The 137,334-nt window shown below is 53.1% G+C and overlaps 8 protein-coding genes, 4 pseudogenes and 7 gene segments (V, D, J or C); 9 read left to right on the forward strand and 10 right to left on the reverse strand.

Moving 5' to 3' along the window:
• The first annotated feature begins 897 nt into the window (after nucleotides 1-897).
• On the forward strand, nucleotides 898-2,013 carry LOC118258858 (feather keratin Cos2-3-like). The gene is made up of 2 exons (XM_035567961.2): nucleotides 898-996; nucleotides 1,372-2,013. Exons 1-2 carry the CDS (start codon nucleotides 898-900, stop codon nucleotides 1,696-1,698), a joined length of 426 nt encoding a protein of 141 aa, XP_035423854.1. The 3' UTR covers nucleotides 1,699-2,013.
• A 3,947-nt stretch (nucleotides 2,014-5,960) lies between these two features.
• On the reverse strand, nucleotides 5,961-7,394 carry LOC118258902 (T cell receptor alpha variable 13-1-like). The segment is given in 2 exon segments: nucleotides 5,961-6,463; nucleotides 7,346-7,394. Coding segments are annotated over 2 exon segments (552 nt in total).
• Nucleotides 7,395-10,344: 2,950 nt separating this feature from the next.
• On the reverse strand, nucleotides 10,345-11,230 carry LOC118258885 (T cell receptor alpha variable 36/delta variable 7-like). The segment is given in 2 exon segments: nucleotides 10,345-10,688; nucleotides 11,185-11,230. Coding segments are annotated over 2 exon segments (390 nt in total).
• Nucleotides 11,231-20,224: 8,994 nt separating this feature from the next.
• LOC118258223 (feather keratin Cos1-1/Cos1-3/Cos2-1) lies at nucleotides 20,225-60,271 on the forward strand. 5 transcript variants are annotated; one of them, XM_050715497.1, is made up of 2 exons: nucleotides 20,225-20,231; nucleotides 59,569-60,271. In XM_050715497.1, the coding sequence occupies exon 2, from the start codon at nucleotides 59,590-59,592 to the stop codon at nucleotides 59,902-59,904; it is 315 nt and encodes a 104-aa protein (XP_050571454.1). In that variant the 5' UTR covers nucleotides 20,225-20,231; nucleotides 59,569-59,589; the 3' UTR covers nucleotides 59,905-60,271. The 5 variants fall into 5 exon arrangements, with proteins under 5 accessions (XP_050571454.1, XP_050571455.1, XP_035422775.1 ...); XM_050715498.1 differs by lacking the exon at nucleotides 20,225-20,231 and adding an exon at nucleotides 32,071-32,103; XM_035566882.2 differs by lacking the exon at nucleotides 20,225-20,231 and adding an exon at nucleotides 54,496-54,528.
• On the reverse strand, nucleotides 23,623-26,503 carry LOC118258208 (uncharacterized; annotated as a pseudogene).
• Nucleotides 30,834-31,796, reverse strand: LOC118258269 (T cell receptor alpha variable 4-like). The segment is given in 2 exon segments: nucleotides 30,834-31,300; nucleotides 31,745-31,796. Coding segments are annotated over 2 exon segments (519 nt in total).
• On the forward strand, nucleotides 36,735-37,897 carry LOC118258220 (feather keratin Cos2-3-like; annotated as a pseudogene).
• Nucleotides 39,631-43,760, reverse strand: LOC118258270 (uncharacterized). 2 transcript variants are annotated; one of them, XM_050715495.1, is made up of 3 exons: nucleotides 42,407-42,436; nucleotides 42,260-42,324; nucleotides 39,631-41,485 (listed from the first exon to the last, which is right to left on the reverse strand). In XM_050715495.1, exons 1-3 carry the CDS (start codon nucleotides 42,415-42,417, stop codon nucleotides 40,947-40,949), a joined length of 615 nt encoding a protein of 204 aa, XP_050571452.1. In that variant the 5' UTR covers nucleotides 42,418-42,436; the 3' UTR covers nucleotides 39,631-40,946. The 2 variants fall into 2 exon arrangements, with proteins under 2 accessions (XP_050571452.1, XP_050571451.1); XM_050715494.1 differs by lacking the exon at nucleotides 42,260-42,324 and adding an exon at nucleotides 43,457-43,760 and having other exon boundaries at nucleotides 39,665-41,485; nucleotides 42,369-42,440.
• Nucleotides 45,807-46,753, reverse strand: LOC118258271 (T cell receptor alpha variable 36/delta variable 7-like). The segment is given in 2 exon segments: nucleotides 45,807-46,150; nucleotides 46,648-46,753. Coding segments are annotated over 2 exon segments (390 nt in total).
• LOC118258221 (feather keratin Cos2-3-like) lies at nucleotides 49,755-50,707 on the forward strand (annotated as a pseudogene).
• LOC118258229 (T cell receptor alpha variable 21-like) lies at nucleotides 52,870-79,279 on the reverse strand. The segment is given in 2 exon segments: nucleotides 52,870-53,727; nucleotides 79,200-79,279. Coding segments are annotated over 2 exon segments (612 nt in total).
• On the reverse strand, nucleotides 63,803-66,127 carry LOC118258224 (T cell receptor alpha variable 13-1-like). The segment is given in 2 exon segments: nucleotides 63,803-65,175; nucleotides 66,078-66,127. Coding segments are annotated over 2 exon segments (550 nt in total).
• Nucleotides 73,181-74,077, forward strand: LOC118258260 (feather keratin Cos1-2-like). The gene is made up of 3 exons (XM_035566926.2): nucleotides 73,181-73,279; nucleotides 73,322-73,324; nucleotides 73,659-74,077. Exons 1-3 carry the CDS (start codon nucleotides 73,181-73,183, stop codon nucleotides 73,983-73,985), a joined length of 429 nt encoding a protein of 142 aa, XP_035422819.1. The 3' UTR covers nucleotides 73,986-74,077.
• Nucleotides 79,280-85,830: 6,551 nt separating the features above from the next.
• LOC118258232 (feather keratin Cos2-3-like) lies at nucleotides 85,831-86,610 on the forward strand (annotated as a pseudogene).
• Nucleotides 86,611-87,979: 1,369 nt separating this feature from the next.
• LOC118258219 (uncharacterized) lies at nucleotides 87,980-90,576 on the reverse strand. Its single transcript, XM_035566878.2, has 2 exons — nucleotides 90,462-90,576; nucleotides 87,980-90,016 (listed from the first exon to the last, which is right to left on the reverse strand). Exons 1-2 carry the CDS (start codon nucleotides 90,511-90,513, stop codon nucleotides 89,409-89,411), a joined length of 660 nt encoding a protein of 219 aa, XP_035422771.1. The 5' UTR covers nucleotides 90,514-90,576; the 3' UTR covers nucleotides 87,980-89,408.
• A 4,656-nt stretch (nucleotides 90,577-95,232) lies between these two features.
• LOC118258254 (feather keratin Cos1-2-like) lies at nucleotides 95,233-96,494 on the forward strand. Its single transcript, XM_035566919.2, has 2 exons — nucleotides 95,233-95,333; nucleotides 95,714-96,494. The coding sequence occupies exons 1-2, from the start codon at nucleotides 95,235-95,237 to the stop codon at nucleotides 96,047-96,049; spliced, it is 435 nt and encodes a 144-aa protein (XP_035422812.1). The 5' UTR covers nucleotides 95,233-95,234; the 3' UTR covers nucleotides 96,050-96,494.
• A 13,059-nt stretch (nucleotides 96,495-109,553) lies between these two features.
• Nucleotides 109,554-110,358, forward strand: LOC118258261 (feather keratin Cos1-2-like). Its single transcript, XM_035566927.1, has 3 exons — nucleotides 109,554-109,652; nucleotides 109,695-109,697; nucleotides 110,032-110,358. Exons 1-3 carry the CDS (start codon nucleotides 109,554-109,556, stop codon nucleotides 110,356-110,358), a joined length of 429 nt encoding a protein of 142 aa, XP_035422820.1.
• A 10,641-nt stretch (nucleotides 110,359-120,999) lies between these two features.
• Nucleotides 121,000-122,970, reverse strand: LOC118258227 (immunoglobulin lambda variable 1-47-like). The segment is given in 2 exon segments: nucleotides 121,000-122,419; nucleotides 122,866-122,970. Coding segments are annotated over 2 exon segments (570 nt in total).
• A 5,699-nt stretch (nucleotides 122,971-128,669) lies between these two features.
• LOC118258267 (feather keratin Cos1-2-like) lies at nucleotides 128,670-129,427 on the forward strand. The gene is made up of 2 exons (XM_035566932.1): nucleotides 128,670-128,771; nucleotides 129,092-129,427. The coding sequence occupies exons 1-2, from the start codon at nucleotides 128,670-128,672 to the stop codon at nucleotides 129,425-129,427; spliced, it is 438 nt and encodes a 145-aa protein (XP_035422825.1).
• Nucleotides 129,428-137,334: the final 7,907 nt, after the last annotated feature.

A 137,334-nucleotide genomic window follows, 5' to 3' on the forward strand; every position in this document is an offset into this window, starting at 1 on the left:
TGGTTTGACGTGGTGGAGGGGGGAGGTGGACTGGGAGCCTTGCAGAAGGCACTGGAGCTAGGGCTCTTGACAAGACAACGTCAGCTTTCTTGGGCCTTGCACTTGAGGCCTGAGAATCCCATTTGTTAGCCTGAGTAGCAGTGGTAAGGGAAAGTGCTGGAGTGCCTCTACTTATCACCGGTGGGTGTCATGACAGAAAGAAGCTTGCATCATGTAAGGGGGAGGTGTACAGTTTTATTTTTTTATTTTTTTAAATAACTGAGAGGCATGAAGTTATGGGAGTGAAGAAGGAATTCTCTATGGACAGGATCTGCACTGTGTGTCTTGGGAAAACCCACCCGGCTCTGTCCGATGCTTGTAAAAGGCAGGGTCACCTGCCCATGAAAGGTTTACTTTCTGTCTACATTCATCTTCTTATTCCTTCTAACTAAAACAGACAACGTCCTGTTTGGCCTTTCTTTTGTGATCCAGAAAGGGCCCTGCACAACCTCTCCCCCCAATTCAGACATCCCTGGGTCAGAGCAGGAGGAGGCAAAACAGGCCAGCAGGTTTTCCCTGAGGGCGGTGTCAGGAGGGGTAGGGTCACAGCCAGGAGCTGGGTCACCTGTAGCCAAAACGGCCCCAGAGAGCCCCTAGGGAGTCATGCAAGCTGACCTCATTTGCCTTTCCTGGACTCTTCCAGCATGTGAGCTGAGTCTTCTGCCCACACTGACTGGTGTTGCCTGGAAATACTTGGGCCTCCCTACCTGCCACTCAGAAGTTGCCTTCTCTGGGGAAAGGGCATAAAGCAGGAAATGAAAAACAGCATCACAGGAAGGCAACACACATCCCATATCATTAGGTGGGATGTTTTGCATGCACGAGTAGCTTGTCAGAAAGTAGTCCCTGCTTCAAGGGATGCCTCTGGACATGGGGCAGCTAAGGCGCACTATAAAAGCCAGCCCATCTCCGTGCTCTGTCATCCACTTCTCTGGCCTTCTTCTCCTTGGGAACAAGGTGAGTGTGAAGCCCCTCCTTGTCCCCCTCATTCTCCAAAAGCAGGACTCAGTTCCATGGACCTTTCAGCTGCTATCAGCTGTGTTCCATGCCAAATCTTGGAGCTGCTGGTTGTGGGAGAGTCAAGGGGTAGAAGGTTTGTCATGGAGGAAGACTGGGCCTTTAGTATGATGGCTCCTGGGCAGGAGCCTAGAGTATAGCCAGGCTCTGGTGCTTCTTTTTGGGCTCTGGCAGGATGAGGCCAAGAAGCCCTGGCACATCCCTGCACAGCCTCCAGCTCACAGCACTGCCTGTGCCTTGGTTCCCTCAGGGTATGGTGACAGGCTGTTCCTCATGCATGCCCATGTTCTGCTTCCTCCCTGCCCTCTCTCCCAGGTGCACCTCCTGCCCCCAGACATGTCCTGCTACGACCAGTGCCGGCCATGCCAGCCCTGCGGCCCGACCCCGCTGGCCAGCAGCTGCAATGAGCCCTGTGTCAGGCAGTGCCAGAACTCCACCATCGTCATCCAGCCCTCTCCTGTGGTGGTGACCCTGCCTGGCCCCATCCTCAGCTCCTTCCCGCAGAATACTGCTGTGGGATCCTCTACCTCCGCCGCCGTTGGCAGCATCCTCAGCTGTGACGGAGTCCCCATCAACTCCGGGTGCTGTGACCTCTCCTGTATTACCAGCCGCTACTGTGGCAGCAGGTGCCGCCCCTGCTAAAGATGCCAGCCAGTGCCCCAGACCAGGACCTCAGGAACTCAGAACATGCTGCTGGACAAAAATGAATGGAAGAACAGACCTCGTGCTGTTGTTCTAAGAGGACCTGACCATCTCTGGCTTGTCCTGTAAAGACAGACAGGAAGGGGCCAGCCTGGATTCTATGACTACATGACCGATGTACACCTATCCTGTTTTCCACACACTCTTTTTCTTTCTTTTCTTTCTTGCCCTCTGCTTTCCGTGAGGCCCCCAGAAACCAGCCTGGAGTGACCTGCTAGCCCCTCTCCCCTTGTGGGCCAGGTCGATTGATGCCGTGTTTCAAGTCTGCCATTGGAAAAGCTGAACAGATTTTTGTCTGCTCCTGCTGTGCTACGATCTCGGGGCCTCCTCTTGGGGTCAACTCATTTCCCTCCTGAGAGTTGATAAACATTTGCAGCAACCCTGAGTGTGTCCCTGTGTGGTCTTTTCCTCTGCATACAGATGGCCACGGGAGAAAACCATTCCTTAGTGGGAACAGGCTGGGGGCACTGCCTCATTCCCCTAGGCACTGGAGGGTGGGACGTACTGTAGCAATTCATCTTTCAGGCACTGTCTGTTGAAGCTGAGGAAGACATGCCTAGTTCTTCCACAGCCAATGGATACCAGTCCTTGACTTGTGACGTCTCCGCCTAGACAAGTGCTGTTGACATTGGAGGCCCCAGCTCTTGGGGAAGAGTGTTCCTCTTGCTTTGGGTGGAGCTGTGCTGGGGATGGAGGCTCAGCCAAAGATGGTCCCAAAGGATTGCAGAAACTGGGAATGGTTAATTGTCTTGGGGATGGCCCTCTGTCTCTACTCCACCTTCACCTTTCCTCCACCACCTGATCATGGGCATCATGTCTGCGCATGGAAAGCAGGTAGAGCTTCCCTGTGCATCCCTATCACCCTTCAGCACAGCATCTGGCATGGCCCAGCTGTTGCCAAGATGCGTAGGGCTGAGGGGATCCACAAGTTCGTACTGCTACCAGTCACATCAGGCCACACACTGGAGCCCCCAGTCCCTGTGAACCCAACTCCTTTTTTATGAAGGCAGGCCCAGGACAGGGACTGATGCCCAAACATGCCCTCATGGCTGCTCGGCCTAGCTTTCTTTTCCCCAAGCATGGATCAGCTTTCATCAGGCCCTGGAACTCAGCGGCCCCATAGGTGGCCCCACCATGCTGCAGAAAAGACATTCTGTGGGTGCAGATATCCCACAGTCTCCGCTGAGACATAGCCGTGAGAATGGGACCTGATTGTGCACTCAGCAGGATCTGTGTTTGGGCCCTGAATGGCACAGGGTATGCACTGGCCCAACCACAGGCACACACTGGGGGATCTTCTCTCAGGCACCACGCTTCTCTGTCATTCCCAGAGCCGTGAGGATGAAGTGGCCCTTGTGCTCCATGCAGCACCGCTGCTCCCCACACCCAGGCCAGGGCCTTCCCACATCTGCACACACCTCGGGGCCCTTTGGTATGGGAGTACTTTGCTTTCACACAGACTGTACATGCTGCCAGTGCCACGGGACCAGGATGGAGGATGGGGCTATTGCTCCATGGTGTGAGGATGGGGGGACCTCCCCACAGGCCAGGTTCTCTGGGAGGCAGTGCTGGCTCAGGTGGCAGCGCAAGGGCAACAAGCATCAGAACCAAGCCCACGATAACCACGGCTCCCAGCTCTGGCCTGACCCCTCACCCAGGGTCTCTGCACAAGCTCAGGCCTAGCATAGCCCTGCCCCAGCTCTGCTGCATGTGTGCCTGTGCCTGGCCTCACCTAATCTTTTCAGCCTGGCCTGGCCAGCCTCCTAGATGGTGCAGATCCATCACTGGATGGAGCCTTTAGCCAGGCCTCTCTGGGGTCTGGCCTTAGCCTGCGCCCCAGCCTTAGCTCTCACCCTGGGACCGAGCCCTTCTACACATAACACATCTATTGCCTGGGTTAGAGCAATAATCAATAGGTGCTCCTGAGCCAGAATTATCTCCTGGCTAACACTGAAATCTGAGATGGAGGAGCACACTCACAATTTGGAGATTCACCTTTGTCTTGGAAACGACAAAATCCTTCTAGAGAACAGGTCAAATTGTTGATTCCATCTTTCCTATTCCCAGCCTGCAGCATAAGTTAACTGAGGAGAACAAGACCAACATTTTAAAAAGACATTGTCCACATAGCATCTCATTGTCTCTGAAAACCACAGAATAACAGAACTCTAGGATATCCTAAGTTAGAACAGACAAACAAGGATCATCAAGTCCATCTCCTCTAGCTTCACGCAGGATTACCTGCAAATGAAACCACAGGTCTGAGAGTGTTGTCCGAATTCACTTGCCATGCACTGCTTAGTAAAGAATATATATATCGACAGAAACGTCCTCAGAGAATGGGAACTGTGATGGGGTGGGAGGAATAAGCAGGAAATGCCTTACGGTGAGTGAAAGACAAGGGAACAGGGAAAGTGTTTGGATACAGTCAAGGATCTTGCTCAACATTATAGCCCCGCAGGTCAGGCTCAGAAGAGGCCCAGCATCAGAGCAGAAATGGACAATGGTGTTCCTGGTACTCCCTCCGCACCCATGCTCCGAAGGAGAGCAGGAAGCAGAGTTTCTTTCTCATGACTGAGGCGTAATGCAATGCCTCGTGCGTGGCAATCAGAGAGCAACATTGTGAAGATGAGAAACTCGGTGATACCCTGGAGAAGGGGAAAAAATGTCTATGCCAGGCAGCTGGAAACACAAATGGTTCACCTGATGACATGGAAAGTCTCCAGTGTTTGGGGAGCAATGGTGGTGGAGTACAAGTTCTCCAAGAAGGTGAGCGGGCTGAGGAAAAAGTGCATTGGGCTACTCAGGGGCTGGTCACTCCCCACAGTGACAAAGGGGGGCCATTCCCCATAGCCTTCAGAGAGATGAGGAGAAGGTAATGACAAAGAGGATGATGTGCCAGCCGGGATGGTCTGTTAAGCTCAGAAGAATGAATTCAGTCCCAAAGGTCCTGTTCTCCTTTGCCATGGCTCTAAGGTTTCAGAAGGGGATGATGTCAGACTGAGGTTTCAGGTTGTAATAAGAGCAGCAGAAAACATCAACAAAAAGCCTCTTCCTTGCCTCTCATGGCCTCTCTTGATCTCTCATTTTCCCTCCATCTGCCCTCTCTCCCTCACACTCTACTTCCATAGAGACAGCCATACAAACATCCTTCTCCAGGCATCCATCCACCCACTCTTCACTTCATGACCCTCCTGGAAGTGAGCTACAAATTACAGTCTTTCATTAGAAATATTAGCGTTTTATTTTTATTTCTTATTTCATCTTTGAAAAGAAATATTGTTTTTTTTCATTGCTAGTGAAAGATTTCTTCGTGTCCCACGGGGCTGTATCATGTACAGTAATTTTCTGTGTAAAAGAAGCTCCCAACTCATAAAAATTCCAGCCAGACAACAGAAATACTGCTCTACACTATCATCAGTATCAACCCAGTGATTTTTTTTTCAATCAAAGTGAAGAGAAATTAAGCTTCAGAATGTTGCAAAAGAAACAAAAAATAAATGAAATTTTAGAAGTATTTTTATTCTCTACATTTCCCAGTTCAGCTTTTTCTGAACAGGTTTGCGGAATGCTCAGAAGGAGATGATGAGAAAGAAGTTTTAAATGTTTTCCTTAATGGAATATTTTTTTTTCCAATATTAATTGCATCATTTCGTTTCTCAACCTGGAATTTAACAGCTGTTAGATCAGCTCCAGCCATGTTCCCAGGCAAGAACAGGAGGGAAGGCATTGTTCCTGCAGAGGTGTTCAATGTGTCCAGAGAATCCTTGGGGCAATGATCCCGGGGGTAGATCAGACCCCTGCTGAGACAAGGCTGAGCCTGGTGCTGCCCATGGAGAGCTCTTGGGCCTTTGGCACTAAGGGCTGCTCTGTTTGTTCTGTCCCTTAGGCACAGGCTTTGGACAGGAACTGGCTGAAGGTCTGGAGATAACCTGGTGGCTGGGATGCAAATCCAGTTTATTGACTGACTCACTGAAGAGAGAGAAGAACCCTGCAAATCTCTGTCAGAACTACTTCTAGGGGTCTCTGGGCTAGGCTGGCCAGGGCTCGAAGCAAGCTACTTTATCATGGGCTGGCAGGAATTTACTCACCCTGGGGCTGAGGGGCTGAGAGCAATCCCCCAGGGGAGTCTTATTTCCCAGCAGGCTCTGCCCTATTCTGTCAGACCGCGAAGGGAGGAAAGTAGAGCCCTGCGGTCCAGGTCAGCCAGCCAGGGTCAGCCCTCTCTGCACAGCCACAGACACCAGCCCCTTTGGGAAAGAGGATCTGGCTGTCAGATCTGGGAGTGCACAGGGGAAGCAGCGCAGCCAGGGGAGAGCTGAGGGCCTCATCCCAGAGCTCTGCCTTGCACAGACACATCCCCTCCCCATCCGGGGTTGTTGCTCAGCCAGGGCAGCTCCCTGCACCAAGGTGTCACTCACAGCACAGAGGTACAAGGCGCTGTCAGAGAGCTCAACTTCCTTCAGCCGCAGAACACTGTGTTTCCCATCAGTGTTCAGCTCCGTGGTGAAACGGTCCTTCTGCTTGGTGCCCTTTCCTGCTTGAGAAGAAATCAGCTGAGGGGCTTGTCCCTTCTTCTGCTGGTACCAGAACAACGCACTAAAGAAGTTGGAGCTCTGGTATGTGCAATTGGTCTGGAAGGTGTTTCCCTGCTCCACGGTGACTTGTCCTTCTTGCTGGGTGACGGACACCTGCCCCATGGTTTCTGGAAGAAAGAGAAGGTCAGCAGCTCTGTGGGGAAATCTCCAGGCAGCCAAACAGGAGTGAATTCAGACCTGTGGGAGATAAGTCTCCCTGTCCTTTACTGGGCTGAAAGGTCCCAAGGCTGGGGCACAGCAAGGTGTTTTGGGGACAGAGCTCAGAGCTCTCTGGCCAGAGTGGACCCTGTGAGAGCTGTGCTGTGTGCCTGCTCCTCCTGCCTGCTCTCCTTCCACCCAGAGGACCAGGGCACAGCCTGTCATGCCTGGCTTTGTGTGCTGGGTCCAGCATCCTCCAGCAGGTTGAGGCACCCATGCAGCTACTGGGAAGAGGTTCAACCTGCTTCCTCATCCCTGTCATCTCAGGGGGGTTCCAAGGCTCAACAGTACACACAAAGCTGAGGTGAGTGGTGGCAGGAGGGAGCCCTGGCTGTGCAGACAAGCAGGAGGACATTGGAGACCATGGCAGGAACACATCAGGCAGAAGACAGACTGGACACCCTGGTAATGTCCATGGGAGGAGAGCTTTAATGTCCCTGTATCCACCTGGACACACTCCGGCTGTTTCTATAGGAAAGGGAGAAATGAGGGACTGCAGAGACTGATGAAATCTCCTCTGGTGACAGTAGGTGGACCAGAAGAGAGAGGCAGAAAAAAGATGAAATGAAAGGACGAGAGAAGCAGGAGAGATCTATTCTGCATCTCCTATTTCCAAATTTCAAAGAATAACAGCATCTTGAAGGAACCAGTCCAAGAGCCAGAAATGGGAGCCAACACTTAACAACATTTTCCCTGTGATTCAAGAGTTGGTCCCCACATAAACCTGGTAAGGCTGATGAGGGCTTCCTGGGGAAAGAAGATTTATGTCTTGATTAAAAGCCAGCACTTACCCAGCAGTTGCCCCAGGAAGGCAGTGAGGACGAGATACCCGCGGTGCATGCTGAGATCGACCCTCCTGTTTGCTGAGGGAGAGAGAGTCAGCAAAGCACCTCCCAGCCCCGAAAGAACAGAGCTGCCGGAAATGACTCTGCTGGGGGAACAAGGGGAGATTCAGTGACGAGAAATGTTCTGGTCTGACTGTGCCCCAAATGCTCCCTGGGGTTTCTCCCTCCTCCAGCAGGAGCAACCATTGAGGATTGTCACAGTCAGGGGTCCTGGGAACTCTGGGGGCCACATCATGGGAAGGGGCTGCTCTCGTCTCCTCTCCCAGAGGGGTCCTCACCTCCCCAGCTACAACTGCCTTCTCTTCTGCACACGCACTGCTTGGCCATGGCTGATGTCAGGGCAGTCTTCCCCACTGAGCTTGTTCTTTTTACCCTGGGGTCCTCTGCTCCATGAGGATGTTCCTATTTCCTGTGTGAGGAGAAGACGCCTCGATTTCTCTCCCACATCCCCAGAAAGAAGGGAGGAACCATGCTACGCAGCAGCCCAGGGTTTCTGGCTGTGTCCTGTTCTGGTGGGATAACGTAGCTTTTGCAAGAGGAACGGGGCTCCAGCGGGGTGTGGGATGCCACAAGCCCAGAGGGGACAAGGACCACCTGTTCCATAGGGTAAAGGGTGGGGAGTCAGCAGGGAAAAGGATGTGGGTTCAGTGGGTCACATGCACTCACACTGATGGGCCACAGGGGGCACCCACCCACGGTCACAGCCCTGGCAGTCTCTGCTTCCCTGATGCTCGGGCCCCCTCTATCACCACCCCTAACACCTTGACTGGCTTGGCAGCACCTGGCTAGTTGTGTTGTCTTCCCCCATACCTCCCTCAGCACACCTCAAACATGGAACTCTCTGACAGCTCTCCAAGCCCGGCAGACCCCAACTGTTCCTTTCATACCCCCCAGGCAGTGTGAACTTTCTCCCTCTCTCCAAAAAAATTTACCGCACGAAGCAGTGAATCCACTTCACTGCCTGTGGTGGCCCGAAACAGAAGGAGATTCTTCATGGAGAAGTTTGGGATCTGCATGGCAGCTCACCTGAGGAGCCACAGAGCTCTGCTGTGCTGCCCAGCGCTGTGCTGTCCACATCCTTTGGCACATGGTAGTGAACATGTGGCGAGTCTGTAGGAGTGAAGCAACGTGTTGTTTGATGAACAGAGTTGTCCATTTCTAAGAAGAATCACACAAAATCCCAGAAAATCTCCAAAGATAAGAATGCCAGTGAATCTCAGCAGGAGCAGGATCTGCAGCGTGTGCCTTGCCCTGACAAGTGGTCTGTCTTATGTTCCTTTGGTGAACTCCACCGCAACCTTTCTCTCTCACTCCCCCTGCTCAGAAGAACAAGGGGAGAAGAAAGAAATTTGATATAAGGGAAAAGTAAGAGAGAAAAATAAGCAAGGGCCCCACGGAAGCACAGAGAGAAAAGAAAATTATTCTCTACTTCCCCTCAAAAAGTGATGTTTGGCCATCTCCTGGGAAGCAGGGCCTCAATACTCATAGCGGTCGTTTGGGAGGACAGATGTCTTCATAATGAGAGCTCCCCCTTTCCTTCCCCTTTCCCAACTTTAATTGCTGAGTGTGACATCACATGGCATGGAATATCCCCTTGGCTGGTTTAGGTCAGCTGCCCTGGTGATGTCTCCTCCCTCCTCTTGCACATCGCCCCACTTCCTGACTCTGTGGGGCTTGGAGAGAATCTCGATTCTCTGCCAGCACTGCTCCATAATTGCCCAAACATTGGTGTGATGGCAGTGGAGTTCTAGCTCCAAGTGCAGAGCACAGCACTCTAGGGGCTGCTGTGGGGAACGTTAATTCTGTCCCAGGCAGTCCCAGTACAGCTCCATAACTCAGGGTTCCCAGCATCAGAAAAAAACTTTGCCTATGCTATTCCCTTTTTCTTTCTTGTGTTACCTCCAACTAACGGTATTTTAATCAGTACTGGAAGGCCACTCTTGCTGGCATCCATCTACATTCACAATCCACCCTCAAGAAAAGCAGTTAAAGTCACAATTTCTAGTTTGAATTTTTCATGTTCCAGAAAATCTGGAAACTGGACTTTTTCCCTGGTTGTGTCTCCTCCCACCTTCATCTGCACCTCCAGCCTCCTTGGTGGAGGGTAGTGTGAGAAGCTGAAAAGTCCTCGACTTCGTCTAAGCACTGCTCTGCAACAGCCAAAACATCTGTATCTTTGGCTGAATATTCCCTTTTCAACCTTCTGTTTTCTTCCTCTAAACTTCCGCCCATTCCTTCTCAATTTTCCACGTTGCAGCTAACAACCAGCACACTCCTTCCTTACTTTTGTCTTTCCTTACCATACACGCATCTTTGCATTTATTAAATTCATTCCCTGAGGCATTTGGATTGTGGTGTATTGGCCTTAGCCATTCCTGCTTTGCATCTTGCCATCCATTTCCAAGAAAACCCTTCCCCAGTGTGGCCCATTTATCAAGGGAACCATTCATTATTCTAACAGAAGGATCCTGCTGACTACACCCAGGTCTGTCTCCCAAAACTACAGAGCACTGGCAGGTTCTTTAGGGATCCTTGGCAGAAGGAGGACTGGCCACAGGTTGTGGTTATAACTAGAGATTTATTATTACATAAGAAATTACTAAAAAGAAATACTAAAAATTACTACAGAATCCTAAAGCTTACTACAAATAAATTACTAGTTGAATTACTAGATGGATAACACTAATGCCCTTTCTCACCACAATGGTGGGTGTCTCCACATGCTGGGGCCAGTGCGAGGGAGAGACAAGGGGGCAGGGGTGCACATTAACAGCCCCCTTCCACATTATGGATATTTGCCTTACTGTTGGTTATGCTAACCACACTGCCAGGCATCAGGAGCAGGGGCTGCCACTCACACCTGGCTCACCACAAGCCCCACGTGTCCTTGCTGGGCAGGCTCAGCTCAGAGCTCCATGCAAACTGTGATGAGAGGGAGCTGCTCCTCACAGCACCCGCACCTTCCTGTATAAAGCTGCATGCTGCAGGCACCAGTGTGGGTTCAGTGCACACAGGTAGACAGCGCTGTCCTGGAGCTTGGCATCTTGCACGTGGAGAAGCACCTGGGAGTTCTCCATGGAGAGCACAGAGGAGATCCTCCCGGAATGCACATGAGGCTTGAACTTGCTCACCTGCAGCAAGAACTGAGGGGACTGGGTCAGGCGCTGCTGATACCAGAAGATGTAGGGAGCAGAGCTGCTGGTGGAGAAATTGCAGTGCAGAGTAGCGTTGTGTCCCACCTGGATGGCAGTTTCTTGCGCAAACTGCAGCACAGAGTCCTGTGCATGACCTGCAAAGACAGAACAGCATTTCAGCACTGCTTGAAGGTCTATCTGTTCTCCCCTTCTCTCTCCTCTGTCTCTCATTTCACCAACTTGCTCACTGTCTCCTCTCTCCATCTCCCTTTTCACGGGCTGTAAAATGCTGAGCTAAGTACACATGCACTCTTCTTTCTGCAGATGCTGCTTAATTCCCATACCCAAGTCTGTCAGCTTACCGACTTCTTAGCAGTACCTCACCAGGCTTTGAGTCCATACATACCTATCAACAATGCATGTAAGAATGCTAGGCATCTGCAAAGGAAACGTGCAGATGCTCATTCATCCCTGTACACTCATTGCCCCTGACATCTTTCAGACCGTCTCCTGTACTGGTCTTCAGCCCCTGCTCTCCCTACAGAAAACACTTGCAGTTCTTCCAGGGAGGCAGGACTCCAATTTCCCCCCTCCAGAAATGAGGGGATGCCATCTTGCCCCTGGCTTGCCCTCCTGAATGTCACATCTCACCAAAGTCTGACAGTGCCATCAAGGCTGCCAGAAAAAGGAGGACCATGTCACGCTCTTGCCTTCACAGGGTGCCCACGGAGTGCCTGGAAAGAGGGAGCTCAAGCTTGCGAGTTCACTTCCCCCTCTGCCAGCTCAAAGCAGCCTCTGAACCTCAGCACAGAGCGTGGAGCAAAGCTCTCCCCCTGCTGCTCCTTGGGGCACACCTCTGCCACAGCAAGGCTCTGAAGAGGGGGATGGACCAGTGGTTAAAGCAGTCAGAAAGGAATCCGGCCAATCTTTGCTGTGCCCCAGGTTCCCCATTGCCAGTCACAGGTTTTCCAGCACCGTGAGCTTCACACTTGTGCCGTTAGCTCACAGCTGCAGGCCTGTGAAGGCTGGGACATTTCACTTGGTCAGCGGTAAGGCAAAAGGACACCAACATGGCCACCGCGTGCTTCCCTCTTTTTGCCCCTTCTGGCAGGTGGGCAGCCCCAGCAAGGGGCAAGTGTCCCCAGTGGCCTCCCCCTGCCATCCTGAACCCGGCCAGACACAGAGGCCTGCACCCAGCTCTGCTGTCAATGCAGATGGGATTGCCTCCCCCCCCTCCACCCAACCCCCTCAGGAGAGCCACACTCTCCCTCTGGCAGGGAAGGACGCCCCACCACAGCCCTCTGCTCAGCAGTCAGCACCTCTGCACACACACACAGGAGTGAATCCTGCTCCAAGGGCAGACCTTCAACAGCGCTGACTAGTGCAGCAAACTCCTCAACGACTCAGTCCTTTGGCAAGATCCAAGGTTCCAAAAGGTGTCACTAGAGGCAGTGTCCAGCACAGACATTTGTTGCATTGCCAGGACGTCATCTCAGCGCCAGAGATGCTGCATTTGGGCTTGGGACAAAGCCTGTACAACAAGCTCCTGAAACGTGACCTCTGCAGAAAACGGAGGAAACCCAACGTGGCTGTTCCGATGCTCCCTCGGGCCCGTGCTGTTTAACTCCAGGCCCTGCAAGGGGACTTCCAAGCACCGGCAGCGCCCCCACGTGCCTCCGGCTGTGGCTGTGCCCCCGCCTCGCCCCTGCCCCACCTGCCCGGCCCCACTCACTGCGGGGCACCCCCTGACCCCCCCAGCTCCGCAGGCCCTTGGCTGCCTTTGCTGCAAGGGCGCGCTGCTGGCTCGTGTGTGGCTGGGTGCCTGCTGCACCCAAAACCCTTTCCTGAGGCTCTGCTTCCTCGGCAGCCAGCCCCCACCCCGCATTACTCTGGGGGTGCTTCCTGCCCAAGAGGAAAATCCTTTTCTTTGCTCCTTTGCACCATCCTGAGGCTCTGGTCAGCCCCCTTCTCCAGCCTTCCTGCATTCTCCGAAGCCCCCTTGTGACCTACGTTGTCACCACCTGCGTGCCCCGGTTGGGGACCATGCACAAACTGGCCAAGGGTGCCCTCCTTCCTGACGTGCGGAAAACAGTCTCCACAATCAGGAAGATTGTAAAGTAGGTATGTTTATTCAGCTGTGGGCAGCACGGGGGGGTAGCCCCTCCAAAATCGTGCACACCTGATGGCAACTTGCCATGGTTATATGCAGCAAAGAGTTACATATACATGAAGTTTCACAACACACCTATACATATTCATAACCTGTCCCCGCTTCATATTAAAATTAGTTCCAAGGAGTCATTTCCATAAACTCCTCCCATCTGCGCTTGCGCAGTGTCTCCTGGTGGTGGTCTTCGGGGGTCGTGGGGATGAAGATTGATGACTCTTCCTCGTCACCCCTAGTTGACCTCTTGTCTCTGCGCGGACTCAGTTGCTTCTTGGATCTTGTCCATCCGCAGGACCAGTTTCTACCAGTTTCTTAAGATAGGCTCACACTCTTATTAAGAGACTGACCTTGGTAAAGGGGCCCAAGGCTTCTTGCTTTAATTAATGCACAAGCACCATAGTTAGTAAAGACACTAAGTAGCATCCTAGTTTCATGCCGTCAGCACTCTATCTCTACTTGATAAGATTCTCCTAACTCCCTCTCTCAGTCCCCCCTTTTAGTTAGTAAGTTAGTAAGTTCTTTTCTAAAATTCTAGAAAATTCTAGTAAATTATTGTATTCTCCGAACTCCTTCTCTCATTCTGACTGCTCGTGGCCTTAATGAAAGCATTCAGCAGGACTGGATGACTCTGGCATTGCCAGCTGCTACTCAGGCAGAAGGTGCCCTCCATGCCAAAGCTGCTGGTCAGGGCCCTGGGATGAGACACCCACTAAGCTGAGCAAACCCCTTTGCTGTGAAATCCCCATAAACATGGAGCTGCCCCTTTGCCTTCAGGAGAACCAGCCTGACGTGGGCTGGATGGGAATCTGTCCCCTCTGCGATGCATTTCTGAGACAATGCTGGCAGGCCTTTATAGACAGGTGTGAGGAGATGGGCCTGGCTCCAGCACTGACTCCCAGGAGGACCTGGCAGTGTCCAGGGGTGGAAATCCCTCCACTGACAGGCACTAGCAGGAGCCTCACAGCAGTCTGCTTCTCCTATACATCCCAAGGTGGTCGATGGACAGCCACGCTGAGGCACTCCTACACTGTTACCCTGAATTAAACCAAGGACCCAAACTGTCCTGATACGGTCCTTGCTGAGGCCTGAATTCTGCAGTACCAGAGGGTGATTGTTGTGGCATGGGGAAAAGGAGGGCTCAGAGAAAGGAGCTGTGTTTCAGTGCCTCTTTCCTGGACACATCTCTGCCAGGCTGGTGCCATCTCCGTTCAGCTGCTCTCAGGCTCCTTCTGACCCTGGGAACCTGCTCCCCTGCAGGACTCATGCACACAGCAGGGGAGAGTGCTGACACTGTGCACATTCCCTCGTGATATAGGGAAAACAAGGACGCACGCACGTGCTCATCTATACCTGCATGGAGTCATGCACAAATCTGTGCACCCACGTGCGTTCACACAAAGCCAGCTGCACACAGGTTGTCACAAGACAAGAGCAGATCTGTGAACACAAGCAACCAGGCCCTCAAGTGAGTGCACAAGGTGAGCCTATGAGGAGAGGTGCTATATTCTGGACCTCGTTCCCATAGCAGCTGGGCTGATGATGTGAAGCTCAAGGGCAGCCTTGGCTGCAGTGAGTGTGGAATGGTGGAATTGAGGATCCTGAGCACAGCGAGCAGGAAGCACAACAGACTTGATGCCCTGGACTTCTGGAGAGCAGACTTTGGCCCGCTCAGGCATCTGCTTGGCAGTGTACCATGATACAAAGCCCTGAAGGGGGAGATGGGCCCAAGAAGGCTGGTTAATATTCAAGGATCACCTCCTCAAAGCTCAGGAGCGATGCATCCCAACAAAGACGGAGTCAGGCAAAATGCCAGGAGACCTGCGTGGATGAACATGGAGCAACTGGCTAAACTCAAACATGACAGAGAAGGCCATAGAAGGTGGGAGGCAAGGACAGGTAACCTGGAAAGAATACAGAGACATTGTCTGATGAGTAAGTTAGGAGAGCTAAATCAAAGGCAGTATTTAGCCAAGGAAAGAAGCTTTGTTTTCCTCTGCTCTGCCTCACTGAGACCCCACCTGGAGTGCTGTGTTCAGCTTTGGGGCCCCCAGCATGAGAAACATATAGACCTGTTAGAGTGGGTCCAGAGGAGAGCCATGAAGATGATCAGAGGGGACCCGTCCAGCACTTCCGGTGAGTCTTCTGCCCTCACTGATGCATTCCGGCCCTAGAAATCCTTGGACATTTCATGCCAGCACTCTAAAGAAACCATCGCTGCGGAATGGCCGTGGCCTAGATCTGGAAATGAAAAGGCAGCAGTGCAGGAAACCAACACACAGCCCATATCATTTGTTGGGATGGTTTGCATTCAAGACGAGCTTGTCAGAAAATTGTTTACCTCTGCCAAGGGTGCCCCTGGGCCTGCGGCAATGAAGGACCAGTATAAAAGGCAGCCCAGCTCCCTGCTCTCTCATCCAATTCTCTCGCCTCATCCTCCTTGGGTACCAGGTGAGTCTGAAGCCCTCTCTCCTCCTCTTCTGAACTAGAAGGGATCTTGCATCAGTAGACGTCACATCTGATGGTGGTTCAGTGCTATGCTGGGCCTTGGAGTTCCTTGCCATGGCAGAGGGGTGGAGGGAGACGTTCTGTGTAGAGAGAGGCTGGGACATGGTGCTGAGGCAGCTTTTTGGATTACGCGCTACGGGATTGTCTCATTGGTTCAGGCTGCTCTCTTTGAAGGGCCCTGTCAGGACAAAGCGATGAAGACCATGAGCCTCCTGGTAGAGCCTCCACATCCACCCTCAGCAGTCATCTTGGCTCCTTTGTTTTGGGTAACAGGGCTGCTCCTCATCTACCCATGTGCTCTGCTTCCTCTCTGCCCTCTCTCCAGGTGCATCTCCAGCCCCAGACATGTCCTGCTACAACCAGTGCCTGCCATGCCGGCCCTGCGGCCCGACCCCGCTGGCCAGCAGCTGCAACGAGCCCTGCGTCAGGCAGTGCCAGAACTTCCACCGTCGTCATTGAGCCCTCTCCTGTGGTGGTGACCCTGCCCGTAAGGCCCCATCCTCAGCTCCTTCCCGCAGAACACCGTTGTGGGATCCTCCACCTCCGCTGCCGTTGGCAGCATCCTCAGCTGTGACGGAGTCCCCATCACCTCTGGCTGCTGTGACCTCTCGGGCATTTCCAGCCGCTACTGTGTGGCAGAAGGTGCCTGCCCTGCTAAAGCCACTGGCCATGGCCCTGGGGTTCCAGCACGACCATGGTGCTGGACAATAGAAGGAGGAATCTTCAGGCCCTTGCTTTCAGAATGATGACCTTCCTCACCTCCTCTGGCAGACATCACCAGGAGCCAGACCAGGGGCTACCCGAGATTTCTGAAAACATGGCCCATGTCTCTCCTTCCATCCCTCCACCTACCTCCTTCTCTCCTTTTTCTTTGTGTTCTTCTCCTCCCTTGGGTTGTGAGGCTCCTCAGATCCAGCCCTCCCGCTGCGGTAACAGCAGACACATGCCCTGCATGATCTCCGCCATGGGCAAGAGATGCTGCCTCTCGGTAGGCCCTGGAGATCCCTGCACTGAAGGGCCTCTGCTCAGAGTGACCTCCTTTTCCTATGTACACTCATTAAAGATTTCTGCATCCCAGCCTTGGCTGTAGATGTTTCTTCCCTCTGCGTATGCCCTCCTGAGCTGCCCAGGGAGAATGGTTTTGCCCTTGGTGTGTACAAGATGGTGTTTAAGGAGCCTCTTCCCCTCTCCCAGAAGAATGGGATGTTGCGACACGCTGCAGAGGGTCCTCTCTTGGGCACTGCCCCTTGGAGCTGAAGAAGACATCCCTGGCTTTCACAGAGCAAGGGGCAATCTACCCTTGCCTTGCAACAGTCTCTGCCCAGCAGCTCCCCCTGTCCTGCAAACAGAGAGCACAACCTCTGCTGTCCTCACGGGAAAAGCTATGAGTCTGTGGGAGGCTGTGGAGGCTGGGCACCCTGCAGGCTCTTAGGAACGGGCTTCCTCTTGCTCAGGACAGTGCTGTGCTGGGTAAGCAGGTGGGGACAGAAGATGGATGGCACATGTGGGGAATGGGTGGACTAAGTGCAGGGATGCCCAACCGCTTCTACTCCACCTTCATCTCCCCTCTTTTGCCCCACCACGGGGCTATGGCCAGCACACATGGGCATGTGCGGCAGGAACATGTGTCCCACGAGGCCCAACCACCCCCAGCACAGCACTTGGCAGGGCCCAGGTGGTGGCACACATGCAGGGCCGACCCCCTTCACAAGTCAGCATTGGTGTTAGCCATAATGGACCATACATGGCAATCTCCAGTCCCTGAGGACCCTGCACCCCCATGGGCTGGGTCAGTGCAAAGACAGCAAGCGGTTTGCATGCCCCCACGCTGCTCTGTGCTGCCCACTTGCCCCCAGGCATGCAGCAGCTTTCCTCAGTTTTGCCCAGGACCTGCACTCACAGGGACTTCCTCATGCTCATTTCCACTTTTCCTGACCGTTTGTTTTGCTCCTCCTCAGGCACGAGGTTGTTTTTCTCTGTTTCTTCCTTTGGTTATGCAGAGGCTATCTTCAGGATGTTTGCAGCTCTCTGGTGCCCAGCTGCACTTCAAGGATGCCCATTGTTTCCAGGCCCATTTCGACTGCTGGCAGACATTTTTTCCTGTCAGTGCTTTGCAGCCCCCTGATGTCTGCACTTTCTCATTACAGCCTGGTTACCTCTGTAACAGCTCCCATCAGCAGGGCACCCTGTCCCTGCTCGATTACAGAGCTGTTTCCTTAGAGATCCACGTATGGCCCTGCTTGGTACAGCCTTGTCATGTCCAGAAGGAATCAACCATGCAGGCAAGAGAGACAAGCCAAAGGTGTTCTGGGGTAGACCCTTTGTCTTTCCTGGTGTCAGAGGAATGGAATCAGCCACAGCTGCAAGAGAAAGTAACCAGTTTAGCCCAGGTGAAGGTACGGCACTGCCAGGGCTAAGCTGTGGGGTAGACCCCTGGAAAGAGACCCAGGCAGAGCTCTGACAAACATTTCTGGTTTGTTGGGATGGCCCATTGCCCTGGAAGGGCTTGGCCTGTGTTGCAACTCAATACAGGACTGGTAGTTCCTGGAGACATTGGTTTCTTAATTGCCTGACTGTTTATTGCCTACCTTGAATGCCCCAGGAGACTGTTAGCAGTATATAAACCTTGGGTGAAGTTCTGGGTGCGTGTCATTGGCAAATGCATAAAACTGTGGGTGGATTCTGCTTCTGTGTTTGCACAAGGCAGCTTAGCTTGGATGAGACACCCACTAAGCTGAGCAAACCCCTTTGCTGTGAAATCCCATACATGGAGGAGCGACAGCCGTCCCTTTGCCTTCAGGAGAACCAGCCTGACGTGGGCTGGATGGGAATCTGTCCCCTCTGCGATGCATTTCTGAGACAATGCTGGCAGGCCTTTATAGACAGGTGTGAGGAGATGGGCATGGCTCCAGCACTGACTCCAGGAGGACCTGGCAGTGTCCAGGGGTGGAAATCCCTCACTGACAGGCACTAGCAGGAGCCTCACAGCAGTCTGCTTCTCCTATACATCCCAAGGTGGTCGATGGACAGCCACGCTGAGGCACTCCTAACACTGTTACCCTGAATTAAACCAAGGACCCAAACTGTCCTGATACGGTCCTTGTTGGGGCCTGAAGTTGGCAGTACCAGAGGGTGATTGTTGCAGCGTGAGGAAAAGGAGGGCTCAGGAGAAAGGAGCTGTGTTTCAGTGCCTCTTCCCTGGGACACATCTCTGCCAGGCTGGTGCCATCTCCGTTCAGCTGCACCCAGGCTCCAGACCCTTCCAGCAGAACTGAAGTGCCTTGGAGGGGCCGGGCTGGCGGGGGCCCCCCGGGGCTGCGGGGCGACGTGGTCCCGGCGGGCGGAGCGGCAGCGCCCCCTGGGGGCTGTGCCCCTGCCTCGCCCCCGCCACACACGCCCGGCCCCGCCCGCCACGGTTCCTGCCCGGCCGCAGCCCCGGCTCCTCTCCCCGTGGCTCTCAGGGCGCAGTAATACACCGCCGCGTCCCGAAGCCGGGGCCGGGCGAGCCACAGGGCGCTGGACCGGCGGTCTGCTGCCACCCACAGCCACCCGCTCGGATCTGACACTGGTCTGGGTGCGACTGCTCACGAAAATGCGGGGCCTCGGCCCGGGAGATGACGGTACCAGTGGATGTAGTCGACAGTCTGGATGTTGGGGTGTGAGCAGGTGATGTTGATGCCGGTGCCATCCTGGTCTCTGCCCGTGGGCTCCTGCTGCACCTGGGCTCTGCCTGCAGCCACTGCCAAGAAGAAAAGGAGGAGAAACTCAGAAAAGGGCTTTGCTGCCACCAAAATATCACACAAGGGGAGAGGAGAGAAGAAAACGGTTGACAGCTGATGGGAGCATTTTCTCAGAAGAAAGCACACAAAGGCATTTCTCTGGGAATGGTTATTTGGGGACCAGGTCGGAGCAGGGCTGTTTGGAAGGAGGGTCCGAGCCGAGCCAGGAGGAGAAGGGAAGCAGGCAGGAATGAGTGGGGGTGTGTGCCGAAAGGAGAGGAGGAAGGCAGGGAGCAAGGCAAGGTGGGAGGGAACGGCCGGCTGAGCTCGCTGGAGGCAGACGGGATGGCTGCAGAGGGAGGACAGAGGGGAGCGAGGTCCGTAAGAAGCCGGCGGGCCAGCAGCGAGGGCGGCCCCGGGCCCCCCGCAGCCCCCGTCCCGTCCCCGCCGCCGGCAGCCCCGCGCACCAGGAGCACCGCGGCCAGCCCCGCCCAGCCCTGCGGCCCGGCCCTGCCGCATCCCGCCGCTCCGCCGCCCGCGCCGCGCTGCCCCCGCCAGCCCCGGCTCTGCTCCGCCCGCGGCGCCTCCTCCCCGCCGCCGCCGCCGCCGCCGCCCGGCGCCGCCAGCTCCGCCCCGGGGCCCTCGGGGGCTGGCCCGGGCTGCGAGTGCTGGGCGCCTGTGGGCGGGCAGGGCTTGGGCTGCTGCCAGCGGGGCTCTGCCCGTCCTGCAGCCCAGCCCGGGACGCGGAGGCGTGTGGGGAAAGGCTGGGGCAGCTCCTTTGGCACGGACGAGGAGAGGGGAGGGAAAGGAATGGGAGGGAGAGGGAGTGGAGAAAGCAGCTGCCCGTCTGCAGCGTCCGCAGCAGGAGGGGCTGGCGGAGGGCAGCGGGCCGGCTAGACTGGGTCTGGTAGCGCTGTGCTGCCAAGCGCTGGTCTCCTGGCTGTGGCCGGCACTGCTGACAGCTCCACTGGTATGGAAGCTGAGCACATATCCGGGAGACACACAGACGGGATCATGCACACTCCATTTGGGGAAGATACAGCCGGGCTGGTACCCCCATTAGCTGCTTTTGGAGACCCAAAACACTCCTGCTACATTTGCCTGGAGGCTGAGACCCACTTTTCCCTGCTCCAGGAGCTTCACGGGGACCCCCTGGCTCCAGCAGCTGACAGCACAGGCCAGGGATGTCCTTGCCCTCAGTCTGACTCCAGCACCTGGCACCAAATCCACTCCTGCTGCTCCACCAGCAGCTGGCACTTTCTCCTTGCAGCACACATGCACATGGGACAGAGCGAGATTATGCAGAGGTAAGGACAGATGGTGGTGCTCAGCCGCAAGACCCAAGAAGCACACAAGGCAGCCCCTTTTACCCCACTGCTCTGTCTGCCCTTGTGTGCTCGTCTCGGCTCCCCTTGCCCTGCATGTCCCCTCATGGGGTTGTATAGGTCTGTCCTGCACCCATCCCAGCCTGTGTCCTGGCCCACACTGTAGGAGGTGCAAGGCCCAGGCTGATCTTCCTGGCAGTGGCACCTGTGGCTTCTTGATAGGCCAACAACTGGTGTGAATGGTGAGGTTTGTCTCTTGTCATTGCCTCTGTGTTTGTTTTCTCTGGTCTCAGTCTCTGTACGCTTGTTGATTGCCTCCTCTTTTCTTAGCATCCCAATTGACAAGGTCCCCGATCTTAGAACCTCAGTGGCATAAGCACAGCCACAGGCCTGTGTACCCCTCCAAGTGGTGTGACTGCCCACATTTGGTCTCCTCACTGCCTCCCTCATCATCTGTCAGTCAGGCTTGTGTCCCTGCATGTTCTTCTTTCCAGCTTCCTTTGTTCTTTCTCTCTGCCCCTCTCCCTAGTGCTGAAGGGCTGCTTCTAGGGAAGGAAAGAAGGAGGGAGAAGCTGAAAGGTAAGAAAGAAAATAAGGGCTGCTGTGGAAGCAGTGATGGCTGCTGCCCCATCTCCATTGCTGATGAGAGTAGAAAACAGCATGTTCCTGAAAGCACAGACAAGCAACACAGCAAAGAAAACAAACAAACAACCCCCCTCAGTTTCTCAGTTTTCCCATGGCTTCTTTCACCTTCTGGGTCCCCAGGCTGTACATTGTTGCATGGAGCAGGGGCATCACAGCCCTGGAGAAGATGGACACCACTTTGTTGAGGGAGACATTGGCAGTGGCGTGGGTATAGAGGAGGGAATGTGGCCCCAGGCACGAAAAAGTGAGAGTGAGCTGACAGTCTTGAGTGTCCTCATATGTCTACGTTGAGAGGCAGACCAGGAGCACCCTGCAGGAGCTCAGGGAGGACAGGAAAACTGGTGGTGCTGTTGTAGTCAAGGAGCACACCAGTCCAGAAGCTCTCAGCAGAGGCCAGCTGCATGACAGATAGCGAGTCCCAGAAGAAGCTGTGACTGTATAGGGCTAGCACAGGGCCAACGAAGGGGGAGTGCCACTTGTGCCAAGGAGGTGAGCGTGGCCTCAGCCCACAGGCCTCCCACCAGGTAGGCCCAGACGTTCCCCCCCATGGCACTGGAGTACTGCAGTGGGTGGCAGATGGCCACAGATTGGTCCTAGGCCCTGAGTGTGAAGAGGAGATCCCAGTTTAAGGATCCAAACTAGTGTGGACCTTCCTCGTTGGGGACTAAAATTGCCAGTAGCACGGGTGGATTTCCTAGGGTCAGGAGAAGGGGGTCTGCAGACACAGAAGGTTGCATATCAGTGCTTGTGCTGTGGGCACTTCTGGGCCAGGATTGTTCTGTGGTTGTTCAGTTGCTCTCAGGTTCCTTCTTGCCCTGGCTGCTCTCTGGAGCTCACGGGCAGAGCAGTGGAGAATGCTCTGAGGTGGCCAGCATATTTTCTTGTGAGGGGTCACACAAACACACACCTCCTCTTGCACACCTATGTGGAATCATGCAAAAATCTGCACCCGCAGACACTTGCACAAATCTAGCACACAGGCTGTGGTGGTTTCACACCAATGGTCAACTAAACAGCACCACATGGCTCTTTCACTTCCCCTCCTCAATGGAAGCTGTGGGGAGAAAATATGATTTAATCTAATGGGTTTACGAGTTGAGATAGGGATAATTTCATTAAAGGAGAATCACTAAGCCTAGGCGCATTCTCGACTCTGCTCCACACTCCGTACTGTTCCTCTTAGACTCATCACACCAGGTTGCCCCAGTGTGATGAACATTTAAGGTTGGAGGCCTTGGGAACTTTAATGTTGTGCAGCTACACTCCACCCTGGAAGCTTCTTCAGTGCTGTACCTTTTCTTTAAAATGTGAATATCAGTTTAATTTCCAAGTTTCCTCAGGCAATTACTCCACACCTGCCTGTAGCTGATGTTAATTGAGGAGACCGAGACCAACATTTTAAAAAGACATTGTCCACATAGCATCTCATTGTCTCTGAAAACCATAGAATAACAGAACAATATGATATCTTGAGTTAGAACTGACCCACAAGGATAGATGAGCGTCTCTGTTCTAGCTCCACACTGGACTACTTACAAATTACAGCATAGGTCTGAGAGTGTTGTCCTAATGCTTGTTGAATCCCAGCAGGCTTGGTGCCATGACCACTTCCTGGGCCTTTTCTGAGGCTGCACCAGTACCTGGCACCACCACACAGAGATGACACTACAGGCCCTGGGATCAGCTGGACACATGCCTAAGGTCAGGTGAATTATGTGCACACATGTGCACTAGCACATACCAAGAGTGCATGCACATTACACAAACAGATCCATGGACACACGCAAACATGCATGTGCATGCATGCACACACAGTTCCATAGATGCCCTGACAAATGCAGGTGCAAAGACTGCGTGCACAGAAACATGAGGCCACACATCTGCACATGCAGACATCAGGTACATGTGTGCACTCAGTGCCTCTGGTGGGTTCACAAGGGCTCTGCCCCACAAACGACTACCCTGTCAGGGCAAGGGCAGAGGCCAAGGGCATCTGATAGAAGAGATGCTGGGGACCTTTCTGGCAGGGCAGAGCTGTGGCGCTCTGAGCAGGACAAGGCTCCAAAGGAGAGGACAGCGCAGTGTGGGGATGTGCAGAGACTACCCATAGAGAGGAGTCCAAGGAGGTCAGCCCATTTCTCCAGAGGGCAGCTTTAGGAGGAAGAGACGAGAAACCCCACAGTGTAGCCCACCAGCCTGGAAACCTGGAAACCAGGACAGCATCACGGATTCCAGCCTGTGCTGAAACCATCATATGCTTGAGCTGAGTGCTGTGCAACCACTGACAGTCCTGGCCCAGAAATCTTGGGGCCTCTCCATCCCAGCGCTCAGAAGAAGCCTCCAAGTGGAAATGGGTGTGGCATTAGCCAGGAAATGAAAAGCCAGCATAGAAGAGAAGCAGCCCCACAGCCCGTCAGTAGCTGGGAGCTTTTCCTTTCATCATGAGCACGCTAGAAAATTATCACTTCCGTGGAGGCTTCTTCTGGGCCTGGGGCAGTGCAGGGCCACCAGAAAAGGCAGACCAACTCCTCTACCCCCTCATCTTCTTCTGTATGGGAACCCAGTATGTCTGAAACCCTTTCTGTATGTCTTTTTCTAGTAATGACAATACCAGTTGCACTGGGTCTTCGCGATGGTGGTCATGAGAGAGGGATGAGGAAAGGTGTGACTCAGAGACTGTGTAGGACCTGGCTGAGTTGGATTTTCATCTCGGAGAGAGGCAGGAGCCTTATTTGTCCCAATCACTCTTTTTGGATCTTGTATGTATGAAGACATTTTGCTCCTCACATTTCCCTGTGCTCCTCTTCCTCCCTACGCTGTCTCCCAGGTTCACCTGCAGCCCCAAGACATGTCCTGCTATGAACAGTGCATGCTGTGCTGGCCCTTTGGCCCAGCCCCGCTGGTCAGCAGCTGCTACGAGCCCTGCATCAGGCATTGCTGGAACTCCACTGTCATCATCCAGCCCTCTCCTGTGATCATTGCTCTGCCAGATCCCATCCTCAGCTCTTACCCACAGAACACCACTGTGGAATCCTCCATGTCTGCTGCTGATTGCAGCATCCTCAGCTGTGAGGTTAAAAGACATTTAGATTTAGAGCTAAGTGATATGGTTTAGTGGAGGACTTGTCAGTATTAGGTCAGAGGTTGGACTCGGTGATCTTGGAGGTCTCTTCCAACCTAGATGATTCTGTGATTCTGTGAGGTGCAGACTTCTGGTACCCCTGGTGCTGCCTGCACTGACAGCCTCTTCTAGAAGTCACCCAATTTACCTCCTGAGAGTCATTAAAGTTTTCTGCATCCCACCCTCTTCCTCCACGTGAAACTTTTCTTGGTGGTCTCAAGTTGCCAGGGAAGAAAGGCATTGCCTTGTTTGGCAGGGGAATGGTGAGCACAGGAGGGGGCCTTTCATCGTTTGCAGAGGAATTTGATGGTGGGACACAGGGCAGTGGGGACCCTTCAGGCACTGTCCCTTGGAGCTGAGGAAGACCTCTGCAGCTCCTCCAGAGCCAGTTGTGACCAGGCCCTGTCTTCTGGCATCTCTGCCCTAATGCACCCCTTTGGGCTAACAGTATGTCCTGCAGATGGGGAGCCTGGCAACCGCTGTCCTTGGATGAGGAGCCTGGTGCTGCTGGAAGCTCTGAGAGGTCAGCATCTCCCAAGCTTGCACAGAAGGGACTTTCTCCTGCTCTGGCTACATCGTGCTGGTGAAAGAGGCTCCATCAGAAGAGGGCCCAAAGGATTCAGGAGTGGATTGTTGTGAGAAACAGCTTTTGGAACAGCCCTGAGCATTCTTCTCCTCATCCTCCCATCAGTCTGCACAATGTGGGAGCATGGTCTGCACACAAGAGCAAGAGTGGCAAGGAAGGTGGCCTATACTCCCTCCTCATCCCAAAGCGTTCCCTGCACAGCCCAGGAGCTGCACAGCTTTGCAGGGTAGAGGTGACTCGCAGACTGAGGGTGAAATCAGCCTGGCCAGGCCGCACACAAGGCCCCTCACTGGCCTGGCACACCCCCAGCTCCCATCAGACAGGGCCATCCAAGGACAGCATCCGATGCCCAACCCCACCCTGGCTGCTCTGCAGGGCCTGCCTCTCCCCGCCATGAAGCAGTTCTCGGTCAGTCCAGCCCTCTTCCTGGCATGGCCAACCTCTGTGGTGGTGGACACAGTCCTAGGGATATGTCTAACGCACAAGAAACCATGTCCGATCTCCTGTGTTCCTCCCTGCCTAGGGATTTCCACTTCGCTGGGCAGCTTGGGAGATCCTGTTCTTGCTGATGCTGTGTGCTAACAACATTATGTTCTGCAGGAATGCCCACCCAGGGACGGTCCATCCTACCAGACCTATGGGGAAAGTCAGAGGACAAAGAAGCTTTTTGCATGGGACTGCCATGCTCAGGTGAGTCTCTGACCTCTTGCTTCCAGCCCTCGGTGCAGAGCAGAGCGCATAGATCAGAATGGGCCATGAGCTTTTTGCAAAGCAAATGGCAAAAGCTGCTTTGTCCATGGGTGCACAGGGAGAACAGTTTGAGGGCAAGGGCTCTTTCACCACCACTCCTTCCTTTCAAGCCACTGACACCAGTCCCACTGGGAAAGAGGATCTGGCTGGCAGATCTCGGAGTGCACAGGGGAAGCAGCGCTGCCAGGGGAGAGCTGAGGGCCCCATCCCAGAGCTCTGCCTTGCACAGACACATCCCCTCCCCATCCGGGGTTGTTGCTCAGCCAGGGCAGCTCTGTGCAGCAGGGTGTCACTCACAGCGCAGAGGTACAAGGCGCTGTCAGAGAGCTCAACTTCCTTCAGCCGCAGGAATGCTGGATTTCCCCATGTTCAGCTCCGTGGTGAAACGGCCGTTCTGCTTGGTGCCTGCTGTGTTGTGATATGTGACCAGTTGAGGGCTTGTCCCTTCTTCTGCTGGTACCAGATCAAGGCATAAAATGGAGCTCTGGTACGTGCAAGTGGTCTGGAACGTTTTTTCTGTTCCACGGTGACTTGTCCTTCTTGCTGGGTGACGGAGGTCTGCCCCATGACATCTGAAAGAAACCAAATGTCAGCAACTGATCACAGAAACCTAGAGGAGAAGCAAGCTTCTGGATGGGAAGGCTTCCTGTGCCTTCAACTGCAGCAAGAATCCCATGGATGTTGGCGTCTTTGGGAAGGAAGTCTATGACCAGAGGTTAGCATGGATCCCAGAGCAAGGTAATATTCATTACCTCCCACAGGTAAGGCCATTACCATACCCTCACGGTAGAGCTGTCTTTAGTTCCTTCTCTCCTACTGCCCAGAGTGTCAGAAGAGAGGGGCAGAGTGGCATGGATGGTTGGCAATAGGAAAGGAAGGGAAGAAGATCTGAGATGATCAGGAGAGGAGGTGTTTCTTGTGTCTCATCTTTCTTTCCAGCAGTAAGAGCATCTTCAGAAAAGAGGTGCAAAACAGTCATGATCTGATACTAGCCATCATTTTCCCAGTAATTCAAGAGCAGCTCCCTGCAGCGAGCTGTTGATGGGGGTGATATTCTCCTGAGGAGAAGGAGAATCATGCCACCAGCCACCGGCAATGCTTACCCAGTGGTTGCCTCAGGAAGGCAGCGAGGATGAGATAAACAAGGCGCATTCTGAGACCAATCCTCCTGCATGTGTGAAGGAACCTCAGAAGAGCACACGTCCCCACCAAGCGCCCCAGGAGAGCAGAGCTGCAGGAAATGACTCGGCAAGGGGAACAAAGAATGAAAGGGGGAGGAGAAAATGCTTGTTCCTGGAGTGTTTGAAATACCTGGCTGGGGTCCTCCTCCAGCAGTGACAGTATTGCTTCTGCAGCCAACATCTGCACAGCTGGGGAACATGGTGGCTTTTTGGTCCCTGTGGTAGAAAGGGTCTGTTCCTGCACTGATCCTCCAATGGCGTCCTTCCTTCTTCAGTGAGAAACGCCTGCTCTTCTGCACACTCCTGATTTAGAGTCACCAAATCACAGAATCATTTAGGTTGGAAGAGACCTCCAAGATCACCTAGTCCAACCTCTGACCTAACACTAACAAGTCCTCCACTAAACCATATCACTGAACTCTACATCTAAACTTCTTTTAAAGACCTCCAGGGATGGTGACTCAACCACTTCCCTGAGCAGCCTATTCCAATGCCTAACAACCCTTTCAGTAAATAATTTTTTCCTAATATCCTACCTAAACCTCCCTGAAGGAGGCTTCAGGGCTCTTGCCCCACTGGCGTTTTACACTACCTCCTGGGGTCCTCATTTCTCTGGGGATGGTTCTTTTTCCTCTGGGAACAACTAGCACTCTGTTTCTACCACCTCTCCCGTTTCCTTTCACGCTGCACTGGCAGTGCGTGTTTGCAGCCCAGAAGGCCAACTGCATCCTGGGCTGCATCAAAGGAGGAGAGGCCAGCAGGTCAAGGGAGGGGATTTTCCCCCTCTAACATGCCCTTGTGATGCCCCACTTGGAGTACTGCATCTAGGTCTGGAGTCCCCAGCACAAGAAGGATGTCAATCTATTAGAACGAGTCCAGAGGGGGGCCACAAAGATGATCAAGGGGCTGGAGCACCTCTCCTACGAAGAAAGGCTGGGAGAGCTGAGGCTGTTTAGCCTTCAGAAGAGAACGCTCCGGGGTGACCTCACTGCGAACTTTCAGTACTTGAAGGGGACTTGTAGAAGGAATGGAGAGCAACTTTGCTCAGTTGGATGTTGACAGGATGAGGGGGAATGGTTTTAAACTAAATGAGGGGAGATTTAGTTGAGAGGATAGGAGGAAATTCTTCACTCAGAGGGTGGTGAGGCACTGGAAGATGTTGCCCAGAGAGGTTGTGGATGCTCCATCCCTGGAGGTGTTCAAGACCAGGTTAGGTGAGGCCCTGATCAACCTGATCTATTGGGTGGCGTCCCTGCCTATGGCAGGGGGGTTGGAACTAGATGATCTTTGAGGTCCCTTCCAACCAAAGCCATTCTATGATTCTATGATTCATTCTACGATTCTACGATCCTTCCTCTACCAGCTGGGAACACCGCCAAGGTGATCCGCTCTGAAGCAGAATGCGTCCTGCAGTGGAGCAGGGGGATCATGGCCTGCAGGGGTTTTCCTACACCAAGGCAGCTGCCAGGAGCTGGAAGCACTCAAGATGGTGGCTGATGAGGCTTGGGTGGAGCCAGGAGCAACCCCACTCTGTTGTACAAAGGCAGCCCCTGGGGAGCGTGAGGGACCAGGAGTGTGGCAAACAGAGTGGGTAAACAAGGCATGGGACAAAACACCTCCTGGTGTCCTCATTTCTCTAGGGATGGTTTTTTTATTCTGGGTACAACTAGCACCCTGTTTCTAACCCCTTTCCTGTTTCCTTCCTCTACCACCTGGAACATTGCCTTTTAATCAAGTCCGCAGAAATAAGTGAGGAACCCTGTGGTGCAGCATCCAGAAGTCTGGCTGTGTCCTGATGGGGTGGGATGAGGTATGGTGTAGTCACTGTATCATTCAAGGTTCCAGAAGTCTCATTAGAGTGAGTGTCAGCAGAGACATTTCTTATAGCCAGGATGACATGGCAGCGCTAACAAAGGGCTTGGGACAAATCCTGTACAACAAGTTCTTAAGAAGTGACCACAACAGAAAATGGAGGAAAACCAGTGTAGCTGTTCCGATGCTCCCTTGGGCCCGTGCTGTTTAAATCCAGGCCCTGCAAGGGGACTTCCAAGCACCGGAAGAGTCTCCTGGCGAGCCTGGCTGTGTCTGTACCCCTATCCCTGCCCCTGCCTCACCTGCCCGGCCCCACCCACCCCAGGGCACCGCTTTGACCCCCCCAGCTCTGCAGGCCCTTGGCTGCCTTTGCTGCAAAGGCACGCTGCTGGCTTGTGTGTGGCTGGGTGCCTCCTGCACCCAAAACCCCTTCCTGAGACTCTGCTTCCTCGGCAGCCAGCCCCCACCCCGCATTACTCTGGGGACTTTGGTCCCTGTGGTAGAAAGGGTCTGTTCCTGCACTGATCCTTCAGTGGCATCCTTCCTTCTTCAGTGAGAAACGCCTGCTCTTCTGCAAGCTCCTGATGGCCCATGTAGAGTCTTCAGGGCTTTTGCCCCGCTGGGGTTTTACATCACCTCCTGGGGTCCTCATTTCTCTGGGGATGGTTCTTTTTCTTCTGGGAACAACTTGCACCCTGTTTCTGACCCCTCTTCTCTTTCCTTCCTCCACAACCTGGGAACATTACCTTCTAAGCAAGTCCCCAGAAATTGGTGAGGAACCCTGTGGTGCAGCAACCCAGCAGTCTGGCTGTGTCCTGATGGGTGGGATGAGGTATGGTGTAGTCACTGTATCGTTCAAGGTTCCAAAAGGTGTCATTAGAGCGAGTGTCCAGCACTGACATTTCTTGTATTGCCAGGACGTTATCTCAGCACCAAAGGTAGAATCATAGAATCATAGAATATCCCAAGTTTGAAGGGACCCATAAGGATCATCGAGTCCAACTCTTGGCACCACACAGGTCTACCCAAGATCGTATGACTAAGAGCATAGTCCAACCGCTTCTTAAACTCCGACAGGCTTGGTGCCGTGACTACATCCCTGCAGAGCCTGTTCCAGTGTGTGACCACCCTCTCAGTGAAGAACCACTTCCTGATATCCAAACTGAACTTTCCCGCAACTTGACTCCATTCCCTTGGGTCCTATTGCTGGTTACCAGAGAGAATAGATTAGCGCCTGCCACTCTACTCCCCCTTGTAAGGAAGCTGTAGACCACGATGAATTCTCAGCCTCCTCTTTTCCAGGTTGAACAGGCCAGGTGACCTCAGCCGCTCCTCAAACGTCTTCCCCTCTGGGACCTTCACCATCTTTGTAGTCCTTCTCTGGACACTCTCCAGTAGTTTCATGTCTTTTTTTGTACTTTGGTGCCCAAAACTGCACACAGTACTCGAGGTGAGGTCACACCAGCGCAGAGTACAGTGGGACAATCACTTCCTTCGACCAGCTAGCAAGGCTGTGCTTGAAGTGCTGGATTTGGGCTTGGGACAAATCCTGTACAACAAGATCTTAAAATGCGACCACTACAGAAAACTGAGGAAACCCAATATAACTGCCCCGATGCCCTCTCAGGCCAGTGCCGTTTAACTCCAGGCCCTGCAAGGGGACTTCCAAGCACCGGCAGTGCCCCCCAGCGGGCCTGGCTGCGGCTGTGCCCCCGCCTCGCCCCCATCCACCCCGGACCACCCCCTGACCCTCCCAGCTCCGCAGGCCCTTGGCTGCCTTTGCTGCAAGGGCGCGCTGCTGGCTCGCGTGTGGCTGGGTGCCTCCTGCACCCAAAACCCTTTCCTGAGGCTCTGCTTCCTCGGCAGCCAGCCCCCACCTTGCATTATTCTGCGGATGCTTCCTGCCCAAGAGGAAAATCCTTTTCTTTGCTCCTTTGCACCATCCTGAGGCTCTGGTCAGCCCCCTTCTCCAGCCTTCCTGCATTCTCTGAAGCCCCCTTGTGACCTACGCTGTCACCACCTGTGTGCCCCGGTTGGGGCCATGCACAAACTGGCCAAGGGTGCCCTCCTCCCGACTGCTCGTGGCCTTAATGAAAGCATTCAGCAGGACTGGATGTCTCTGGCATTGCCAGCTGCTACTCAGGCAGAACGTGCCCTCCATGCCAAAGCTGCTGGCCAGGGCCCTGGGAAGGGCTCCAGGAACTACAAACATGGTGCAGATGGGGAGGGAAGGAAGCTTTGCATCTCTGTGTCAAATTTCAACACCTGTCGATTTGCAAGCCTCTCTCTGCAAGGTGTTAGCAACTTGAAAGGAGCAGTGGGAGCAGGACTGCGTGGAGGTCTCTGGTGCCACACACAGCTCATGCAGTCAGATGTGCCCCTCCACTCGCTCCTCCACATCGCTGGGCGTGCCGTCCTGACCCCTCACACCCAGCTGGGTCCGACCCACACCGGACCTCCAGCGTCCTACCCAGAAGAACCGAAGGGGCTCAGTGGGGACGGGTCAGGGCCGGGCTGGCGGGTGGGCTGCGGGGCGACGTGGTCCCGGCGGACGAAGCGGCAGCGCCCCCTGGGGGCTGTGCCCCTGCCTCGCCCCCGCCACACACGCCCGGCCCCGCCCGCCACGGTTCCTGCCCGGCCGCAGCCCCGGCTCCTCTCCCCGTGGCTCTCAGGGCGCAGTAATACACCGCCGCGTCCCGAAGCCGGGGCCGGGCGAGCCACAGGGCGCTGGACCGGCGGTCTGCTGCCACCGATAGCTGCCCTGCCGGGTCCGTCACATCTTTGGAGCCACGAGAAGCCCACACGAGGAATGCGGGTCCTCGGCCTGGGAGCTGACGGTACCAACAGATGTAGTCGTTTGACTGGATGTTGGGGTGTGAGCAGGTGATGTTGATGCCGGTGCCCTCCCTGGTCTCTGCCCGTGGCTCCTGCTGCACCTGTGCTCTGCCTGCAGCCACTGCCAAGAAGAAAAGGAGGAGACAACTCAGAAAAGGGCTTTGCTGCCACCAAAATATCACACAAGGGAGAGGAGAGAAGAAAACGGTTGACAGCTGATGGGAGCATTTTCTCAGAAGAAAGCACACAAAGGCATTTCTCCGGGAATGGTTATTTGGGGACCAGGTCGGAGCAGGGCTGTTTGGAAGGAGGGTCCGAGCCGAGCCAGGAGGAGAAGGGAAGCAGGCAGGAATGAGTGGGGGTGTGCCGAAAGGAGAGGAGGAAGGCAGGGAGCAAGGCAAGGTGGGAGGGAACGGCCGGCTGAGCTCGCTGGAGGCAGACGGGATGGCTGCAGAGGGAGGACAGAGGGGAGCGAGGTCCGTAAGAAGCCGGCGGGCCAGCAGCGAGGGCGGCCCCGGCCCCCCGCAGCCCCCGTCCCGTCCCCGCCGCCGGCAGCCCCGCGCACCCAGGAGCACCGCGGCCAGCCCCGCCAGCCCTGCGGCCCGGCCCTGCCGCATCCCGCCGCTCCGCCGCCCGCGCCGCGCTGCCCCCGCCAGCCCCGGCTCTGCTCCGCCCGCGGCGCCTCCTCCCCGCCGCCGCCGCCGCCGCCCGGCGCCGCCAGCTCCGCCCCGGGGCCGCTCGGGGGCTGGCCCGGGCTGCGAGTGCTGGGCGCCTGGGGGCGGGCAGGGCTTGGGCTGCTGCCAGCGGGGCTCTGCCCGTCCTGCAGCCCAGCCCGGGACGCGGAGGCGAGTGCGGGGAAAGGCTGAGGCAGCTCCTTCGGCACGGACGAGGGGAGGGGAAGAAGAGGAGGGAAGCAGAGGGGAGGTGAGGGAAAAGGAGAGGGAGTGGCAAAGCAGCTGCCTACCTGCAGTATGCCCAGCAAGATGGGCAAGCAGAGTCTGAGACCCCCTTCCCCTGCTCCAGGAGCTGCACCAGGAACCTCCTGGCTCCAGCAGCTGAGAGCACAGGCCAGGCGTGGCCTAACTCCATTTGACTGCAGCACCTGGCACCAAATCCACTCCCGCTGCTCCACAAGGAGCTGGCACTTTCTCCTTGCAGCACATGTGCACACAGGACAAAGCGAGATTATGCAGAGGTAAGGAAAGATTCCAGAAGAGGACAGGACAGACAACAGTGCTCAGATGCAGGGCCCAGCCACACAAGTGCATGGAGCAGCCCCTTTTACACCCTGCGCTGTCTGCCCTCGTGTGCTCCTCCTGGCTCCCGTTTCCCTGCACGTCCCCTCATGGGGTTGTATAGGTCTGTCCTGCACCCATCCCAGCCTGTGTCCTGGCCCACAGCTATAGGAGGTGCAAGGCCCAGGCTGATCTTCCTGGCAGTGGCACCTGTGGTTTCTTGATAGGCCAACAACTGGAGTGAATGGTGAGGTTTGTCTCTTGTCATTGCCTCTGTGTTTGTTTTCTCTGGTCTCGGTCTCTGTATGCTTGTTGAATGCCTCCTCTTTTCTTAGCATCCCAATTGACAAGGTCCCCGATCTTAGAACCTCAGTGGCATAAACATATCCACAGCCCCGTGTACACCCCCCAAGTGGTGTGACTGCCCACATTTGGTCTCCTCACTGCCTCCCTCGTCATCTGTCAGTCAGGTTTGTATTCCTGTGTGTTGTTTCCAGCTTCCTTTTGTTCTTTCTCTCTGCCCCCCTCGCAAGTGCTGAAGGGCTGCTTCTAGGGTAGGAAACAAGGAGGGAGTAGCTGAAAGGTAAGAAAGAAAATAAGGGCTGCTGTGGAAGCAGTGATGGCAGCTTCCCCAAGACCTCCATTGTGGAAGAGAGTAGAGAAAACGGCATGGCCCTGAAAGCAGAGACAGAGAACACAGCAGAGGAAACAAACAAACAACCTCCCTCTGTTTCTCAGGTTTCCCATGGCTTCCTTTACCTTTTCGGTCCTTAGGCTGTAGATTGGTGCATGGAGCAGGGGCATCACAGCCCTGGAGAAGATGGACACCACTTTGTTGAGGGAGACATTGGGAATGGGTTTTGTTTAGAGGAGGGAATGTAGCCCCTGGCATGATACAAGTGCAGGCAAATGAGAGTTAGCAGACAGTGTCTTGTGTCTCCTCACATGACTACCATTCAGAGGGAGACCAGGAGCACCCTGCAGGAGCTCAAGGAGGACAGGAAAACTGGTGGTGCTGTTGTAGGCAAGGAGCACACCAGTCCAGAAGCTCTCTGCAGAAGCCAGCTGCATGACAGATAGCAAGTCCCAGAAGAAGCTGTGATAGTGTAGGGCCAGAGCAGGGCAAACGAAGAGTGAGCGCCACTTGTGCCAAGGAGGGGAGCAGGAGCTCAGCCCACAGGACTCCCACCAGACTGGAGTACTGCAGTGGGTGGTAGACGCACACAGCTTGGTCATAGGTCATGAGTGTGAAGAGGACATCCCAGTTTAGGCCCACTGGTGGAGGAAGAGGAGCCAGAGCACACAGCTGGAAAAGTAAATTGTCCTATCTGCAGAGAAGGCATCTAAAAGCATAAGAGGCGTCCTGACCAAGACGTGGCATATGTCAGTGAATGGGAGGTTTCCAAAGATAAACTACACGGAAGGATGCAAGCGCTGGTTGGGCTCCACCATCCGAGTGTATTCTCAGTCTGGATCAAGAGGTAGCTGGCTGAGTCCAGAATGAAGAGCAGTAGCTCTCAGCTCTCAGACAAACCGAGCAGCAACAAAAGAAACCACTCTGTAGACCTTCCCCTCACCCCTGTGGGAAGATACCAGGGGCAGGAGGAAGGAGGAGATGGAGTTGCTGCTCAGGATTCATGGTCTTCCACCACTCGATATCTTCTGGAGAAAAAACACAGCAGGGCCTCAGCAAGCCAGGATGTTCCTTCAGAGACAGGAGAAAGTCAGATCAGAACCCTGGAGTTCAGGAGAGCAGCATTTGCTTTCTTCGCTGTGTGCACACGTACCTGTCTGTGTGTGCCCAAATATACTTCAGTATGCATCCAGGAGTGTCTGTGAGTGCACCCATGAGTTCATGCATCTTTCTACATGAGCAGCAGTGTGCATGAGTGCTGTTCCCGCTTTTGATGTCATGAATGATATCGGTAGTCCAACCCTGTTTTCAGAGCAGGTTCATCAGATCAGGTTGCTCAGGATCAAGTCCAGGCAAAGTATTCCAAGGATGGAGCTCCCATAGCATCTCTTTGGCACTCTGCTCCAGGACTTGACCGCCTTCAGGGTAAATAGGACCCATGTTCCTCTGGTTCAATGCCACTTCTGCCCAAGGTTTCAGCCCCTGCATGACTCAGCTCCAGGCCCATGAGTCACAGAAGTATGCGTGGCATTGGTTTCCCCATGGGGGACCTCTGTCCCACCCCAGACACCACTGACACTGCACCGGCAGCAGATCTCCGTAGGGCTGGGCCTGCTCGAAGAGGGCAGGATTTCTCAGCCTGTCTCCCTGTACATAAAGCTAACACCACCCTTTTGAACTCTCCAGCCATGGGGAGTGCAGCTGTGTCCTGGCCTGGAGAGTCAGGGAGGGGTGACCGCCACCATGCTCTTACACTCTGAATCTTGTGTTACAGAATTGAAGTAAGGATCCAAACTGCTGTGGGCCCATCCTTGTTGGGGAAATTGGCAGTGAACTTCCTAGGGTCGGGAGGCAGTGGGCTACAGATACAGAAGGCCGCATCTCAGCATGTGTGCTGTGGGCACTTCTGGGCTGGGTTTGTTCTGTGATTGTTCAGCTGTTCTCAGGTTCCTTCTTGCCCTGGCTGCTCTCTGGAGCTCATGGACAGAGCAGTGGAGAATGCCCTGTGGTGACCAGCCCATTTTCTTGTGAGGGGGGCCACACAGTTCTCACAGACACACACCTGCTCATGCACACCTGCGTGGAATCATGCAAGACTGCACCCACAGACACTTGCACAAATCCAGCACACAGGCTGTCGTAGTTTCACACTGATGGCCAGCTAAAGTCCACCACACAGCTCTCTCACACCCCCTGCTGAAAGGAAGCTGTGGGGAGAGAATGTGATTTAAGCTAAAGGGCTTAAAAGTTGACATAGGGATAAAATAATCAAAGGAAAAAAAAAAAAAGAAAAAAGAAAGAAGAAAAAAAAAACAATGAAGGCCTTTTGGAAACAAATTGAGACAAATTTATTCTCCACTTCCCATCAACAAGTAGTGTTTGTCCATGTGTTTGGAAGCACAGACTCAATATGCCCGCCCCTGGTTTTCCTTCCCCTTTCACATCTTTACTGCTGAGTGTTCGAGTACAGAAAATGCCTTTGGTTGGTTTAGGTCAGCTGCCCTGGTGATGTCGCCCTCCCCACCTCTTGCCCACCCCCTACCTCCTGGCTTTGGAGGGCTAGAGAAAGTCTTGATGCTGTGCCAGCACTGCTCCACTATAGCCCCAACGTTGGTGTGATGGCAATGCTGTTCTAGCTCCAAGCGCAGAGCACAGCACTCTAGGGGCTGCTGTGGGGAACGTTAACTGTGTCCCAGGCAGCCCCAGTACAGGCAAGTGCCCACAAGAGAGGAACATGTGCATGAATGTGACACAGTGTGCAGCAAAGACTCTGGACAGCATTTGATCAAAGTACATGGTTTGACGTGGTAGAGAGGGGAGTGGACTGGGAGCCTTGCAGAAGGCACTGGAGCCAGGGCTCTTGACAAGACAACGTCAGCTTTCTTGGGCCTTGCACTTGAGGCCTGAGAATCCCATTTGTTAGCCTGAGTAGCAGTGGTAAGGGAAAGTGCTGGAGTGCCCCTACTGATCACCGGTGGGTGTCATGACAGAAAGAAGCTTGCATCATGTAAGGGGGAGGTGTACGATTTTATTTATTTTTTTTTTAAATAAATGAGAGGCGTGAAGTTATGGGAGTGAAGAAGGAATTCTCTATGGACAGGATCTGCACTGTGTGTCTTGGGAAAACCCACCCGGCTCTGTCCGATGCTGGTAAAAGGCAGGGTCACCTGCCCATGAAAGGTTTACTTTCTGTCTACATTCATCTTCTTATTCCTTCTAACTAAAACAGACAACGTCCTGTTTGGCCTTTCTTTTGTGATCCAGAAAGGGCCCTGCACAACCTCTCCCCCCAATTCAGACATCCCTGGGTCAGAGCAGGGGCAAAACAGGCCAGCAGGTTTTCCCTGAGGGCAGTGTCAGGAGGGGTAGGGTCACAGGCAGGAGCTGGGTCACCTGTAGCCAAAACGGCCCCAAAGAGCCCCTAGGGAGTCATGCAAGCTGACCTCATTTGCCTTTCCTGGACTCTTCCAGCACGTGAGCTGAGTCTTCTGCTCACACTGACTGGTGTTGCCTGGAAATACTTGGGCCTCCCTACCTGCCACTCAGAAGTTGCCTTCTCTGGGGAAAGGGCATAAAGCAGGAAATGAAAAGCAGCATCACAGGAAGGCAACACACATCCCGTATCATTAGGTGGGATGTTTTGCATGCACGAGTAGCTTGTCAGAAAGTAGTCCCTGCTTCAAGGGATGCCTCTGGACATGGGGCAGCTAAGGCGCACTATAAAAGCCAGCCCATCTCCGTGCTCTGTCATCCACTTCTCTGGCCTTCTTCTCCTTGGGAACAAGGTGAGTGTGAAGCCCCTTCTTGTCCCCCTCACTCCGGGAGGACTCAGTTCTATGGACCTCTCAGCTGCTATCAGCTGTGTTCCATGCCAAATCTTGGGGCTGCTGGTTGTGGGAGAGTCAAGGGGTAGAAGGTTTGTCATGGAGGAAGGCTGGGCCTTTAGTATGATGGCTCCTGGGCTGGAGGCTAGAGTGTAGCCAGGCCCTGGTGGCTCTTTTTGGGCCCTGGCAGGATGAGACCAAGAAGCCCTGGCACATCCCTGCACAGCCTCCAGCTCACAGCACTGCCTGTGCCTTGGTTCCCTCAGGGTATGGTGACAGGCTGTTCCTCATGCATGCCCATGTTCTGCTTCCTCCCTGCCCTCTCTCCCAGGTGCATCTCCAGCCGCCAGACATGTCCTGCTACGACCAGTGCCGGCCATGCCAGCCCTGCGGCCCGACCCCGCTGGCCAGCAGCTGCAATGAGCCCTGCGTCAGACAGTGCCAGAACTCCACCATCGTCATCCAGCCCTCTCCTGTGGTGGTGACCCTGCCCGGCCCATCCTCAGCTCCTTCCCACAGAACACTGCTGTGGGATCCTCCACCTCTGCCGCCGTTGGCAGCATCCTCAGCTGTGACGGAGTCCCCATCAACTCCGGGTGCTGTGACCTCTCCTGTATTACCAGCCGCTACTGTGGCAGCAGGTGCCGCCCCTGCTAAAGATGCCAGACAGTGCCCCAGACCAGGACCCCAGGAACTCAGAACATGCTGCTGGACAAAAATGAATGGAAGAACAGACCTCGTGCTGTTGTTCTAAGAGGACCTGACCATCTCTGGCTTGTCCTGTAAAGACAGACAGGAAGGGGCCAGCCTGGATTCTATGACTACATGACCGATGTACACCTATCCTGTTTTCCACACACTCTTTTTCTTTCTTTTCTTTCTTGCCCTCTGCTTTCCGTGAGGCCCCCAGAAACCAGCCTGGAGTGACCTGCTAGCCCCTCTCCCCTTGTGGGCCAGGTCAATCGATGCCCTGTTGCAAGTCTGCCATTGGAAAAGCTGAACAGATTTTTGTCTGCTCCTGCTGTGCTACGATCTCGGGGCCTCCTCTTGGAGTCACCTCATTTCCCTCCTGAGAGTTGATAAACATTTGCAGCAACCCTGAGTGTGTCCCTGTGTGGTCTTTTCCTCTGCATACAGATGGCCATGGGAGAAAACCATTCGTTAGTGGGAACAGGCTGTGGGCACTGCCTCATTCCCCTAGGCACTGGAGGGTGGGACATACTGCAGCAATTCATCTTTCAGGCACTGTCTGTTGAAGCTGAGGAAGACATGCCTAGTTCTTCCACAGTCGATGGACACCAGTCCTTGACTTGTGATGTCTCCGCCTAGACAAGTGCTGTTGACATTGGAGGCCCCAGCTCTTGGGGAAGAGTGTTCCTCTTGCTTTGGGTGGAGCTGTGCTGGGGATGGAGGCTCAGCCAAAGATGATCCCAAAGGATTGCAGAAACTGGGAATGGTTAATTGTCTTGGGGATGGCCCTCTGTCTCTACTCCACCAGCTTTCCTCCACCACCTGATCATGGGCATCATGTCTGCGCATGGAAAGCAGGTAGAGCTTCCCTGTGCATCCCTATCACCCTTCAGCACAGCATCTGGCATGGCCCAGCTGTTGCCAAGATGCGTAGGGCTGAGGGGATCCACAAGTTCGTACTGCTACCAGTCACATCAGGCCACACACTGGAGCCCCCAGTCCCTGTGAACCCAACTCCTTTTTTACGAAGGCAGGCCCAGGACAGGGACTGATGCCCAGACACTTGTGGCTGCTCGGTCTTGCTTTCTTTTCCCCAAGCATGGATCAGCTTTCATCAGGCCCTGGAACTCAGTGGCCCCGTAGGTGGCACAGCCCCACCATGCTCCAGAAAAGACATTCTGTGGGTGCAGATATCCAGGTGAGTGAAAGACAAGGGAACAGGGAAAGTGTTTGGATACAGTCAAGGATCTTGCTCAGCATTATAGCCCCACAGGCCAAGCTCAGAAGAGGCCCAGCACCAGAGCATGGACAATGGTGTTCCTGGTACCCCCATGCTCCGAAGGAGAGCAGGAAGCAGAGTTTCTTTCTCATGACTGAGGCGTAATGCAATGCCTCGTGCGTGGCAATCGGAGAGCAACATTGTGAAGATGAGAAACTCAGTGATACCCTGGAGAAGGGGAAAAAAATGTCTACGCCAGGCAGCTGGAAACACAAATGGTTCACCTGATGACATGGAAAGTCTCCAGTGTTTGGGGAGCAATGGTGGTGGAGTACGAGTTCTCCAAGAAGGTGAGCGGGCTGAGGAAAAAGTGCATTGGGCTGCTCGGGGGCCTGGTCACTCCCCACAGTGACAAAGGGGGACCATTCCCCATAGCCTTCAGAGAGATGAGGAGAAGGTAATGACAAAGAGGATGATGTGCCAGCCGGGATGGTCTGTTAAGCTCAGAAGAATGAATTCAGTCCCAAAGGTCCTGTTCTCCTTTGCCATGGCTCTAAGGTTTCAGAAGGGGATGATGTCAGACTGATTTCAGGTTGCAATAAGAGCAGCAGTAAACGTCAACAAAAAGCCTCTTCCTTGCCTCTCATGGCCTCTCTTGATCTCTCATTTTCCCTCCATCTGCCCTCTCTCCCTCACACTCTACTTCCGTATAGACAGCCATACAAACAGCTGTCCATCCTTCTCCAGGCATCCATCCACCCACTCTTCACTTCATGACCCTCCTGGAAGTGAGCTACAAATTACAGTCTTTCATTAGAAATATTAGCGTCTTATTTTTATTTTTTATTTCATCTTTGAAAAGAAATATTAATTTTTTTTCATTGCTAGTGAAAGATTTCTTTGTTTCCCACAGTGCTGTATTACGGAAAATAATTTTCTGCGTAAAAGAAGCTCCCAACCCATAAAAATTCCAGCCAGACAACAGAAATACTGCTCTACACTATCATCAGTATCAACCCAGTGATTGTTTTTTCAATCAAAGTGAAGAGAAATTAAGCTTCAGAATGTTGCAAAAGAAACAAAAAAAATGAAATTTTAGAAGTATTTTTATTCTCTACATATCCCAGTTCAGCTTTTTCTGAACAGGTTCGTGGAATGCTCAGAAGAAGATGATGAGAAAGAAGTTTTAAATGTTTTCCTTAATGGAACATTTTTATTCCAATATTAATTGCATCATTCCGATTCTCAACCTGGAATTTAACAGCTGTTAGATCAGCTCCAGCCATGTTCCCAGGCAAGAACAGGAGGGAAGGCATTGTTCCTGCAGAGGTGTTCAATGTGTCCAGAGAATCCTTGGGGCAATGATCCCGGGGGTAGATCAGACCCCTGCTGAGACAAGGCTGAGCCTGGTGCTGCCTTCCCCGAGAGCACAGAGGAAAGAGGGCCCATGGCTGCCCCCTGCTGGGAGCTGCCTGGGCCAAGCTTTTCTTTCTCCGGGTTGCTTTGCTTCTTGCTCTCGCAAGCAGACAAAAGAGTGTCCTCAAGTCTGAGGACATCAAAACACCACATTCAGCATGCTTTGTGAGATGGAGGAAGCTTCATCAGCACAGCCTCGTTTCTCCTGCCAGGTCTCGGCATTTGCAGCCTGCAGGACACCCAGCTTGTCCCAGACATGCAATGCCCCACTGCCGCAGGAGCTGGTCATTATGACACTGCTCCCTGTGCAGGGGCTGAGGATGATCACACATGCCTCCAGCTCCCCTGAGGAGACGTCAACGAACTCAGTGGGCTGTAGGTCTTCATTTATCTCTTGCTCTGATTGCTTACTGTGATGAACATGGAGAGCTCTTGGGCCTTTGGCACTAAGGGCTGCTCTATTTGTTCTGTCCCTTAGGCACAGGCTTTGGACACGAACTGGCTGAAGGTCTGGAGAAAACCTGGTGGCTGGGATGCAAATCCAGTTTATTGACTGACTCATTGAAGAGAGAGAAGAAGCCCTGCAAATCTCTGTCAGGACTACTTCTAGGGGTCTCTGGGCTGGGCTGGCCAGGGCTCGAAGCAAGCTGCTTTATCATGGGCTGGCAGGTTTACTCACCCTGGGGCTGAGGGGCTGAGAGCAATCCCCCAGGGGAGTCTTATTTCCCAGCAGGCTCTGCCCTATTCTGTCAGCCCGCGAAGGGAGGAAAGTAGAGCCCTGCGGTCCAGGTCAGCCAGTCAGGGTCAGCCCTCTCTGCACAGCCACAGACACCAGCCCCGTTTGGGAAAGAGGATCTGGCTGTCAGATCTTGGAGTGCACAGGGGAAGCAGCGCAGCCAGGGGAGAGCTGAGGGCCCCATCCCAGAGCTCTGCCTTGCACAGACACATCCCCTCCCCATCCGGGGTTGTTGCTCAGCCAGGGCAGCTCCCTGCACCAGGGTGTCACTCACAGCACAGAGGTACAAGGCGCTGTCAGAGAGCTCAACTTCCTTCAGCCGCAGAACACTGTGTTTCCCGTCAGTGTTCAGCTCCGTGGTGAAACGGTCCTTCTGCTTGGTGCCCTTTCCTGCTTGAGAAGAAATCAGCTGAGGGGCTTGTCCCTTCTTCTGCCAGAACAACGCATCTAAGAAGTTGGAGCTCTGGTATGTGCAATTGGTCTGGAAGGTGTTTCCCTGCTCCACGGTGACTTGTCCTTCTTGCTGGGTGACGGACACCTGTCCCATGGTTTCTGGAAGAAAGAGAAGGTCAGCAGCTCTGTGGGGAAATCTCCAGGCAGCCAAACAGGAGTGAATTCAGACCTGTGGGAGATAAGTCTCCCTGTCCTTTACTGGGCTGAAAGGTTCCTGAGGCCGGGGCACAGCAAGGTGTTTTGGGGACAGAGCTCAGAGCTCTCTGGCCAGAGTGGACCCTGTGAGAGCTGTGCTGTGTGCCTGCTCCTCCTGCCTGCTCTCCTTCTGCCCAGAGGACCAGGGCACAGCCTGTCATGCCTGGCTTTGTGTGCTGGGTCCAGCATCCCTCCAGCAGGTTGAGGCGCCCATGCAGCTACTGGGAAAAGGTTCAACCTGCTTCCTCACCCCTGTCATCTCAGGGGCCTCTAAGTCCCACCAATATAAACAAGGCTGAGGTGAGTGGTGGCAGGAGGGAGCCCTGGCTGTGCAGACAAGCAGGAGGACATTGGAGGCCATGGCAGGAACACATCAGGCAGAAGACAGACTGGACACCCTGGTAATGTCCATGGGAGGAGAGCTTTAATGTCCCTGTATCCACCTGGACACAATCCGGCTGTTTCTATAGGAAAGGGAGAAATGAGGGACTGCAGAAACCGATGAAATCTTCTCTGGTGACAGTAGGTGGACCAGAAGAGAGAGGCAGAAAAGAGATGGAATGAAAGGACGAGAGAAGCAGGAGAGATCTCTTCTGCATCTCCTATTTCCAAATTTCGAAGAATAACAGCATCTTGAGAGAACCAGTCCAAGAACCAGAAATGGGAGCCAACACTTACCAACATTTTCCCTGTGATTCAAGAGTTGGTCCCCACATAAACATGGTAAGGCTGATGAGGGCTTCCTGGGGAAAGAAGATTTATGTCTTGATTAAAAGCCAGCACTTACCCAGCAGTTGCCCCAGGAAGGCAGTGAGGACGAGATACCCGCGGTGCATGCTGAGACCGACCCTCCTGTTTGCTGCGGGAGAGAGAGTCAGCAAAGCACCTCCCAGCCCCGAAAGAACAGAGCTGCCGGAAATGACTCTGCTGGGGGAACAAGGGGAGATTCAGTGACGAGAAATGTTCTGGTCTGACTGTGCCCCAAATGCTCCCTGGGGTTTCTCCCTCCTCCAGCAGGAGCAACCATTGAGGATTGTCACAGTCAGGGGTCCTGGGAACTCTGGGGGCCACATCATGGGAAGGGGCTGCTCTCGTCTCCTCTCCCAGAGGGGTCCTCACCTCCCCAGCTACAACTGCCTTCTCTTCTGCACACGCACTGCTTGGCCATGGCTGATGTCAGGGCAGTCTTCCCCACTGAGCTTGTTCTTTTTACCCTGGGGTCCTCTGCTCCATGAGGATGTTCCTATTTCCTGTGTGAGGAGAAGACACCTCGATTTCTCTCCCACCCAGAAAGAAGGGAGGATCCATGCTACTGCAGCAGCCCAGGGTTTCTGGCTGTGTCCTGTTCTGGTGGGATAACATAGCTTTTGCAAGAGGAACGGGGCTCCAGCGGGGTGTGGGATGCCACAAGCCCAGAGGGGACAAGGACCACCTGTTCCATAGGGTAAAGGGTGGGGAGTCAGCAGGGAAAAGGATGTGGGTTCAGTGGGTCACATGCACTCACACCGATGGGCCACAGGGGGCACCCACCCACGGTCACAGCCCCTGGCAGTCTCTGCTTCCCTGATGCTCGGGCCCCCTCTATCACCACCCCTAACACCTTGACTGGCTTGGCAGCACCTGGCTAGTTGTGTTGTCTTCCCCCATACCTCCCTCAGCACACCTCAAACATGGAGCTCTCAGACATCCAAAGGAATGATACTCCAAGCCCTGCAGACCCCAACTGTTCCTTTCATACCCCCCAGGCAGTGTGAACTTTCTCCCTCTCTCCAAAAACATTTACCGCGAAGCAGTGAATCCACTTCACTGCCTGTGGTGGCCCGATACAGAAGGAGATTGTTCATGGAGAAGTTTGGGATCCGCATGGCAGCTCACCTGAGGAGCCACAGAGCTCTGCTGTGCTGCCCAGCGCTGTGCTGTCCACATCCTTTGGCACATGGTAGTGAGCATGTGGCGAGTCTGTAGGAGTGAAGCAACGTGTTGTTTGATGAACAGAGTTGTCCATTTCTAAGAAGAATCACACAAAATCCCAGAAAATCTCCAAAGATAAGAATGCCAGTGAATCTCAGCAGGAGCAGGATCTGCAGCGTGTGCCTTGCCCTGACAAGTGGTCTGTCTTATGTTCCTTTGGTGAACTCCACCGCAACCTTTCTCTCTCACTCCCCCTGCTCAGAAGAACAAGGGGAGAAGAAAGAAATTTGATATAAGGGAAAAGTAAGAGAGAAAAATAAGCAAGGGCCCCACGGAAGCACAGAGAGAAAAGAAAATTATTCTCTACTTCCCCTCATGATTGGCCATCTCCTGGGAAGCAGGGCCTCAATACTCATAGCGGTCGTTTGGGAGGACAGATGTCTTCATAATGAGAGCTCCCCCCTTTCCTTCCCCTTTCCCAACTTTAATTGCTGAGTGTGACATCACATGGCATGGAATATCCCCTTGGTTGGTTTAGGTCAGCTGCCCTGGCAATGTCTCCTCCCTCCTCTTGCCCACCCTCCACTTCCTGGCTTTGGAGGGGTTGGAGAAAGTGTCTTGATGCTGTGCCAGCACTGCTCCATAATTGCCCAAACATTGGTGTGATGGCAGTGGAGTTCTAGCTCCAAGTGCAGAGCACAGCACTCTAGGGGCTGCTGTGGGGAACGTTAATTCTGTCCCAGGCAGTCCCAGTACAGCTCCATAACTCAGGGTTCCCAGCATCAGAAAAAAACTTTGCCTATGCTATTCCCTTTTTCTTTCTTGTGTTACCTCCAACTAATGGTATTTTAATCAGTACTGGAAGGCCACTCTTGTCCATCTACATTCACAATCCACCCTCAAGAAAAGCAATTAAAGTCACAATTTCTAGTTCGAATTTTTCATGTTCCAGACTGTGGACATTGCCCTGTGTTCTTTTACTTGTTCAAGAAGAGTTCGGCTCCATTTGGCTCTTGAATATATCACCTAGCAACGCAATATGAATAGACAGCTGAAAAACAAAGATTACGAGTATTCTAATGTGAACTCACCGTGTACTATCCTAAGTACAAGAGTAAAAAATCACAGCCCCTGTGCTGGGAGACTCCGGCCCAACAAGGGACCCTTCCTCTCTGAGGATGCGCAGAATGATTCTGTCATGGCAGCACTGTGCTAATCATGTAACCATTTGGAGGGGTGGGGATTGTACAAACATGCAAATGTATTGAGAAGGGGTTTTATGAAAGCTGAACGGAAAGTCTTAAGGGCTGCCAGGTTTGTGGGAAACCACCAGGTACCCAGACTTGCACTATTCTGAAATAAACAATCTCTTGACTTGTGTGTGGATTGGCTCATAGTACACCGGCTAACAAATCTGGACTTTTTCCCTGGTTGTGTCTCCTCCCACCTTCATCTGCACCTCCAGCCTCCTTGGTGGAGGGTAGTGTGAGAAGCTGAAAAGTCCTCGACTTCGTCTAAGCACTGCTCTGCAACAGCCAAAACATCTGCATCTTTGGCTGATAATTCCCTTTTCAACCTTCTGTTTTCTTCCTCTAAACTTCCAGCCCATTCCTTCTCAATTTTCCACGTTGCAGCTAACAACCAGCACACTCCTTCCTTCCTTTTGTCTTTCCTTACCATACACGCATCTTTGCATTTATTAAATTCATTCCCTGAGGCATTTGGATTGTGGTGTATTGACCTTAGCCATTCCTGCTTTGCATCTTGCCATCCATTTCCAAGAAAACCCTTCCCCAGTGTGGCCCATTTATCAAGGGAACCATTCATTATTCTAACAGAAGGATCCTGCTGACTACACCCAGGTCTGTCTCCCAACAGGGCACTGGCAGGTTCTTTAGGGATCCTTGGCAGAAGGAGGACTGGCCACAGGTTGTGGTTATAACTAGAGATTTATTATTACATAAGAAATTACTAGAAATACTAAAAATTACTAAAAAATCCTAAAACTTACTACAAATAAATTACTAGTTGAGTTACTAGATGGATAACACTAATGCCCTTTCTCACCACAATGGTGGGTGTCTGCCACATGCTGGGGCCAGTGAGAGGGAGAGACAAGGGGGCAGGGGTGCACATTAACAGCCCCCTTCCACATTATGGATATTTGCCTTACTGTTGGTTATGCTAACCACACTGCCAGGCATCAGGAGCAGGGGCTGCCACTCACACCTGGCTCACCACAAGCCCCACGTGTCCTTGCTGGGCAGGCTCAGCTCAGAGCTCCATGCAAACTGTGATGAGAGGGAGCTGCTCCTCACAGCACCCGCACCTTCCTGTATAAAGCTGCATGCTGCAGGCACCAGTGTGGGCTCAGTGCACACAGGTAGACAGCGCTGTCCTGGAGCTTGGCATCTTGCACGTGGAGAAGCACCTGGGAGTTCTCCATGGAGAGCACAGAGGAGATCCTCCCGGAATGCACATGAGGCTTGAACTTGCTCACCTGCAGCAAGAACTGAGGGGACTGGGTCAGGCGCTGCTGATACCAGAAGATGTAGGGAGCAGAGCTGCTGGTGGAGAAATTGCAGTGCAGAGTAGCGTTGTGTCCCACCTGGATGGCAGTTTCTTGCGCAAACTGCAGCACAGAGTCCTGTGCATGACCTGCAAAGGCAGAACTGCATTTCAGCACTGCTTGAAGGTCTATCTGTTCTCCCCTTCTCTCTCCTGTGTCTCCCATTTCACCAACTTGCTCATTGTCTCCTCTCTCCATCTCCCTTTTCACGGGCTGTAAAATGCTGAGCTAAGTACACATGCACTCTTCTTTCTGCAGATGCTGCTTAATTCCCATACCCAAGTCTGTCAGCTTACCGACTTCTTAGCAGTACCTCACCAGGCTTTGAGTCCATACATACCTATCAACAATGCATGTAAGAATGCTAGGCATCTGCAAAGGAAACTGTGCAGATGCTCATTCATCCCTGTACACTCATTGCCCCTGACATCTTTCAGACCGTCTCCTGTACTGGTCTTCAGCCCCTGCTCTCCCTACAGAAAACACTTGCAGTTCTTCCAGGGAGGCAGGACTCCAATTTCCCCCCTCCAGAAATGATGGGATGCCATCTTGCCCCTAGCTTGCTCTCCTGAATGTCACATCTCACCAAAGTCTGACAGTGCCATCAAGGCTGCCAGAAAAAGCAGGACCATGTCACGCTCTCGCCTTCACAGGGTGCCCACAGAGTGCCTGGAAAGAGGGAGCTCAAGCTTGCGAGTTCACCTCCCCCTCTGCCAGCTCAAAGCAGCCTCTGAACCTCAGCACAAAGGGTGGAGCAAAGCTCGCCCCCTGCTGCTCCTTGGGGCACACCTCTGCCACAGCAAGGCTCTCAAGAGGGGGATGGACCAGTGGTTAAAGCAGTCAGAAAGGAATCCAGCCAATCTTTGCTGTGCCCCAGGTTCCCCATTGCCAGTCACAGGTTTTCCAGCACTGTGAGCTTCACACTTGTGCAGTTAGCTCACAGCTGCAGGCCTGTGAAGGCTGGGACATTTCACTTGGTCAGCGGTAAGGCAAAAGGACACCAACATGGCCTACCGCGTGCTTCCCTCTTTTTGCCCCTTCTGGCAGGTGGGCAGCCCCAGCAAGGGGCAAGTGTCCCCAGTGGCCTCCCGCTGCCATCCTGAACCCGGCCAGACACAGAGGCCTGCACCCAGCTCTGCTGTCAATGCAGATGGGATTGCCTCCCCCCCCTCCACCCAACCTCCTCAGGAGAGCCACACTCTCCCTCTGGCAGGGAAGGACGCCCCACCACAGCCCTCTGCTCAGCAGTCAGCACCTCTGCACACACACACAGGAGTGAATCCTGCTCCAAGGGCAGACCTTCAACAGCGCTGACTAGTGCAGCAAACTCCTCAACGACTCAGTCCTTTGGCAAGATCCAAGGTTCCAAAAGGTGTCACTAGAGGCAGTGTCCAGCACAGACATTTGTTGCATTGCCAGGACGTCATCTCAGCGCCAGAGGTGCTGCATTTGGGCTTGGGACAAAGCCTGTACAACAAGCTCCTGAAACGTGACCTCTGCAGAAAACGGAGGAAACCCAACGTGGCTGTTCTGATGCTCCCCCGGGCCCGTGCTGTTTAACTCCAGGCCCTGCAAGGGGACTTCCAAGCACCGGCAGCGCCCCCACGTGCCTCCGGCTGTGGCTGTGCCCCCGCCTCGCCCCCGCCCCACCTGCCCGGCCCCACACACTGCGGGGCACCCCCTGACCCCCCCAGCTCCGCAGGCCCTTGGCTGCCTCTGCTGCAAGGGCGCGCTGCTGCCTCGTGTGTGGCTGGGTGCCTCCTGCACCCAAAACCCTTTCCTGAGGCTCTGCTTCCTCGGCAGCCAGCCCCCAGCCCGCATTACTCTGGGGGTGCTTCCTGCCCAAGAGGAAAATCCTTTTCTTTGCTCCTTTGCACCATCCTGAGGCTCTGGTCAGCCCCCTTCTCCAGCCTTCCTGCATTCTCCGAAGCCCCCTTGTGACCTACGCTGTCACCACCTGTGTGCCCCGGTTGGGGACCATGCACAAACTGGCCAAGGGTGGCCTCCTTCCTGACTGCTCGTGGCCTTAATGAAAGCATTCAGCAGGACTGGATGACTCTGGCATTGCCAGCTGCTACTCAGGCAGAAGGTGCCCGCCATGCCAAAGCTGCTGGTCAGGGCCCTGGGATGAGACACCCACTAAGCTGAGCAAACCCCTTTGCTGTGAAATCTCACACATGGAGCTGCCCCTTTGCCTTCAGGAGAACCAGCCTGACATGGGCTGGATGGGAATCTGTCCCCTCTGCGATGCATTTCTGAGACAGTGCTGGCAGGCCTTTATAGACAGGTGTGAGGAGATGGGCCTGGCTCCAGCACTGACTCCCAGGAGGACCTGGCAGTGTCCAGGGGTGGAAATCCCTCACTGACAGGCACTAGCAGGAGCCTCACAGCAGTCTGCTTCTCCTATACATCCCAAGGCGGTCGATGGACAGCCACGCTGAGGCACTCCTAACACTGTTACCCTGAATTAAACCAAGGACCCAAACTGTCCTGATACGGTCCTTGCTGAGGCCTGAATTCTGCAGTACCAGAGGGTGATTGTTGCGGCATGGGGAAAAGGAGGGCTCAAGGAGAAAGGAGCCTGTGTTTCGGTGCCTCTTCCTGGACACATCTCTGCCAGGCTGGTGCCATCTCCGTTCAGCTGCTCTCAGGCTCCTTCTGACCCTGGGAACCTGCTCCCCTGCAGGACTCATGCACACAGCAGGGGACAGTGCTGACACTGTGCACATTCCCTCGTGATATAGGGAAAACAAGGACGCACGCACGTGCTCATCTATACCTGCATGGAGTCATGCACAAATCTGTGCACCCACGTGCGTTCACACAAAGCCAGCTGCACACAGGTTGTCACAAGACAAGAGCAGATCTGTGAACACAAGCAACCAGGCCCTCAGGTGAGTGCACAAGGTGAGCCTATGAGGAGAGGTGCTATATTCTGGACCTCGTTCCCATAGCAGCTGGGCTGATGATGTGAAGCTCAAGGGCAGCCTTGGCTGCAGTGAGTGTGGAATGGTGGAATTGAGGATCCTGAGCACAGCAAGCAGGAAGCACAACAGACTTGATGCCCTGGACTTCTGGAGAGCAGACTTTGGCCCGCTCAGGCATCTGCTTGGCAGTGTACCATGATACAAAGCCCTGAAGGGGAGATGGGCCCAAGAAGGCTGGTTAATATTCAAGGATCACCTCCTCAAAGCTCAGGAGCGATGCATCCCAACAAAGACGGAGTCAGGCAAAATGCCAGGAGACCTGCGTGGATGAACATGGAGCAACTGGCTAAACTCAAACATGACAGAGAAGGCCATAGAAGGTGGGAGCAAGGACAGGTAACCTGGAAAGAATACAGAGACATTGTCTGATGAGTAAGTTAGGAGAGCTAAATCAAAGGCAGTATTTAGCCAAGGAAAGAAGCTTTGTTTCCTCTGCTCTGCCTCACTGAGACCCCACCTGGAGTGCTGTGTTCAGCTTTGGGGCCCCCAGCATGAGAAACATATAGACCTGTTAGAGTGGGTCCAGAGGAGAGCCATGAAGATGATCAGAGGGGACCCGTCCAGCACTTCCGGTGAGTCTTCTGCCCTCACTGATGCATTCCTGCCCTAGAAATCCTTGGACATTTCATGCCAGCACTCTAAAGAAACCATCGCTGCGGAATGGCCGTGGCCTAGATCTGGAAATGAAAAGGCAGCAGTGCAGGAAACCAACACACAGCCCATATCATTTGTTGGGATGGTTTGCATTCAAGACGAGCTTGTCAGAAAATTGTTACCTCTGCCAAGGGTGCCCCTGGGCCTGCGGCAATGAAGGACCAGTATAAAAGGCAGCCCAGCTCCCTGCTCTCTCCATCCAATTCTCTCGCCTCATCCTCCTTGGGTACCAGGTGAGTCTGAAGCCCTCTCTCCTCCTCTTCTGAACTAGAAGGGATCTTGCATCAATAGACGTCACATCTGATGGTGGTTCAGTGCTATGCTGGGCCTTGGAGTTCCTTGCCATGGGAGAAGGGTGGAGGGAGACGTTCTGTGTAGAGAGAGGCTGGGACATGGTGCTGAGGCAGCTTTTTGGATTACGCGCTACGGGATTGTCTCATTGGTTCAGGCTGCTCTTTGAAGGGCCCTGTCAGGACAAAGCGATGAAGACCATGAGCCTCCTGGTAGAGCCTCCACATCCACCCTCAGCAGTCATCTTGGCTCCTTTGTTTTGGGTAACAGGGCTGCTCCTCATCTACCCATGTGCTCTGCTTCCTCTCTGCCCTCTCCTCCAGGTGCATCTCCAGCCCCCAGACATGTCCTGCTACAACCAGTGCCTGCCATGCCGGCCCTGTGGCCCGACCCCGCTGGCCAGCAGCTGCAACGAGCCCTGCGTCAGGCAGTGCCAGAATTCCACCGTCGTCATTGAGCCCTCTCCTGTGGTGGTGACCCTGCCCGGCCCCATCCTCAGCTCCTTCCCGCAGAACACCGTTGTGGGATCCTCCACCTCCGCTGCCGTTGGCAGCATCCTCAGCTGTGACGGAGTCCCCATCACCTCTGGCTGCTGTGACCTCTCGGGCATTTCCAGCCGCTACTGTGGCAGAAGGTGCCTGCCCTGCTAAAGCCACTGGCCATGGCCCTGGGGTTCCAGCACGACCATGGTGCTGGACAATAGAAGGAGGAATCTTCAGGCCCTTGCTTTCAGAATGACCTTCCTCACCTCCTCTGGCAGAGATCGGCAGGAGCCAGACCAGGGGCTACCCCGAGATTTCTGAAAACATGGCCCACGTCTCTCCTTCCATCCCTCCACCTACCTCCTTCTCTCCTTTTTCTTTGTGTTCTTCTCCTCCCTTGGGTTGTGAGGCTCCTCAGATCCAGCCCTCCCGCTGTGGTAACAGCAGACACATGCCCTGCATGACCTCCGCCATGGGCTAGGGACGCTGTCTCTCGGTAGGCCCTGGAGATCCCTGCACTGAAGGGCCTCTGCTCAGAGTGACCTCCTTTTCCTATGTACACTCATTAAAGATTTCTGCATCCCAGCCTTGGCTGTAGATGTTTCTTCCCTCTGCGTATGCCCTCCTGAGCTGCCCAGGGAGAATGGTTTTGCCCTTGGTGTGTACAAGATGGGTGTTTAAGGAGCCTCTTCCCCTCTCCCAGAAGAATGGGAGGTTGTGACACGCTGCAGAGGGTCCTCTCTTGGGCACTGCCCCTTGGAGCTGAAGAAGACATCCCTGGCTTTCACAGAGCAAGGGGCAATCTACCCTTGCCTTGCAGCGTCTCTGCCCACAGCTCCCCCTGTCCTGCAGACAGAGAGCACAACCTCTTGCTGTCCTCACGGGAAAAGCTATGAGTCTGTGGGAGGCTGTGGAGGCTGGGCACCCTGCAGGCTCTTAGGAACGGGCTTCCTCTTGCTCAGGACAGTGCTGTGCTGGGTAAGCAGGTGGGGACAGAAGATGGATGGCACATGTGGGGAATGGGTGGACTAAGTGCAGGGATGCCCAACCGCTTCTACTCCACCTTCATCTCCCCTCTTTTGCCCCACCACGGGGCTATGGCCAGCACACATGGGCATGTGCGGCAGGAACATATGTCCCATGAGGCCCAACCACCCCCAGCACAGCACTTGGCAGGGCCCAGGTGGTGGCACACATGCAGGGCCGACCCCCTTCACAAGTCAGCATTGGTGTTAGACGTAACGGACCATACATGGCAATCTCCAGTCCCTGAGGACCCTGCACCCCCATGGGCTGGGTCAGTGCAAAGACAGCAAGCGGTTTGCATGCCCCCACGCTGCTCTGTGCTGCCCACTTGCCCCCAGGCATGCAGCAGCTTTCCTCAGTTTTGCCCAGGACCTGCACTCACAGGGACTTCCTCATGCTCATTTCCACTTTTCCTGACCATTTGTTTTGCTCCTCCTCAGGCAAGAGGTTGTTTCTCTGTTTCTTCCTTTGGTTATGTAGAGGCTATCTTCAGGATGTTTGCAGCTCTCTGGTGCCCAGCTGCACTTCAAGGATGCCCATTGTTTCCAGGCCCAGTTTGACTGCTGGCAGACATTTTTCCTGTCAGTGCTTTGCAGCCCCCTGATGTCTGCACTTTCTCATTACAGCCTGGTTACCTCTGTAACAGCTCCCATCAGCAGGGCACCCTGTCCCTGCTCGATTACAGAGCTGTTTCCTTAGAGATCCACGTATGGCCCTGCTTGGTACAGCCTTGTCATGTCCAGAAGGAATCAACCATGCAGGCAAGAGAGACAAGCCAAAGGTGTTCTGGGGTAGACCCTTTGTCTTTCCTGGTGTCAGAGGAATGGAATCAGCCACAGCTGCAAGAGAAAGTAACCAGTTTAGCCCAGGTGAAGGTACGGCACTGCCAGGGCTATAGCTGTGGGGTAGACCCCTGGAAAGAGACCCAGGCAGAGCTCTGACAAACATTTCTGGTTTGTTGGGATGGCCCATTGCCCTGGAAGGGCTTGGCCTGTGTTGCAACTCAATACAGGACTGGTAGTTCCTGGAGACATTGGTTTCTTAATTGCCTGACTGTTTATTGCCTACCTTGAATGCCCCAGGGGACTGTTAGCAGTATATAAACCTTGGGTGAAGTTCTGGGTGCGTGTCATTGGCAAATGCATAAAACTGTGGGTGGATTCTGCTTCTGTGTTTGCACAAGGCAGCTTAGCTTGGATGAGACACCCACTAAGCTGAGCAAACCCCTTTGCTGTGAAATCCCATACGTGGAGGAGCGACAGCCGTCCCTTTGCCTTCAGGAGAACCAGCCTGACGTGGGCTGCATGGGAATCTGTCCCCTCTGCGATGCATTTCTGAGACAATGCTGGCAGGCCTCTTATAGACAGGTGTGAGGAGATGGGCCTGGCTCCAGCACTGACTCCCAGGAGGACCTGGCAGTGTCCAGGGGTGGAAATCCCTCACTGACAGGCACTAGCAGGAGCCTCACAGCAGTTTGCTTCTCCTATACATCCCAAGGTGGTCGATGGACAGCCACGCTGAGGCACTCCAAACACTGTTACCCTGAATTAAACCAAGGACCCAAACTGTCCTGATACGGTCCTTGTTGGGGCCTGAAGTTGGCAGTACCAGAGGGTGATTGTTGCAGCGTGAGGAAAAGGAGGGCTCAGGAGAAAGGAGCTGTGTTTCAGTGCCTCTTCCCTGGACACGTCTCTGCCAGGCTGGTGCCATCTCCGTTCAGCTGCACCCAGGCTCCAGACCCTTCCAGCAGAACTGAAGTGCCATGGAGGGGCCGGGCTGGCGGGGGCCCCCCGGGGCTGCGGGGCGACGTGGTCCCGGCGGGCGGAGCGGCAGCGCCCCCTGGGGGCTGTGCCCCTGCCTCGCCCCCGCCACACACTCCCGGCCCCGCCCGCCACGGTTCCTGCCCGGCCGCAGCCCCGGCTCCTCTCCCCGTGGCTCTCAGGGCGCAGTAATACACCGCCGCGTCCCGAAGCCGGGGCCGGGCGAGCCACAGGGCGCTGGACCGGCGGTCTGCTGCCACCGATAGCCGCCCTGCCGGGTCCGTCACATCTTGGGACCCACTAGAAGCCCTCACGAGGAATGCGGGGCCTCGGCCTGGGAGCTGACGGTACCAGTGGATGGAGTCACCAGTCTGGATGTTGGGGTGTGAGCAGGTGATGTTGATGCCGGTGCCATCCCTGGTCTCTGTCCTCGGCTCCTGCTGCACCTGGGCTCTGCCTGCAGCCACTGCCAAGAAGACAAGAAGGAGAAAACTCAGAAAAGGGCTTTTCTGCTCCTGAAAATGTCATGAGGGGGGGAGAGGGGAGTCGAAAACGGTTGACAGCTGATGGGAGCATTTTCTCAGAAGAAAGCACACAAAGGCATTTCTCTGGGAATGGTTATTTGGGGACCAGGTCAGAGCAGGGCTGTTTGGAAGGAGGGTCCGAGCCGAGCCAGGAGGAGAAGGGAAGCAGGCAGGAATGAGTGGGGGTGTGCCGAAAGGAGAGGAGGAAGGCAGGGAGCAAGGCAAGGTGGGAGGGAACGGCCGGCTGAGCTCGCTGGAGGCAGACGGGATGGCTGCAGAGGGAGGACAGAGGGGAGCGAGGTCCGTAAGAAGCCGGCGGGCCAGCAGCGAGGGCGGCCCCGGCCCCCCGCAGCCCCCGTCCCGTCCCCGCCGCCGGCAGCCCCGCGCACCCAGGAGCACCGCGGCCAGCCCCGCCAGCCCTGCGGCCCGGCCCTGCCGCATCCCGCCGCTCCGCCGCCCGCGCCGCGCTGCCCCCGCCAGCCCCGGCTCTGCTGCGCCCGCGGCGCCTCCTCCCCGCCGCCGCCGCCCCGGCGCCGCCAGCTCCGCCCCGGGGCCGCTCGGGGGCTGGCCCGGGCTGCGAGTGCTGGGCGCCTGTGGGCGGGCAGGGCTTGGGCTGCTGCCAGCGGGGCTGTGTCCGTCCTGCAGCCCAGCCCGGGACGCGGAGGCGAGTGCGGGGAAAGGCTGAGGCAGCTCCTTCGGCACGGACGAGGGGAGGGGAAGAAGAGGAGGGAAGCAGAGGGGAGGTGAGGGAAAAGGAGAGGGAGTGGCAAAGCAGCTGCCTACCTGCAGTATGCCCAGCAAGATGGGCAAGCAGAGTCTGAGACCCCCTTCCCCTGCTCCAGGAGCTGCACCAGGAACCTCCTGGCTCCAGCAGCTGAGAGCACAGGCCAGGCGTGGCCTAACTCCATTTGACTGCAGCACCTGGCACCAAATCCACTCCCGCTGCTCCACAAGGAGCTGGCACTTTCTCCTTGCAGCACATGTGCACACAGGGACAAAGCGAGATTATGCAGAGGTAAGGACAGATTCCAGAAGAGGACAGGACAGACAACAGTGCTCAGATGCAGGGCCCAGCCACACAAGTGCATGGAGCAGCCCCTTTTACACCCTGCGCTGTCTGCCCTCGTGTGCTCCTCCTGGCTCCCGTTTCCCTGCACGTCCCCTCATGGGGTTGTATAGGTCTGTCCTGCACCCATCCCAGCCTGTGTCCTGGCCCACAGCTATAGGAGGTGCAAGGCCCAGGCTGATCTTCCTGGCAGTGGCACCTGTGGTTTCTTGATAGGCCAACAACTGGATGTGAATGGTGAGGTTTGTCTCTTGTCATTGCCTCTGTGTTTGTTTTCTCTGGTCTCGGTCTCTGTATGCTTGTTGAATGCCTCCTCTTTTCTTAGCATCCCAATTGACAAGGTCCCCGATCTTAGAACCTCAGTGGCATAAACATATCCACAGCCCCGTGTACACCCCCCAAGTGGCTGTGACTGCCCACATTTGGTCTCCTCACTGCCTCCCTCGTCATCTGTCAGTCAGGTTTGTATCCCTGTGTGTTGTTTCCAGCTTCCTTTTGTTCTTTCTCTCTGCCCCCCTCGCAAGTGCTGAAGGGCTGCTTCTAGGGTAGGAAACAAGGAGGGAGTAGCTGAAAGGTAAGAAAGAAAATAAGGGCTGCTGTGGAAGCAGTGATGGCAGCTTCCCCAAGACCTCCATTTTCCAGCTGTGAGAAACAGAGAGAACACAGAGACAGAGAGAGGCAGAGAACACAGCAGAGGAAACAAACAAACAACTTCCCTCTGTTTCTTAGGTTTCCCATGGCTTCCTTTACCTTTTCAGTCCTTAGGCTGTAGATTGGTGCATGGAGCAGGGGCATCACAGCCCTGGAGAAGATGGACACCACTTTGTTGAGGGAGACATTGGGAATGGGTTTTGTTTAGAGGAGGGAATGTAGCCCCTGGCATGATACAAGTGCAGGCAAATGAGAGTTAGCAGACAGTGTCTTGTGTCTCCTCACATGACTACATTCAGAGGGAGACCAGGAGCACCCTGCAGGAGCTCAAGGAGGACAGGAAAACTGGTGGTGCTGTTGTAGGCAAGGAGCACACCAGTCCAGAAGCTCTCTGCAGAAGCCAGCTGCATGACAGATAGCAAGTCCCAGAAGAAGCTGTGATTGTGTAGGGCCAGAGCAGGGCAAACGAAGAGTGAGCGCCACTTGTGCCAAGGAGGGGAGCAGGAGCTCAGCCCACAGGACTCCCACCAGACTGGAGTACTGCAGTGGGTGGTAGACGCACACAGCTTGGTCATAGGTCATGAGTGTGAAGAAGACATCCCAGTTTAGGCCCACTGGTGGAGGAAGAGGAGCCAGAGCACACAGCTGGAAAAGTAAATTGATCTTCCTGGCAGTGGCACCTGTGGTTTCTGGTATTACGAGTGTATTCCCAGTCTGGATCAAGAGGTAGCTGGCTGAGTCCAGAATGAAGAGCAGTAGCTCTCAGCTCTCAGACAAACCCAGCAGCAACAAAAGAAACCACTCTGTAGACCTTCCCCTCACCCCTGTGGGAAGATACCAGGGGCAGGAGGAAGGAGGAGATGGAGTTGCTGCTCAGGATTCATGGTCTTCCACCACTCGATATCTTCTGGAGGAAAAACACAGCAGGGCCTCAGCAAGCCAGGATGTTCCTTCAGAGACAGGAGAAAGTAAGATCAGAACCCTGGAGTTCAGGAGAGCAGCATTTGCTTTCTTCGCTGTGTGCACACGTACCTGTCTGTGTGTGCCCAAATATACTTCAGTATGCATCCAGGAGTGTCTGTGAGTGCACCCATGAGTTCATGCATCTTTCTACATGAGCAGCAGTGTGCATGAGTGCTGTTCCCGCTTTTGATGTCATGAATGATATCGGTAGTCCAACCCTGTTTTCAGAGCAGGTCTCATCAGATCAGGTTGCTCAGGATCAAGTCCAGGCAAAGTATTCCAAGGATGGAGCTCCCATAGCATCTCTTTGGCACTCTGCTCCAGGACTTGACCGCCTTCAGGGTAAATAGGACCCATGTTCCTCTGGTTCAATGCCACTTCTGCCCAAGGTTTCAGCCCCTGCATGACTCAGCTCCAGGCCCATGAGTCACAGAACTATGCATGGCATTGGTTTCCCCATGGGGACCTCTGTCCCACCCCAGACACCACTGACACTGCACCGGCAGCAAATCTCCGTAGGGCTGGGCCTGCTCGAAGAGGGCAGGATTTCTCAGCCTGTCTCCCTGTACATAAAGCTAACACCACCCTTTTGAACTCTCTAGCCATGGGGAGTGCAGCTGTGTCCTGGTCTGGAGAGTCAGGGAGGGGTGACCGCCACCATGCTCTTACACTCTGAATCTTGTGTTACAGAATTGAAGTAAGGATCCAAACTGTTGTGGGCCCATCCTTGTTGGGGACTGAAATTGGCAGTGAACTTCCTAGGGTCGGGAGGCAGTGGGCTACAGATACAGAAGGCCGCATCTCAGCATGTGTGCTGTGGGCACTTCTGGGCTGGGTTTGTTCTGTGATTGTTCAGCTGTTCTCAGGTTCCTTCTTGCCCTGGCTGCTCTCTGGAGCTCATGGACAGAGCAGTGGAGAATGCCCTGTGGTGACCAGCCCATTTTCTTGTGAGGGGGGCCACACAGTTCTCACAGACACACACCTGCTCATGCACACCTGCGTGGAATCATGCAAGACTGCACCCACAGACACTTGCACAAATCCAGCACACAGGCTGTCGTAGTTTCACACTGATGGCCAACTAAAGTCCACCACACAGCTCTCTCACACCCCTTGCTGAAAGGAAGCTGTGGGGAGAGAATGTGATTTAAGCTAAAGGGCTTAAAAGTTGACATAGGGATAAAATAATCAAAGGAAAAAAAAAAGAAAAAAGAAAAAAAAAAGAGCAAAGGCCTTTTAGAAACAAATTGAGAAATATTTATTCTCCACTTCCCATCAGCAAGTAGTGTTTGTCCATGTGTTTGGAAGCACAGACTCAATATGCCCACCCCTGGTTTTCCTTCCCCTTTCACATCTTTACTGCTGAGTGTTCGAGTATGGAATATCCCTTTGGTTGGTTTAGGTCAGCTGCCCTGGTGATGTCCCCTCCCCACCTCTTGCCCACCCCCTACCTCCTGGCTTTGGGGGGCTAGAGAAAGTCCTGATGCTGTGCCAGCACTGCTCCACTATAGCCCCAACGTTGGTGTGATGGCAATGCTGTTCTAGCTCCAAGCGCAAAGCACAGCACTCTAGGGGCTGCTGTGGGGAACGTTAACTGTGTCCCAGGCAGCCCCAGTACAGGCAAGTGCCCACAAGAGAGGAACATGTGCATGAACATGACACAGTGTGCAGCAAAGATTCTGGACAGCATTTGGTCAAAGTACATGGTTTGACGTGGTAGAGAGGGAAGGTGGACTGGGAGCCTTGCAGAAGGCACTGGAGCCAGGGCTCTTGACAAGACAACGTCAGCTTTCTTGGGCCTTGCACTTGAAGCCTGAGAATCCCATTTGTTAGCCTGAGTAGCAGTGGTAAGGGAAAGTGCTGGAGTGCCCCTACTGATCACTGGTGGGTGTCATGACAGAAAGAAGCTTGCATCATGTAAAGATTTGATTTTATGATATGATATGATATTTTATGATTGATATGATTTTATTTCATTTTTAAATCAATAACTGAGAGGCATGAAGTTATGGGAGTGAAGAAGGAATTCTCTATGGACAAGGATCTGCACTGTGTGTCTTGGGAAAACCCATCTGGCTCTGTCCGATGCTGGTAGAAGGCAGGGTCACCTGCCCATGAAAGGTTTACGTTCTGTCTACATTCATCTTCTTATTCCTTCTAACTAAAACAGACAACGTCCTGTTGGGCCTTTCTTTTGTGATCCAGAAAGGGCCCTGCACAACCTCTCTCCCAATATAGACATCCCTGGATCAGAGCAGGACGAGGCAAAACAGGCCAGCAGGTTTTCCCTGAGGGCAGTGTCAGGAGGGGTAGGGTCACAGGCAGGAGCTGGGTACACCTGTAGCCAAAAGGGCCCCAAAGAGCCCCTAGGGATCACCCAAGCTGACCTCATTTGCCTTTCCTGGACTCTTCCAGCACGTGAGCTGAGTCTTCTGCCCACACTGACTGGTGTTGCCTGGAAATACTTGGGCCTCCCTACCTGCCACTCAGAAGTTGCCTTCTCTGGGGAAAGGGCATAAAGCAGGAAATGAAAAGCAGCATCACAGGAAGGCAACACACATCCCGTATCATTAGGTGGGATGTTTTGCATGCACGAGTAGCTTGTCAGAAAATAGTCCCTGCTTCAAGGGATGCCTCTGGACATGGGGCAGCTAAGGCCCACTATAAAAGCCAGCCCATCTCCATGCTCTGTCATCCACTTCTCTGGCCTTCTTCTCCTTGGGAACAAGGTGAGTGTGAAGCCCCTTCTTGTCCCCCTCATTCTCCAAAAGCAGGACTCAGTTCCATGGACCTCTCAGCTGGTATCAGCTGTGTTCCATGCCAAATCTTGGGGCTGCTGGTTGTGGGAGAGTCAAGGGGTAGAAGGTTTATCATGGAGGAAGGCTGGGCCTTTAGTATGATGGCTCCTGGGCTGGAGCCTAGAGTGTAGCCAGGCCCTGGTGGCTCTTTTTGGGCTCTGGCAGGATGAGGCCAAGAAGCCCTGGCACATCCCTGCACAGCCTCCAGCTCACAGCACTGCCTGTGCCTTGGTTCCCTCTTGGTGTGGTGACAGCTGTTCCTCATGCATGCCCATGTTCTGCTTCCTCCCTGCCCTCTCTCCCAGGTGCACCTCCTGCCCCGAGACATGTCCTGCTACGACCAGTGCCAGCCGTGCTTTCCATGCCAGCCCTGCGGGCCGACCCCACTGGCCAGCAGCTGCAATGAGCCCTGCGTCAGGCAGTGCCAGAACTCCACCATCGTCATTGAGCCCTCTCCTGTGGTGGTGACCCTGCCCGGCCCCATCCTCAGCTCCTTCCCACAGAACACCGTTGTGGGATCCTCCACCTCTGCTGCCGTTGGCAGCATCCTCAGCTGTGACGGAGTCCCCATCAACTCCGGGTGCTGTGACCTCTCCTGTATTACCAGCCGCTACTGTGGCAGCAGGTGCCGGCCCTGCTAAAGATGCCAGACAGTGCCCCAGACCAGGACCCCAGGAACTCAGAACATGCTGCTGGACAAAAATGAATGGAAGAACAAACTTTGTGTTGATGTTTTAAGAGGACCTGACCATCTCTGGCTTGTCCTGTAAAGACAGACAGGAAGGGGCCAGCCTGGATTCTATGACTACATGGCCGATGTATACCTATCCTGTTTTCCACACACTCTTTTTCTTTCTTTTCTTTCTTGCCCTCTGCTTTCCGTGAGGCCCCCAGAAACCAGCCTGGAGTGACCTGCTACCCCTCTCCCCTTGTGGGCCAGGTCGATTGATGCCGTGTTTCAAGTCTGCCATTGGAAAAGCTGAACAGATTTTTGTCTGCTCCTGCTGTGCTACGATCTCGGGGCCTCCTCTTGGAGTCACCTCATTTCCCTCCTGAGACTTGATAAACATTTGCAGCAACCCTGAGTGTGTCCCTGTGTGGTCTTTTCCTCTGCATACAGATGGCCACGGGAGAAAACCATTCCTTAGTGGGAACAGGCTGGGGGCACTGCCTCATTCCCCTAGGCACTGGAGGGTGGTACATACTGCAGCAATTCATCTTTCAGGCACTGTCTGTTGAAGCTGAGGAAGACATGCCTAGTTCTTCCACAGTCGATTGACACCAGTCCTTGACTTGTGACGTCTCCGCCTAGACAAGCGCTGTTGACATTGGAGGCCCCAGCTCTTGGGGAAGAGTGTTCCTCTTGCTTTGGGTGGAGCTGTGCTGGGGATGGAGGCTCAGCCAAAGATGATCCCAAAGGATTGCAGAAACTGGGAATGGTTAATTGTCTTGGGGATGGCCCTCTGTCTCTACTCCACTTTCACCTTTCCTCCACCACCTGATCATGGGCATCATGTCTGCGCATGGAGAGCAGGTAGAGCTTCCCTGTGCATCCCTATCACCCTTCAGCACAGCATCTGGCATGGCCCAGCTGTTGCCAAGATGCGTAGGGCTGAGGGGATCCACAAGTTCGTACTGCTACCAGTCACATCAGGCCACACACTGGAGCCCCCAGTCCCTGTGAACCCAACTCCTTTTTTACGAAGGCAGGCCCAGGACAGGGACTGATGCCCAAACATGCCCTCATGGCTGCTCGGTCTTGCTTTCTTTTCCCCAAGCATGGATCAGCTTTCATCAGGCCCTGGAACTCAGAGGCCCCATAGGTGGCACAGCCCCACCATGCTTCAGAAAAGACATTCTGTTGGTGCAGATATCCCACAGTCTCCGCTGAGACATAGCGGTGAGAATGGGACCTGACTGATTGTGCACTCAGCAGGATCTGTGTATGGGCCCTGAACGGCACAGGGAATGCACCAGCCCAACCACATGGCACACACTGGGGGATCTTCTCTCAGGCACCAAGCTTCTGTGTCATTCCCAGAGCCGTGAGGATGAAGTGGCCCTTGTGCTCCATGCAGCACCGCTGCTCCCCACACCCAGGCCAGGGCCTTCCCACATCTGCACACACCTCGGGGCCCTTTGGTATGGGAGTACTTTGCTTTCACACAGACTGTACATGCTGCCAGTGCCACGGGACCAGGATGGAGGATGGGGCTATTGCTCCATGGTGTGAGGATGGGGGGACCTCTCCACAGGCCAGGTTCTCTGGGAGGCCATGCTGGCTCAGGTGGCAGTGCAAGGGCAACAAGCATCAGAACCAAGCCCACCAAAGCCCACGATAACCACGGCTCCCAGCTCTGGCCTGACCCCTCACCCAGGGTCTCTGCACAAGCTCAGGCCTAGCATAGCCCTGCCCCAGCTCTGCTGCATGTGTGCCTGTGCCTGGCCTCACCTAATCTTTTCAGCCTGGCCTGGCCAGCCTCCTAGATGGTGCAGATCCATCACTGGATGGAGCCTTTAGCCAGGCCTCTCTGGGGTCTGGCCTTAGCCTGCGCCCCAGCCTTAGCTCTCACCCTGGGACCGAGCCCTTCTACACATAACACATCTATTGCCTGGGTTAGAGCAATAATCAATAGGTGCTCCTGAGCCAGAATTATCTCCTGGCTAACACTGAAGTCTAAGATGGAGGAGCACACTCACAATTCGGAGATTCACCTTTGTCTTGGAAACGACAAAATCCTTCTAGAGAACAGGTCAAATTGTTGATTCCACCTTTCCTATTCCCAGCCTGCAGCATAAGTGAGGAGAACAAGACCAACATTTTCAAAAGACATTGTCCACATAGCATCTCATTGTCTCTGAAAACCACAGAATAACAGAACTCTAGGATATCCTAAGTTAGAACAGACAATCAAGGATCATCAAGTCCATCTCCTCTAGCTTCACGCAGGATTACCTGCAAATGAAACCACAGGTCTGAGAGTATTTTCCGAATGCTTCTTGACGCCAAGCAGGCTTGTTGCTGTGACCACTTCTGTGGGGAGCCTTTTCCAGTGCCCGAATTCACTTGCCATGCACTGCTTGGTAAAGAATATATATATTGACAGAAACGTCCTCAGAGAATGGGAACCGTGATGGGGTGGGAGGCATAAGCAGGAAATGTCTTGTGGTGAATGAAAGACAAGGGAACAGGGAAAGTGTTCAGATAGAGTCAAGGATCTTGCTCAGCATTATAGCCCCACAGGCCAAGCTCAGAAGAGGCCCAGCACCAGAGCAGAAATGGACAATGGTGTTCCTGGTACCCCCTCCGCACCCATGCTCCGAAGGAGAGCAGGAAGCAGAGTTTCTTTCTCATGACTGAGGTGTAATGCAATGCCTCGTGCGTGGCAATCAGACAGCAAACTTGTGAAGATGAGAAACTCAGTGATACCCTGGAGAAGGGGAAAAAATGTCTGTGCCAGGCAGCTGGAAACGCAAATGGTTCACCTGATGACATGGAAAGTCTCCAGTGTTTGGGGAGCAATGGTGGTGGAGTACAAGTTCTCCAAGAAGGTGAGCGGGCTGAGGAAAAAGTGCATTGGGCTACTCGGGGGCTGGTCACTCCCCACAGTGACAAAGGGGGGCCATTCCCCATAGCCTTCAGAGAGATGAGGAGAAGGTAATGACAAAGAGGATGATGTGCCAGCCGGGATGGTCTGTTAAGCTCAGAAGAATGAATTCAGTCCCAAAGGTCCTGTTCTCCTTTGCCATGGCTCTAAGGTTTCAGAAGGGGATGATGTCAGACTGAGGTTTCAGGTTGCAATAAGAGCAGCAGTAAACGTCAACAAAAAGCCTCTTCCTTGCCTCTCATGGCCTCTCTTGATCTCTCATTTTCCCTCCATCTGCCCTCTCTCCCTCACACTCTACTTCCATATAGACAGCCATACAAACAGCTGTCCATCCTTCTCCAGGCATCCATCCACCCACTCTTCACTTCATGACCCTCCTGGAAGTGAGCTACAAATTACAGTCTTTCATTAGAAATATTAATGTTTTATTTTTATTTCTTATTTCATCTCTGAAAAGAAATATTGTTTTTTTTCATTGCTAGTGAAAGATTTCTTCGTGTCCCACGGGGCTGTATCATGTACAGTAATTTTCTGTGTAAAAGAAGCTCCCAACCCATAAAAATTCCAGCCAGACAACAGAAATACTGCTCTACACTATCATCAGTATCAACCCAGTGATTGTTTTTTCAATCATAGTGAAGAGAAATTAAGCTTCAGAATGTTGCAAAAGAAACAAAAAATAAATGAAATTTTAGAAATATTTTTCTTCTCTACATTTCCCAGTTCAGCTTTTTCTGAACAGGTTTGCGGAATGCTCAGAAGGAGATGATGAGAAAGAAGTTTTAAATGTTTTCCTTAATGGAATATTTTTTTTTCCAATATTAATTGCATCATTCCGATTCTCAACCTGGAATTTAACAGCTGTTAGATCAGCTCCAGCCATGTTCCCAGGCAAGAACAGGAGGGAAGGCATTGTTCCTGCAGAGGTGTTCAATGTGTCCAGAGAATCCTTGGGGCAATGATCCCGGGGGTAGATCAGACCCCTGCTGAGACAAGGCTGAGCCTGGTGCTGCCTTCCCCGAGAGCACGGAGGAAAGAGGGCCCATGGCTGCCCCCTGCTGGGAGCTGCCTGGGCCAAGCTTTTCTTTCTCCGGGTTGCTTTGCTTCTTGCTCTTGCAAGCAGACAAAAGAGTTTCCTCAAGTCTGAGGACATCAAAACACCACATTGAGCATGCTTTGTGAGATGGAGGAAGCTTCATCAGCACAGTCTCGTTTCTCCTGCCAGGTCTCGGCATTTGCAGCCTGCAGGACACCCAGCTTGTCCCAGACATGCAATGCCCCACTGCCGCAGGAGCTGGTCATTATGACACTGCTCCCTGTGCAGGGGCTGAGGATGATCACACATGCCTCCAGCTCCCCTGAGGAGACGTCAACAAACTCAGTGGGCTGTAGGTCTTCATTTATCTCTTGCTCTGATTGCTTACTGTGATGAACATGGAGAGCTCTTGGGCCTTTGGCACTAAGGGCTGCTCTATTTGTTCTGTCCCTTAGGCACAGGCTTTGGACACGAACTGGCTGAAGGTCTGGAGAAAACCTGGTGGCTGGGATGCAAATCCAGTTTATTGACTGACTCATTGAAGAGAGAGAAGAACCCTGCAAATCTCTGTCAGGACTACTTCTAGGGGTCTCTGGGCTGGGCTGACCAGGGCTCAAAGCAAGCTGCTTTATCATGGGCTGGCAGGAATTTACTCACCCTGGGGCTGAGGGGCTGAGAGCAATCCCCCAGGGGAGTCCTGCTTCCCAGCAGGCTCTGCCCTATTCTGTCAGACCGCGAAGGGAGGAAAGTAGAGCCCTGCGGTCCAGGTCAGCCAGTCAGGGTCAGCCCTCTCTGCACAGCCACAGACACCAGCCCCTTTGGGAAAGAGGATCTGGCTGTCAGATCTGGGAGTGCACAGGGGAAGCAGCGCAGCCAGGGGAGAGCTGAGGGCCCCATCCCAGAGCTCTGCCTTGCACAGACACATCCCCTCCCCATCCGGGGTTGTTGCTCAGCCAGGGCAGCTCCCTGCACCAGGGTGTCACTCACAGCACAGAGGTACAAGGCGCTGTCAGAGAGCTCAACTTCCTTCAGCCGCAGAACACTGTGTTTCCCATCAGTGTTCAGCTCCGTGGTGAAACGGTCCTTCTGCTTGGTGCCCTTTCCTGCTTGAGAAGAAATCAGCTGAGGGGCTTGTCCCTTCTTCTGCTGGTACCAGAGCAAACCATAAAAGCTGGAGCTCTGGTACGTGCAATTGGTCTGGAAGGTGTTTCCCTGCTCCACGGTGACTTGTCCTTCTTGCTGGGTGACGGACACCTGTCCCATGGTTTCTGGAAGAAAGAGAAGGTCAGCAGCTCTGTGGGGAAATCTCCAGGCAGCCAAACAGGAGTGAATTCAGACCTGTGGGAGATAAGTCTCCCTGTCCTTTACTGGGCTGAAAGGTCCTGAGGTCGGGGCACAGCAAGGTGGTTTGGGGGCAGAGCTCAGAGCTCTCTGGCCAGAGCGGACCCTGTGAGAGCTGTGCTGTGTGCCTGCTCCTCCTGCCTGCTCTCCTTCTGCCCAGAGGACCAGGGCACAGCCTGTCATGCCTGGCTTTGTGTGCTGGGTCCAGCATCCTCCAGCAGGTTGAGGCGCCCATGCAGCTACTGGGAAAATCTCAACCTGCTTCCTCATTCCTGTCATCTCAGGGGACTCCAAGGCCCATCAGTACAAACAAAGCTGAGGTGAGTGATAGCAGGAGGGAGCCCTGGCTGTGCAGACAAGCAGGAGGACATTGGAGACCATGCAGGAACACATCAGGCAGAAGACAGACTGGACACCCTGGTAATGTCCATGGGAGGATGAGCTTTAATGTCCCTGTATCCACCTGGGACACAATCTGGCTGTTTCTACAAGGAAAGGGAGAAATGAGGGACTGCAGAGACTGATGAAATCTTCGCTCTGGTGACAGAAGGTGGACCAGAAGAGAGAGGCAGAGTGAAATGGACAGAAAGGACAAGAAAAACAGGAGACGCGCCTCAGGTCTCTTCCTCTCTGTATTTTCTTCTCATTTTGAAAGAATACCAGCATCTTGAAGGAACCAGTCCAAGAGCCAGAAAGGGGAGAGCCAACATTTACACAACATTTTCCCTGTGAGATCAAGAAAGCTGGTCCCCACATTAAACCTTGCTAAGGCTGATGAGGGCTTCCTGGGGAAAGAAGATTTATGTCTTGATTAAAAGCCAGCACTTACCCAGCAGTTGCCCCAGGAAGGCAGTGAGGGACGAGATACCCGCGGTGCATGCTGAGACAGACCCTCCTGTTCCTTGTTTTTTTTTTTTTTATTTTTTTTTCGTTGCTTGAGGGAAGAGAGAGTCAGCAAAGCACCTCCCAGCCCCGAAAGAACAGAGGCTGCCGGAAATGACTCTGCGGGGGGAACAAGGGAGATTTCAGTGACGAGAGAAATGTTCTGGTTGACTGTGCCCCAAATGCTCCCTGGGGTTTTCTCACTCCTCCAGCAGGAGCAACCCATTGAGGATTGTCACAGTCAGGGGTCCTGGGAACTCTGGGGGCCACATCATGGGAAGGGGCTGCTCTCATGGTTCTCCACCCAGAGGGGTCCTCACCTCCCCAGCTACAACTGCCTTCTCTTCTGCACACGCACTTGCTTGGCCATGGGCTGATGTCGGGCAGTCTTCCCCACTGAGCTTTTCTTTTTACCCTGGGGTCTCTGCTCCATGAGGAGGTGTCCTATTCACCGGTGTGAGGAGAAGACACCTCGATTTCTCTCCCAACATCCCCAGAAAGAAGGGAGGAACCATGCTACGCAGCAGCTAAGGTGCTCTCGCCTAGTGTTCCTGTCTGGGGGATAATGTAGGCATTTGCAAGAGGAACGGGGCTCCAGTGTGGTGTGGGATGCCACAACCCAAGAGGGGACTAGGACAACCGTTCATAGGGTAAGGCGGTTGGGTGTCAGCAGAGAAAAGGATGTGGGTTCAGTGGGCCACGTGCACTCACACCGATGGTGCTACAGGGGGCACCACCCACGGTGGACCACACCCTGGCAATCTCTGCTTCCCTTGATGCTTGGGCCCCCTCTATCACCACCACTAAACACCTTGACTGGCTTTGGCAGCACCTTGGCTAGTTGTGTTGTCTTCCCCACATACCTCCCTCAGCACACCTCAAACGTGGAGCTCTCAGGGACCACCCAAAAGGAATGACACTCCAAGCCCTGCAGACCCCAAACTGTTCCTTTCATACCCCCCCAGGGAAGTGTGAACTTTTCTCCTCTCTCCAAAAAAAATTTACCGCACGAAGCAGTGAATCCAACTTCACTGCCTGTGGTGGCCACGATACAGAAGGAGATTGTTCGTGGGAAGTTTGGGGATCCGCATGGCAGCTCACCTGAGTAGCCACAGAGCTCTGCTGTGCTGCCCCCAGCCCCCCCCCCAAAGCTGTGCTGTCCACATCCTTTGGCACATGACAGTGAGCATGTGGCGAGTCTGTAGGAGTGAAGCAATCACGTGTTGTTGATGAACAGAGTTGTTCCATTTCTAAGAAGAATTACACCCCCAAAATCCCAGAAATCTCCCAAAGATAAGAATGCCAGTGAATCTCAGCAGGAGCAGGATCTGCAGCTGTGTGCCTTGCCCTGACAAGTGGTCTGTCTTATGTTCCTTTGGTGAACTCCACCGCAAACCACTCCTCTCACTCCCCCTGCTCAGAAGAACAATGGGGAGAAGAAAGAAATTTTGATATAAGGGAAAAGTAAGAGAGAAAAATAAACAAGGGCCCCACTGGTTCAAGCACAGGGAGAAAAGAAAATTATCTACGCCCCTCAAAAAGTGCTTCCCCCCTGGAAGCAAAATAAAGCGGTCGATGATTCTTCTAATGGCCATTCTCCTGGAGTGTGAAGCAGGCCTCAATACTCATAGGGCTGCCCTTGATGTTGGGCACCCACTCTGACAGATGATGTTCTTCCATAATTGCCCAAACATTGGTAGTGATGGCAGTGGAGTTCTAGCTCCAAGTGCCCAGAGCAAACAGCACACTCTAGGGGCTGCTGTGGGGAACGTTAATTCTGTCCAGGCAGTCCCAGTACAGCTCCATAACTCAGGGTTCCCAGCATCAGAAAAAAACTTTGCCTATGCTATTCCCTTTTCTTTCTTGTGTTACCTCCAACTAATGGTATTTTAATCAGTACTGGAAGGCCACTCTTGCTGGCATCCATCTACATTCACAATCCACCCTCAAGAAAAGCAACAAAAAGTCACAATTTCTAGTTCGAATTTTTCATGTTCCGGACTGGGACATGTGCCTGTGTGTTCTTTCGCTACGTCCAAGGAGAGTTCGGCTCCATTTGGCTCTTGAATTATATCACCTAGCAACGCAAATATGAATAGACAGCTGAAAAACAAAGATTACGTGAGTATTCTAATGTGAACTCACAGTGTCACTTATCCTAAGTACAAGAGTAAAAATCACGCCCCTGTGCTGGGAGACCAGGCCCAACAAGGGACCCTTCCTCTCTGAGGATGCGCAGAATGATTCTGTCATGGCAGCACTGTGCTAATCATGTAAACCATTTGGAGGGTGGGGATTGTACAAACATGCAAATGTATTGAGAGGGGTTTTATGAAAGCTGAACGGAAAGTCTTAAGGGCTGCCAGGTTTGTGGGAAACAACCATGTACCCAGACTTGCACTATTCTGGAAATAAACAATCTCTTGACCATGTGGTGATGGATTGGCTCATAGTACACCAGCCACACAAATCTGGAACCTTTTTCCCTGGTTGGGTCTCCTTCCCACCTTCATCTGCACCTCCAGCCTCCTTGGTGGAGGGTAGTGTGAGAAGCTGCAAATTCCTCGACTTCATCTAAGCAAGGTTCTGCCAAACAGCCAAAAAATCCGTATCTTTGGCGGAATATGCCCTTTCAACCTTTCTGTTTTCTGAGCTGAAGCACGTATCCGGGAGCCACCACAGAGACAAGGGACATGCACACACCATTTGGGGAATATTCACCGACGGTCTTGGTTTCCCCCCAGTAGCGTTTTTGGAGGACCCAAAATGCTCCTGCCTGCAATTTGGCCTAGAGGCTGAGACCACCTTTCCTGCTCCAGGAAGCTGCATCAGGGACCCCACTAGGCCTCCAGCAGATGACAGCATCAGGCCAGGGGCAGCCTCGCCCCCAGTCTGTGACTCCAACAGCTGGCACCAAATCCACCTCCGCCTGTTCTACCAGCAGCTGGCACTTTCTCCTTGCAGCCACGTTGCACATGGGACAGAGTGAGCATTATACTCAGAAGTAAGGACAGATTTCAGAAGTGGATAGGGACAGCTGATCGTGCTTCAGGCGCAGGGCCCAGCCAAGAAAAGCATGCAGAGCATATCCTTTTACACCCTGCTCTGTCTGCCCTCGTGGTGCTCCTCCTGGCTCCCCTTCTTGCCCTGCACGTCCCCTCATGGGTTTGTATAAGTCTGTCCTGCACCCATCCCAGCCTGTTGTCCTCGATCACAACCATAGCATTTGAAAGGCCCAGGCTGATCTCCCTGGCAGTGGTGCCTGTGGCTTCTTGATAGGCCAAAAACCAGTGTGAATGCGAGGGATTCTCTCTTGTTGTCGCCTCCATGTTTGTTTTCTCTGCTCTTGGTCTCTGTAATACGTTGTTGATTGCCTCCCCTTTTCTTAGTACCCAATTGACAAAGTCCCCGATCTTAGAAACCTCACTGGCATAAACATGCCCAGAGCCCCATTGCACCCCCCACAAGTGGTGCGACTGCCCACATTTGGTCTCCTCACTGCCTCCCTCATCATCAGGTTTGTGTGCCATGGTCAGCGTTTGGTCATGTTTGTGTCCAGCATGTTCTTCCTTCCAGCTTCTGCTGTTCTTTCTCTCTGCCCCCTCTCAAGTGCTGAGGGCTGCTTCTAGGGAAGGAAAGAAGGAGGGGAGTAGCTGAAAGGTAAAGAAAGGAAATCAGAGCTGTTGTGGAACCACTGATGGCCGCTGCCCTTAGTCCCTCCATTGTGGATGAGATTGGGAGGAACACCGTGGTGCTGAAAGCAGAGACATAAATCACAGCAGGACAAAACAAAACAAACAAACCCTCTGTTTCTGTTTTCCCATGGCTTCCTTCAACCTCTGGGTCCATCAGGCTGTAGATTGGTGGCATGGAGCAGGGGCATCACAGCCCTGGAGAAGATGGAAACCACTTTGTTGAGGGAGACATTGGCAAACGGAGTCGTGGGTATAGAGGAGGGAATATGGCCCCAGGCACAACTCAAACTGCAGCCAAGTGAGAGTGAGTGGACAGTATCTTGTGTCTCCTCACAGGTCTATGTTCAGAGGAGACCATGGAGCACCCTGTAGGAGCTCAAGGAGGACAGGAAGTGCACTGGAAAACTGCTGGTGATATTGTAGTCAAGGAGCACAGCAGTCCAGAAAAGCTCTCAGCAGGGGCCAGCTGCATGACAGGTATCAAGTCCCAGAAGAAGCTGTGACTGTCTAGGGCAGTGCCAAGGCCAACGAAGGGGGTGTTCCACTTGTAACCAAGGAGGCAGCATGAGCTCAGCTCACAGGCCTCCTACGAGACAGGCACACACCTTCCCTCCCATGGCAGAGTGGCAGTGGGTGGCAGATGGCCATAGATCAGTCATAGGCCATGAGTGTGAAGAGGAGATCCCAGTTTCGGCTCACTAGTAGGTGATGGGGAGCCACACCACACACAGACAGAAAAGTAAATTGCCCGTCTCTGCAGAGAAGGCATCTAAAAGCATAAGAGGGTCATCCTGACCAAAGAAAATGGCATGTCAGTGAAGAGGACGTTTTTCCAAAGACAAACTACATGGGAGGGTGCAAGTGCTGTTGGGTACCACCATCATCACCACTGAGTGTATTCCCTGTCTGGATCAGGAGGTAGATGACTGAGACCAGGATGACAGAATCACAGAATGGCTTTGGTTGGAATTTACCTAAAGATCATCCAATTTAGCACACCCCCTGCCATGGGCAGGGATGCCACCCACTAGGTCAGGATGTTCCAGGGCAACTTGGTCTTGAGCACCTCCAGGGATGGGGCATCCAAATGGGACCTCACAAGGTTATAGCAGAGGGGGACAATCACCTCCATTGATCTGCTGGCCACTCCTCTTTTGATGCAGCCCAGGATGCAGTTGCCCTTCTGGGTTACAAGTGTGCACTGCTGGCTCATGTTGTGCTTCTTGTCCACCAGAACCTCCAAGTCCTTCTCTGCAGGGCTGCTCTCAATTTGTTCTTCATCCAGTCTATGCTCGTGTCTGGGATTACCCTGATCCAGGTGCAGCACCTTGCAGTTGGACTTGTTGAACCTCTTTAGGTTCACGTGGGCCCACTTCTCAAGCTTCTCCAGGTCCCTTTGGATGGCATCCCTTCCTTCTGTTGTATCAACCGCACCACTCAGCTTGGTGTCATCTGCAAACTTGGTGAGGGTGCACTCAATCCCATTTTCTATGTAACTGACAAAGATCTGAAAGAGTACCAGTCCCAAGACAGACCCCTGAGGGACACCACTTGTCACCAGCCTTCACCTAGACATAGCGCCATTGGCCACCACTCTCTGGGTGTGGCCTTCAAGCCAATTCCTTATTCACTGAATGGTCCAACCTTCAAATCCATCTCTATCCAATTTGGAGCCCAGGATGTCATGTGGTAGTGTGTCAAAGACCTTACAGTTCAGTTTTGGGCCCCTCACTACAAGAAAGACATCAAGGCACTGGAGTGTGTCCAGAGAAGGGCTACAAAGCTGATGAAGGGTCTGGAACAAAAGTCCCATGAGGAGCAGCTGAGGGAACTGGGGTTGTTTAGTCTGGAGAAGAGGAGGCTGAGGGGAGACCTTATTGCTCTTTACAACTACCTGAAAGGAAGTGGTGGGGAGATTGGGGTTGGCCTCTTCCTGCGGATAACTAGTAATATGACAAGAAGGAATGGCCTCAAATTGTGCAAGGCGAGGTTTGAAAGAAAACACTCAATTTCTACTTCCCATCTGCAAGTAATGTTTGTCCATGTCTTGGGAAGCAGGGCCTCAATAAGTCTAGTGGACCCCCTCTTCCTTCCCCTTTCACAACTGCCCTTTGGTTGGTTTAGGTCAACTGCCCTGGTGATGTCCCCTCCTCACCTCTTGCCCACCCCCTACCTCCTGGCTTTGGGGGGCTTGGAGAGAGTCCTGATGCTGTGCCAGCACTGCTCCACAGTAGCCCAAACACTGGTGCAATGGCAGTGCTGTTCTAGCTCCAAGTGCAGAGCACAGCACTCAAGGGGCTGCTGTGGGGAACATTAACTCCGTCCCAGGCAGCCCCAGTACAGGTAAGTGCCCACAAGAGAGGAGCATGTGCGTGAACCTGACAGTGTGCACTCAGCTGAGACCCCATCAAGAAACAAGCCCAGCAGTTTCTGGACAACATTCAGGCGAAGTACGTGGTTTGAAATGGTACCCAGAGAGACTGCAAAGAGAGGGGAGGTGGATTGGGAACCTTGCAGGAGGCACTGGAGCCAGGGCTCTTGGCACGACAATTTCAGCTTTCTTGGGATCTGCACTTAAGGCCTGAGACTCCCGTTGTTAGCCTGAGTAGCAGCAGTAAGGGAATGTGCTGGAGTACCCTGTGCTAAGAACTGGTTGCGGTCAGGAAAGACATAAGCTTCCATCACATTAGGAGAAGTTGTATGATTTTTTATTTATTTTTTATATGTAAAATGGAAGGTATGAGAGTGAAGAAAGAAGTCTCTATGGACAGGATCTGCACTGTGTGTCTTGTTAAAATCCACCTGATGCTGCACAAAAGCAAGGTCACCTGCACATGAAAGATTTACTTGCTGTCTACAATCCTCTTTTTCTTCTAGCTTACTAAAACAGACACTTGATTTCCTACTGGGCCTTTCTTTTGAGATCCAGAAAGGGCCCTGCACAACCTCTCCCCCCAATTCAGACATCCCTGGGTCAGAGCAGGAGGAGGCAAAACAGGCCAGCAGGTTTTCCCTGAGGGCAGTGTCAGGAGGAGTAGGGTCACAGGCAGGAGCTGGGACACCTGTAGCCAAAAGGGGCCCAAAGAGCCCCTAAGAAGTCACCCAGACTGACACCCTTTGTCTTTACTGGACTCTTCCAGCACGTGAGCTGAGTCTTCTGCCCACACTGACTGGTGTTGCCTGGAAATACTTGGGCCTCCCTACCTGCCACTCAGAAGTTGCCTTCTCTGGGGAAAGGGCATAAAGCAGGAAATGAAAAGCAGCATCACAGGAAGGCAACGCACAGCCCGTATCATTAGGTGGGATGTTTTGCATGCACGAGTAGCTTGTCAGAAAGTAGTCCCTGCTTCAAGGGATGCCTCTGGGCATGTGGCAGCTAAGGCCCACTATAAAAGCCAGCCCATCTCTGTGCTCTGTCATCCACTTCTCTGGCCTTCTTCTCCTTGGGAACAAGGTGAGTGTGAAGCCCCTTCTTGTCCCCCTCATTCTCCAAAAGCAGGTTTCAGCTCCATGGACCTCTCAGCTGCTATCACCTGTGTTCCATGCCAAATCTTGGGGCTGCTGGTTGTGGGAGAGTCAAGGGGTAGAAGGTTTGTCATGGAGGAAGGCTGGGCCTTTACTATGATGGCTCCTGTGCTAGGGTCTAGGTTGGAGCCAGATAGGCTCTGGTGGTTCTTTTTGAGCTCTGGCAGGATGAGGCTAAGAAGCCCTCACACATCCCTGCACAGCCTCCAACTCACAGCACTGCCTGTGCCTTGGTTCCCTCAGGGTGTGGTGACAGGCTGCTCCTCATGCATGCCCATGTTCTGCTTCCTCCCTGCCCTCTCTCCCAGGTGCATCTCCAGCCCCCAGACATGTCCTGCTACGACCAGTGCCAGCCGTGCCAGCCCTGCGGCCCGACCCCGCTGGCCAGCAGCTGCAATGAGCCCTGCGTCAGGCAGTGCCAGAACTCCACCATCGTCATCCAGCCGTCTCCTGTGGTGGTGACCCTGCCCGGCCCCATCCTCAGCTCCTTCCCGCAGAACACTGCTGTGGGATCCTCCACCTCCGCCGCCATTGGCAGCATCCTCAGCTGTGACGGAGTCCCCATCAACTCCGGGTGCTGTGACCTCTCCTGTATTACCAGCCGCTACTGTGGCAGCAGGTGCCGCCCCTGCTAAAGATGCCAGACAGTGCCCCAGACCAGGACGCCAGGAACTCAGAACATGCTGCTGGACAAAAATGGACAGAAGAACAAACTTTGTGTTGATGTTTTAAGAGGAGCTGAACATCTCTGGCTTGTCCTGTAAAGACAGACAGGAAGGGGCCAGCCTGGCTTCTCTGACAACATGGCCAATGTCTACCTTTTTTGTTTTCTACTCACTCTTTTCCTCTCTTTTCTTTGTTGCCCTCTGCTCCCCTTCAAGCTCCTGTGAAGCCCCCAGAAACCAGCCTGGAGTGACCTGCTAGCCTGTCCCCACTTGTGGGCCAGGTAGATGGGGCAACTATGCCAAAGGAGAAGTTGAACAGATTTTTGTCTCCTCATCCTGCTCAGTGTTCTGGGGACTTCCTCTTGGAGTCACCTCGTTTCCCTCCTGAGACTCAATAAACATTTGCAGCAACCCTGAGTATGTCCTAGTCTGGTCTTTCCATCTGCAGAAATGGACAGGGGAGAAAGCTGTTGTTTTGGTGGGATTTATTGGGGGGCACTGCCTCACTCTTTTGGGCATTGGAGGGGAGGGCACACTGCAGCAATTCATCTTTCAGGCACTGTCTCTAGAAACTGAGGAAGACATCCCTGGTTCCTCCACAGCCGATGGACACCAGTCCTTGACTTGTGATACCTCCACCTAGACACAGTCCCTTGATCTTGGAGGCCCCAGATCTTGGGGAAGAGTGTTCCTCTTGCTTTGGGTGGAGCTGTGCTGGGGACAGAGGCTCAGACAAAGATGATCCCAAAGGACTGCAGAAACTGGGAATGGTTAATTGTCTTGGGAATGGCCCTCTGTCTCTACTGCACTATCCCCTCTCCTCCTGATCATGGGCAGCATACCTGGGCATGGAGAGCAGTTATAGCTTCCCTGCGCATCCCTATCACCCTTCAGCATGGCATCTGGCATGGCCCACCTGTTGCCAGGATGTGTAGGGTTGAAGGGATCCTCAAGTTCATACTGGTACCTGCTACAGTAGGCCACACTTTGGAGCCCCAGTTCCTGTGAACCCAACTCCTTTTTGCCTGAAGGGACCCAGGGCAGGGACTGATGCCCAAATACTAATGGCTGCTCGGTCTTGCTTTCTTTTCCCCAAGCATGGATCAGCTTTCTTCAGGTCTGGGAACTTAGAGACCCCATAGGTGCCACAAATCCACTTGTTCCAGAAAAGACCCTCTGAGGGTGCAGAAATCCTAGGCTCCACTGAGACATAGCAATGAGAATGGGAGCTGTTCTTCTTTACCATGACTCTAAGATTTCAGATGATATCAGAATGACCTTTCATGTTGCAATACGAGCAGCAGTAAGCATCAAAGAAAAAGCCTTTTCCTCACCTAAATGGCTCTTCCCATGGCCTCTCTTGGTCACTGCCAGTCTCATTCTCCCTCCATCTCCACTCTCTCCCTCACACTCTGTATGGCTGTCTATATGGATGAGGCTCTGGGCAACCTTTTCCAGTGCCCATAGCAGGGAGTCTGAACTCAATGATCTTTAATGTGCCTCCCAACCAAAGACATTCTATGATTCTGCAATTCTGTGGTCGTATCATTTGAGATCTCACAGAGAAGGGTGGACGAAATAATATATTTTTTGGAGTGCAGTGTTAGTGGGGATGGGGTCCAAACCCAGTAGAACAACCTGCACACCTGAGAAGGCAACAAGTGAGCATCAGAGTGAGATGATGAGGGAAGGAAAGAGAAGAATGTGGCATGTCCTCGTACACACAAGCCCTTTGAAATTCAGCTGAAGCTTGCTAGATACTCAGGACGGCACTTCAAAGATGCCCAAGAAAGTGACCCAAACAGACATCACCTGACTGCTTCGGACACATCCAGCAATAGAGCTGAGCCTTATGCCCTCATTAACGCAATCTTGTTCTAGAAATCCTTGGGCCTTTCATAACAGCACTCTAAAGAAACCATCACTGCGGAATGGCCGTGGCCTAAATCTGGAAATGAAAAGGCAGCAGTGCAGGAAACCAATGCACAGCCCATATCATTTGTTGGGATGGTTTGCATTCAAGATGAGCTTGTCAGAAAATTGTTACCTCTGCCAAGGGAGACTCTGGGCCTGTGGCAATGAAGGACTAGTATAAAAGGCAGCCCAGCTTCCTGCTCTCTCATCCAATTCTCTCGCCTCATCCTCCTTGGGAACCAGGTGAGTCTGAAGCCCTCTCTCCTCCTCTTCCAAAGTGGAAGGAATCTTGCATCAATAGACATCACATCTGGTGGTGGTTCAGTGCTATGCTGGGCCTCGGAGTTCCTTGCCATGAGAGAGGCTTGGATATAGAAATTCTGTGTAGAGAGAGGCTGAAACAAGTGGCTGAGGTGGCTTTTGGTTTATGCACTATGCGAGAATGCCTCTGGGCCAGGATGCTCTTTGAAGGACCCTGTCATGAGCCTCCTGGCACAGCCTCCACATCCACCCTCAGCAGTTGTCTTGGCTCCTTTGTAATGGGGTACCCAGGCTGCTCCTCACCTACCCATGTGCTCTGCTTCCTCTCTGCCCTCTCTCCCAGGTGCATCTCCAGCCCAAGACATGTCCTGCTATGACCAGTGCCTGCCATGCCAGCCCTGTGGCCCGACCCCGCTGGCCAGCAGCTGCAATGAGCCCTGTGTCAGGCAGTGCCAGAACTCCACCGTCGTCATTGAGCCCTCTCCTGTGGTGGTGACCCTGCCCGGCCCCATCCTCAGCTCCTTCCCGCAGAACACCGCTGTGGGATCCTCCACCTCTGCTGCCGTTGGCAGCATCCTCAGCTGTGACGGAGTCCCCATCACCTCTGGCTGCTGTGACCTCTCGGGCATTTCCAGCCGCTACTGTGGCAGAAGGTGCTTGCCCTGCTAAAGCCACTGGCCATGGCCCTGGGGTTCTTCTCCCAGGAACTATGAACATGGTTCTGGACAAAGGAGGAATCTTCAGGCCCTTGCTTTCAGAATGACTGACCTTCCTCACCTCTTGTGGCAAACATTGGCAGGAGCTAGACCAGGGGCTATCCTGAGTTTTCTGAAAACATGGCCCATGTCTCTCCTTCCATCCCTCCACCTACCTCCTTCTCTCCCTTTTCTTTGTGTTCTTCTGCTCCCTTGGGCTGTGGGGCTCCTCAGAGCCAGCCCTCCCACTGCAGTAACAGCAGACACATGCCCTGCACGATCTCCGCCATGGGCAAGGGACACGGCCTCTTGGTTGGCCCTGGTGATCCCTGCACTGAGGGGCCTCTGCTCAGAGTGACCTCCTTTTCCTCTATATACTCATTAAAGATTTCTGCATCCCAGCCTTGTTTGTAAATGTTTCTTCCCTCCGCATATGCCCTCCTGAGCTGTCCAGGGAGAATGTAGCAGTGGGGGAAAGACCAGGGAAGGAGTGGGGCATCCATGGAGAAAAAAGATTTTACAAAGCTAAAGGTGAAGAAAGGACGAGGGTGGATCAAAGTGGCCATGAAGGAGCTGAGATTGGGTCTGAAGGAAGGAGAACAGTTTGGTGGAAGCAGTGTTAACGTGTTGTTTGTATTCACTGAAGAAGAACTTCTGCAAAAGTGGCGTCTGGTATGGAAGACGAGCCCTCAGGGATCATGAGGCAAAGAAGCAAAATATTCCAGTCAGTGGTTCCTTGAGGTCTATTTGGTCATCTGTTGGCAGGAACCTGACACAGCCTGGAAGGCTTGGCAGGGACAGTGGCAGTCTGCAGGGCTTGCAGGGTTGTTCCTTCAGGCGTCCCTGGGAGCCAGAGCCTTCGGGTGTCCCTAAAGGGCTTTGGGGCCAGACAGTGGAGTAGGCAGGTGCAGGCAAGGCAGACAAGGAATGGGGGAGGTGGCAGAGTAGACTTAGGTATCAAGAAAAGAGACATGCAAGCATGTATCTGGGGCACATGGTTCAGAAAGGCCAGCTGTTGGGGTGAGGACCTTCTCCAGCAAGGGGAGCACAGAAAGTAGAAGGGAAGGGTGGAAGAAGAGGGAAGGAAACTCTGCACATCTTGGAGTGTCCTGAAAATGAAGTCTGATCCTCTGAGCCGTGTGTCAAATTTCAAAACCCATCAATTTGCAGGCCTCCCTCTGTAAGGTGTTAGTGACTTGAGAGAAGCAGTGGGAGCAGAACTGGGTGGAGGTCTCTCTGGTGCTACACACAGCTCATGCAGTCAGGTGTGCCCCTTCCCTTGCCCGACATCAACGTTGCTGGGTGTGCCGTCCTGCCCCCTCACACCCAGCTGGGTCCGACCCACATCGGACCCCCAGCGTCTGACCCGGGAGAACTGAGGGGCCTCAGCGGGGCCGAGCCAAGGCTGGGGCTTGGCTGGTGGGGGACCGCCCGGGGCTGCGAGCGGTAAGGCGGCCCCGGCGGGCAGAGCGGCAGCGCCCCCTGGGGGCTGTGCCCCTGCCTCGCCCCCGCCACACACGCCCGGCCCCGCCCGCCACGGTTCCTGCCCGGCCGCAGCCCCGGCTCCTCTCCCCGTGGCTCTCAGGGCGCAGTAATACACCGCCGCGTCCCGAAGCCGGGGCTGGGCGAGCCACAGGGCGCTGGACCGGCGGTCTGCTGCCACCACGAGCCACCCCGCCAGGTCCGTCAGTGCTTTGGAGCCTTTAGTACCGAGCACAACAAATGAGGGGCCTCGGCCCGGGAGATGACGGTACCAGTGGATGACTTCACTAGACTGGATGTTGGGGTGTGAGCAGGTGATGTTGATGCCGGTGCCATCCCTGGTCTCTGCCCACGGCTCCTGCTGCACCTGGGCTTTGCCTGCAGCCACTGCCAAGAAGAAAAGGAGGAGAAAACTCAGAAAAGGGCTTTGCTGCCACCAAAATATCATGCAAGGGGAGAGGAGAGAAGAAAACGGTTGACAGCTGATGGGAGCATTTTCTCAGAAGAAAGCACACAAAGACATTTCTCCGGGAATGGTTATTTGGGGACCAGGTCGGAGCAAGGCTGTTTGGAAGGAGGGTCCGAGCCGAGCCAGGAGGAGAAGGGAAGCAGGCAGGAATGCGTGGGGGTGTGCCGAAAGGAGAGGAGGAAGGCAGGGAGCAAGGCAAAGTGGGAGGGAACGGCCGGCTGAGCTCGCTGGAGGCAGACGGGATGGCTGCAGAGGGAGGACAGAGGGGAGCGAGGTCCGTAAGAAGCCGGCGGGCCAGCAGCGAGGGCGGCCCCGGCCCCCCGCAGCCCCCGTCCCGTCCCCGCCGCCGGCAGCCCCGCGCACCCAGGAGCACCGCGGCCAGCCCCGCCAGCCCTGCGGCCCGGCCCTGCCGCATCCCGCCGCTCCGCCGCCCGCGCCGCGCTGCCCCCGCCAGGCCCGGCTCTGCTGCGCCCGCGGCGCCTCCTCCCCGCCGCCGCCGCCGCCGCCGCCGCCCGGCGCCGCCAGCTCCGCCCCGGGGCCGCTCGGGGGCTGGCCCGGGCTGCGAGTGCTGGGCGCCTGTGGGCGGGCAGGGCTTGGGCTGCTGCCAGCGGGGCTGTGTCCGTCCTGCAGCCCAGCCCGGGACGCGGAGGCGTGTGGGGAAAGGCTGAGGCAGCTCCTTCGGCACGGACGAGGAGAGGGGATAGGAGAGGCAGTGGGAGAGGGAGCGAGAGGGAGAGGGAGCGGAGACAGCAGCTGCCCGTCTGCTAAGGCATCTCCTTTGGAAGGGGGAAGGGGAGAGGAGGGGAGTGAACGGGGTAGGAGATGAGGAGGGAGAGAGGAGAGAAGAGGGAGAGGAGAAAGCAGCTGCCTGCCTGAAGCGTCCCCAGTAAGAGGGCAGGTGGAGGGCAACGGATTAGATCCGGCTGGGCCTGGGAGCTTGGCACTGTGGTGTGCTGGTTTCCCGGCTGTGACCGGCACTGTCGCAGCTGCGGAAAGCCAGCAGCAGGAACAGGTCCGGGGGCACAGCGCCCTGACAGCACCCCAAACCGCCCGGGGCCAGTCTCTTGATCACTGCCAGTCTCATTCTCCCTCCATCTCCACTCTCTCCCTCACACTCTACTTCCATATAGACAGCCATACAAATTTTTATCCATCCTTCTCCTGGCATCCATCCACCCATTCTTTACTTCAGGACCCTCCTGGAAGTGAGCTAGAAATTACAGTCTATCAAATCCAGATTACTTTTTTTTCCCTTGTTCCTTCTTTCTTTTCTTGTATCATTTTGCAATAACCAAGTAGGTCTGAAAAAATTGGAATATTTGATAGAAAATTAGTTGCCAAGGCTTCAAAGAGATTTTTAAGTTGATGGAAAGTAGTGCAGGAGTTCTCCTGCTTTCCCTTAGGCTATGGGGCTGTGAAACCAGGTGTCCTACACTTCATCCAAGCTTGAACAGTGAGGAAGGTCTCTGGGAGGTCTCTCATGTAAGGTTTCCTTTGGGATTTGATGCCAGAGCCAGATTGGGATGGTGTATCCAGAGGAGAGGACAGCACAGGGTGGAGATGTGCAGGGACTGCCCAGAGAGAGGAGACCAAGGAGGTCAACCCATTTCTCCAGTAGGCAGCTTTAGAAGGAAGAGAAGGGAAACCACACAGTGCAGCCCACCTGCCTGGAAGCCCACCCCATGGGACTGTTGGAGTAAGTTGGGAGGGAGGGAAAGAGGAAGACATGGCACGTCTGCGTGCAGGGAAGCCCGCGGGTGACCAGGCAATAATTGCAGGGCTGGGAGCTGCTGGGCCCCCTCCTGTCACTACAGCCACAAACAACGCCACCACAGTGTCCCAGGCCAGCTTCGCTTGCCTGTACTGGATCCATCATGCTCTTCAGCTGAGTCCTCTGCCACCAGTGACTCAGTCCTGGCCCAGAAATCCTGGGATCTCTCCATCCCATACTCAGAAGAAGCATCCAAGGGGGATTGGGTGTGGCATAAGCCAGGAACTGAAAATGTAGTATTGAGGGGGAAAAAGCCACACAGCCCATGTCAGTAGCTGAGAGGTTTTCCATTCATCACAAGCATCCTAGAAAATTATCACTTCTGTGGAGGCTACCTTTGGGCCTGGGGCGGTGCAGGGCCATCAGAAAATCCACGCCAACACCTCGACCCCCTCAACTTCTTTTTCTTGGGAACCCGGTGTGTCTGAAGCCCTTTCCACATGTCCTTTTCTAATAATGCTGATACCTGTTGTGCTGGGTTTTGACGATGGTGGTCATGAGAGAGGGATTGGGAAAGGTGTGACTCAGAGACCATGTGGGACCAGGCTGAGTAGGATTTTCACCTAAGAGAGAGGCAGCATTCTTGTTGGTCCTGGCCACTCTTTTCAGATCATGTCTTGATGAAGACATTTTGCTCCTTACATATCGCTGTGCTCTTCTTCCTCCCTGCCATCCCATCGGGTCCCGTTCATTTGTGTATGTCAGGTTTGTTTAGATGATCTCTGACCGGCTCGTCTTCAGCCAAGGGAAAGTCCTCCTTTCTCTGGACTTCCTCTCTTGTCTCCAGGGTCTGAGATTCCTGAGATTTACATGATTTAAATAAATAAATAAATACAAATAGAGAAACAACATATTTCATAATTTCTTGTTAGAATATTCCATGTTCCAGACTGTGCTCGTTGCCTTGTGTTCTTTCAAGTTGTTCAAGAAGAGTTTGACTCCATTTGTCTCTTTATCCTACCGCCAAGTGTCAGAAGCATCAAAATGCTCTTCTTTACTTCCTCTTCTGAAGACTGAAGAAGAACGGTTCTCTCTGCCTCTCCTCATGGCTCCCATTGCAGAACCTCCACAGGGAGGATCACAGCATGGTGCTAACCTACACCTCCACAAATCCTTGATAAACAGGTGCAGACAGCAGGTCGATGATCTTTGAGCATGGGCCGAGCTTAGCAGTGCCTGCATCCCCACTTGTGTGTCTCTGTCCGAGTGTAGCTTCAGAGATGTCCCAGCAGTGAGGTAATGACCATAAATGTCCTCTTTGTGTTTCAGCCATGGCTGTGTTTGTTGCTGGTGCCTGCTTGTGCTGAACCACACACCATCAATAGCAGCACAGGCCCTCAGCCCATCTCATGACCATGCCCAGAGCCTGTCTCCTACCCAGCATGTGGGCCCCCTCCTTTCCTCTGGCAAGGCCAGCCTGATGTTTGCTAGCCAAGGGATGTGTGCTGTCACCCACTCATCTCACAAGCATCCCCACAGTCACAGGGATCCCTCAAAGATTACCATGGGTTCTCAGCCTGCCCAGTCTTCATGCCTGGGCCCTGGGCTCCCTTACCCACCTCTGGCTCAGACTTTTCAGGCAGTTTTTCCTCTCGTTCACCGGCCAGTCCATCTTGGAATATGCTAATGCATGGCACATACACACCCCTGCTTATCATGTTAAATTCTTTAATTGTTGTGATACTATCACAGCCTTGACTCAGGCTTTACATAGAAGAACACCAGTTGCTCACTCAGTCCTCACAGGAAGAAGACGATGGTGGAGGCCTCCCTGGCCAGCAGTGATCACAGGCTTTGCCATCCATCAACAGTCCTGGACTAAGTCCCACTTAGGGCTTGCTGCTGCCTTATCTTATAGACAGGGCTTGCTGTGCTGTTATTGTTCCCTACTCCCGAACAGGTGTCACCATCTCCTGGCAAACCAGAACCTGGGTATTGATAACCCTGATGGGCTTAATCACCCTGTCAGTAGGTGCTCCCCACACCCTCTTGGTGACTCAGCACTGGGGGCTTGATAACACTGGTGCCCTTTCTCACCATGACAGCGGGTATCTCCAAACTCTGGGGCTAGTGAACAGGAGAGACAAGGGGGCAGGGGTGCGCATTAGCAGTCCCCTTCCACATTATGGATATTTGTCTTACTGTTGGTTATGCTAACCACACTGCCAGGCATCAGGAGCAGGGGCTGCCACTCACACCTGGCTCACCACAAGCCCCACGTGTCCTTGCTGGGCAGGCTCAGCTCAGAGCTCCATGCAAACTGTGATGAGAGGGAGCTGCTCCTCACAGCACCCGCACCTTCCTGTATAAAGCTGCATGCTGCAGGCACCAGTGTGGGCTCAGTGCACACAGGTAGACAGTGCTGTCCTGGAGCTTGGCATCCTGCATGTGGAGAAGCACCTGGGAGTTCTCCATGGAGAGCACAGGGGAGAACAACCTGGAAATTACTTGCAGCTAGAACTGAGGGGACTGGGTCACGCGCTGCTGGTACCAGAAAATTTAGAAAGCAGAGCAGCTGGTGGAGAAACTGCAGTGCAGAGTTGCATTGTGTCCCACCTGGATGGCAGTTTCCTGTGCAAAGTGCAGCACAGGTCCTTCTGTGCATGATCTGTGAAGCCAGAAAGACATTACAGCATGGCTAGACTGTGTATCCATTCTCCTGCTCTCTGTACTGTGTCTATCATTTCACCAACCGGCTCACTCTGCATCTCCCTTTTCACGGGCTGTAAAGTGCTGAGCTAAGTACACATGCACTCTTCTTTCTGTAGATGCTATTCAATTCCCATACCTAAGTCTGTCAGCTTACCTGCTTTTTAGCAGTCTCTCACCAGGCTTTGAGTCTATCTGTTCTCTCTGTCCCTCAGCTCTAGTAACAGTTTATCTCTCTTCCTGCAGCACAAGAGACGAGCCATTCCTGCCCTACCTCACTTCATCATTACTTACTGCAACTTGTCCTTTTGCGACATCTCTGAGGGGTGACCTTATTAATGTTTATAAATACGTAAAGTGGGATTGTCAGGAGGATAGAGCCAGGCTCTTCTCAGTGACTTCTAATGATAAGACAAGGGGCAATGTGTGCAAGCTGGAACATAGGAGGTTCCACTTAAATATGAGAAGAAACTTCTTCACAGTGAGTGTGACAGAGCACTGGAACAGGCTGCCCAGAGGGGTTGTGGAGTCTCCTTCTCTGGAGACATTCAAAACCCACCTGGACGCATTCCTGTGTGACCTGATCTAGGTGTTCCTGCTGTGGCAGGGGGATTGGACTAGATGATCTTTCAAGGTCCCTTCCAATCTCTAACATTCTGTGCTTCTGTGATCTAATTTCTTGCATGGAGTTAACTTTCTTTCCAGGTCTTCCAGGAAATCATCCTACCGAGGATTACATCCATCCCCATATATGCTGACGGTATTTTGTCCAACACATTTAGGAGGGCACAAGCTCCTATCTATCATTCCGATCTGTTTCCTAGCAGCATCCTCTCTTTCACCATACATACCTATGAACAGTGCATGTAAAAATGCTAGGCATCTGCAAAGGAAAAATGCAGAATCATCTTGAATCTTCAATCCATGCAGAATTCATCCCTGTACACTCGTTGCTCCTGACATCTCCCAGACTGTCTCCCATTCCTGTCTGCAGCCCCTGCTCTCCCTAGAGAAAAGAATTCCAGTTCTTCCAGGGAGGCAGGACTCCAATTTCCCCCCTCCAGAAGTGATGTCATCTTGCCCCTATCTTGCCCTCCTGAATGTCACACCTCACCAATGTCTGCCAGTGCCATCAAGGCTGGCAGAAAAAGCAGGACCATGTCACACTCTTGCCTTCACAGTAGTGCCCAGAAAGGAGCTCAAGCTTATGAGTTCACTTCCCTCTCTGCCAGCTCTGGATGGTCACACTCAAAGAGTTGTGGTCAATGGTTCAATGTCCAGGATGAGACAAGTGATGATAGGTATTCCTCAAGGGTCTGTTCTGGAACCGGTATTAGTTAATATCTTTGTCAGTGACATGGACAGTGGCACTGAGTCCACCCTCAGAAAGCTTGGTGACGACACCAAGAGGTGCATTTCTCACACTGGAGGGAAGGGATGCCATCCAGAGAGACCTAGTCAGGCTTGAGAAGTGGACCCATGCAAGTCTCCTGAGGTTCAACAAAGCCAAGTGCAAGGTCCTTTGTGTGGATCAGGACAATCCCAACCACAAACACAGGCTGGGCTGACAATGGTTTGAGAAGAGCCCTGAAGGACTTGGTGGTGGTGTTTGATGAAAAACTCAAGATGAGCAGGCAAAGTGCACTTACAGCCCAGAAAGCTAACCTTAATCTCAGCTGCAATGAAAGAGGCATGAATGCCCAGTGGAGGGAGATGATTGTGCCCCTCTGCTTTGCTCCTGCGAGACCCCACCTGGAGTGCTGCATTCAGCTCTGGGGCCCCCATCATAAGAAAGACACAGACCTGTTAGAGTGGGTCCAAAAGAGGGCCACGAAGATGATCAGACAACTGGTCAAGGGGTTATGGTTTTAAATTGTCCAGCACATTTTAAAATGGTTTTAAAATTTAAACGGTTTTAAAATTTAAAATGGTTTTACAAGAGAGTAGATTTGGATTAGCTATTAGGAAGCAATTCTTTTCTATGAGGATGGTGATACAGAGGAACAGGTTGTGCAGAGAACTTGTGGATGTCCCATCCCTGGAAATGTTCAAGGCCACTGTAGTGGTGACCTGGCAGGAGCTGCTGCCCGTTGGGGACACATTTTGGAACAGTTTTCTCCTGATGGATGGACCCCCTGGTATGGGCCCATATTGGAGCAGTTCTTGAAGAGCTGCTGCCTGTGGGAAGCCTGCATAGGATCAGTTCAGGAAGGACAGTATCCCATGGGAGGGACCGCACACTGGAGAAGGGAAGACAGTGACTGTGAAGGAGTGGCAGAGGTAAAGCACTATGGACTGAATGCAACCCCCATGCCCTGTTCCCCTGCGCCACTCGGGGCAAGGAGGTGGAATAGGGTGGATGAGGGGAAGGTGTTTCTAGTCCTTAGACATTTCATCCCAGCAATCTAAAGAAACAAACACTGAGGAATGTCCATGGCCTAGATCTGGAAATGAAAAGGCAGCAGTGCAGGAAACCAATGCACAGCCCATATCATTTGTTGGGATGGTTTGCATTCAAGATGAGCTTGTCAGAAAATTGTTACCTCTGCCAAGGGAGACTCTGGGCCTGTGGCAATGAAGGACTAGTATAAAAGGCAGCCAACTCCCTGCTCTCTCATCCAATTCTCTCACTTCGTCTTCCTTGGGAACCAGGTGAGTCTGAAGCCCTCTCTCCTCCTCTTCCAAAGTGGAAGGAATCTTGCATCAATAGACATCACATCTGGTGGTGGTTCAGTGCTATGCTGGGCCTCGGAGTTCCTTGCCATGAGAGAGGCTTGGATATAGAAATTCTGTGTAGAGAGAGGCTGGGACAAGTGGCTGAGGTGGCTTTTGGTTTATGCACTATGCGAGAATGCCTCTGGGCCAGGATGCTCTTTGAAGGGCCCTGTCAGGACAAAGCAATGAAGACCATGTGCCCCCTGGCACAGCCTTGACACTCAGCATTTGCCTTGGCTCCTTTGCGATGGGGTACCCAGGCTGCTCCTCACCTACCCATGTGCTCTGCTTCCTCCCTGTCCTCTCTCCCAGGTGCATCTCCTGCCCCCAGACATGTCCTGCTACAACCAGTGCCTGCCATGCCAGCCCTGTGGCCCGTCCCCACTGGCCAGCAGCTGCAATGAGCCCTGCGTCAGGCAGTGCCAGAACTCCACCGTCGTCATTGAGCCCTCTCCTGTGGTGGTGACCCTGCCCGGCCCCATCCTCAGCTCCTTCCCACAGAACACTGTTGTGGGATCCTCCACCTCTGCTGCCGTTGGCAGCATCCTCAGCTGTGACGGAGTCCCCATCACCTCTGGCTGCTGTGACCTCTCGGGCATTTCCAGCCGCTACTGTGGCAGAAGGTGCCTGCCCTGCTAAAGCCACTGGCCATGGCCCTGGGGTTCTTCTCCTAGGGACTACAAATATGGTTCTGGACAAAGGAGAAATCTTCAGGCCCTTGCTTTCAGAATGACTGACCTTCCTCACCTCCTCTGGCAGACATCACCAGGAGCCAGACCAGGGGCTACCCCGAGATTTCTGAAAACATGGCCCATGTCTCTCCTTCCATCCCTCCACCTACATCCTTCTCTCCTTTTTCTTTGTGTTCTTCTCCTCCCTTGGGCTCTGTGGCTCCTCAGATCCAGCCCTTCCACTGTGGGAACAGCAGACACATGCCCTGCATGATCTCTGCCATGCTGCCTCTTCGTTGGCCCAGGTGATTCCTGTACGGAGGTCACTAAGTGACCTCCTTTTCCTCTTTACACTCATTAAAGATTTCTGTATCCCAGTCTTGACTGTAGATGTCATTTTTTTCTCCATGTATGCCTTCCTGACCTGCCCAGGGAAAATGTCTTTCCCCTTGGTGGGTATAAGATGAGTGTTTACGGAGCCCCTTCTCCACTCCCAGAAGAATTGCAGGTTGCTATACACTGCAGAGGGTCCTCTCTTGGGCACTGCCCCTTGGAGCTGAAGAAGACATTCCTGGCTTTTGCAGAACAAGGGGCAATCTACCCTTGCCTTGCAGCGTCTCTGCCCACAGCTTCCCCTGTCCTGCAAACAGAGAGCACAACCTCTGCTGTCCTCACGGGAAAAGCTATGAGTCTGTGGGAGGCTGTGGAGGCTAGGCACCCTGCAGGCTCTTAGGAACGGGCTTGCTCAGGGCACTGCAGTGTGGGGGAAGCAGGCAGGGACAGAAGATGGATGGCAGATGTTGGGATGTGTGGAATAAGTGCAGGGACGACCCACCACTTCTACTCCACCTTTCTCCCCTCCTTTGCCCCACCTTGGGGCCATGGCCAGCACACATTGGCATATGCATCAGGAACATGTGCTCCATGTGGCCCACCCGCCCGCAGCACAGCACTTGGCAGACAGAACCAGCCTGACATGGGCCGGATGGGAACCAGTCCCCTCTGTGATACATTTCTGAGACAATGCTGGCACACCGTTATAGACAGGTGTGAGCAGATATGCCTGGCTCTGGCATTGACTCCCAGGAGTGAGACAGGGCACAAGATAAAGGATGTTTAATAATCAATAACTTTCTTAAATATGGACTGTTAGTAGAATGTGGGTCAGAATATAATACTCTTATCCTCCCAGTTAGAAAGGCAGATGGAACCTATTGTATAGTCCAGGACTTAAGGGCCTTCAATAGGATCACAAAAGATTTATACCCTGTAGTAGCCAACCCCTATAACCTTTTGACAAAATTAGAAAACAGTCAAGTTTGGTTCACGGTACTAGATTTAAAGGATGTTTTTTTTCTGCCTGCCTGTGGCAACTGAAAGCCAGAAACTCTTTGCCTTTGAATACGAAAATCCCAGGAGAGGACAAAAAAACTCAGCTTACTTGGACTGTGTTACTACAGGGGTTCAAGAATAGCCCCAACATATTCAGGAAACAACTAGCCCATGATCTTGAGGCTTGGAAAACCCCTTCAGGGAAGGGAACACGGTTGCAATACCTAGATGACCTGTTGATAGATACTGAAGAAGAAAAGGAATGTGTAGAATGGACTATTAGTTCACCAAATTTTCTGGGCACTAAAATTAGGAACCCAGCCTCTTTCGTCAGTAACTAAGTTTCCAAATTACCCATTTACTTTTGCATTGAGACCCTGGAAACAGTATACTCCAGCCGACCAGACTTAAAGGATACACCCCTAGAACATGCAGAGGATTGGTATATAAATGGCAGCAGCTTCGTTTGCCAGGGAGTTCGCCTCACAGGATATGCGGTAAAAATACTTAGTAAGGTAATTGAGGCAAAGCCTCTTTCCCCTGGAACATCATCCCAAGAAGCAAAAAATCATCCCCTTGATAAGAGCTCTTCAGCTGGCAAAAGGAAAAAGAATTAACATTTGGACAGGTTCAAAATAGGCCTTTGGTGTGGTGCTTGCACATGGGGCAATTTGGAAGGAGAGAGGACTCTTATCATCCCAAGGGAAATCAATTAAACATGCAGAAGAGATACTGAAGTTACTCCAAGCGGTATACCTGCCTACTAAAGTTGCCACTGTGCACTGTAAATGACATCAAACAGTTTGGTGGTGGTGGTGTTAATGTGTTTTGTATTCACAGAAGAGGAGCTTCTGCAAAAGCGGCTTCTGGTATGGAAGATGAGCCTCAGGGATCGTGAGGCAAAGAAGCAAAATATTCCAGTCAGTGGTTCCTTGAGGTCTATTTGGTCATCTGTTGGCAGGAACCTGACACAGCCTGGAAGGCTTGGCACAGACAGCGGCAGTCTGCAGTGCATGCGGGGTTGTTCCTTCAGGCATCCCTGAGAGCCGGAGGCTTCAGGTGTCCTGAGAGGGCTTTGGGGCCAGACACAGTGGAGCAGGCAGGTGCAGGCAGGGAATGGAGGAGGTGGTAGAGCAGACACAGGCATCAGTCGCAGGCATCAAGGAAAGAGACTTCCAAGCATACAGCTGGCTGTCAGGATGAGGACTTTCTCCAGCAAGGTGAGCGAGCACAGAGGGGAGAAGGGAAGGGTGGAAGGAGAGGGAAGGAAGCTCTGCATGTCTGGGAGCACCCTGAAGATGAACTGTGATCCCCGTGCCGAATTTCCACACCTGTTGATTTGCAGGCCTCTCTGCAATGTGGTAGAGACTTGAAAGAAGCAGTGGGAGCAGGACTGTGTGGAGGTCTCTCGGGTGCTACACACAGCTCATGCAGTCAGGTGTGCCCCTTCCCTTGCCCGACATCAACGTTGCTGGGTGTGCCGTCCTGCCCCCTCACACCCAGCTGGGTCCGACCCACATCGGACCCCCAGCGTCTGACCCGGGAGAACTGAGGGGCCTCAGCGGGGCCGAGCCAAGGCTGGGGCTTGGCTGGTGGGGGACCGCCCGGGGCTGCGAGCGGTAAGGCGGCCCCGGCGGGCAGAGCGGCAGCGCCCCCTGGGTGCTGTGCCCCTGCCTCGCCCCCGCCACACACGCCCGGCCCCGCCCGCCACGGTTCCTGCCCGGCCGCAGCCCCGGCTCCTCTCCCCGTGGCTCTCAGGGCGCAGTAATACACCGCCGCGTCCCGAAGCCGGGGCTGGGCGAGCCACAGGGCGCTGGACCGGCGGTCTGCTGCCACCACGAGCCACCCCGCCAGGTCCGTCAGTGCTTTGGAGCCTTTAGTACCGAGCACAACAAATGCGGGGCCTCGGCCCGGGAGATGACGGTACCAGTGGATGACTTCACTAGACTGGATGTTGGGGTGTGAGCAGGTGATGTTGATGCCGGTGCCATCCCTGGTCTCTGCCCACGGCTCCTGCTGCACCTGGGCTCTGCCTGCAGCCACTGCCAAGAAGACAAGAAGGAGAAAACTCAGAAAAGGGCTTTGCTGCCACCAAAATATCATGCAAGGGGAGAGGAGAGAAGAAAACGGTTGACAGCTGATGGGAGCATTTTCTCAGAAGAAAGCACACAAAGGCATTTCTCCGGGAATGGTTATTTGGGGACCAGGTCGGAGCAGGGCTGTTTGGAAGGAGGGTCCGAGCCGAGCCAGGAGGAGAAGGGAAGCAGGCAGGAATGAGTGGGGGTGTGCCGAAAGGAGAGGAGGAAGGCAGGGAGCAAGGCAAGGTGGGAGGGAACGGCCGGCTGAGCTCGCTGGAGGCAGACGGGATGGCTGCAGAGGGAGGACAGAGGGGAGCGAGGTCCGTAAGAAGCCGGCGGGCCAGCAGCGAGGGCGGCCCCGGCCCCCCGCAGCCCCCGTCCCGTCCCCGCCGCCGGCAGCCCCGCGCACCCAGGAGCACCGCGGCCAGCCCCGCCAGCCCTGCGGCCCGGCCCTGCCGCATCCCGCCGCTCCGCCGCCCGCGCCGCGCTGCCCCCGCCAGCCCCGGCTCTGCTGCGCCCGCGGCGCCTCCTCCCCGCCGCCGCCGCCGCCGCCCGGCGCCGCCAGCTCCGCCCCGGGGCCGCTCGGGGGCTGGCCCGGGCTGCGAGTGCTGGGCGCCTGCGGGCGGGCAGGGGGGCTCTGCCCGTCCTGCAGCCCAGCAGGAGGGGACGCGGAGGCGTGTGGGGAAAGGCTGAGGTAGCTCCTTTGGCACGGAAGGGGAGAGGGGAGGGGAAAGGAGTGGGAGAGGGAGAAGGAGAAGGAGCGGAGAAAGCAGCTGCCCGTCTGCAGCGTCACCAGCAGGAGGGGTGAGCAGACGGCAGTGGGCCGGGCCGGGGAGGACGTTGGTGCGGATCGCTGGTCCCACAGCTGTGAGTGGCGCCGACGCAGCTGCGGAAAGCCGGCAGCAGGAACGAGTCGTATGCTGGTACCCGGGGACGTGTCACCCCGACAGCACACCGAGGCCCGGGGCCTCGTCAGCTGTTACTGCACATGGAGCTGGTGTCACCAGTGGAGTGTTTCAGCCCAGGCCAAGAGGTGTAGCTGCCGCTTTCCCCTTTGCAGGCTACACTGTTATGGAAACTGAGCACGTTTCTGCAGGACACACAGACAGGGATGTGCACGTGCCCCATTTGGGGAAGATGCACCCAGGATGGTACTGGCAGTAACTGGTTTTGGGGGCCCAAACCGTTGCTGACACATTTGTCTGGAGGCTGAGACCCCCTTCCCCTGCTCCAGTGGCTACACGGGGACCCCCCTGTCTCCAGCAGCTGACAGCACAGACCAAGGGTGGCCTCACCCCCAGTCTGACTCCAGCAGCTGGCACCAAATCCACTCCTGCTGCTCCACCAGCAGCTGGCACTTCCTCCTTGCAGCGCACATGCACATGGGACAGAGTGAGATTACGCAGAGGTAAGGAAAGATTCCAGAAGAGGACAGGACAGACGGCGGTGCTCAGGTGCAGGGCCCAGCCACACAAGCACATGGAGCAGCTCCTTTTACACCTTGCTCTGGCTCCTCTTGCCCTGCATGTCCCCTCATGGGTTTGTATAGGTCTGTCCTGCACCCTTCCCAACCTATGTCCTGGCCCACAGCTGTAACAGTTGCAAAGCCCAGGTTGATCTTCCTGGTAGTGGCACCTGTGGTTTCTTGGTAGGCCAACAACTGGTGTGAATGGTGAGGTTTGTCTCTTGTCATTGCCTCTGTGTTTGTTTTCTTTGGTCTCGGTCTCTGTATGCCTTTTGCTTGCCTCCCCTTTTCTTAGCATCCCAATTGACAAGGTCCCCAATCTTAGAACCTTGCTGGCATAAACACGGCTACAGCGCCATGTACCCCCCACAAAAGGTGCAATGCCTCGAGGTTTGATCTCCTCACTGCCTCCCTCATTATCTGTCATGAAGCAGGAGCATCAGAACACTGTAGAAGTTGGGCACCAGTTATGTTCGGGGAGATGTTGACAACGGGGTGGGTGTAGAGGAGGGAATATGGCCCCAGGAATGACACAACTGCAGCCAAGTGAGAGTGAGTGGACAGTGTCTTGTGTCTCCTCATAGGTCTATGTCCAGAGGGACACCTGGAACACCCCACAAGAGCACAAGGAGGACAGGAAAACTGGTGGTGCTATTGTATTCAAGGAGCACACCAGTCCAGAAGCTCTCAGCAGGGGCCAGCTGCGTGACAGGTAGCAAGTCCCAGAAGAAGCTGCCAGTGATTGTGTAGGGCCAGAGCAGGGCAAATGAAGGGGGAGTGCCACTTGTGCCAAGGAGGGCAGCAGGAGCTCAGGCCACAGGCCTCCCACCAGACAGGCACACACCTTCCCTCCCATGGCACTGGAGTACTGCAGTGGGTGGCAGATGGCCACAGATCAGTTGTAGGCCATTAGTGTGAAGAGGAGATCCCAGTTTAGGCTCACCAGTGGGTGACAAAGAGCCAGACCACACAGCTAGAGAAGTAAATAGCCCTCTCTGCAGAGAAAGCATCTAAAACCATAAGTGGCATCCTGACCAAGACGTGGCACATGTCAGTGAATGGGAGGTTGCCAAAGACAAACTACATGGGCGATTGCAAGTGCTGGTTAGGCACCACCATCACGAGTGTATTCCCAGTCTGGATCAAGAGGTAGATGTCTGAGACCAGGATGAAGAACAGCAAATCTCAGCTCTCAGACAAACCCAGCAGCAACAAAAGAAACCACTCTGTAGGCCTTCCCCCACCCCTATGGGATGACAGTGGCAGCAGGAGGAAGGAGGAGATGGAGTTGCTGCTCAGGATTCATTGTCTTCCACCACTCGATATCTTCTGGACGAACAACATAGCAGGGCATCAGCAAGCCAGGATGTTCTTGCAGAGACAGTAGAAAGTAAGATCACAACCCTGGACCTCAGGAGAGCAGCCTTTGGTCTCTTCGCTTTGTGTGTACACCTATCTCCGTGTGTGTGTGCCTGAGTATACTTCAGTATGCATCTAGGAGTGCACGTGTGTTTGCACCCATGAGTGCGTGCATCTTTTTACATGAGCAGCAGTGTGCGTTTGTGCTGTTCCCTGCACCTGCTTTTGATGTCATGAGTGATATTGGTATGAGATCAAGGGTCACACTGGGATTTAACAGAAATATTGATCTAACAACAGCATCCCACCAAGGCTGAGACATGGTGACTGTGCATGTTGCCCCATGATTCCTGAGCAGTCCCAGCAAGAGGCTGTCTGAAAAACCCTCCAGAGGATCACAGGCTGCACCTCCAGCACCCACATAGTCCAACCCTGTGTTCAGAGTAGATCTTATCAGATCCGGTTGCTCAGGATCAAGTCAAGGCAAAGTCTGAAGTCTTCCAAGGATGAAGATCCTTGGCAATCTGCTCCAGGACTCAACCACCTTCAGGGTAAATATTTCTTCCATATATCCAGCTAGAACAAAGCATTTCTGAACTTGCACCTATTGGCCCCAGTCTAAGTATGCTTCATCTCCAGAGTCCAGCTTCATCTCCTTTGCATCTTCCAGTGAAGTGGAAGTAGACAATACAAATGTCTGTTTGGCTTTCCCCGTGACGCTCACAGGGTCTGTCCTTCCTCCCAAAGCACAGCAACACCAGGACCCATGTTCCTCTGGTTCGATGCCACTTCTGTGCAAGGTTTCATGCCCTGCATTACTCAGCTCCAGGCCCATGAGTCAAAAAGTATGCGTGGCATTGGTTTCCCCATGGAGGACCTTTGTCCCACTCCAGACTCCACTGACACCACACTGGCAGCAGATCCATGCAGGGCTTGGCCTTCTCAAAGAGGGCAGGATTTCTCAGTCGTTCTCCCTGTACATGAAGCTAATGCCATACTTTGAGGAACATTAGAGCCCCTTCTTTTCCTTCCCCTTTCACAACTTTACTGCTGAATGTGACATCATCCAGTATGCAATAGCCTTTTGGACGGTTTAGGCCAGCTGCCCTGGTGGTGTCTCCTCCCCACCTTTTGCCCACCTCCTGTCTCCTGGCTATGGGGTGCTTGGAGAGAGTCTTGATGCTGTGCCAGCACTGCTCCACTATAACCTCAAAATTGGTTAGATGGCAGTGCTGTTCTAGCTCCAAGTGCAGAGCACAGCACTCAAGGGGCTGCTGTGGGGAATGTTAACTCTGTCCCAGGCAGCCGCAGTAGAGGCAAGAGCCCACAAGAGAGGAACATGTGCTTGAACATGACACAGTGTGCACTCAGCTGAGGCCCCACCTGGGAACAACCCGAGCAGAGTTTCTGGGCAGCATCTGGGTGAAGTACACTCTTTGATGTGGTACCCAGAGTGACTGCACAGAGAGGGGACGTGGACTGGGAGTCTTGCAGAAGTCACTAGAGCCAGGGCTCTTGGGAAGACATGTCAGCTCTCTTGGGCCTTGCAATTAGTGCTTGAGAATCCCATTTGTTAGTGTGAGTATCAGTAGTAAGGGAATGTGCTGGAGTACCCCATGCTCTCCTGTGCTGAGCACCAGTGGGTGTCGTGCAGAAATAAGCTTCCACCAGGCAAGGAGAAGATGTATGATTATTTTATTTTTTATTTTTTAAATAAAAATGGGAGGCATGAAGTTATGGGAGTGAAGAAGGAATTCTCTATGGACAGTATCTGCACTGTGTGTCTTGGGAAAACCCATCTGGCTCTGTCTGATGCTGCACAAAAGCAGGGTTCCAGCACCTGAAAGATTTACTCACTGTCTATATTCCTCTTCTTATTCTATTGTACTAAAACAGACACTTGATTTCCTGTTGGGCCTTTCCTTTGAGATCCAGAAAGGCCCCGCGAAACCTCTCCCCCCATACAGACATCCCTGGGTCAGAGCAGGAGGAGGCAAAAGTGCCAGCAGGTTTTGCACAAGGGCAGTTTTAGGTAGGGTAGGGTCACAGGCAGGAGCTGGGTCACCTCTGGCCAAAATGGCCCCAAAATACCCCTAAAGAGTCACCCAGGCTAACATCATTTGCCTTTACTGGACTCTTCCAGCACATGACTCTTCTGTCCACACTGACGTGTGTTGCCTGGAAATATTTGGGCCTCCCTACCTGCCACTCAGAAGTTGCCTTCTCTGCGGCAAAAGCACGGCATAAAGCAGGAAATGAAAAACAGCATCACAGGAAAGCAACACACATCCCGTATCATTAGGTGGGATGTTTTGCATGCACAAGCAGCTTGTCAGAAAATAGTCCCTGCTTCAAGGGATGCCTCTGGACATGCGGCAGCTAAGGCCCACTATAAAAGCCAGCTCAGCTCCGTGCTCTCTCATCCACTTCTCTGGCTTTCTTCTCCTTGGGAACAAGGTGAGTGTGAAGCCCCTTCTTGTCCCCCTCATTCTCCAAAAGCAGGTTTCAGCTCCATGGACCTCTCAGCTGTTATCACCTGTGTTCCATGCCAAATCTTGGGCTGCTGGTTGTGGGAGAGTCAAGGGGTAGAAGGTTTGTCATGGAGGAAGGCTGGGCCTTTACTATGATGGCTCCTGTGCTAGGGTCTAGGTTGTAGCCAGAAAGGCTCTGGTGGTTCTTTTTGGGCCCTGGCACGATGAAGCCAAGAAGTACTGGCACATCTCTGCATGGCCTCCAACTCAAAGCACTGCCTGTGCCTTGGTTCCCTCAGGGTGTGGTGACAGGCTGCTCCTCATGCATGCCCATGTTCTGCTTCCTCCCTGCCCTCTCTCTCTCAGGTGCACGTCCTGCCCCCAGACATGTCCTGCTATGACAAGTGCCAGCCGTGCCAGCCGTGCCAGCCCTGCGGGCCGACCCCGCTGGCCAGCAGCTGCAATGAGCCCTGCGTCAGGCAGTGCCAGAACTCCACCATCGTCATCCAGCCGTCTCCTGTGGTGGTGACCCTGCCCGGCCCCATCCTCAGCTCATTCCCACAGAACACTGCTGTGGGATCCTCTACCTCTGCCGCCATTGGCAGCATCCTCAGCTGTGACGGAGTCCCCATCAACTCTGGCTGCTGTGACCTCTCCTGTATTACCAGCCGCTACTGTGGCAGCAGGTGCCGGCCCTGCTAAAGATGCCAGACAGTGCCCCAGACCAGGACGCCAGGAACTCAGAACATGCTGCTGGACAAAAATGGACAGAAGAACAAACATCGTGTTGTTGTTTTAAGAGAACCTGACCATCTCTGACTTGTCCTGTAAAGACAGACAGGAAGGGGCCAGCCTGGCTTCTCTGACAACATGGCCAATGTCTACCTTTTTTGTTTTCTACTCGCTCACTCTTTTTCTCTCTTTTCTTTGTTGCCCTCTGCTTTCTCTGAGGGCCCCAGAAACCAGCCTGGTGTGACCTGCAAGTCTCTCTCCACTTGTGGGCCAGGTAGATGGATGCCCTGTGGGAACTGTGCCAAAGGAAAAGTTGAATTTTTGTCTGCTCCTGCTACTCTCCACTCCCAGGGCCTCCTCTTGGAGTCTCCTCATTTCCCTCCTGAGATTCAATAAACATTTGCAGCAACCCTGAGTATGTCCTAGTCTGGTCTTTCCATCTGCATAGAGATGGCTAAATGAGAAAGCCATTCCTTACCGGGAATTAGCTGTGGCCAATGCCTCACTCCTCTAGGCGTTGGAGGGTGGGGCACACTGCAGCAATTCATCTTTCAGGCACTGTGTCTTGAAGCTGAGGAAGACATCCCTGGTTCCTCCACAGCCGATGGACACCAGTCCTTTACTTGTGATACTTTCACCTAGACACAGTCCCTTGATCTTGGAGGCCCCAGATCTTGGGGAAGAGTGTTCCTCTTGCTTTGGGTGGAGCTGTGTTGGGGACGGAGGCTCAGACAAAGATGTTCCCAAAGGATGGCAGTAACTGGGAATGGGTAATTTTCTTGGGGATGGTCCTCTGTCTCTACTCCACTTTTCCCTCTCTTCCACCACCTGGTCATGAGTGGCATACCTGGGCATGGAGAGGAGGTACAGCTTCCTTGTGCGTCCCGATCACCCTTCAGCACAGCATCTGACATGGCCTACCATTTGCCAGGATGTGAAAGACTGAGGGGATACACAAGTTTGTGCTGCAGACATCTATAGCAGGGAACCCTCTGCTCCCCTCCAAGCTCTCTGTGAGGTCCCCAGAAACCAGCCTGGAGTGACCTTCTAGCCTCTCCCCACTTTGGGTCCAGTTAGATGGATGCCCTGTGTCAACTCTGCCTTAGAATGATCTTTGTCTGCTCCTGATGCTCTCCGCTCTCAGGGCCTCTTCTTGGAGTCACCTCATTTCCCTCCTGAGACTCAATAAACATTTGCAGGAACCTTGATTTTGTCCCTGTCTGGTCTTTCCATCTGCATAGAGATGGCCAAAGGAGAAAGTCGTTGCTTCCGTGGGAATTTTGGTGTCCTTCAGAGGTCTGCCTTCGGAATGGTACTCGTTCATGTCGTTATCAACCTGCTCCACTGATGGCTCCCCCATGGGCTGCAGTGTGGAGATCTGCTCCACTGAGGTACCCACGGGTTGCAGGGGTACAACCTGCTCCTCCATGGGCCTCTCCACAGGCTTCAGGGGAACTTCTGGTTCAGTCTGGTTCAGTCTACCTCCAGAACAGGTGCACAGGTTCTTTGGATTGCCAGTGATAAATACACTGTCTGCAAAGCACACTTAAATGCCAAAAATATGAATAACTCAGCCTGGCTACTAATGCGTTAAAAGGCACAAAGACCCTATAGAGATTTCTAAGTTTCCTGGGGAGGCACTTGGTATAACCAAGTGTTCAGATCTTACCCAAAGGCGTCCCCATGGCGGGGGGAAGAGAGGTTCAGCCCATTGACTGATCCCAGAAGTCGCAATGGTATCTTCCCTAACATCCCCTTTCTCTTAAGCCAATTTATATTTTCTATCTTTTAGTTGTCTTTCTATCTTTAGGACTCTAGTCATGCATATCTTGGTTATGATTGGTGAAAAGTTTTCTCGCTTTCATTTAAAGGTATAGGCTCCAAGAAATTCAGAGCGTATGCTCAGTGAGGGGTGGTCGCACCTTGGAGGTGGGTAGCTTTTGGGATGGAGGTGTGTTTTGGTATTATAATGATATTATAATGAGCAAAGTTCACTAGAGTACAGCATTTTGTCAAAAATATGACAGGTCGTTGGCTCAGGGTAGCAAACGTGCAGCTTATCGGTCTCAGTGTGCACAAGAACAATCAAGTCTCCATCTCGTCACAGAGCCTAGCTGCGGTGTCTCTAGTCTGCTCTACACTCTGTACTGTTCCTTACAGTCAGCACACCAGGTTTCCCCAGTGTGATTAACATCTAAAGTTGGAAACCTAGGGAACCTTTATGTAGTGCAGCTACACTCCACCCTGGAAGCTTCTTCGATGTTGTACCTTTTCTTTAAAATGTGAATATCAGTTTAATTTCCAAGTTATTTTAGGCAATTATTCCACTCTCACAGAGGCCACCCCTGCAGCCCCCTGCTACCAAAACCTTGCCACATAAACCCAAGACATTGCTGCTTCAAATTGACTTGATTCATTTCTCCTTCAGCAATTTCTGCAACTTGCTGTGTAGGACTGCATAGAGCAGCCTTCCACTTCTGATGCTTTCCCACAATACGACAGGACTCACCAGTGAACAGGGCACATTGATTCTCATTTTCTGGTAGTTTGTGGTACAGTGGGGCCTCTTCAGCATGCCACTTCCTCCTCTGGTGATATTATGAAATTTTGCCTTCTGGCCATGGTCACTTCCAAGATTCCTGGGTGACTGGGTTTTTCTACCTGTTGTGTGATCACTGTGGCCCGGTCACTCCACGTAGCAGCAGTTGCACAATGTGTAGAGGGAACCCTGCCTTTGAATATCCAGCCCAGCACCGGCAGACAGGGTGCCTCAAGGAGCTGTGCTTCAGTACCAACTGCTTCTGAAGCAGCTCAAACCTCTTCATGTGCTTCCAGTATCTATTTTTCAGCTGGAATATAGCAGGCCTTAGATCCTCTGTATCCCCAACCCCAAAACCCTAGGAGTTTCCCCCAAGTCTCCCTGGGGTCTTTTTGCCAGAGATCCCAGGTGAGGCCATTCTCCCTGGCTGCAGTGTAGAGTATGTTTTATACATTATGTCCTGCCTGGACTGGCCCAAGAGCTACTGCATGAACTGTCTCCCATGTAATTTGTTCAAAGGCTTGTCATTGCTCAGGGCCTCATTTGAATCATTTGTCTTCCAGGTCACTTGGTAGAGAGGGCTTACAATCAGTCTGTAATTTGGAATATGCATTCTCGAAAAGCTCACAATGCCTAAGAAAGCTTGTGTTTCCTTTTTGCTAGTTGGTAGAGTTATTTTAATGATCACATCCACTGGGATCTGATGTTCATCTCGCCTTTTTATTCCTAAAAACTGTATCTCCTATGTGGGTCCTTTGACCTGAGGCTGAGAGGAAGAGGCACAGGACTTAGAAGACACATAGTAGCAGTGGGGGAAAGGCCAGGGAAGGAGAGGTGCACCCATGGAGATCTCTTTTCAAGAGATTTCCCAAAGCTAAAGATGAAGAAATGACGAAGGCAGGTCAAAGTGGCCATGAAGAAGCTGAGATTGAAGGAACAAGAGCAGTTTGGTGGAGGTGATGTTATCGTGTTGTTTTTATTCACAGAAGAAGAGCTTCTGCAAAAGTGGCTTCTGGTATGGAAGACAAGCCCTCAGGGATCATGAGGCAAAGAAGCAAAACATTCTGGCCAGTGGCTCCTTGAGAACTATTTGGTCATCTGTTGGCAGGAACCTGACACAGCCTGGAAGGCTTGGCAGTCTGCAAGGCCTGCGAGGTTGTTCCTTCAGGCATCCCTGAGAGCTGGAGCCTTCGGGTGTCCTGAGAGGGCTTTGGGGCCAGACATAGTGGAGCAGGCAGGTGCAAGTAAGGCAGGCAAGGAAAGGTGGAGGTGGTAGAGGAGATGCAGGCATCCAGGAAACAGACTCACAAGCTGTGGCAGATGTGTCGGGCCTCTCTCTGCAGGGTGTTAGCGAGGCTATCGGCTCTGGGGCAGATGCATTCTGCAGTGGAGTGGGGGATCATGTAGAATGTTTCCCTTGATTGAGGCCCCTTCGAGGCAGTTGAGGGAGACACCAGAACCTGGCAGCCCTCATGTGGGTGGCTGACAAAGCTTGAGTGGAGCCAGGAGAGGTAGTGGCAGGCCATTTAAATCAGGCATAGCCGACATTTTACAGTCACTTGCCAAGACGACCGGCTCCCATGCAGACACGTTCTGCAGCAGAGCAGGGGATCTCAGCATGCAGGGGTTTCTCTTCATCAAGGCCACTTCAGGCAGCCGAGGTAGCTGCCCAGATATGGCCAAAGAGCAATCAAAAGGGACATAAGGCCTTTGGGGTGATTGATTGAAGGATCAGGTGCACAGGGAGCATTTTCCTCTATCCTTCCAGCAGCAGGGATCAATACTGAAAGGAACAGGTGAACCCAGCTGATCAATACGTGGCTCCAAGGCTGGTGTCACCAGCACAGTTTTGGGTTTCTTGATCATGGGAAGGTCTACATGACACAGAACCCACTGACTCCTGATGGGGAGCACCTTTCTCTGAGGAAATTTTGCCCAGGAATTAGCAGGGCTGATTGGCAGGGATTTAAACTAGGTTTGAAGGGGGAAAGGGACAAAACCAGGCCCACCAGTGAAAAGTTATGGGACTGCACACCAGTATTTGAGGGACTGCATGCTAGTGAGTCCCTTCAGGCTGCCCCATGAGGGGCTGAGTTGAATGAAAGACATCTGAAATGATTCTATACAAACAAGCAGCACGAGAAACACTAATGCACATAGTATGGAAACGAACAGGAAGAACTGGAGATCTGTGTGCAGTCACAAGACTATGATCTCATTGGAATCACAGAGACATGGTGGGACAGCTCCCATGACTGGAATACTGTCATGGAAGGCTACATGCTTTTTAGAAAAGACCTTCCAGGAAGGCAAGGTGGTGGAGTTGCTCTTTATGTGAGAGAGCAGCTGGAATGTGTGGAGCTCTGCTTAGGGGTGGATGAAGAGTGAGTTCAGAGCTTATGGGTAAGGATTAAAGGGCAGGCTACCATGGCTGACACTGTTGTGAGTGTTTGCTACAGGCCACCTCATCAGGAAGAGGAGGTAGATGAAGCCTTTTTCAGACAGCTCAAAATAGCTTCTCAATCACATGCCCTGGTTCTCATGGGGGTTTTCAACCACCCTGATATCTGCTGGGAAGATCACACAGCTAGGCACAAACTGTCCAGGAGGTTCCTGCCGTGCATTGATGACAACTTTTTGACACAGGTGGTGGAGGAGTCAAAAAAGAGAAGTGTGCTGCTGGACCTTGTATTAATGAATGAGGAAGGACTAGCTGGAGATGTGAGGGTTGGGGGCAGCCTTGGTTGCAGAGACAATGATATGGTGGAGTTCAGGATCTTGTGAGGAGGAAGCAGGGCAAAATGTAGGATTGTGACCCTGGACTTCAGGAGAGCAAACTTTGGCCTCTTAAGGGATCTACTTGGAAGAATCCCATGGGTTACGGCCGTAGAAAGAAGGGTGGTCCAAGACAGCTGGTCAGTATTCAAGCATCACTTCCTCCAAGCTCAAGATCAGTCCATCCCTCTGAGTAAAAAGGCAAGCAAAGGGGGCAGGAGACCTGCACGGTTGAGCAGGGAGCTCCTAGCAGAGCTCAGATGGAAGAAGGAAGTTTACAGCATGTGGAAAAAGGGACAGGCCACTTGGCAGAAATGTAGGGTCACTGTTAGAGTATGCAGGAACGCGACAAGGAAGGCCAAGGCCTGTTTGGAATTAGATCTGGCAAAGAATGTCAAAGACATTAAGAAAGGCTTCTTCAGATACATCAGTAGAAATAGGAAGACTGGGGAAAATGTTGGCCCGCTGCTGAATGGTGCGGGTGCCCTAGTGACAAACGATACAGGGAAGGCAGAGTTGCTGAATGCCTTTTCTGCTTCAGTGTTTACTGTTAAGATCAGACCTCAGGAATCTCAGACCCTGGAGACAAGAGAAGAAGTGCGGAGTAAGGAGGACTTTCCCTTGGCCAAAGAAGATCAGGTCAGAGATCATTTAAGCAAACCTGACATCCACAAATCCATGCACCCCGATGGAATGCATCCACAGGTGCTGAGGGAACTGGCCGATGTTATTGCTAGGCCACTCTCCATCGGCTTTGAAAGGTTGTGGAGAACAGGAGAGGTGCCTGAAGACTGGAAGAGAGCCAATATCATGCCAGTCTTCAAAACGGGCAAGAAGGAGGACCCAGGCAACTACAGGCCAGTCAGCCTCACCTCCATCCCTGGAAAGGTGATGCAACAGCTCATTCTGGAGGTCATCTCCAAGTATGGGGAGGATAAGAAGGTGATCAGCAAGTTAGCACGGATTCACCAAGGGGAAATCATGCTTAACCAATCTGATAGCATTCTATGATGAGATGACTAGCTGGGTAGATGAGGGAAGAGCAGTGGATGTGGTCTACCTTGAATTCATCCAGGCTTTTGACAGTGTCTCCCGTAATATCCTCATAGACAAGCTCAGAAAGTGCAGCCTAGATGAGTGGACAGTGAGGTGGATTTATAATTGGCTGGGTGACAGAGTTCAGAGGGTTGTACTCAGTGGTGCAGTGTCTAGTTGGAGGCCTGTAGCTAGCGGTGTCCCCCAGGAGTCAGTACTGGGTCCAGTGTTGTTCAACTTATTCATCAATGACCTTCACCATGGAACAGAGTGCACCCTCAGCAAGTTTGCTGATGACAGTAGTATTGTGCTGAATACTGGAGTATTGTGTCCAGTTCTGGGCTCTCCAGTACAAGAGGGACATTGAACTTCTGGAGCGAGTCCAGAGGAGGGCTACGAAGATTAGTAGAGGACTGGAGCACCTGTTGTACAAGGACAGGCTGAAAGAACCAGGCCTGTTTAGCCTGGTAAAGAAAAGACTGAGGGGAGACATCACCAATGTGTATAAACATCTGAGGGCACTTCTTTACTGTGAGGGTGACAGAGCACTGGAACGGGTTGCCCAGAGAGATTGTGAAGTCTCCTTCTCTGGAGATATTCAAAACCCTCCGGGATGCTGTCCTGCACAATGTGCTCTAAGTGATCCTGATCAGCAGGGGGGTTGGACTAGATGATCTTCAGAGGTTCCTTGCAACCTCAGCCATTCTGTGATTCTGTGATTCTGTGGAAGAAGCAGTGGGAGCAGGACTGTGTGGAGGTCTCTCTAGTGCCACACACAGCTAATGCCGTCAGGCACGCCCCTCTCCTCACCCAACATCGCTGGATGTGCCATCCTGATCAACAAACAGGAGCTGGAAGCCATAGTGTGGCAGCAAACTAGCACCTAGTTGCCATCACTGAAACGTGGTGGGACCACTCCCATGACTGGAGTGATGCAATGGATGACTACAAGCTCTTCAGAAGGGACAGGCAACTAAGGAGGGGAGGTGGTGTTGCTCTCTATATTAGAGAATGTTTTGACACTGTTGAGATTGGGGTTAGGAATGATAAAGTAGAGTCCCTGTGGATAAGGATCAAGGGGCTGGCCAACAAGGCAGACATCCTGGTGGGGGTCTGTTATAGACTGCCAAACCAGGATGAAGAGATGGATGAGGAGTTCTATAAGCAGCTGGCAGAAGTCACTCAATCACCAGTGCTTGTCCTCGTGGGAGACATTAACTTCCCAGACATATGCCGTAAGGAAGCAGTATGGAAGGTTCTTGGAGTGCGTGGAAGACAGCTTCCTGACTCAGCTGGTTAGTGAGACTACCAGAGAGGGTGCCACGCTAGACCTGCTGTTCATGAAGAAGGACTGGTGGAAGATGTGGTGGTAGGGAGCTGTCTTGGGCAGAGTGACCATGAAATGGTAGAGTTCTCTATTGTCGGTGAAGCCAGAAGTGGGTGTCAGTAAAACTGCCACCTTGGAATTCCGGAGGGCAGACTTTGAATTGTTCAGGACACTGGTAGGGAGGATCCCTTGGGAGTCAGTCCTCAAGGGCAGAAGGGTCCAGGAAGGCTGGACACTCCTCAAGAAGGAAGTCTTAAAGGCACAGGAGCAGGCTGTCCCTCTGTGCCATAAGATGGGCCGGCGGGGAAGAAGACTGGTGTGGCTGAACAGGGACTTTTTGCTGAGTGTCCAGGAGAAAAAGAGAGTTTATGTCTGATGGTAGAAGGGGCAGGCAACTTGGGGAGTGTACAAGGAAGTTGACAGCATATGCGGAGAAAAAATCAGGAAGGCCAAAGCCCAGCAAGAGCTCAACCTGGCCACTACGGTCAAGGATAACTACAAATTTTACAAATATATTAATGGCACGAGGAGGGCCAAGGAGAATCTCCATTCTTTACTGGATGGAACATTCTTTACTGGGGAATATGACTACTGAGGATAAGTAAAAGGCTGAGGTTCTTAATGCCTTCTTTACATCTGTCTTTACTCACCAAATCACTTATCCATGGGGTACTCAGACCTGGAAGTCTGGGATTGGGAGGAGAAGAAACCTCCCCACAGTTCAGGTGGAAACAGTTAGAGACCTGCTGCTCCACCTGGACTGTCACAAGTCCATGCGGCCAGATGGGATCCATCCGAGGGTACTGAGGGAGTTGGCGGATGTGATTTATGGGACGCTTTCCATCATCTATCAATGGACATGGTCATCTGGAGAGATGCCAGGAAAGGTGATGGAACAGGTCATCTTGAATGCAATCATGCAAGGTATGCGGGACAATGAGGGGATCAGGCCCAGTCAACATGGGTTCATGAAAGGCAAGTCCTGCCTGACCAACCTCATCTCCTTCTATGACCAGTGACCCGCCTGGTGGGTAAGGGAAAGCCTGTTGACATAGTCTACCTAGACTTCAGCAAGACATTTAACGTGGTCTCCCACAGTATTCTCCTGGAGAAGCTTGCAGCTCATGGCTTGGACTGGTACACTCTTTGCTGGGTTAAAAACTGACTGGATGGCCGGGCCCAGAGAGTAATGGTGAATGGAGCAAAATCCAGCTAGTGACCGGTCGGTCATAAGTGGTGTTCCCCAGGGGTCGGTGTTGGTGCCCATCCTCTTAAATATCTTTATTGATGATTTGGATGAGGGAATTGAGTGCACCCTCAGTAAGTCTGCAGACAACACCAAGCTGGGGGGAAGTATTGATCTGCTGGAGGGTAGGAAGGCCCTGCAGAGGGACCTTGACAGGATGGGTTGATGGGCAGAGGCCCATGGTTCAACATGGTTAAGCTCCAGGTCTTGCACTTTGGTCACAACAACCCTGTGCAGTGCTACAGGTTTAGGACAGAGTGGCTTGAATGCTGTGTAGAGGAAAAGGGTCTCAGGGGGCTGATTGATGCTCACCTGAACATGAGCCGGCAGTGTGCCCAGGTGGCCAAGAAGGCCAATGGCATCCTGGCTTGTATCAGGAATAGTGTAGCCATCAGGAGCAGGGAGGTGATTGTTCCCCTGTACTCTGTTCTGGTGAGGCCGCACCTCAAGTACTGTGTTCAGTTTTAGGCCCCTCACTACCAGAAAGTCATCAAGGCCCTGGAACACGTCCAGAGAAGGGCTACAAAGCTGGTGAAGGGCCTGGAAACAAGTCCTGTGAGGAGCTGCTGAGGGAACTGGGGTTGTTTAGTCTGGAGAAGAGGAGACTCAGGGGAGACATTATTGCTCTCTCCAACTACCTGAAAGCACTTTGTGGGGAGCCAGGGGTTGGCCTCTTCTCGCAGGTAGCTAGTGATAGGACTAGAGGGAATGGCCTCAAGTTGCGCCAGGGGAGGTTTAGTTTGGAAATGAGGAGACATTTCTTCTCAGAAAGAGTAGTCAGGCATTGAAACAGGTTGTCCAGGGAAGTGGTGGCACCACCATCCCTGGGGGTGTTCAAGGAAAGGTTGGATGTGGTGCTTAGGGACATGTTAGTGGGTGATATTGGTAGTAGGGTGATGGCTGGACCAGATGATCTTGCAGGTCTTTTCCAACCTTAATGATTCTATGATTCCATGAGTCTTTGGGTCTGACCCCCATTGGATCCCCCAGCTTCTGACCGGAAAAACTGAAGTGCCTCAGCAGGGCCAGGCTGGCAGGGGAAACCCAGGGGCTGTGGGTCAAGGGGGTACTTGCTGGCAGGGTAGCAGAGTCCCCGGGGGGGCTGTGCACCCACCCTGCACCCACCACATGCCCGGCCCTGCCCACCACGGTTTCTGCCCAGCCACAGCCTCCGCTCCTCTCCCCATGGCTCTCAAGGCGCAGTAATACACCACCGCGTCCCTGCACTGAGGCCAGTCAAGCCACAGGGTGCTGGACCAGCAGTCTGCTGCCACCGAGAGCCACCCCTCCAGGTTTGCCACTGGTTTGGAGCCTTTGTGACCACTCAGGAGGAATGCAGGGCCTCAGTCCAGAAGGTGATCGTGCCACTGGATGAACTCACCGGTTTGTATGTTAGGTTGTGAGCAGGCTGTGAGCAGGTGCCCTCGCTGGTCTCTGTCCATGGCTCCTGCTGCACCTGGGCTCTGCCTGCAGCCACTGCTGAAAAGAATGGGAGGAGAAAACTCAGAAAAGGGCTTTGCTGCCACAAAAAATGTCACACGTGGGGAGAGGGAGATGAAAAAGGTTGACAGATGATGGGAGCATTTTCTCAGTAGAAAGCATACAAAGGCATTTCTCTGAGAGGAGAGAGGGAGACGGGCAGGAGAGGCAAAGCAGCTGCCCATCTACAGTGTCCCTTTCAAGAGGGGCAAGTGGAGGCTGAGGCCCCTTCCCTGCTCCAGAAGCTGCACGAGAACCCCCTGGCTCCAGCAGCTGACAGCACAGGCCAGGGTCAGACTCATCCCCAGTCAGACTCCAGCAGCTGGCACCAAATCCACTCCCGCTGCTCCACCAGCAGCTTGCACTTCTTGCAGCACACACACACACGGGACAGAGCGAGATTACGCAGAGGTAAGGAAAGATTCCAGAAGAGGACAAGAGATATCGTGGAGCTCAGGCGCAGGGCACAGCCAGACAAGCATGTGGATTGGCCCCTTTTACACCCCACTCTGTCTACCCTCATGTGCTCCTCCCGGTTCCCCTTGCCAAGCATGTGCCCTCAGGGGTTTGTATAGGTCTGTCCTGCACCCTTCCCAACCTATGTCCTGGCCCACAGCTGTAGCAGTTGCAAGGCCCAGGCTGATCTTCCTCGTAGTGGCACCTGTGGCTTCTTGGTAGGCCAACAACTGGTGTGAATGGTGAGGTTTGTCTCTTGTCATCGCCTCCATGTTTTCTTTGGTGTCGGTCTCTGTATGCCTTTTGCTTGCCTCCCCTTTTCTTAGCATCCCAATTGACAAGATCCCCTGATAACCTTGCTGGCAAAAACACAGCCACAGTCCTGCGTACGCCCCACAGGTGATGCAGGTTTGGCCTCCTCACTGACTCCCTCATTATCTGTCATGAAGCAGGGACATCACAGCACTGGAGAATATGTACGCCACTTTGTTGAGGGAGACCTTGGCAATGGGGTGGGTATAGAGATGGTAGTGCAGCCCCAGGCATGACGCAAGTGCAGCCAAGTGAGAGTGAGTGGATAGTGTCTTGTGTCTCCTCATAGGTCTATGTCCAGAGGGACACCTGGAACACCCCACAAGAGCACAAGAAGGACAGGAAAACTGGTGGTGCTATTGTATTCAAGGAGCACACCAGTCCAGAAGCTCTCAGCAGGGGCCAGCTGCGTGACAGGTAGCAAGTCCCAGAAGAAGCTGCCAGTGATTGTGTAGGGCCAGTGCAGGGCAAATGAAGGGGGAGTGCCACTTGTGCCAAGGAGGGCAGCAGGAGCTCAGGCCACAGGCCTCCCACCAGACAGGCACACACCTTCCCTCCCATGGCACTGGAGTACTGCAGTGGGTGGCAGATGGCCACAGATCAGTTGTAGGCCATTAGTGTGAAGAGGAGATCCCAGTTTAGGCTCACTAGTGGGTGACAAAGAGCCAGACCACACAGCTAGAGAAGTAAATAGCCCTCTCTGCAGAGAAAGCATCTAAAACCATAAGTGGCATCCTGACCAAGACATGGCACATGTCAATGAAGGGGAGGTTGCCAAAGACAAACTACGTGGGCGATTGCAAGTGCTGGTTGGGCACCACCATCACCATCACGAGTGTATTCCCAGTCTGGATCAAGAGGTAGATGTCTGAGACCAGGATGAAGAACAGCAGATCTCAGCTCTCAGACAAACCCAGCAGCAACAAAAGAAACCACTCTGTAGGCCTTCCCCCACCCCTATGGGACGACAGCGGCAGCAGGAGGAAGGAGGAGATGGAGTTGCTGCTCAGGATTCATTGTCTTCCACCACTCGATATCTTCTGGACGAACACCACAGCAGGGCATCAGCAAGCCAGGATGTTCTTGCAGAGACAGTAGAAAGTAAGATCACAACCCTGGACCTCAGGAGAGCAGCCTTTGGTCTCTTCGCTTTGTGTGTACACCTATCTCCGTGTGTGTGTCCCTGAGTATATTTCAGTATGCATCTAGGAGTGCCTGTGTGTGCACCCATGAGTGCGTGCATCTTTTTACATGAGCAGCAGCATGTGTGAGTGTTGTTCCCTCCACCCGCTTTTGATGTCATGAGTGATATTGGTATGAGATCAAGGGTCACGCTGGGACTTAACAGAAACAGAAAAATTGAGAGATAACAATTATTCTCTACTTCCTATCAGCAACTAATTTTTCAAGAAGTAATGTTCGTCCATGTCTTGGGGAGAAAGGCCTCAATATGCCTGGCCATTTTCTGAGAGGAACATGAGAGTCGTCGTGTCCCGTGTCCGTTTCTGCCCCCCCTCCCGCCCCACCCCCCCCCACCCCCCCCACCCTAACCTTTTCCTTCCCCTTTCACATCTTTACTGCTGAATGTGACGTCATCCAGTATGGAATAGCCTTTTGGTTGGTTTAGGTCAGCTGCCCTGGTGATGTCCCCTCCCCACCTCTTGCCCACCCCCTACCTCCTGACTTTGGGGGGCTTGGAGAGAGTCTTGATGCTGTGCCAGCACTGCTCCACAATAGCCCCAATATGGCAATGCTGTTCTAGCTCCAAGTACAGAGCACAGCACTCAAGGGGCTGCTGTGGGGAACATTAACTGTGTCCCAGGCAGCCCCAGTACAGGCAAGTTCCCACAAGAGAGCAACATGTGCTTGAATGTGACACAGTGTACACTCACCCAAGGCCCCACCTGGGAACAACCCGAGCAGACATTCTGGGCAGCATTTGGACGGTGTACATAGTTTGATGTAGTATCCAAAGTGGGGTAGGGTCACAGGCAGGAGCTGGGCCACCTCTGGCCAAAAGGGCCCCAAAGAGCCCCTAACGAGTCACCCAGGCGGACATCATTTGCCTTTCCTGGACTCTTCCAGCACATGAGCTGAGTCTTCTGCCCACACTGACTGGTGTTGCCTGGAAATACTTGGGCCTCCCTACCTGCCACTCAAAAGTTGCCTTCTCTGGGGCAAAAGCACAGCATAAAGCAGGAAATGAAAAACAGCATCACAGGAAGGCAACGCATATCCCATATCATTAGGTGGGATGTTTTGCATTCAAGAGGAGCTTGTCAGAAAATAGTCCCTGCTTCAAGGGATGCCTCTGGACATGGGGCAGCTAAGGCCCACTATAAAAGCCAGCTCAGCTCCGTGCTCTCTCATCCACTTCTCTGGCTTTCTTCTCCTTGGGAACAAGGTGAGTGTGAAGCCCCTTCTTGTCCCCCTCATTCTCCAAAAGCAGGTTTCAGCTCCATGGACCTCTCAGCTGTTATCACCTGTGTTCCATGCCAAATCTTGGGGCTGCTGGTTGTGGGAGAGTCAAGGGGTAGAAGGTTTGTCATGGAGGAAGGCTGGGCCTTTACTATGATGGCTCCTGTGCTAGGGTCTAGGCTGTAGCCAGATAGGCCGTGGTTGCTCTTTTTAGGACCTGGGAGGATGAGGCCAAGAAGCCCTGGCACATCCCTGCACAGCCTCCAGCTCTCAGCATGGCCTGTGCCTTGGTTCCCTCTTGGTGTGGTGACAGGCTGCTCCTCATGCATGCCCATGTTCTGCTTCCTCCCTGCCCTCTCTCCCAGGTGCACCTCCTGTCCCCAGACATGTCCTGCTATGACAAGTGCCAGCCGTGCCAGCCCTGCGGGCCGACCCCGCTGGCCAGCAGCTGCAATGAGCCCTGCGTCAGGCAGTGCCAGAACTCCACCATCGTCATCCAGCCGTCTCCTGTGGTGGTGACCCTGCCCGGCCCCATCCTCAGCTCCTTCCCACAGAACACTGCTGTGGGATCCTCCACCTCCGCCGCCGTTGGCAGCATCCTCAGCTGTGACGGAGTCCCCATCAACTCTGGCTGCTGTGACCTCTCCTGTATTACCAGCCGCTACTGTGGCAGCAGGTGCCGCCCCTGCTAAAGATGCCAGACAGTGCCCCAGACCAGGACGCCAGGAACTCAGAACATGCTGCTGGACAAGAATGGACAGAAGAACAAACTTTGAGTTGTTGTATTAAGAGGACCTGACCATCTCTGGCTTGTCCTGTAAAGACAGACAGGAAGGGGCCAGCTTGGCTTCTCTGACAACATGGCCAATCTTTCCTGTTTTCCACTTACTCTTTTTTCTCTCTTTTCTTTGTTGCCCTCTGCTTTCTCTGAGGGCCCCAGAAACCAACCTGGTGTGACCTGCAAGTCTCTCTCCACTTGTGGGCCAGGTAGATGGATGCCCTGTGGGAACTGTGCTGTAGGAGAAGCTGAAAAACCTTTGTCTGTTCCTCCTGCTCTCCACTCCCAGGGCCTCTTCTTGGAGTCACCTCATTTCCCTCCTGAGACTCAATAAATGTTTGCAGCAATCCTGAGTATGTCCCGGTCTGGTCTTTCCATCTGCATAGAGATGGCTAAATGAGAAAGCCATTCCTTACTGGGAATTAGCTGTGGCCAATGCCTCACTCCTCTAGGCGTTGGAGGGTGGGGCACACTGCAGCAATTCATCTTTCAGGCACTGTGTCTTGAAGCTGAGGAAGACATCCCTGGTTCCTCCACAGCCGATGGACACCAGTCCTTTACTTGTGATACTTTCACCTAGACACAGTCCCTTGATCTTGGAGGCCCCAGATCTTGGGGAAGAGTGTTCCTCTTGCTTTGGGTGGAGCTGTGTTGGGGACGGAGGCTCAGACAAAGATGTTCCCAAAGGATGGCAGTAACTGGGAATGGGTAATTTTCTTGGGGATGGTCCTCTGTCTCTACTCCACTTTTCCCTCTCTTCCACCACCTGGTCATGAGTGGCATACCTGGGCATGGAGAGGAGGTACAGCTTCCTTGTGCGTCCCGATCACCCTTCAGCACAGCATCTGACATGGCCTACCATTTGCCAGGATGTGAAAGACTGAGGGGATACACAAGTTCATACTGCCAACATCTATAGCAGGCAACCTCTCTCTCTCCCTTCTCCAGCAGGAGCAAACATCAAGGACTGTCAGAGTCAGGGGCCCTACAGACTGTGGGAGCGACATCATGGGAAAGGGCTGCTCTTGTCTCCTCTCCTAGTGCAGTCCTCGCCTCCCCAGCTAGAACTGCCTTCTCTTCTGCACAATCCCTGCTTGGCTGTAGCTGATGTCAGGGGAGTCTTCCCCACTGAGCTTGTGGCATCTACCTCTGGGGTCCTCAGCTCCATGGGGATGTTCTTATTTCTTCTGGGAGCAGAAAACACATCGGTTTCTCTCCCACATCCCCAGAAAGAAGGGAGGAAACATGCTTCACAGCAGCCCAGGGGCTCTGGCCATGTCCTGTTCTGGTGGGATAACCTAGCATTTGCAAGAGGAACCATTCTCCATTGGGGTGTGGGATGCCAAAAGCCCAGAGGGGACAAGGACAACCTGTTCCATAGGGCAAGGGGTTGGAAGTCAGCAGGGAAAAGGATGTGGGATCAGTGGGTCACCTCCACACACTCTGATGGGCCACAAGGGGGCACCCACCCAGGGCCACATCCCTGGCAGTCTCTGCTTCCCTGATGCTTGGGCCCCCTCTATCAGCATCTCTAACACCTTGTCTGGCTTGGCAACAAGTGGATCCATCGCACTGTCTTCCCCCACACCTCCCTCAGCACACTTTGGAGGTGCAGTACTCAGACAACCAAAGGAATGACAGTCCAATTTCTGCAAATCTCAACTGTTCCTTTCAAACCCTCCAGGCAGTGTGAGCGTTCTCCCTCTCTCAAAAAAAAATTACTGCATGGAGCAGCAAATCCACTTCACTGCCTGAAACAGAAGGAGACTGTTCATGGAGAAGTTTGGGATCTGCATGGCAGCTCATCCGTGTAGCCACAGAGCTCTGCTGTGCTATACAGTGCTGTGCTGTCCACATCCTTTGCCATGTGGTAGTGGAGCCTGTGGTGAGTCTGTAGGAGTGAAGCAGCGTGTTGTCATATGAACAGCCTTTGGCTCAACTGTAGAATTGATGAATAGAATTGTTCATTTCTAAGAAAAATCACACAAAATCCCAGAAAAGATGACAATGTCAGTGAATCTCAGCATGAGCAGGATGTGCAGTGTGTGCCTTGCCCTGACATGTGGTCTGTCTTATGCTCCATATCTTGGGAATCCCAGCATCTGAAAGGGCATAACCTTGCGTATGCTATTCCCCTTTTTCTTTTTTGTGTTATCTCCAGCTAATCATATTTTAATTGGCTTTGGAGTGCCACTCTTACTGGCATCCATCTACATTCATTCTCCACCATCATGAATTTAAAAAAAAAAAGTAGTATAGTTGGTAATTTCTAGTGGGAATTTTTCATGTTCCATACTGTGCCCATTGCTTTGTGTTCAAGAATAGTTTTGCCCCATTTGTCTCTTTATCATATAGTCAAGTATCAGAAGTATTGAAAAGCCCTTACTTTCCCTTCTCTTTTGAAGGCTTAAGAACCCCGGTTCTCTCTGCCTCTCCTCACGGATAACGTTGTGGAATCACATAATTGTCACATCTGGAAGGGGCCTTTAGAATTCACCTGGCCCAACACTCCGATCACGCATGCTCAGCAGGGTTCCGAGGGCCATGTCCAGATGGCTTTTGAAGATCTCCCAGGATGGAGACTCTACTGCCTGTCGGGACAACTCTTGCATGGCTTGGTCAATCATACAGTGAAAAAGTATATTCTAATAATAACAAAGAGCCTTTGGTGTTTCATATTGTACCCATTGCTTCTTGTCTTGGCACTGTTCCCCATGGAGAGGAGCCTGGCTCCATCTTCTTTGCACCCTCCCTTCAATTATTCCTATACACGGATGAGATCCCTCCAAGACTTCTCTCCTCCAGGCCGAGCAGTCCCAGCTCTCTCAGCCTTTCCTCAGAGGAATCATAGAATGGCCTAGGTTGGAAGGTATCTCAAAGATCATCTAGTTCCAATCCCCCTGCCATAGGCAGGGATGCCACCCACTAGATCAGGTTGCTCAGGGCCTCATCTAACCTGGTCTTGAACACCTCCAGGGATGGTGCATCCACAGCCTCTCTGGGCAACATGTTCCAGTGCCTCACCACCCTCTGAGTGAAAAATTTCCCTCTAACCTCTAATCTAAATCTCCCTTCTTTTAGTTTAAAACCATTCTCCCTTGTTCTGTCAATATCTGCTTGAGCAAAGAGTTGCTCTCCATCTTTTTTATAAGCCCCCTTCAAGTAGTGAAAGGTTGCAATTAGGTCACCCCGGAGCCTTCTCTTCTGTAGGCTTAACAGTACCAGCTCTCTCAGCCTATCTTCACAGGAGAGGTGCCCCTTAATCATCTTTGTGGCCCCCCTCTGGACCCGCTCTAACAGATCAACATCCTTCTTGTGCTGGGGGGTCCAGACCTGGACGCAGTACTCCAAGTGGGCCTCAAAAGGGCAGAGTAGAGGAGGACAATCAAGTGCCTTGATCTGCTATACACTCCTCTTTTGATGCAGCCCAGGATGCAGTTGGTCTTCTGGGCTGCAAGTGCACACTGATGACTCATGTCAAGCTTCTCACCCATGAGAGCCCCCAAGTCCTTCTCTGCAGCACTGGTCTCAATGAATTCTTCTCCTATTCTGCACTCATGTCCAGGATTGCTCTGGCCCAGGTGCAGCAACCTGCATTTGGACTTGTTGAACCTCATTAGGTTCACATGGGCCCACTTCTCAAGCCTGTCCAGGTCCCTTTGGATGGCATCCCTTCCTTCTATGGTATCAACCGCTCCACTCAGTTTGGTGTCATCTGCAAATTTGCTGAGGGTGGACTCGATCCCACTGTCTATGTCTTTGATGAAGATATTAAACAGTACCTGTCCCAGGACAGACCCCTGTACACCACTCATCACTAGCCTCCACTTTGACATAGATCCATTGACCACCACTCTCTGTGTGTGACCTTCAAGCCAACTCCTTATCCATTGGATGGTCCACCCATCAAATCCATATCTATCCAATTTGGAGACCAGGATGTCATGTGGGACTGTGTCAAAGGCCTTGCAGAATTCCAGGTAGATGACATTGGTGAGTCTTCCTCTATTAACTGCTACAGTCACTCCATCATAGAAAGCAACCAGATTGGTCAGGCACGATTTACCCTTGGTGAAGCCATGCTGACTGTCTCAGATCACCTCTTTGTCTTTCATGTGCCTAGATATTGCTTCCAGGAGGATCATTTCCATAATCGTGCCAGGCACAGAGGTGAGGCTCCCCGGTCTTAGTTCCCCAGGTCCTCTTTCCTACCATTTTTAAAAATGGGAATGATGTTTCCCTTTTTCCAGTCACCAGGGTCTTTGCCTGACTGCCAGAACTTTTCAAATAAGATGGAGAGAGGCTTGGCAACTACATCAGCCAATTCCTTCAGGACCTTGGGATGGATGTCATCAGGTCCCATAGACCTATATGTGTTTAATTCCACTAGGTGGTCTCAAACCTACTCTTCACTTGCAGTGGGTGGGACTTTTCTGCCCCAGCCTCCATCTATGGGTTCAAGGAAACAAAACACTTGGGAAGCCTGACTATCAGTGAAGACTGAGGCAAAGAATTTATTGAGTACTCAGCCTTCTCCATGTCTGTCGTTACCAGTTCACCCTTCTTATCCATCAGAGGAGGTGCACTCTCTTTGGCCTTTCTTTTCTGAGCAATGTATCTATAGAATCCCTTCCTGTTATTCTTCGCATCCCTTTCCAAGCTCAGTTCCATCCATGCCTTGGCTTTCCTGATCCCATCCGTGCTCACTCGGACTGCATCCCTGTACTCTTCCCAGGCCACGTGTCCCTGCTTCCACTGCCTGTGCATTTCCTTCTTGTGCCTCAGTTTGACCTGCAGGTTGTTGCTCAGCTATCCTGATTGTCTGCCCTCCCTGCCTGCTTTTTTATGCAGAGGGATGGAGAGTTCTTGCACTGTAAGGAAAACATCCTTAAAGAGTCCCCAGCTCTTTTCAGCTCCTTCGTCCCTAAGGATGGTGTTCCAGGGGATCTCATCTGCTAGGTCTTTAAATAGGTTGAAGTTCACTCTTCAGAAGTTCAGGGTCCTGACTTTGCTCTGTGCCAGGCCTGTATTCCTCGAGATCACAAACTCAACCAGGGCATGGTCACTGCAGCTCAGACTGCCTCCAGTCCTGACCTCTTTAATGAGCTCTTCTGTGTTGGTGAGCACCATGTCAAGTAATGCTTCTCTCTGGTTGGTTTGTCTAATACCTGGACCAGGAAGTTATTCTCAATGCACTCTAGGAATCTTCTGGATTGCTTACAAACTGCTGTGTAGTTTACCTGGTAAACATCTGGGTGGTTGAAGTCCCCCATCACAATGAGGGCATGTGAGCACGACGCTTCTTGTAGTTGAAGCAAGAATGCTTCATCCAGACTGCCTTGATCGGGCGGCCTGTAGTAGACCCCAACCACAAACTGTTCTTTATTGGTGCGGTCTTTAACTCCCACCCATAAGCACTCAACCTGTCTGTGGCTGTGGCTGTTTCTCAAAGGCAACTCTTCACAATCAATTCCTTCCCTAATGTAGAGGGCAACAGCCCCTCCCTTCATTCCCTGTCTATCCCTTCTGAAGAGTTTGTAGCCCTCTATTCTAATATTCCAATTATGTGATCCATCCCACCACGTTTCCATGATAGCAATCAGGTCACATTTGTCTAATTGCACCATGGTTTCCAATTCCTCTTGCTTGTTTCCCATGCTGCATGCTTTGGTGTAGAGGCATTTCAGCTGGGCAATCAGTCGTATTGTGTTTCTAGACCCCTTCCTGATTGCACTGGGACAGTTCCCAAGTATTTCCCTGCCATTACTTAGAGTGATAGTGTTCTCAGGTATGCTTTCTTCACTCAGAGGAGCATCCCCTTTCCCCACCACATCTAGTTTAAAGCCCTCCTGATAAGCCCAGACAGCTTATTGCCCAGAACACTCTCACCCTACCTGGACAGCTGTGCCATATCCGGCATCAGCATGCCAGGTCCCTCGAAAGTGGGTCCAAGATCATAAAATACAAAACCTTGGGCATGGCACCAGCCTCTCAGCCAATCATTCACTCAGCCCATTTGTCTCCTTCTTCCTGTGTCCCAGTCACCAACTGCGCTCCCTATCCCTTCAATATCTTTCTAAGGGACATAAAATCCTTTTTGATATTTCAGAGTTTCCTTGTTACAGCTTCATTTGATCCTACTTGATAAAGTAGGAAGAGGTGGTAGTCTTTGGGACCCACCAGACTCGGTATCCTCTTTGTAATATCATGAATATGGACCCCAGGCAGGCAGCAAACCTCTCTGGAGAGATTGTCCGGATGGCAAATGGGAACCTTGGTGCCTCTCAGAGAGGAGTCTCCAATGTCTAACACACTTCCTGCCTTCATTGTGAAGGAGAGATGCTCCAGTCTCTCAGTTGTCGATGTGGCACTTCATTGCCTCTCGTCAGTATGTCTGTGACTCTCCTCTCCTGAGTAGCCAAGACGTAGACACACTACTCCAAGATTGACCTCTCCAGTGCTGAGTCAAGGGGAAGGATCACCATCCTCGACCTGCTGGCACTCCTCCTACTGCAGCTGAGGACACCATTAGCCTTCTTAACAGCCAGGACACAGTGTTGGCTCATGTCCAGCTTGGTGTCCACCACAACCTCCAGAGCCTTTTCTGCCAAGCTGCTCTCCAGAAGGTCGACATGTTCTGCACCCCATGAACATCTTGGTGGCTGATGAGAGGATGCCAGGAAAGCTGCTGCCTCTGGTAGGCATCAGCACCTTGGGATTCCCATTCCAGACATCTTGGTGCATCTGGAGACCCTCAGGACTCTCTGTTCTGGGCTGATGGATGGGGCTGCTGCTCTCCCTTTTGCAGGCTGGGCCAGTAGCAAACATGAGCATGTTTCAGAGGAAGGTACACAGAGGGAGACACACACAGGACACTAATACAGCTGCCCACACAGACTGCAGCCACAGGCAGGGCACTGCCTTTAACAATATACAGAAGAACGCCACCAGTACTCATCAAAACTTTACCTAGAGAGATGCAAGCCCCATTCCTCCTCTCTAGCTGGTCAGGTTTGGAGATCACAGAATCACAGAATCACAGAATTGTAGGGGTGCAAAGAGACCTCAAGAGATCATCGGGTCCAACCCCCCTGCCAAAGCTGGTTCCCTAGAGCAGGTTGCCCAGATAGGCAACCAGACGGGCCTTAAATATCTCCAGAGAAGATCCCTGCTGGAAATACACACCTTCACCTACTAGATGCACAAGCACACCCATTTTCATGCATCCCATCTGTTGGGAGGAATGGGTTAAAAGGGAATGATTGGCAAGGGGGATGGCATAAGAATGGAAGATTGGCAAGGAGGATTGTAAATATATCAAGTCCTGAGAGTAATAATGGATGCATGCAGACACCCACTCATCTCACAAGCACCCCCACCCTTGTGGGGGTCCCTCAAATATTACCATGGGTTTTCAGCCTGCCCAGCCTCCATGTTTAGGCCCTGGGCGCCCTTACACCACTCTGGCTCAGACTTTACAGACAGCTTTTCCTCTCATTCACCAGCTAGTCCATCTTGATTATGCTAAGGAATGGCGCAGATACAGCACTGCATATCATGTTAAAGTCACTAAGTGTTGTGGTTTAACCGTCAGGCAGCTACGCACCGTGAGATGTGCCCCCCTCTTGTGGTAGGGGAGAGAGAATTGGAAAAAAGAAGTGCAAGAACTCATGGGCTAAGAAAAGGACAGTTCAATGAGAAGGAAAGGAAGAAATAAAAATAACAAAAGAAAGCAACCTCCAAACTACTGATGGACAATGCAATTGCTCACCAAAAGCTGAGCAATGCCCAGCCGGTCCCTGAGCAATGGCAGCCCCCTCGGCCAACTCCCCCAGGTTTCATTGCTGAGCAGGATGTTAAGTGGCATGGGATATTCTTCTGGTGAGTTTGAGCCCACTGTCCTTGAAACCAGTCAATCGCTAATTCTGTTTTCTCTGAAAGAGATAAAACATGTACTTTGAGGACAGGGCAAGATGACCCAGGCCTTGGAGATGTCAAAAGGATGATTAACTGAGGAACTGCTAATCAGGAAGACCATGATATTGACATTCTTGAGGGAAAAGTTCCTGATGTGTGCTGAAAAACAAAGATTAGGAGCATTATATTGTGAACTCTCCATGTATTATCCTCATTATAAGAGTAAATATCACACCCCTGTGCTGGAAGACCCCGGCCCAACAAGGGACCCTTCCTCTCTGAGGATGCGCAGAATGATTCTGTCATGGCAGCACTATGCTAATGTAACCAATTGGAGGAGTGGGGATTGTACAAACATGTAAATGTACTGAGAAGGGGTTCTATAAAAGTGGTGTGGAAAGCCCTAAGGGGTGCCATCTTTCTGGGAAACCACTGCATACCCAGACTTGCACTATTCTGAAATAAACAATCTCTTGACCTTGTGTGTGGAGTGGCTCATTGCACACCAGGTGACGAATCTGGACTTTTTACCTGCTTGTGTCCCCTCCCTTCTGCACCTCCAGCCTCCTTGGTAGGAGTCTGGTATGAGAAGCTGAAAAGTTCTGAACTTAGTGTAAGCACTGTTCTTCAACAGCTAAAACGTGTATCTTTGGGTGATAATGCCCTTTTCAACCTTCTGTTTTCTTAGTGTCACCATCTCCCAGCAACCCAGTACCTGGGTATTGATAACACTGATGGGCTTAATCACCCTGTCAGTAGGTACTCCTCACACTCTCTTGGTGACTCAGTGTCCTGGTTTTGGCTATGATACAGTTATTTTTCCTCCTAGTAGCTGTCATGCTCCATGTATCCTTGGCATAGACTGCCTCAGGAGAGGATATTTCAAGGACCCAAAAAGGTACCAGAGGGCTTTTGGCATAGCTGCCTTAGAGACAGAGGACACTAAATAGTTGTCTACCTTGCCCGGTCTCTCAGAGGACCCTTTCGTTGTGGGGTTGCTGAGGGTCAAAGAACAGCAGGTGCCAATTGCTACCACAACAGTGCACCAGTGTCAATATTGTACCAACAGAGACTCCCTGATTCCCATCCATAAGATAATTCATCAACTGGAGAACTAAGGAGTGATCAGAAAGACTCACTCACCCTTCAGTAATCCCATATGGTCAGCATGAAAGTCTAATGGCGAGTGGAGACTAACAGTGGACTATCCTGGCCTGAATGAAGTCATACCACTGTTGAGAACTGCATTGCTGGACATTCTAGAACTCCAGTACAAACTGGAATCAAAGGCAGCCAAGTGGTATGCCACAACTGATATCGCTAATGCATTTTTCTCTGTCCTTTAAGCAGCAGAGTGCAGGCCACAGTTTGCTTTGACTTGGAGTGGTGCCCAATACACCTAGAATAGACTGCCCCAGGGGTGGAAACACAACCCTACCATTTGCCATGGACTTACCCAGTCTGCACTGGAAGAGGGGGAAGCTCCTGAACACCTGCAGTACATTGATGACATCATGGTGTGGGGTGACACAGCAGATGAAGTTTTTGAGAAAGGGAAGAAAATAGTCCAAATCCTTCTGAAGGCTGGTTTTGTCACAAAACAAAATAAAGTTAAAGGACCTTCACAAGAGATCCAGTATTTAGGAATAAAATGTCAAGATGGACGTTGTCAAATCCCAATGGATGTGATCATCAAAATAACGGCTATGTCTCCACCAACTAGCAAAAAAGAAACAGAAACTTTCCTAGATGATGTGGGTTTTTGGAGAATGCACATTTCAATTTACAGTCTGATTGTAAGCCCACTCTATAAAGTAACCCATAAGATGAATGATTTCAAATGGGGCCCTGAGCAATGACAAGCCTTTAAACGGATTAAACGGGAGATAGTTCATGCAGTAGCCCTTGGGCCAGTCCAAGCAGGACAAGATGTAAAGAATGTGCTCTACACCACAGCTGGAGAGAATGGCCCCACCTGGAGACTCTGGCAGAAAGATCCTGGGGAAACTCAAGGTTGACCCCTAGGGTTTTGGAGTCAGGGATACAGAAGATTTGAGGCCTGCTACACTCCAACCGAAAAAAAAGATACTGGCAGCGTATCACAGAACCACAGAATCACTGAACTGTAGGGGTTGGAAGGGACCTCAAGAGATCATTGGGTCCCAACCCCCTGCCAAAGCAGGTTCCCTAGAGCAGGTTGCCCAGGTAGACGTCCAGATGGGCCTTGAATATCTCCAGAGAAGGAGACTCCACAAAATCCCTGGGAAGCCTGTTCCAGTGCTCTGTCACCCTCACCGTGAAGAAGTTCTTTCGCATGTTGGTGCAGAACTTCCTGTGCTTCATTTTTTGGCCATTTCCCACTGAAAAGAGGTTGGCCAAATCCCACTGTCTCCCACACTTAAGATATTTGTAAACATTGATAAGATCCCCTCTCAGTCTTCTCAAGGCTGAACAGACCCAGGTCTCTCAGTCTTTCCTCATAGGGAAGATGCTCCAGGCCCTGTATCATCTTTATTGCCCTCCACCAGACTCTTTCCAGGAGATCCTGTCTTTTTTGTACTGGGGAGCCCAGAAATTAAATTAACATTGAACGTACTATTAATGTGATATGGTTGAATGTTCACAGAAGGCAAAAATAACTCAACATCCTCATCAAGAAGAGGTCAGAGGCTGAGAGGAAGAGGAACAGGACTTGGGAGACACCCTGTAGCAGTGGGGGAAACACCAGGGAAGAAGAGGGGCACACATAGAACAAAAAGATTTCCCAAAGCTAAAGGTGAAGAAAGGACAAAAGTGGATCAAAGTGGCCATGAAGCAGTTGAGATTGGGTCTGAAGGAAGGAGAACAGTTTGGTGGTGATGGCGTTAATGTATTGTTTTTATTTACAGGAGAAGAGCTTCTGCAAAAGTGGCTTCTGGTATGGAAGATGAGCCCTCAGGGATCATGAGGCAAAGAAGCAAAACATTCCAGTCAGTGGCTCCTTGAGGTCTATTTGGTCATCTGTTGGCAGGAACCTGACACAGCCTGGAAGGCTTGGCACGGACAGCGGCAGTCTGCAGTGCATGCGGGGTTGTTCCTTCAGGCATCCCTGAGAGCCGGAGGCTTCAGGTGTCCTGAGAGGGCTTTGGGGCCAGACACAGTGGAGCAGGCAGGTGCAGGCAGGGAATGGAGGAGGTGGTAGAGCAGACACAGGCATCAGTCGCAGGCATCAAGGAAAGAGACTTCCAAGCATACAGCTGGCTGTCAGGATGAGGACTTTCTCCAGCAAGGGGAGTACAGAGGGGAGAAGGGAAGGGCAGAAAGAGACGGAAGGAAGCTCTGCATGTCTGGGAGCACCCTGAAGATGAGCTCTGATCCCCGTGCCGATTTTCAACACCTGTCAATTTGCAGGCCTCTCTCTGCAATGTGTTTGTGACTTGAAAGAAGCAGTGGGTGCAGAACTATGTGGAGGTCTCTCGGGTGCTACACACAGCTCATGCAGTCAGGCGTGCCCCTTCCCTTGCCTAACATCAACGTTGCTGGGTGTGCCGTCCTGCCCCCTCACACCCAGCTGGGTCCGACCCGGAAGAACTGAAGGGCCTCAGAGGCGCCGGGCAAGGGCCTGGCGCGCGGGAGAACCCCCGGGCCTGCGAGCGGTAAGGCGGCCCCCGCGGGCAGAGCGGCAGCGCCCCCTGGGGGCTGTGCCCCTGCCTCGCCCCCGCCACACACGCCCGGCCCCGCCCGCCACGGTTCCTGCCCGGCCGCAGCCCGGGCTCCTCTCCCCGTGGCTCTCAGGGCGCAGTAATACACCGCCCCGTCCCGAAGCCGGGGCTGGGCGAGCCACAGGGCGCTGGACTGGTGGTCTGCTGCCACCGCGAGCCACCCCGCCAGGTCCGTCAGTGCTTTGGAGCCTTTAGTACCGAGCACGACGAATGCAGGTCGTCGGCCTGGGAGCTGACGGTACCAATAGATGTACTCGTTTGACTGGATGTTGGGGTGTGAGCAGGTGATGTTGATGCCGGTGCCATCCCTGGTCTCTGCCCACGGCTCCTGCTGCACCTGGGCTCTGCCTGCAGCCACTGCCAAGAAGACAAGAAGGAGAAAACTCAGAAAAGGGCTTTTCTGCTACTGAAAATGTCATGGGGGGGGAGAGGGGAGACAAAAACGGTTGACAGCTGATGGGAGCATTTTCTCAGAAGAAAGCACACAAAGGCATTTCTCCGGGAATGGTTATTTGGGGACCAGGTCGGAGCAGGGCTGTTTGGAAGGAGGGTCCGAGCCGAGCCAGGAGGAGAAGGGAAGCAGGCAGGAATGAGTGGGGGTGTGCCGAAAGGAGAGGAGGAAGGCAGGGAGCAAGGCAAGGTGGGAGGGAACGGCCGGCTGAGCTCGCTGGAGGCAGACGGGATGGCTGCAGAGGGAGGACAGAGGGGAGCGAGGTCCGTAAGAAGCCGGCGGGCCAGCAGCGAGGGCGGCCCCGGCCCCCCGCAGCCCCCGTCCCGTCCCCGCCGCCGGCAGCCCCGCGCACCCAGGAGCACCGCGGCCAGCCCCGCCAGCCCTGCGGCCCGGCCCTGCCGCATCCCGCCGCTCCGCCGCCCGCGCCGCGCTGCCCCCGCCAGCCCCGGCTCTGCTCCGCCCGCGGCACCTCCTCCCCGCCGCCGCCGCCGCCGCCCGGCGCCGCCAGCTCCGCCCCGGGGCCGCTCGGGGGCTGGCCCGGGCTGCGAGTGCTGGGCGCCTGCGGGCGGGCAGGGCTTGGGCTGCTGCCAGCGGGGCTGTGTCCGTCCTGCAGCCCAGCCCGGGACGCGGAGGCGTGTGGGGAAAGGCTGAGGCAGCTCCTTCGGTACGGACGAGGGGAGGGGAAGAAGAGGAGGGAAGCAGAGGGGAGGTGAGGGAAAAGGAGAGGGAGTGGCAAAGCAGCTGCCTACTTGCAGTATGCCCAGCAAGAATGGCAAGCAGAGTCCGAGACCCCTTCCCCTGCTCCAGGAGCTGCACCAGGAACCTCCTGGCTCCAGCAGCTGAGAGCACGGGCCAGGCGTGGCCTAACTCCATTTGACTGCAGCACCTGGCACCAAATCCACTCCCGCTGCTCCACAAGGAGCTGGCACTTTCTCCTTGCAGCACATGTGCACACAGGACAAAGCGAGATTATGCAGAGGTAAGGACAGATTCCAGAAGAGGACAGGACAGACAACAGTGCTCAGGCGCAGGGCCCAACCAGACAAACGCCCAGAGTGTCCCCTTTTACACCCTGCTCTGTCTGCCCTTGTGCGCTCCTCCTGGTTCCCTTACAGACACAGACACAGACACAGATTACTAGGTTGGAAGAGACCTCAAGATCATCGAGTCCAACCTCCGACCTAACACTAAGTACTCCACTAAACCATATCACTAAGCTCTACATCTAAACGTCTTTTAAAGACCTCCAGGGATGGTGACTCCACCACCTCCCTGGGCAGCCCGTTCCAATGCTTAATAACCCTTTCGGTAAAGAAGTACTTCCTAACATCCAACCTAAAACTCCCCTGTCGCAACTTTCGCCCATTCCCCCTCGTCCTGTCACCAGGCACGTGGGAGAACAGACCAACCCCCACCTCACTACAGCTTCCTTTAAGGTAACTGTAGAGAGCGATAAGGTCGCCCCTGAGCCTCCTCTTCTCCAGGCTGAACAAGCCCAGCTCCCTCAGCCGCTCCTCGTAAGACTTGTTCTCCAGACCCCTCACCAGCTTGGTCGCCCTTCTCTGGACTCGCTCGAGCACGTCCATGTCCTTCCTGTAGCGAGGGGCCCAAAACTGAACACAGTACTCGAGGTGTGGCCTCACCAGAGTCGAGTACAGCGGGACAATCACCTCCCTAGACCTGCTGGCCACACTGCTTCTTATACAGGCCAGGATGCTGTTGGCCTTCTTGGCCACCTGAGCACACTGCTGGCTCATATTCAGCCGACTATCAACCAATACTCCCAGGTCCTTCTCGGCCAGGCAGCTTTCCAGCCACTCATCTCCCAGCCTGTAGCTCTGCTTGGGGTTGTTGCGCCCCAGGTGCAGGACCCGGCACTTGGCCTTGTTGAACTTCATACAGTTGACCTCAGCCCATCGCTCCAGCCTATCCAGATCCTCCTGCAGAGCCTTCCTGCCCTCGAGCAGATCGACACACGCACTTAGCTTGGTGTCATCTGCAAACTTACTGAGGGTGCACTGGACGCCCTCATCCAGATCATCGATAAAGATATTAAAGAGGACCGGCCCCAGTACCGAGCCCTGGGGGACACCACTTGTGACCAGCCTCCAACCAGATTTGACTCCATTCACCACTACTCTCTGGGCCCGGCTATCCAGCCAGTTTCTAACCCAGCGAAGCGTACGCCAGTCCAAGCCCCGAGCAGCCAGTTTCTTGAGGAGAATGTTGTGGGGAACGGTGTCAAAAGCCTTACTGAGGTCAAGGTAAACCACATCCACAGCCCTTACCCTGCACCTCCCCTCACGGGTTTGTATAGGTCTGTCCCACACCCACCCTGCCCGTGTCCTGGCTTTCAGCTGTAGCAGTTGCAAGGCCCAGGCTGATCTTCCTGGCAGTGGCACTTGTGACTTCCTTGGCAGGCCAACAACTGGTATGAAGTTTTTTCTCTCGTTATCACCTCTGTATTTGCTTTCTCTGGTCTCAGTCTCTGTATGCTTGTTGATTGCCTTCCCTTTTCCTAGCATCCCAATTGACAAGGTCCCCAATCTTAGAACCTCGCCGGCATAAACATGGCCGCAGCCCCATGTACCCCCCACAAGTGGTGCACCCCCCCCCCCCGCGGTTTGGTCTCTTCACTGCCTCCCTCATCATCTGTAACAGAGCAGGGGCATCAAAACTCTGGAGAAGTTGGGCGCCAGTTATGTTCAGGGAGACGCTGACAACAGAGTAGGTGTAGAGGAGGGAATATGACCCCAGGAATGACACAACTGCAGCCAAGTGAGAGTGAGTGGACAGTGTCTTGTGTCTCCTCATAGGTCTATGTCCAGAGGGACACCTGGAACACCCCACAAGAGCACAAGAAGGACAGGAAAACTGGTGGTGCTATTGTATTCAAGGAGCACACCAGTCCAGAAGCTCTCAGCAGGGGCCAGCTGCGTGACAGGTAGCAAGTCCCAGAAGAAGCTGCCAGTGATTGTGTAGGGCCAGTGCAGGGCAAATGAAGGGGGAGTGCCACTTGTGCCAAGGAGGGCAGCAGGAGCTCAGGCCACAGGCCTCCCACCAGACAGGCACACACCTTCCCTCCCATGGCACTGGAGTACTGCAGTGGGTGGCAGATGGCCACAGATCAGTTGTAGGCCATTAGTGTGAAGAGGAGATCCCAGTTTAGGCTCACTAGTGGGTGACAAAGAGCCAGACCACACAGCTAGAGAAGTAAATAGCCCTCTCTGCAGAGAAAGCATCTAAAACCATAAGTGGCATCCTGACCAAGACATGGCACATGTCAATGAAGGGGAGGTTGCCAAAGACAAACTACATGGGCGATTGCAAGTGCTGGTTGGGCACCACCATCACCATCACGAGTGTATTCCCAGTCTGGATCAAGAGGTAGATGTCTGAGACCAGGATGAAGAACAGCAGATCTCAGCTCTCAGACAAACCCAGCAGCAACAAAAGAAACCACTCTGTAGGCCTTCCCCCACCCCTATGGGACGACAGCGGCAGCAGGAGGAAGGAGGAGATGGAGTTGCTGCTCAGGATTCATTGTCTTCCACCACTCGATATCTTCTGGACGAACACCACAGCAGGGCATCAGCAAGCCAGGATGTTCTTGCAGAGACAGTAGAAAGTAAGATCACAACCCTGGACCTCAGGAGAGCAGCCTTTGGTCTCTTCGCTTTGTGTGTACACCTATCTCCGTGTGTGTGTGCCTGAGTATACTTCAGTATGCATCTAGGAGTGCACGTGTGTTTGCACCCATGAGTGCGTGCATCTTTTTACATGAGCAGCAGTGTGCGTTTGTGCTGTTCCCTGCACCTGCTTTTGATGTCATGAGTGATATTGGTATGAGATCAAGGGTCACACTGGGATTTAACAGAAATATTGATCTAACAACAGCATCCCACCAAGGCTGAGACATGGTGACTGTGCATGTTGCCCCATGATTCCTGAGCAGTCCCAGCAAGAGGCTGTCTGAAAAACCCTCCAGAGGATCACAGGCTGCACCTCCAGCACCCACATAGTCCAACCCTGTGTTCAGAGTAGATCTTATCAGATCCGGTTGCTCAGGATCAAGTCAAGGCAAAGTCTGAAGTCTTCCAAGGATGAAGATCCTTGGCAATCTGCTCCAGGACTCAACCACCTTCAGGGTAAATATTTCTTCCATATATCCAGCTAGAACAAAGCATTTCTGAACTTGCACCTATTGGCCCCAGCCTAAGTATGCTTCATCTCCAGAGTCCAGCTTCATCTCCTTTGCATCTTCCAGTGAAGTGGAAGTAGACAATACAAATGTCTGTTTGGCTTTCCCCGTGACGCTCACAGGGTCTGTCCTTCCTCCCAAAGCACAGCAACACTAGGACCCATGTTCCTCTGGTTCGATGCCACTTCTGTGCAAGGTTTCACCCCCTGCATAACTCAGCACCAGGCCCATGAGTTAAAAAGTATGTGTGGCACTGGTTTCCCCATGGGGACCTCTGTCCCACCCCAGACACCACTGATACCGCACTGGAAGCAGATTCATGCAGGGCTGGGCCTGCTCGAAGGGGGCAGGATTTCTCAGCCTTTCTCCCTGTACATAAAGCTAACACCATCCTTTTGAACTCTCCAGCCATGGGGAGTGCAGCTGTGTCCTGGCCTGGAGAGTCAGGGAGGGGTGACTGCCACCATGCTTTTACACTGTGAACCCTGCACTATGGAATTAAAGTATGGATCCAAACTGCTGTGGACCTGTCCTTGTTGGGGACTGAAATCGGAAGTAGTAGAGGGTGAACTTCCCAGGGTCAGGAGAAGGAAGTCTGTAGAAACAGTCACAGAAGGCTGCATTTCAGCACGTGTGCTGCAGGCACTTCTGGGCTGGGTTTGTTCTGTGGTTGTTGAGCTGTTCTCAGATTCCTTTTGCCCTGGCTGCTCTCTGGAGCTCACGGACTGAGCAGTGGAGAATGCCCTGAGGTGACCAGCATATTCCCTTGTGAGGAGGGACATATAGATCACACAAACATGCACCTGCTCATGCACACTTGTGTGGAATCATGCAGAAATCACCGCCCACAGACATGTGCACAAATGCAGCACACAGGCTGTGATGTTTTCAAACGGATGGCCAACTAAACTGCACCACGTGGCTCTCTCATTCCCCCACCTCAAAGGAAGATGTGGGGAGAAAATGTTTAAACTACAGGGCTTATGAGTTGAGATAGGGTAGTTTAATTAAAGGAAAAGAAAAGAAAGAGAGAGAGAAAAAAAAAGAAGAACCAAAGAGCAAAGGCCATTTGAAAGCAAATTTAGAGAAAACAATTAGTCTCTACTTCCCATAAGCAAGTACTTATCATCCATGTCTTTGGAAGCAGGGCCTCAATAAGCCTAGCTGTTTTTTGAGTGGAACATAAGAGCTCCCCCTTTTCCTTCCTCTTTCACAACTTTACTGCTGAGTGTGACATCATCCAGTATGTAATATCCCTTTGGTTGGTTTAGGTCAGCTACCCTGGTGATGTCCCCTCCCCACCTCTTGCCCACCCCCTACCTCCTGGCTTTGGGGGGCTTGGAGAGAGTCTTGATGCTGTGCCAGCACTGCTCCACAATAGACCCAACATGGGTGTGATGGCAATGCTGTTCTAGCTCCAAGTACAGAGCACAGCACTCTAGGGGCTGCTGTGGGGAACATTAAGTCTGTCCCAGGCAGCCCCAGTACAGGGAAGTGACAGAAGAGAGGAACATGTGCATGAACATGACAGACTCTGCGCTCACTGAGGCCCACCTGGGAGCAACCCCAGCAGAGTTTCTGGGCAGCATTTGGGTGAAGTACATGGTTTCATGTGGTACCCAGAGTGGGGTAGGTTCACAGCCGGGAGCTGGGTCACCTCTGGCCAAAAGGGCCCCAAAGAGCCCCTAACGAGTCACCCAGGCGGACATCATTTGCCTTTCCTGGACTCTTCCAGCACGTGAGCTGAGTCTTCTGCCCACACTGACGTGTGTTGCCTGGAAATACTTGGGCCTCCCTACCTGCCACTCAAAAGTTGCCTTCTCTGGGGCAAAAGCACAGCATAAACCAGGAAATGAAAAGCAGCGTCACAGGAAGACAACACACATCCCATATCATTAGGTGGGATGTTTTGCATTCAAGAGGAGCTTGTCAGAAAATAGTCCCTGCTTCAAGGGATGCCTCTGGACATGAGGCAGCTAAGGCCCACTATAAAAGCCAGCCCATCTCCGTGCTCTCTCATCCACTTCTCTGGCTTTCTTCTTGTGAAGACTCAACAGGTGAGTGTGAAGACCCTTCTTGTCGTGGTCATTCTCCAAAAGGACTGGGGCTGCTGGTTGTGGAAGAGGGAGGTGGGGAGAAGGTTTGCTGTGGAGGCAGGCTTGGCCATCTGTACTGAGGTGGCTTCTGGTCTGTGGTCTAGGTTATACCCAGATAGGTCCTGGTGGCTCTTTTTGGGCCCTTGCAGGATGAGGCCAAGAAGCCTTCGCACATCCCTCCAGCTCACAGCACAGCCTGTGCCTTGGTTCCCTCTTGGTGTGGTGACAGGCTGCTCCTCATGCATCCCCATGTTCTGCTTCCTCCCTGCCCTCTCTCCCAGGTGCACCTCCTGCCCCCAAACATGTCCTGCTACGACCAGTGCCGGCCATGCCAGCCATGCCAGCCCTGCGGGCCGACCCCGCTGGCCAGCAGCTGCAACGAGCCCTGCGTCAGGCAGTGCCAGAACTCCACCATCGTCATCCAGCCGTCTCCTGTGGTGGTGACCCTGCCTGGCCCCATCCTCAGCTCCTTCCCACAGAACACTGCTGTGGGATCCTCCACCTCTGCTGCTGTTGGCAGCATCCTCAGCTGTGACGGAGTCCCCATCAACTCCGGGTGCTGTGACCTCTCCTGTATTACCAGCCGCTACTGTGGCAGCAGGTGCCGGCCCTGCTAAAGATGCCAGACAGTGCCCCAGACCAGGACGCCAGGAACTCAGAACATGCTGCTGGACAAAAATGGACAGAAGAACAAACCTTGTAGTGTTGTTTTACGAGGAGCTGACCATCTCTGACTTGTCCTGTAAAGACAGACAGGAAGGGGCCAGCCTGGCTTCTCTGACAACATGACCAATGTCTACCTTTCCTGTTTTTCACTCACCTATTCTTTTTCTCTCTTTTCTTTGTTGCCCTCTGCTCCCCTCCAAGCTCTCTGTGGGGCCCCCAGAAACCAGCCTGGAGTGACCTTCTAGCCTCTCTCCACTTGTGGGTCCAGTTAGATGGATGCCCTGTGTCAACTCTGCCTTAGAATGATTTTTGTCTGCTCCTGCTGCTCTCCGCTGTCGGGGCCTCCTCTTGGAGTCACCTCATTTCCCTCCTGAGACTCAATAAACATTTGCAGGAACCTTGATTTTGTCCCTGTCTGGTCTTTCCATCTGCATAGAGATGGCCAAAGGAGAAAGTCGTTGCTTCCGTGGGAATTCTGATGTCCTTCAGAGGTCTGCCTTTGGAATGGTACTGTTTCATATCCTTATTAACAGCATAGACTTTGGGATCAAGTGCTCCCTGAGCAAGTTTGAAGATGACATCAAACTGAATGGAATATTCTCTACAACTGAAAGAAGGGATGCCATCCAAAGGGACCTGGACAGGCTTGAGAAGTGGGCCCATGTGAACCTAATGAGGTTCAACAAGTCTAAATGCAGGGTGCTGCACCTGATCTGAGGCAATCGTGGACATGATTGCAGACTAGGAGAAATAGTCATTGAGACCAGCCCCGCAAAGAATGACTTGGGGGTTCTGGTGGACAAAAAGCTCAACATGAACCAGCAGTGTGTGCTTGCAGTCCAGGAGGGCAACTGCTTCCTGCAATGTATCAAAGAAGGAGTGGCCATAAGGCTGAGGGAGGTGATTGCCCCCTCTACTCTGCCCCGTTAAGGCCCCACTTGGAGTGCTGCATCCAGGTCTAGGGCCCTCAGCACAAGAAGGATGTGGACCTGTTAGAGTGAGTCCAGAGGAGGGCTGGAAAGATGATCCGAGGGCTGGAGCACCTCCCCTATGAAGAAAGGCTGAGAGTGCTGGGGCTGTTCAGTCTACAGATGAGAAGGCTCTGGAGAGACCTCACTGCAGCTTTTTAATACTTAAAGGGGCCTTATAAAAAAGATGGAGAACAACTTTTTACTTGGTCAGAAAATTTGACCTGGTCCCCCAGGATATTCTTGTCTCTAGAATGGAGAGACAGGGATTTGACAGATGGACCACTTGGTAGGTAAGGAATTGGCTGATTGCTCACACTCAGAACATTGCAGTGAATGGCTCAATGTCCAGGGGGAGATCAGTAACGAGTGTTGTTTTTCAGGGGTCAGTATTGGGACTGACACTCTTAAATATCTTTGTCAGTGACATGGACAGTGAAATTGAGTGCATCTGAACAAGTTTCCCAATGACACCAAGCTGTGTGGTGTGGTCAACACACTGAAGGGCAGGGACACCATCCAGAGGGACCTTGACAGGCTTGAGAGGTTGGCTGGTGTGAACCTCATGAGGTTCGACAAAGGCCAAGTGTAAGGTCCTGTGTCTGGGTCAGTCAATGCCAAGCACAACTACAGGCTATGTGGAGAATGGATTGAGAGCAGCCCTGAGGAGAAGGACCTGGGGGTGCTGGTTGATGAGAAGCTCCGAGCACTTCTTGAAGCCCAGCAGGCTTGATGCTTTTACCACTTCCCTGTGGAGTCTTTTCCAGTGCCTGAACCACGCTAGTCTCACCTGCCATAGACTGCTTGGTAAAGTATAAATGTTGACAGAAAGGTCTTCAAAGAATGGGAACCGTGGTGGGATGGGAGGCAGAAGCAGAGAATGCCTTGTGGTGAGTGAAAGACTATGGAACAGGATGAGAGAATGGCAAAGATGGTGCAGATGTAGGAGTCTGCCATGAAAAGCAGCATGCTTCAGATGATGAGGGCAGAAAGGATACATTCAAGGTTCTCGCCCAGCATTGTACTCCCCAGGCCAGGCTCAGAAGAGGCCCAGCACCACAGCAGAAACAGACAATAACGTTCCTGGTATCCACTCTGCACCCATGCTCCTAAGGAGAACAGGAAGCAGAGTTTCTCATGACTGAGGTGTAATGCAATGCCTTGTGTGTGGCAATCAGAGCTCAATATTGAGAAGATCAGAAATTTCGTGATATCCAGAAGAAGTGGAAAAATGACTGTACCAAGCAGCTGGAAACACAAAAGTTTCTTTCTCCTGAAGACATGGAAAGTCTCCAGTGTTCGGGGAGCACTGGTAATGGTATACCAGCTCTCCAAGAAGGTGAGCAGGCTGAGGAAGAAGTACGTTGGGATCCTCAGGTGCTCGTCACTCCCCACAGTGACAAAGAGGAGATCATTCCCGTCAGGATTAGGAGAGAGGTGGAGAATACAATGACTGAAAGGATGATGTGCCAGCTGCAATTTTCTGTTGAGCCCAGGAGAATGAATTCAGTCCCAAAAGTCCTGATCTCCTTTGCCATGGTTCTAAGATTTCAGGAGATGATGTCAGAGGTAAGTTTCATGCTGCAATAAGAGCAGCAGTAAACATCCACAAATAAGCCTTTTCCTAGCATAAGTGGCTCTTCTCATGGCCTCTCTTGATCACTGCCACTCTCATTCTCCCTCCACCTCCCCTCTCTCCTTCGCAGTCTACTTCCATATAGACAACCATGCAAACAGCTGTCCATCCTTCTCCAGGTATACATCTACCCACTTTTTTTTCATGACCCTTCCAGAAGTCATCTACAAATTACAGTCTGTCAAGTCCAGATTCGTTTTTTTCCTTGTTTCTGCCCTCTTATATCAGTTTCCAATTACCAAGTAGGTCTGAAAAATTTGGAATATTTTATAGAAATTAATTGCCAAGGTTTCAAAGAGATTTTTAAGTTGATGGAAAGCGATGATGGAATTCCCCTGCTTTCCTGCGTACTATGGGGCTGTGGAGCCAGGTCTACTGCACTTCAGCTAAGCCTGAATAGCGAGGAAGGGCTGCTGCTGAGAAGTATCTCATGTGAGGTTTCCTTTGGGATATGATGCCAAGGCCATATTGGGATGGTGTTGCACATCCTAGATGTCCCAGGACTCTTACAGTGTCAGTGATGCTTTCATCCCCAGGGAGCCAGCTAAGATTCATGGAACTGTGTTTTTACCTGTTTCAGGAGCCAGGATGGCCTCAGAAACAGATGAGTGCTGGGAGGCACTAGGGAAGGACTTGGCCAAAGCTCGGGACCCTCCACAGGCAGACCCAAGCACTCCAGCCCTGAACCCATATCCTCGGATTACCAGGGGCTGAGGCTGCACCAGCACCTGGCACCACCACACGGAGATGACACTACAGGCCCTGGGACAGTCTGGACACATGCCTAGGATCAGGAGAATTACATGCACACATGCACTAGCACATACCAAGAATACATACACATTTCACACACAGATCCATGGACACATGCAAACATGCATGTGCATGCATGTACACACAGTTCCATAGATGTCCTGACAAATGCAGGTGCAAACACTGCATGCACAGGAACATGAGGCCACACATGTGTGCACATGCAGACATCAGGTACATGTGTGCACTCAGTGCCTCTGATGGGAGCCACAAGGGCTCTGCCGCACACGCAAGTGTGCACACATTCCCGACAGGGCAGGGGCAGAGGCCAAGGGCAGGTGACAGAGGAGATGCTGGGGACCTTCTGGCAGGGAAAGGCTGTGGCACTCTGAACAGGACAAGGCTCCAGAGGAGAGGACAGCACAGTGTGGGGATGCACAGGGACTGCCCAGAGAGAGGAGTCCAAGGATGTCAACCCATTTCTCCAGAGGGCAGCTTTAGGAGGAAGAGAAGGGAAACCGCACAGTGCAGCCCACCTGCCTGGAAACCAGCCCCATTGGGCTGTTGGAGGAAGTTGGAAGGGAGGGAAAGAGGAAGACAGGAAGACATGGCATGTCCACATGCAGGGAAGCCCTCAGGTGACCAGGCAAAGATTGCAGGTCTGGGAGCAGCTGGACCCCTTCCTGTCACTGCAGCCACATACAACGCTGCCAAAGTGCCCCAGGCAAGCATTACTTGCCTGTGCTGGACCCATCTGGCACCTGAGCTGAGTCCTCCGCCACCACTGACTCAGTCCTGGCTCAAAAATCCTGTCTCAAAAAGCCTCTCTATCCCAGTACTCAGAAGAAGTTTCTAAGAGGGAATGGGTGTGGCATAAGCCAGGAAACAGCCCCACAGCCCACGTCATTAGGTGGGAGGTTTTCCATTCATCACGAACACCCAGAAAATTATCACTTCTGTGGAGGCTACCTCAGGGCCTGGGGCAGTTCAAGGCCACCAGAAAAGCCAGCCCTGCTCCTCGACCCCCTCATCTCCTTCTTCTTGGGAACCCAGTGTATCTGAAGCCCTTTCCACGTGTCCTTTTCTACTAATGCCAATACCTGTTGTGCTGGGTCCTGGCAATGGTGGTCATGGGAGAGCAATTGGGAAAGGTGTGACTCAGAGCCCATGTGGGACTTGGCTGAGATGGATATTCATCTAAGAGAGATGCAGGAGCCTTGTTGGTCCTGGCCACTCTTTTTGGATCATGTCTGGATGAAGACATTTTGCTCTTCACATGTCCCTGTGCTCTGCTTCCTCCCTGCCCTCTCTCCCAGCTGCACCTCCTGCACCAACACATGTCCTGCTACGACCAGTGCCTGCCATGCAGGCCCTGTGGCCCGATCCCGCTGGCCAGCAGCTGCAATGAGTCCTGCGTCAGGCAGTGCCAGAACTCCATTGTCATCATCCAGCCCTCTCCTTTGATCATGGCTCTGCCAGGACCCATCCTCAGTTCTTACCCACAGAACACCATTGTGGGATCCTCCACCTCCGCTGCTGATTGCAGCATCCTCAGATGTGACAGAGTCCCCATCACCTTTGGGTGCTGTGACTTTTCTGGCATTTCCAACCACTACTGTGGCAGAAAGTGCCCCCCCTGCTAAAGCTACTGGTGACACACCACACAAGGACCCCTGGGAACCCAGAAGGTGATGCCAGACTGAGGACAGAACTTCTGGCCAATGATGTCTGAGAGTCTGAGCATCCAGTGTCCCCTCTCAAAAGGAAGGGAGATGGAGCTCTCTGAAAATACGGTCAAAGCCTATCTTCCATGTCTTTTACTCTCTCCGCTATCTTCCCACTCTTCTGTTCTTCTGGGCCATAACACCACCCATACACATTCTGGGGGATCTGCTGGCCCCTCTCCCTCTGTGGGGAGACAGATGGATGTCCTGTGGGACCTCTGCAATGGGTGATGGGCACAGACTTCTGGCACCTCCTGGTGCTGCTTGCACTGACAGCCTACTCTAGAAGTGACCCCATTTCCCTTGTCAGAGTCATTAAAATTTTCTGCATCCAACCCTTCGCCTCCACATCAGCCTTTTCATGGTGGTCTCATGTTGCCAGGGAAGAAAGGCATTGCCTTGTTTGGCAGGGGATATGGTGAGCACAGGAGGGGGCCTTTCATCATTCCCAGAGTAATATGATAGTAAGGCAGATGACAATGAGGCTCTTTCAGGCACTGCCCCTTGGAGATACAGTTGCGGACAAAGTCACAGAGATCTGTACAAGAAAACAAAGGATTATCTCCTATGCTTCTCCCCACTCAGGGATCTCCTGCTCCTTGCGGGCAGGGGGAATCCGGATCTTGCTGAAGTTGTGTGCCAGCACTGTTATGTTCTCTTGAAATACCCACTGAGGGAAGGTCCATCCTACCAGAGCTCTGGGGAAAAATCAGAGGACAAAGAAGCTTTTTGCATGGAACTGCCAGCCTCAGGTGAGTCTCTGTCCTGTTTCTTCCAGCCCTTGGTATGGAGCAGAGCCCATACATCTGAATGAACCATGAGCTTTTTGAACAGAAAATGGCAAAAGCTGCCTTGTGCAGAGGTGCAGGGGGAGAAGATTTCCAGGGCAGAGGCTCTTTCTGCACCTTCTCTTTTGTCTTAAGCCACTGACTCCAGAGTGAGGCACTATGCCTGTCCCTGTGGAGGGAGTTCCTGCAGCAGTTGTTGTTCATGGAGGAATTTCTCTTGAGGAGCCTCCTCTGTGCTCAGGGAAGAAAGGACACAAAAACCCTTGGAGAAGAGAGCAGCACTCCAGGCACTGTTGGTTCCAGGGAGACTGAGCAGGTACAGGACATGTGGTACCAAGAGTGCCAGTCCGTAATCCCAGGCAGGAATAGGAGGGAAGGCACTGTTAATACAGAGGTGTTTAATGTCCCCAGAGACTCCCTGGGGCTTTGATCCTAGGGGGTTGATTAGACCCCTGCTGAGACAAGCCTGAGGCTGATACTGCCTTCCCTGAGAGCACAGAGGAAAGAGGGCCCATTGATGCCCCCTGCTGGAAGCTGCCTGGGCTGAGCTTTTCTTTCTCTGGGTTGCTTTGCTTCTTGCTCTTTTGATGTCTGAGGACATCAAAACACCACATTCAGCATGGTTTGTGAGATGGAGGAAGCTTAATCAGCACAGCCATGTTTCTTCTGCTCTGTCTAAGCATTTGCAGCCTGCAGGATGCCCGGCTTGACCCAAACTTGCAATACCCTGCTGCCGTGGGAGCTGGTCGCTATGACACTTCTCCCTGTGCAGGAGATGGGGATGATAGATTTCCTTGGCTTCCCTGAAGAGACGACAATGACCCCATCGGGTTGTAAGTCTTTATGTCTTGCTCTGCTTGCTTATTGTGATGAACATGGAGTGCTCTTGGGCCTTTGGCAATCAGGGTTGCTCTGTGTGTTTTCTGTCCCTCAGGCACAGGCCTTGCACACGGGCTGGCTGAAGGTCTGGACATAACCTGGTGGCTGGGATGCAAATCCAGTTCATTTACTGACTCATTAAGGAGAGAGAACCCTGAAAATCTCTGTCAGGACTTCTTCTAGGGGTCTCTGGGCTGGACTGTTGACAAAGGCTTGAAGCAAGCTGCTTAGTCATGGGCTGGCAGGAATTTGCTGAGAGCAAGCTCCCACGGGGAGTCCTGGTTCCAAGCAGGATCTGCCAGCCCTGGAAGGGGAGAAAAACAGCCTTCGGTGGATCAGGTCAACCAGTCAGGGTCAGCCCTCTCTGCACAGTTTTGCTCCTTCTCACGAAAGAAGTTGTTCCTGTGTTTCTTCTTTTGCCTTTGTTGAGGGTAACTTCAGGATGTCTGCAAGTTCTCCGGTGCTCAGCTGTACTTCAAGGATGCTGTTGTGGTTTAGCCCGGCTGGCAACCAAACACCACACAGCCGTTCGCTCACCCTCCCCCCTCCCTCTCCGGGATGGGGGAGAGAAACGGGAAAGTGAAGTCTGTGAGTTGAGATAAAGACAGTTTATTAAGACAGGGAAAAGAATAACAATAATAATAATAATAATAATAATAATAGTATTAATAGTAATAATGTGTACAAAATAAGTGATGCACAATGCAATTGCTCACCACCCGTTGACCGATGCCCAGCCTATCCCCGAGCAGCCGGCCCCCCCCTCCACCCCGGCTAGCCACCCCTATATATTGTTCAGCATGACGTCAGATGGTATGGAATACCCCTTTGGCCAGTTTGGGTCAGCTGTCCTGGGTCTGTCCCCTCCCAGCTCCTGCTGCATCCCTAGCCTGCTCGCTAGCAGGACAGACCGAGAAGCTGAAAAGTCCTTGGCTTGGTGTAAGCACTGCTCTACAACAATTAAAACATCAGCATGTTATCAGCGCTCTTCTCATTCTAATCCAAAACATAGCACCCTGCCAGCTACTAGGAGGAAAATTAACTCTGTCCTACCTGAAACCAGGACAGATATCCACCCCTTATTCCATACCATTTATGTCATGCTCAGGT

This window comes from Cygnus atratus, chromosome 25, assembly GCF_013377495.2.
Source record: "Cygnus atratus isolate AKBS03 ecotype Queensland, Australia chromosome 25, CAtr_DNAZoo_HiC_assembly, whole genome shotgun sequence".
Taxonomy (NCBI): domain Eukaryota; kingdom Metazoa; phylum Chordata; class Aves; order Anseriformes; family Anatidae; genus Cygnus; species Cygnus atratus.

Coding starts and splice junctions, on each gene's coding strand:
- LOC118258254 (XM_035566919.2), top strand. CDS start 95,235: ATGCCTCTGGACATGCGGCAGCTAAGGCCCACTATAAAAGCCAGCTCA. Junction 95,334..95,713: donor TTCTTCTCCTTGGGAACAAG/GTGAGTGTGAAG, acceptor TCTCTCTCTCAG/GTGCACGTCCTGCCCCCAGA.
- LOC118258219 (XM_035566878.2), bottom strand. CDS start 90,513: ATGCGGCAGGGCCGGGCCGCAGGGCTGGCGGGGCTGGCCGCGGTGCTC. Junction 90,017..90,461: donor GCTGGCCGCGGTGCTCCTGG/GTGCGCGGGGCT, acceptor TCTTCTTGGCAG/TGGCTGCAGGCAGAGCCCAG.
- LOC118258858 (XM_035567961.2), top strand. CDS start 898: ATGCCTCTGGACATGGGGCAGCTAAGGCGCACTATAAAAGCCAGCCCA. Junction 997..1,371: donor TTCTTCTCCTTGGGAACAAG/GTGAGTGTGAAG, acceptor CCTCTCTCCCAG/GTGCACCTCCTGCCCCCAGA.
- LOC118258260 (XM_035566926.2), top strand. CDS start 73,181: ATGCCTCTGGGCATGTGGCAGCTAAGGCCCACTATAAAAGCCAGCCCA.
- LOC118258261 (XM_035566927.1), top strand. CDS start 109,554: ATGCCTCTGGACATGGGGCAGCTAAGGCCCACTATAAAAGCCAGCTCA.
- LOC118258270 (XM_050715494.1), bottom strand. CDS start 43,586: ATGGACAACTCTGTTCATCAAACAACACGTTGCTTCACTCCTACAGAC. Junction 42,441..43,456: donor AGAGCTCTGTGGCTCCTCAG/GTGAGCTGCCAT, acceptor TCTCTCCCGCAG/CAAACAGGAGGGTCGGTCTC. Junction 41,486..42,368: donor CTTCCTGGGGCAACTGCTGG/GTAAGTGCTGGC, acceptor TCTTTCTTCCAG/AAACCATGGGACAGGTGTCC.
- LOC118258267 (XM_035566932.1), top strand. CDS start 128,670: ATGCCTCTGGACATGAGGCAGCTAAGGCCCACTATAAAAGCCAGCCCA. Junction 128,772..129,091: donor TTCTTGTGAAGACTCAACAG/GTGAGTGTGAAG, acceptor CCTCTCTCCCAG/GTGCACCTCCTGCCCCCAAA.
- LOC118258223 (XM_035566879.2), top strand. CDS start 59,096: ATGCCTCTGGACATGGGGCAGCTAAGGCCCACTATAAAAGCCAGCCCA. Junction 59,195..59,568: donor TTCTTCTCCTTGGGAACAAG/GTGAGTGTGAAG, acceptor CCTCTCTCCCAG/GTGCACCTCCTGCCCCGAGA.